The sequence below is a fragment of the Loxodonta africana genome, chromosome 6, assembly GCF_030014295.1.
Source record: "Loxodonta africana isolate mLoxAfr1 chromosome 6, mLoxAfr1.hap2, whole genome shotgun sequence".
In the NCBI taxonomy this organism is placed as follows: domain Eukaryota; kingdom Metazoa; phylum Chordata; class Mammalia; order Proboscidea; family Elephantidae; genus Loxodonta; species Loxodonta africana.
Genome location: NC_087347.1, coordinates 126,828,493 through 126,972,671, shown reverse-complemented (window position 1 = coordinate 126,972,671; position 144,179 = coordinate 126,828,493). Strand labels below are relative to the sequence as shown.

Sequence of the window (144,179 nt, the reverse complement as noted above, 5' to 3'; positions counted from 1 at the left end):
GAGAGCAGGTTCTGTTGTCAGGAGTGGTTCAACAGAATTTAGGGCCTCAGTGCCCCCAGCTTCCTGATTATCTGCCCATATGTCCTCATCCCAAGTTTCCGGATCCCACTGCTTCCCAATCAATGCCCTCACTTTAACTTCAGACATCACTCAAGATTGGGAATTCAGTTGGTGTTGTAATTCAGCCACTCTTAGGATAATGAAGCTGAGGCCTGCACCTCAATCACCCCAGTATATTTCTGTTTCTTATCTAACCTCCCCCATGCCCCTTGCTTAACCATTTCATTAGTTTGTTTTGCAGAAAAATATCAGGTGTTTCAAGAAACCGAGGCCAGAGTGATAAACAAGAACCAGCCTGAACAAGATCTGGCCCACAGAACATGTGCAGTCTGGCCAAGCCATACTGGAAAGTAGCCTTATGATGTATCCCCCCAGAAAATTCCCCTGACGATCACGCTAAGGATACCATTTTTTAACATGTGACATATGACCATTGTGCGTATACTCTCTTCACTCTGAATTACCCGTGTATAAAATTTCCCAGAAAATTGATGAATATGTATAACTTCCTAGATTAGAATCCCAAAATTCAGGCTGTAACCTAACTCCTGCTGAGGGAGTCAGATCTGGGCAAGTCTCCTGGCTCCTTACATTGCTGCTCTGCAATAAACTACTTTCCTCAAAACTCAGTATCTCTTTTCTCTTGGCCTTACAGCACACCAGGCAGGGACCCACTTGGCCCAGCAACAGTTTGGTGCCCAATGTAGGGTCCATCAGGTCCTCCTGACCCTCTGCCTGGAGGTTGGTGGCCCTCAAATGGCAGCAGTGACCCTCGGATGGACCTTAGTGTGTATCTAGGCTCTATGTAGCCCAGAGGTACACGGTAAGTGTTCAGCTGCCATCCCCCAGCATCCCCGGCTGGAGGTGCTTTCACTTGAGAAAGAGAAACTAGCTCTGGTCTGAAGACATCTCCTGGGTGAGTACATATTAGATTCTTTGGTTACACCAAAAGGGGCTGTCTGGGAGGTTGAGGCTAAACCAAGATCACCTCCGTAGGCTGGTTGGCTGTCTGGGAGGATGAGGTTGCCAAGATTATCTCTGTAGCTTAACTGGTGCCCTATAAGATTTTGTACTCTGGTCTGGTTCTAGTCCTGGTCTGGTCTCCGTGTGTGTGTTTGTGTGTAAGCTTTAAGTGAGGGTGAACATTGTGCATGGTGTGTGTGAGTAGAAATGAGTAATCAGGGTTCAGTAGCAGAATGCAGCCCTCTCGGCTGTATTCTAAAGAGCTGGGCTCGTTTTAGCTATAAGCCTATGAAATGGAAGAAAATGATTATCTTTTGTAACACTACCTGGCCACAATACCAACTTGGATCAGGTGGGAAGTGGCTAAAGGATGGAGTTTAGACTATGATACTATTTTACAGCTAAATCTAATGTGTAAGAGAGAGGTGAAACAGGATAGAATCCTATATGTTCAGGCTTTTATGTCTCTGTTTCAAATAAGAACTGGCAGAAAAAAGGACAAACCTGACTCTCTAAGTCCAAGGAAGTCCTCCCGAACTCTGAGGACCCTACCCTCTTAGTCCCCTTCTCCCTCCATCATCACCCCTGCTTTATTCTCTGGAGCCACAGGTACCTCAGCCCACGACCCCACAGGCTGCCTGTGGGGGGCCCTCACCTTGGAGCCAACCAAGACTCCAGTCACTCTTTATCCTCTATTACCCACTGGACTTGCAAGTGTCATTCTGGAAATGGCCTCCCCTTCCCACACCCGTAGTGATGTACATTTGGTCAGGGGTCCAACCCGGCCCCACAGAGGCAATATCCTTTGGGCAGATTCTAGCCAAGCATGATCATCAAGGAACCCTCAGGGTTTCGTTCAGACACACTTCGCATTTATAACTGTGGATCTGTTAAACCGGAAAAATAATATGCCTGCCTATCAGGATGATCTAAACAGATGGAGACATTAATAACTTCCATATTTGCAGCCTGTCATCCTAATTGGGCTGATATTAATATGCTATTAACAACATTGTTGACTCCTGAAGAAAGACACATGGTACTAGAAAAGCTACATAACTTTCCAACCACAAAACCCTATTAGAGACCCTGGTGACCTGGCTGTATACCGGGGACAGATCTAGGATGGGATCCAAACGATCCAAGAGACCAGGCTAGACTAAACCATATGAGGCAGTGCATTATTGTAGGATTGCAAAAAGGAGCCCCAAGGCAGATTAATGTCCAGAAAGTTCAGGAGGTACAACAGGGTCCCAAGGACACTCCTTCTTCATTCTTAGAACGGGTATATGAAGCTTATTGCGAGTGCACTAACACTGATCCAGAGGACCCTCAAAATGCCCACATTATTAATTTGACTTTTGTGAGCCAGGGCACCCCTGACATATGGCACAAACTCCAGAAAATGGAAAGTGGACTGGGCATGAACACATCTCACCCTGTAGAGACTGCTTTTAAGGTTCATAATAACCGAGACCAGGTGCAGGAGAAACAGAGGCAAAGAGAGATGAAACAATAGGCTGTCCTACTGGCTGCTACCCTGGTAGGCCCACCACGAAGCCAACCCTGCGAGATAAGTCTCTGTGGGCCCTCAAGGAATATGGGAGGGAATAAATCAAGCTCAGCTCCCTCAAGGAGGTTGGCCAACAACATTCGGGCCCCAGCAGTGTGCTTAGTGTAAGAAAGATGGACGTTGGAAGAAAGAGTGCCCAGAAAGGCCCAGTCAAGCACAACCAGAGGGAGCCCAGCAGTAAGCACAGCTGACAACGACCCGGAATGGTGGGCCCACAGGCTCGGCTGCAGACCAGGCAAATTCCTACCTCCCATGAGGAGCCCCAGGTAACTCTAACAGTGAGAAAACAGCCCATCGAATTTTGGGGGGATGCGGAGGCTACTTACTTGGTCCTAAATGTTCCTAAGGCCCCTCTCTCCAATTAAACAACATCACCAGAGTCTCCGGGAAAATTGAATGTAAAAATTTCCTTCACCCCTTGAGTGTCAGGTAGGAAGTACTGTTCTAACTCATGGTTTCTTGTATATGCCTGAACGTCCTGTTTCTCTCCCTGCCTGAGATACACTAACCAAATTAAATGCTCAATTACCTTCTCAGCTGGCCAAGTCCAGGTGAATGTCAGTCCTGACCAAGCATGGGCCTTGCAGGCAGCTCTTCTGCAGCTACCTGCCACTGACTCTGAAACAGTGTCTGGAGAAATCTTACAACGGGTAAACGCAGAGGCGTGGGCAGCAGGAGTATCAGGCAGGGCTGGCACTGCAATACTGGTCAAGGTAGGACTGAAACCCAGTTGTAAACCTCCCAATTTCAGACAGTACCCTTTGAAAACAGAAGCTAAAGAGGGAATTAAATCCTTAATTGAGATTTTCCTTGCACATGGATTATTCCAGCCATGTCAGTCACCGTATAATACCCCTATTCTCTCTACCAAAAGGGCTGGCACGGGAGAATACCAATTCATGCAGAACCTAAGAGCAATAAACCAGGTGGTGGAAGATACTCGTCCAGTGTTGCCCAATCCATACACCTTACTTATGGCGCTACTGGAAGATTATGCTTGGTTTACAGTATTAGATCTAAAAGATGTCTTCCACTGTGTCCCACTAGAAACGGACTCACAAAAGATATTTGCCTTTGAGTGGAAGGAACCTATGTCTAGGACCAAGACCCAGTTTTGCTAGACAGTTTTACCACAGTGGTATAAAAACAGTCCCATGATATTTGGAGAATTGTTAGCCAGAAACATTTGAGACCTACCTCTAAAAGATAGCTCTATTCAACAACATGTAGATGATGATATCCTGATTGCCAGCCCTACCAAAGAAATCTTTGATAAACACACTATTAAAGTTTTAAATTTCTTAGCAGATAGAGGATACAAAGCTTCAAAGAAAAAGGTCCAGGTTTCTGTTCAGAAAGTGAGGTATTTAGGATTTGAACTGTCACAAGGACAAAGAGACCTGTTGCCAGAGCGATGAGAGGTGATAATCTGGGTCGTGGTCTGGACTACTAAGTGCCACCTTCTTGGATTCCTTGGCATGGCAGGATTCTGTCAGATTTGGGTACCCAATTTTGGGCTTATTGTGAAGACCCTTTACCAGGCAGTACAAGGGAAGGACTCTGATCCCTAGACTGGACCCCTGCATGTCAGCAGACTTTTGAACAAATCAAAATTAGGATCTGCACCAGCCCTGGGTCTCCCAGATGCCCAGAAGCCATTTGAACTGTTTGTACATGAGAGGCAAGTGACGGCCCTAGAGGTACCTACTTGAAAATCTGGGTTACCTGTAGCAACCTGTAGCTTATTTCTCTAAGCAACTCGATGCTGTGGCCAGAGGATGGCCTGCATGTCTAAGGGCTATGGCTGTGACTTGCATCTTGTTAACTGAAGCTGAGAAGTTTACCCTGGGCCAGCCCACCAAAGTTTTGACCCCTCACCATGTGCTCTCAGTATTAGAACAGAAAAGAGGATTCTGGTTAACAGCAGGCCGACTTGAAAGATATCAGGCAGCCTTACTTGATAGTCCTAATGCCACCTTGAAGGCTGTGTGAACTCTTAACCCAGCCACTCTACCCCGGTGACTGAAGATGAGGGACCAGTGCATGACTGCCTTGAAGTAATTGAAGAGGTGTATTCCAGTTGCCCAGACCTTACTGACCAGGCTTTAGACAACCCAGATTTAGAGCTATTTACAGACAGGAGTAGTTTCATAGACAATGACACTCATAAAGCTGGGTATGTGATGGTGACCTATGTAAAACCAAGGAGGCTGAAGTATTGTCCCCAGGAACTTCAGCTCAGAAGGCAGGAATATTTGCCTTAAACTGAGCCTTGGAATTAAGTGATGGACACTGGGTGAACATTTTCACTGACTCTCAGTATGGCTTTTCAGTGTTCCATGCCCATGGAACAATCTGGAAAGAAAGAAGTCTCCTAACCTCAGGAAGAAAAGAAATTAAACATGCAGAAGAAATACGTAAATTATTAGAGGGCGTTAACTTGTCTACAGAAGTAGCAGTGAAACACTGTCCTGGACATCAAAAGGGAGACTCCAGAATTGCAAAGGGCGACCACCTGGTAGATGCTGCTGCCAAGCAAGCTTCCAAAACTAAACTTCCTATAACTCTGGTGCTACTGTGACCTGAACCTCATTGACTTAGACCCTGGGTGTTCAGATGATGATTGAACACAAGCAGATGAATAGTACTTTAACTGAAACCAAACTAAAGATAAGTGGATTCATAATGAACAAGGGGTAGTCGTAGTCCTTGCACACCTAATGCAGGACGTTTTAGTAGCCCATACCAGCACCCATTATGGGAGGGATGCCCTGTATGCCTGGCTATGCAATCTGATTGCACGACCAGATCTGTATAAAGCCATTCAGAAGGTGACACAAGGATGCATGATCTGTGTCAGAAACACCCAAAGTGCATCCCGCCTCTGGGGGTGACAGAAGTCTAAGCAAGAGGCCCGGGGCCATGCGAAGACTGGCAAGTGGACTTCACTGTTATGCCAATGGCATAAACACCGACTGGTATTCATAGACACCATCACTGGGTGTGTAGAGGCTTTCCCTTGCCACACTAAAAAAATCATCTGAAGTCAGTAAAGCTCTATTAAGAGAAATAATACCCAGATTTGGTCTACTAGTTTCAATTCAAAGTGACAACAGAGGAGCCTTCATAGTCCGAGTAGTCCAGCAGATAACAGGACTTTTAGCTATTAAATGGAGGCTACGTTCCACTTGGAGACCTCAGTCAACAGGAAAAACTGAAAGGTTGAACCACACTCTCAAAAAGACACTGGTCAAAATATACGAAAAATCCAATTTACGTTGGATAAAACTCTTGCCACTTGCCCTGTTGCAGGCCAGGGTTACTCCTAGAAGCAGGCTTGGATTAAGCCCCAATGAAGTGTTACATGTGAGAGCATTTTCTAGGGTATGGTACCCTAGTTATGTTAACAAGGGAGATCTTAAAATCGTTGAGGAACTAAATATTCTTAAACAAGTAAAAACTTCATCTGCTACCCTAAAAGTTATTAACCGTTAGTTTCCAGCAGGTTGTTATATCCTACAGATACTCCTCTCTACAACATATGTCCAGGTGAGTGGGTCCTCCTTCCTCAATGACTGGAACAACCAGACCCCCCAGAGTCAGCTCCAAGCCAAGTGGCCCAGGTCCTATGAAGTCTTGTTGACCATGCGCTCCTCAGATAAACTCAAGACAGTTCGACCTTGGATCCATCATATTCAACTGAAGATAGTCCCCATTTACTCAGATGGCCCTTCTTGGCCCATCACCAAACCTTATGCCACCAGGAAGTCTGGCAGGAAATGAAGACTCCAAAAGACCCGACCAACCCAATACGGGGTGGCTCTACCAACCTACTGCTGAATATACCTGTGAACCTACAAAAGGTCTCAGATTCCTGTTTAAGAAAAAAACCTGCTAAAGATAAATAAAATGAACAGAGATACTTTACTAGCTGTCTTAGTATTTGCTGGTTTTGTTCTTACTTTCTACTTTATAAATCTCTTGCCTGTTTCCCCTTAATTCCAGGTTAAATCACTTTAATTATCCATAACCCTCTACCTAGCCCCACCTCAAGATTTCAAGCCTTCCCATTCACTTTTGTGCTAATAATCATATTAACTGTCACCCTGGGTCTTCAAGAATCCCCGTGGGCTAATAAGTATGTCCTCCAGGTGTCCCAAAGCCTAGCAAACAGCACAAACCTGACTTCTTGTTGAATTTGCCACAGTAACTCTGCGAACTCCCACCCAGGTCAGTCAACTATTATTGCAACCATTACCTCCAGCATTCCCCCTGCTGTCATTTTAAACAAGGCAAAGCCACTAGGTTCCATGGCTGCCCCTGCAGGCTCCATGTTTGTCTCTCACTGCCATGAGGTTTTGGAATAATACTAAAGTTAAGATCCCTAAAAAGGGCATTCAGTCTTGTACAGTGTAATGTTACCCACTTTGTGGTAGTTTCAAGCCATAATTACCTAGAACCCGGATTCTGTCAAAAGGGACAAAAGAACTATAGGCATTTGTGTGAAAAACAACAACAGCTCTGGGGCACTGAAGGGTTCCTGGGCATCTACCCCAACTGCACCCCTGATCTTGACCCCTGGATGAATGCAACTAACTCCTCCCCCCTAGTCTTAACAACTATACTGGGTTTGGGTACATTTGCACCCCAGTGGGGTATTTTCTTATCTGTGGCTTTCACACACCTTCTCAGTAAAAGGATTGGGACCAGTTCTGGGCTACTCTTTGCCTAGACAGCTGGAATATAGTTGTTAGGTGCACTCTGGGACATATTACAGGACCCCACTCCCTCACAGTTTTCTGGCCAACCTCCTCAGATGCCCCTTAAGGAACTCAAAGAAAGTGTACTCTAGGCCTAATTATAGCTGGCACAGGAGCTGCTGTCAGATTCCTGGCCCCTTTAGGCAGGTTTGCATATAATGAAGCCACCATCTGAAACCCCACCCTCACCACTGGAAACATAGCTGTTTTTACCACAAAAAGTATACAGAGCCTCCAAAAGAGCTTAGATTCCCTGTCTACAGTTGTCCTTAACCACAGAATACTCCTGGACTTCCTTCTAGCCAAACAAGGAGGGTTGTGCACCATCGCAAATACCTCCTGCTGTACCTATGCAAACTTCTCAGGGGAAGTAGAAATAGAAGTGCAAAACTATAGAAATGGGCCTCCTGGTTACATAATTTTAATTAAAAAAAAAATCCATCAAGCAATGAAATTTGCAAACAAATCAAGCAAGTACTTCCCAGTATAACCTGGTTTCTACCTCTGATAGGACCTGATGTGTGTATAATCCTGCTTCTAATGTTTGCGCCTTCTACTAAACTTTTTTGCCAAATTTATCTCCAGAAGGTTACAGGCAGCAGGAATAATGGTATTACAAAATCTTGAGAGCTTTGAGTACCAACATATTCCCTATTCCCCTGACTCTTGAGTGTATCTACAATTAGAAGCTTGCTGGTTCCACCAGCTTCACCCCTAAACAACAGGAAGAAGCTAGAGTGGTTATCACCCCAGTTACTTAAGAATGTGGAACAGTAACAACTCAAGGGGGAATCGAAGTCAAGGCCTGTGCCTCAATCACCCCAGTGTACTTCTGTTTCTTATCTAACCTCCCCCATGCTTTTTGCTCAATCACTCCGTTAGCTTGTTTTGTAGAAAAATACCGGGTGTTTCAAGACACCAAGCCCAGAGTGGTAAATAAGAATGAGCCTGAACCAGATCTGGCCCACAGAACGTGAGCAGTCTGGTCGAGCCATACCTGAAAGTAATCTTATGACATATCCTCTGCAAAAACTCCCCCATCAATCATGCTAAGGACACCATTTTTTTTAACATGCAAAATATGACCATTGTGCACACAGTCTCTCTGCCCTGAATTACCTATGTATGAAATTTCCCAGAAAATTGATGAATATGTATAACTTCCTGGATTAAAGTCCCAGTAAAGGCTGTAACCTAACCCCTGCTGAGGAAGTCAGATCTGGGTAAGTCCTCAGGCTCTTTGTATTGCTGCTCTACGATAAACTATTTTCTCTTTCCTCAAAACTCAATGTGTCTTGTCTCTTGGCTTTACAGCACACGGGGTAGGGACCCACTTGATCCAGCAATGATAACACTCTGGTTTGTGGCAATATCATCTCTGTTACTACAAGAGATGAGGCTTTCTTTCAAGGCACGAGTGGAAACTTTGAGGTCATTTATGTGGTGCTTGAGCTTTGACTCTGAAGCCTGAGTTCATCTCTTTCTTTCATAACTTTGTCTAGCAAAAATAGGACCAAACAACTGGATTTCTTGTGTTTCTCATCATGAGAAAATGGTAGAAAGGTATCAACGTTTGATCACCCAGAGCCTTGCCTCTCACCAATACCTGATCTATTGGTAGTGAAATTTTTCATATTTCTATTGCCACCTCATGTATGGATTAGCATTGCCCTCTTTACTTTACTACTGGAAGCAGAGTGATCAACATCTTTAAGACTAACCAGACTTGAGAACCAATTTAGAAAACCCATCTTTACAGTTTTGCTTCTCAAGAACCACTCTTGGTACCAAATGTCTTAGGCTGGGTTCTCTAGAGAAGCAAAACCTGTGAAGTGTCTATCTCTCTCTATATATGCATAGAGAGAGAGCAAGAGATTTATATCAAGGAAATGGCTCATGCAGTTGTAGAGGCTATAAAGTGTCAAGTCTGTGGGTCAGGCTGGGGCCCTAATACATGGCATAAATATAATACATTGATAACTAACAATGCACAAACACCAGAAGATAAACTATATAACTGGGAGCACCTAAAAATTGAACACTTAGCTCATCAAAAGACTTCACCAAAAGAGTAAAAAGAGCACCTACAGACTGGGGAAAAAAAATTGGCTACAAAATATCTAACAAGGATCTAACCCTTAAAATCTATAAAATACTTCAACACCTCAACAACAAAAAGACAAATAATCCAATTATAAAATGGGCAAAGGGAGGCGAAGCCAAGGTGGCGAACTAGTCAGATACACTAACCATCCCGCTGTAACAAAGACCCCCCCAAAACAAGTAAAACAGCATAAGACACAGATGTCAATCCTGGAACCCTGAACCTTAAATGAAGGGATAATGTATTAGATCAGAAGCCACTGAGAAGAAGAAACTGATAGAAGCTAGCAAAGGAGTAGAGATATAGAGTGGAGGTTCCAGGCCAAGTGGCATGACTCCGTGGCCATCTTGGAATAAAGCCAACAACCCCTTATGCAGAAAGACATCTCCACAGAATTCCCAATAGGAGATACAGGTACAGTGCAGACAAGCCCAGGGCTAAGTAAGACCATGTTCACTAACTGCAACTTAAGAAGGAGCCCAGAATCTCTGACTCAGCAAACAGAGCACACTCCTACAACCCCCAACACCTCTGGCAAATAGCAGCAAAAACCACCCCATCCCAGCAGCCTCGACTGCCGGGAACCACAGTACCAACCCACACTATTGACCTCCTCCATCTAGCCCCCCTCTGTCTCTGCCTCCCCGTCTCTCTCCTTCATCCCATCAGCCGTACCCCAGATTCACCCCCCACCAGCTTGGGCCCTCCTCGCCACACTCTGCAACCACAAGTGAACCCGGCCTGCACCCCAGACCTCCCCCAGCCAGCTATGGCCCCACCTTGCCATGCTCTGCAGCCCCAAATAGAACTGGTCTGCAAAAGTTGGTAAAAATCTTCAATTTCTTCATCTTTGGCCTCAGTGATTGGTGTACAAATTTTGATAAAGTCCTAATAATTGGTCATTACTGGCACTAATAAAAAACCAGAAAATATCAAATGTTGGAAGGGCTGTGGGGAGATTGGAACTCCTATGCACTGCTGGTGGGAATGCAAAATGGTACAACCATCCTGGAAAATGATATGGCTCTTCCTTAAAAAGCTAGATACAGAAATTCATATGATCCAGCAATCCCACTCCTAGAAACATAGCCTAGAGAAATAAGAGCTGTCACATGAATAGACATATGCACACCCATGTTCATTGCACCATTATTCACAATAGCAAAAAGATGGAAATGACCTAAGTGCCCATCAAGAGATGAAGGGATAAACAAATTATGGCACATACACACGACAGAATACTATGCAATGATAAAGAAGAATGATGAATCTGCAAAACATCTCAGGACTTGTGAATCTGGAAGGCATTATGCTGAGTGAAATAAATTAATCACAACAGTGCAAATACTGTATGAAACCACTATTATAGAAAGTCATCAAGAGGTTTACACACAGAAAGAAACAATCTTTGATAGTTTCAAGGGAAGGGAGGAGTGGGGAGGGAAAAGCACTAACTAGATACTAGATAAGTGGTAACTTTGGTGAAGGGTATGACAGTACACAATACTGGGGAAGTCAGCACAACTTGACCAAGGCAAAGTTATAGAAGCTTCATAGACACATCCAAACTACCTGAGGGACTGGGTTACTAGGCTGAGGGCTGGGGACCATGGTCTCAGGGGACATCTAGCTCAATTGGTATAACATAGTCTATATATATAACAAGCCTCCTTGAGAGGCAGATGAATGCAGTGATATCATTTGCCAGGGGTGGAGGTGAAGCTGAGGGTCAGGCTTGTCCTAAGAACTATATCTGCCAGGATACCTGGTCCCGACCACATAGGGATACTACCCAGATATGGTGCTTTGATATTCCACCAGGGCAGCCCCTAACTGTTCAGGGTCCCTGACCTCACAGTGGCTCACAGGGTGGCCTTCAGCAAGACCTTTCTCACAGAATCTTGGTACTGCTGTGGCCTCTTCTCAGCCCAGGAATGCTGGAAGCAGATGGGGAGATTTTCTGGGACCTGTGATCAGTAACATGAGCAGGAGTGCAGGTTGGGGGGTGGGAGGTGGCACTCCTTGACTCTGTCCTCTGAGTCAAGCCCTTCCTCCTCTGTGCTAAGGCCCCAGGTCCAGCTGGCTACCTAGAGACAACCGCTGGGGCCAGGCAGCCCTTGGAGGGGGCGAAGGCAGCACATTCCTGAGGCTGCTCTGACACCCAGTGGCAGTTTCCAGAACCAGTAGCTGCAGGGAGGAGGCACAGGGGAGCGCCGGTGTGTGATGCAAAGGAGAGAGGAGAAAATGGTAGAGAGGGAGGGAAGGGAGGAAAAGGGTGGACAGAACAAGGAAGAGGGAAAGAGGAAGGGAAACAGGGAGTGGATGGAAGGAGACAGTTCATTCCCAAACCTAAGCATGCACCACCACCTAAAGAGCTGTGAAAGCACAGATCCCTGATTCAGCAGGTCTGCTCTGGCCAGACAATCTGCATTCCTTGTAGGTTCTCAAGGATGTGATGCTGCTGGTGTGAGACCATGCCCAGAGAACCTAGGAAAGGAAAATGGAGGGAAAGAGCATCAGGAGAGGAGGAGTGTCTGTGCTTCTACTGTGTGCCAAGTGTTTTGTCTACAAGTTCGCCCTTAATCCTTACAGGTGGTGCTGTCATTACCATACCTATTTATAGATGAGGTAACTGAAATGTAGAGAAATGATGTTGTCTGTGTTCCCACAGCAAGAGAAATAATGGAGAAGTAGATATTTGACTTCAACACTGGCCCCAAAATCCTCCCTGTGGTCCCTGCTGCACATCTGCTGAGCGGATCATACCACCTTCCATCAGACACACTTGCCATCTGCACATGGGCAAGGCAGCCCCTGAACTGACTGCTCCAGCTGCCACAGGCACCCTGACCTGCTTACCTCCTTTTCTAGCCCACACTGTGGAGCACCCCAGACTCACTGCTTGTTAGGAGGTGGCCCTGTTTGAAGGCATCATCCTGAGGACACTGTAGCTAAGCGCTAAGCTGCCAGCTCTCCTGGGGCCCAGGGGTAAGGCATCTCTGACCTGATTTCCCACCTGCCAGGCAGGACTGGCCCAGAGAGAGCCTTGAAGAGCCATTGCCAGATGGATACCTCCCACTGATTATGTGACTATCCCCTAGCCTCACAGCTGGATGGGAGGGAACAGAGGCTTTGCCTGAGGAGGCCCTAGTCCACTCCTCTCAGAGCAGTGCTGAGTGGAAGGAAGTAGAAGGAGACTTCCTGGAGGAGGAGGGCACCTAAGCTTCACTGTGTTTGAAAGAATAAGTCAGCAAGGCGAGGGGGCTCCTGGCAGAGGTGAGGAAAAGGCAGTAGTCTTCAGGACAGGGCAGATGAGGCCAGCCGTAGAATGCCCAGGGCAAGACCAGAGGGGAGTCAAGCCTGAACAGAATCATGTGCAGGAGGATGCAGATTTCGGCCCCATCGGGAGCCCTTGGGACTTTCTGGGTTTGAATCTCAGAAATACCCATTTCTGACAAACACCCAGGCACAGGAATTTAGACATCGGAGTACCCGAGTGTCATGGATTGAATTGTGTCCCCCAAAAACATGTGTACCAATTTGGCTAGGCCATGATTCCCAGTATTGTGTGATTGTCCACCATTTTGTCATCTGATGTGATTTTCCTTTGTGTTGTAAATCCTACCTCTACGATATTAATGACGTAGGATAGGTGGCAGTTATATCAATGAGGCAGGATTCAATTTACAAGATTCAATTGTATCTTGAGCCATTCTCTTTTGAGACATAAAAAAGATAAGCAAACAGAGAGACAGGGGGACCTCACGCCACCAAGAAAGCAGCACCAGGAGCAGAGCACGCCATTTGGACTGGGGTTCCTGCACAGAGAAGCTTGTCCAGGGGAAGAATGAATGAGGACATTCCTCCAGATCTGACAAAGAGAGAAAGCTTTCGCCTGGAGCTGGTACCCTGAATTTGGCCTTCTAGCCTACTAAAAAAAAAGGCTGTGAGAAAATAAATTTTTCTTTGTTAAAGCCATCCACTTATGGTATTTCTGTTACAGCAACACTAGATAACTAAGATGCCAAGCCCCTGGCAATGTGGCCATCTGTGCCCCAACAAAGTGCCAGGTAACATGACAGTAAGATGTAGGGGGCCTCTGCCACGGCCAAGCCCACATTTGAAGTTAGCCACTTCCCTCAGGGCTGGCCATGCTTGTCCCAGGACGGAGGGCCCACTAAGGGCAGTAGCACTTACTTTCAGCACTTACTAAGGTACTAGGTACTGATCTAACACTTTACATTTGTATTAACTCAGTTAATCCACATAGCAATCATAAAAATGGTATGGCAGGGGCATCTGACCTCCTTGCCTAACTTCACAAGGGGGAAGGAAAATCAAGAACAACAGCCCAAGGCTAATTGCTGTGAGGAAGAGGTCAGACATACCTCCTCTCTCCAATCTTTTTACCAATTCTGACACCAGCCATCCCTCCCATGGTACTCTCTACTTCTCTGCTGGGTTCGATAATTTGTTGCGATGGCCACACAGAACTCACAGACCATACTCACAGTTATGGGGTTTATTAGAGAAGTAACAGGATACGATTCAGGTTCAGGAAGGCTCAGGATTCAGGTTCAGGAAGGCTCAGGATTCAGTTCTTCAGTCAGGACAGTCTCTTCTCAGCCAAGCGCACAGGCAGGTCTCTCTCTGGCCCTCGGCCCCTCTACCTGGCCTCTTCCCTGCTCAGCCAAGTATTATAAAGCTCTTTTAGCTTTGCTGATAAGTACCCAGAGGCATCCCACTCTGCCAATAAGCCTCGGCGTGAATGCACTCAGAGCTAGCTCTATGGGTCAGCAAACCCAGCTGCAGCAAGTGCCCAGAGGCACCCTACTCCATCAGCAAGCTTCCTGCCTGAAGGTGCTCAGCTTCCTTGCTTCTTCTCTGTGGGCCAGAAAGCCCATCACACCGTCTCCTGCCGGTCTTCTCCCAGTCTCCTGGTCTGCTGCTGCTGTTTATCTGCTGCTGCTTCTCACCATCTCCAGTGTTACAGCTCTCTCTCAGTCTCCTGGTTCCAGGAGGTTCTCAGCACAGGGATCCTGGGTCCAAAGGACAAGCTTCACTATTGGCTCTTTTTTCTTGTTGGTGATAAACCCTTTCTACCTCTAGGATGGCTCATTTTAAGCCTAGCAATATGGCAAAACTGACCAATCCCCTTTTTAGGGTTCCATATACTTTATTTTCATGATTCCACCTCCACACAGGTGCCATGCACCTTATCTACATTATTAACAAGCTATCCAATTCCCTTGGTGTGCCACAAGCCCTCATTTGCATATTCTCACCTAGTATTTTGGTAGGAGTTATAAGGTCATGATGAGAAAGGCCATATAGAAGTGATCCATCACACTGCAGCAGTTCTACAAGGCTCTGTTATTACCCCCACTGCAAGATAAGGAGGGAAAACAGAGAAGTTAAGTGACTTCCCAAAAGTTACTCAGCTAATAAGTGGCCCAGCGATGACTGAGCCAAGTGTCTGCTAGAGTTCACAGAGTCTCAGCCAGACCTTATTGCCACTGAAGCGTCGCCACCTTCATGTCCATGGGTAGAAGTCAAAGGGAGAATTTCTTCAATGAGGAGAAATTGTGAGGAGCTTATGTGAAAGCCAGAAAGGGGTTTTGGGAATACCTGATTTTTCAATTTCCTTAAAGGGGGAAGGAGAGGGACAAAGGTCTCCCCCATGTCCCCAAAGAAAGGTCTTCCCACCTACACAGCTCAGGAATGGCTCCTTCCTGGAGCAGGGCAGGAATAGCCCAAGGGGCAGGGCCTTCTCTGGCCTCAGGGTCAGGAGAATGAAGCAATCTCATCTTTGTCTGGAGGGCTGTGGAGAGACCCCAGCTGTCCCCTAGTTTTGTAAATAATAGATCAGGACAAGAGGAAACAAAGAAGTTTCAATATTTGCTGAGTACCTACTGTGTGACAGGCACTGCACTCAGCTCTTATACACAACAACCTCATTTCATCCTCGAAACAGTCCTTTGGGCTTGGTATCACCTTCCCACTTACATATATCAAATGGCTCAACAAGGGTGAAAACCTACCCAAGGTCACACAGTAAGTAGCAGTGTGGGATCTGTACCTGTGTCATTCTAAACACAGCCATCAACAGAGCTCATCTGGCCTCATTGCTGCACCCCATCACCTAACATAATGTCCTGACACCTGGAAGAAACTCATATTGGTCAGTTTTGCTGTATAACAAGTTACCCCAAAAGTTCAATATCTGACTCAATCCTTCTAGTTCTTTTCACATGTAGGCACCTGTGGGTCAGCTGCTGAGGCTCTGCTTCATGAGTCTTCTCATTCGGAACCACAGCTGAAGGAACAGATCCAATTTGGAACCCATGGTTCTCATGGTTGGGGGGAAGAATGAGAAAGCATACAAAAAACCAAACAACAAAAAAAAACTCTATGCTTCTTAAAGCACCTGCACAGATGCGGCACACATCACATCCCTTCACATTCCGGGGGCCAAAGCACACCACATGGCCAAACACCAAGTCAGTGAGGCAGGGATGTCTGTTCTTCCCAGTGGGTGAGCAGGTACCACAGTCACATAGCAATTGGTGGGAGAAGGGGGAAAGCAGGAATAACAAGGGATAATCATGTAATCTGCCACAATTTTTAGTAAATATTTGATTGGATGATTCAAATGCATTAAAAGCAAGTGGATGAAATGCCTGTATTCTTTGCTGGAAAGGGTAAATGCCCTTCTCTAGGCCCAAACTTGCCCATCATTTGGTAAGTAGGGAAACAAATGATTTAACAACAACAAAAATCTGTGACCAAATAACATTTGTGTTGAGTGAATGAGAAATTTACATATAATTTGCAACCAGTGGTCTTATTAATAGAGCCCTGGTGGAGCAGCTGTTAAGAGCTTAGCTACTAACCAAGAGGTTGGCAGTTTGAATTCACCTTGGAAGCCCTATGGGGCAGTTCTACTCTGCCTTATAGGGTTGCTGTTAGAATCCACTGGACGGCAACAGTTTGGTTTTGGTTGGTTTGGTCTTATGAATCAGCAAATACTGTGTAAATGAAGGTAAATATAAATCTGAATTCCATTGAAAGTTGAGGACAGTTTATGATCATTATTTATCATTTACTGTGTGTTTATCAGCTGCTGTGTCCAGGGCTGACTACATGCACACCAAACCTGATTCCTCTTCTTTCAAGAGCTCACAGACTACATCTCCCCAACCACTTATGTCTTCCTGGGGCCACATGGCTAGCTCTCACCATTGGAATGTGAGCAGAAATTTGAGTACCGCTGCCAAGCTGAGGAGTGGATGTGCCTTCACCACGTCGTCTTCTTTGACCAGGATGTAGAAGATCCCATGGAGGACTAAAGGCAAGCAGATGGAAGAAGTTGTGGTCCCTCCCTTGTGAACCCACAATGGACTGTGACTTGAACAAAAAATGCAGATTTCAGCATTCAGCTCCTAATATTTGGGGTGGCTTATTTCAGCAGTTAGCCTCTATGAATACAGTAATATTTAGCTCCCAAATGTATATCTTGGTGCGACGCTAGAGGTGTTAACATGAGAGCTTTACACAGTATGGTTCAAGAAAACTTGGTTCAGTAATACAGTAATTCAGCAAGGTCAAAAAGAACACAACACCCACCATTGGTAAGATTAATTTTTATGCAATATTCTTCCTTACAGAATTGTCAGCAATAGCAAAAGTCAAAGGGGTACTGGTTAAATTATGGGACAAATCACTGAAATATCAGCTACTGTAAAAAATGAATGAGGAAGTTCCCTATATGCTGATAATGGAAATACCTCAGATATGTTAACTGAAAAAAGGAAGGTGTATAAGAGAATACATCAGCAGTATTTAAGGTATAATCCAAAGACCCCTGAGAGTCCCCAAGATCCTATCGGATGATCCAGTACGTTCTCCCTCTCCAACTACATATCTGTAGGAGGCCATATTTCCTTCATATACTTCAATAAAAAAACAAATCACAAAAGATCAAATGCAGAAGCAGATATGAGAATCCAAACCCACTGCCGTCAGTAGGAATCCAGCTGTCTTCAAATAAGCCAAGCATAAAATTTTTTTTAATATGAAAACAATGTTACTCTTAACTAATTCGATTTTGAAAAAGTATTTTTTATAAATGTTTTATTTATTTATAATAATTTATAAAAATAAAAATGTATTTTTATAAAAAAGAAAAGATGCAAATAACTAAAATAAGAATGAAGTAGAGACATTACAACAGACCCAATAGAATGAAAAAGGATCATAACAGAATACTATGAGTAACTGTATTTGAGCATTGTGCCCTTTTTTATAATTTATTTTTGTTGCTGTTGTTGAGAATATAAACAGCAGAACATACACCAATTCAACAATTTCTACATGTACAATTCAGTGACACTGATGACATTCTTCAAGCTGTACACCCATTCTCATCCTGCTTTTTTGAGTTGTTCCTCTGCCATCAGCATAAACTCACTGCCCCCTAAGTTTTCGTATTGTTCACATTACTGTTGTAAATTTGACCCCATATAGATAGATTCAAAAAAAAAAAAAGCACAATGCTCAAGGCAGACTAAGTCTCATTTGGTTTTAAGAAGACTTCAGGAGATATTTTTCATTTAAGGTTTAAAGGTTATCTCAGGGCAATAGTTTCAGTGGTTCACCTAGCCTCCATGGCTCCAGAAAGTCTGAAATCTATGAGAATTAGAAATTCTCTTCTGCATTATACCCCTTTTAATAAGGATTCTTCTATAGAATCTTTGATCAATGTGTTCAGTAATGGTATCCAGGCACCATCCAGTTCTTCTGTTCTCATGGCAAAAGTGGCAGTTATTCACGAGGCAATTAGCCAAACATTCCATTTCCTCTTCCTATTCCTGACTCTCCTTCTTCCTCTGTTGCTCTAAGTGAATAGAAACCAATTTTTGTAACTTGGTTGGCCATTTGCAAGCTTTTAAGACCTCAGGCACTGAGCAATACACTAGGAAATAAAACAGAAACACTGAACATGCTATTAGGCCAATTAACTGGGTTGTCCCATGAAACCATGATCCTTAACCTCCAAACCAATGAACCAAATCTCATGAGGTTTTTGGTTGGACATAAGCAGCCTCAGTCATTGTGCTCTTTTAAAGAACTATATGAGAAATTGAAACTGGACAAAAGGGTTCAAGCCCAGCATGCAAGAAGCCAAACTCTCAGACCCTGTCTTTGAGAGGAAGAAAGAGTTTATTTTGCAGGCTAGTAAACAGAAACATAGAGGTATCCACCTCAGATTGGGTTCCCCAATCTGAGCGAGCAATGTACAACTTATACAAATTGATTCAAGGGTGGCGGGGAACAGGAGGCAGGATCAGAGGTTTTACCTATTCATAGTTTCTACTGATTATTTATATTACGAGACAGGGCTAAGACTTGGCACGGAAATGGCTGAAGGACCAAACACTTCTGAAATGGGCTCCACTATTGTTGCTGATGCATTTCTGGGGATTTTGGTTCCTTGACATAAGTGCTCTTGCATTATTGAGCATGCGTGGCAGCCCAGGGTCATTTATTGGTCACTGTGGTTTGCTCTGAGCATATCAGACTACTCTGAGCAGGTTAGATCTGGACTCTTCTGGTACTCACCAGAGGGTCTGAAAAACAACTTAGAGAAAGTGAGTGATGTGGTGGGGAGGTGACCAGGAGTGGTCTGATACCTGATGGAGTACTAGTTAATTAGGTGTCTTCAGTGTCTTCAGCCTTCAGAGGCAACGAGAAAAATTGGATGAGAAGTTTAAGGGACTGTGAGTTTAAGATAATGTTGATGGGATAATGTTGAAAAGAACAGTGATAATGGTACTACAACTTGAATAATCTAAAAAATGTCACTGAATTATACACATAGAAATTGTTGAAATGGTGTATCTATGGCTATGTATACTTTCACCAAAACATACTTTTTTAAAAGCCTCCTGCTATACATTGAATTGTGTGCCCCCCAAAAATATGTGTGGTAAATCTTAACCTCTATACCTATGAGCATAAACCCATTTGGGGCTAGGGTTTCTTTGTCATGTTAATGAGGCTATATTGATGTAGAGTGTGTCATAAGCCAATCACTTCTGATACGTAAAAGGGTAAATTAGGCACTGAAGCAAGGAAGCACAGATGGGAAAAGATAGATGTCATGTCACATGAAGATCACCAGGGAACCAAGGAACAGAAGCTGAAAAGAGATAAGGACCTTCCCTCAAAGCTGACACAGATAGAAACCCTTCCTCTAGACCCAATGACCTGAATGTGAACTTCTAGCCTCCTGAACTGTGAGAAAATTAATTTGTGTTCATTAAAGCCATCCACTTGTGCTATTTCTGGTATAGGAGCACTAGTAAACTAAGACACTTCCCTACAAAAAAAGTTCTGGACCACAGGGCTTCACTAGGGAATTCTACCAAACATTTAAGAACTGGCACTAATTCTTCTCAAACTCTTCCAAAAATTAGAGGAGGAATTCTCCCTAACTCATTCTACCAAGCCAGCATTACAGTGATACCAAAAGCAGACAAAGATACTACAAGAAAAAAAAAAAAAAAACTAGAGACCAATATCTCTTATGAATATACATGCAAAAATTTTCAACAAAATACTAGCAAACAGAATCCAACAGCATACTAAAAGAATTACACACCATGACCAAGCAGGATTTATCCCAGGAATGCAAGAGTGGTTCAACACCGGAAAATCAATCAATGTAATACACCACATTAATAGAACAAAGGAAAAGAACCACATGATCGCCTCAATCGATGTAGAAAAGGTGTTTGGTAAAATTCAACCAACATTCTTGATAAGAACCACTCAACAAGACAGGAGTAGAAGGGAAATTTCTCAACAGGAATAAGGGCATTTATGAAAAACCAACAGCCTACATTATACTAAAAAAAGAAACATTGAAAGCTTTCCCCTTGAGATTGGGAACAAGACAAGGATGCCCACTTTCACCACTACTACTAAACAATGTACTGGAATTCCTAGCCAGAGCAATAAGGCAAGAAAAAGAAATAAAATGTATTCAAATTGGGAATGAAGAAGTAACAGTATCCTTATTTGCAGATGACATGATCCCACATATAGAAAATTCCAAAAAACATTTAAGAAAGCTTTAGAGGTTAGTAGGGGAATCTGCAAAGTTGTAGGGTACAAGATCAACATACAGATATCAGAAATCTGAAGAAGAAATTAAGAAAACTAATCCATTTCCAATAGCATCTAAAAGAATAAAATATCTAGGTATAAGCTGAATCAGGGATGTGAAAGACTTATATAATGAAAATTATAAAACACTGCTGAAAGAGATTAAAAAAGTCCTAAATAGATGTAAAGACACTCCATATTCATGGATTAGAAGGCTTAATATTGTTAAGATGTCAATATCACCCAAAGTGATCTATAGTTTCCTTGCAATCCCAATCAAAATCCCAACAACATTTTTTTACAGACTAGAAAAGCTAATCCCCAGTTTTATATGGAATGGCAAGAATCACCAAATAGTTAAAGCAATTTTGAAACGGGGGAACAAAGTAGGAAGACTCACACTTCCTAATTTCAAAACATACTATACTGCTACAGTAATCAATACAGTCTGGTACTAATATGATAATAGACACGTGTTGTTGTTGTTGTTCTTGTTAGGTGCCGTCAAGTCAGTTCCTACTCATAGGGACCCCATGCAAAACAGAATGAAACACTACCTGGTCCTGCACCACTGTCATGATCCTTGTTATGCTTGAGCCCATGGTTGCAGCCACTGTGTCAATCTATCTTGTTGAGAGTCTTCTTTTTTTGCTGACCCTCTAATTTATCAAGCATGATGTCCTTCTCCAGAGACTGATCTCACCTCACAACATGTCCAAAGTATGTGAGGCAGAGTCTCACCATCCTCGTTTCTAAGGACCATTCTGGCTATACTTCTTCCATGACAGGTTTGTTCGTTCTTCTGGCAGGCCACGGTATATTCAATATTCTTCGCCAACACCACAATTCAAAGGAATCAATTCTTCTTCTGTCTTCCTTATTCATTCTCTAGCTTTCATATGCACATGACATGATTGAAAACACCATGGCTTGGGTTGGGTGGAACTTAGTCCTTAAAGTGATATCTTCACTTTTTAACACCTTAAAGAGGTCTTTTGCAGAAGATTTGCTCAATGCAATGCATCTTTTTATTTCTTAACTGCTGCTTTCATGGGTGTTGATTGTAGATCCAAATAAAATGAAGTTCTTGACAACTTCAATCTTTTCTCCATTTATCAAGATGTTGCTTATGGGTCCAGGTGTGAGGATTTTTGCTTTCTTTGTGTTGAGGTGTAATCCATACTGAAGACTGTAGTCTTTGATCTTCATCAGTAAGTGCTTCAAGTCCTCTCCACTTTCAGCAAGCAAGGCTATGTCATCTGGATATCGCAGGTTGTTAGCAAGTCTTCCTCCAGTCCTGATGCTCCGTTCTTCTTCATATAGTCTAGTATCTCAGATTATTTGCTCAGCATACAGATTGAATAAGTATGGTGAAAGGATACAACCCTGACACACACCTTTCCTGACTTAACCACGCAGTGTCTCCTTATTCTGTTCAAATGACTGCCTCTCCGTCTATGTACCTGTTCCTCATTAGCATACTTAAGTGTTCTGGAATTCCCATTCTTCACAATGTTATCCATAATTTGTTATGATCCACACAGTTGAATGCCTTTGCATAGTCCATAAAACACAGGTAAACATCTTTCTGGTATTCTCTGCTTTCAGCCAGGATTCATCTGACATCAGCAATGATATTCCTTGTTCCACATCCTCTTCTGAATTTGGCTGGAGTTTCTGGCAGTTCCCTGTCAATGTATTGCTGCAATCTCTTTTGAATGATCTTCACCAAATTTCATTTGTGTGTGATATTAATGAAAAAAAATATTTATTTTACTAATACTTACATTTTTGTTTGAGGTATATTATAAATTAAAATCTTTTAATATTTATTTTAATAGTATTAATGAATAAAATTAATGCAAATAGACACATAGACAAATGGAATAAAATTAAAAGCCCAGAAATAGCCCCACACTCTGTGGTCTACTGATTTTTGACAATGGTGCTAAGTCTATTTGATGAGGAAATCAAAGCCTCTTCAATAAATGGTGCTGGGAAAATTGGATTTCAACATGCAGAAGAATGAATCAGAATCCATGCCTCACACCATACACAAAAACCAGTTCAAAACAAATCAAGGACCTAAATGTAGCCTTGCCTCACAAGGCATCCTCACAAGCACTGCTATGTCAGTCCTATTCCACATGTTGCTGTAAAAAGAAAATTAACAAACGGGTTTACAAAAACACCTTTTTGGGGGAGAGTGTGACTGGCAAACAAACACAGAAGGCATGCATCTTTTGCATTAAAAATATGGTGTAGGCATGGCTGCAGGACCTAGTTTTACAATGGAGTATCAGATGTGAAAACAAACGCATGAGCAGCAAAGACAAAATAGATACATGGGATCGCACAAAAATTAAATACTTGGGAGGAGGGTCCTAGATGGCAGAGAAGTCAGATACTTCCTGTGGTCCCTCTGACATCAAAAAAAAAAAAAAAAAATCAAAGACCTGAAAAAACAAGTGAATCAATTATATATGAAAGTCTAGGAGCCCTGAACATCAAAGGCAAAGTTGAAGAATTGGACTGAGAGGCAGGAGGAGGGAGAAAAGATTCAGAAGCAGTGAAGAGTTACCAGACCTGACCCGGCGGGAACCAGAACCCTGTAGGCCAATCCTTCTGGCACAAGTGCTGTAAGGCAAGCAGTGGCATTTGGCGGGTGTTTTCCACATCAGGAGAGAACAAGTGGCAGAGGGTCTGCACAACCATCCAGAACAAGAAAGAAGCGGCCCTCAAATAGATAAGTACCTGCATTTAACCTACCTCATGGATTCAAAAATACCCCTTTGAGAAAAATCTCTGTTCTACTTCCCTGCTCCCTTCCCACTCTGCACTGGATCCCAGCTGGCTGCATGCACTGGGCCCGAAGAAGGACCCTGCATTCGCCCTGAGCCAACCTCTCAACACTGCAGAGTGAACAAATTAACAAAGAGGGGAAAAAAATAATCTGTCAGCTCCCCTGAGCAGGGAACGCAGGGCGGAAACAGTTCTTTTGCCTAGGCACAGACATAAGGGGTCCATGGAGTTTGAGTGCCTTTCACCCTTGCATAAACCCATGTGGGCCCATTTCAACAGCGTATGCCCAGAGTACAACAGGGTGTATACCTGAAGCCTAACTTCAACTGTTTTAGCTACATGGTGGAGAGGCAGATTCGTGACATTTGACACCATTCTGCCCATTACCAGGGTCCTCACCTACTTATGACAGGGACCTGAGGACTGGTGTCTCCACTCAAACACCTAGCCACCCATGACAGGAGTCCAAGAATAAGTGGTGCCTGCCAGTCCTTACAGCCAACAGCATTGGGTGCCTGTAGTCTGGCTATAAAACCCACCTACCTACGTGCTCTAGGAAACAGGGATACACTTTCCTCACAGACACTCAGAGGTGGTTGTCAGGCCCCTGCTTTGTTCAGCACATGACTCCTACTGCACCTAGATACCTGTGCCTAAATCAATCACTCCAGCCTGTCTAGGACTGTAGGTGAGAGCCTGTACCACACACTTGGTGACTGAATACCTGGACACCTGAGCTGAATCCATATGAGAAAATTCAACAGACTCCTGGACACACATACCTAGTAACAGCTCTAACCACATGGCAAACAGGGTGTTAGAGCTTCAAATGCCCCAATAATCAAACTACCTCCCTTGAGCAGCCTATTTGGGCATATCAAAACAAAACAAGAAACTAGGACACAGTAAGCAAAAATAAAATAAATAAATATAACAACTTACTGATGGCTTGGAGACAACATTCAATATCAAATCACATACAAAAGCAGATCACGATGGCTTCAACAAGCTCCTAAAACAAAGAATTAAGGAATCTTCTGGATGAAGATAACTTTCTGGAATTACCCGAGATAGAAAACAAAAGATTAATATACAGAACTTTTCAAGAGATCAGGAAGAAGATCAGGCAAAACACAGAACAATCCCAGCAGCACACAGACAAAGCATTAGTGGAACTTAAGCAGATTAGACAAGAGCACAATGACAAATTTAATAGGATGCAAGAATCCATAGAGAGACCCAGCCCAAAAAACCCAGTGCCATAGAGAGGCAGCAATCAGAAATTCAGAAGATCAACAACAAAATTTCAGAATTAGACAACTCAATAGAACGGCACTGGGTTTTGTTTAATAGAAAGTCATCAGAGCAGAATTGAGGCACTGAAAGTCAGAATTAGTGAAATTGGAGATAAAGCACTTTGCACCAACATATTTGGGGAAAAATCAGATAAAAGAATTTTTTAAAAATGAAGAAACCCTAAGAATTATGTGGGACTCTATCAAGAGGAATAACCTACGAGTGATTGGAGTACCAGAACAGGGAGCAAGAACAGAGAATAGAGAGAGAATTGATGGAGATTTGCTGGCAGAAAACTTCCCTGATATCATGAAAGATGAAAAGATATCTATCCAAGATGGTCATCGAACCCCACACAAGGTAAATCTCAAAAGAAAGTCATCAAGACATAGCATAATCAAACTTGCCAAAACCAAGATAAACAGAGAATTTGAAGAGCTGGTAAGGATAAGTGAAAAGTAACCTACAAAGAAGAGACAATAAGAATAAACCTCGGACTGCTCAGCAGAAACCATGCAAGAAAGAAGGCAATGAGATGACATATATAAAGCCTTGAAGGAAAAAAATCGCAAGGTAAGAATTACATACCCAGCAAAACTGTCTTTCAAATATGATGGTGAAATTAGGACACATCCAGATATACAGAAGTTCAGGAAATTTGGAAAAACTAAACCAAAATTGCAAGAAATACGAAAAGGAGTCCTTCAATTAGAAAATCAATTAACATCAGATAACAACCCAAGAATAGAACACAGGACAGAGTAACCAGCTATCAACCCAAATAGAGAAATCACAAAAATAAATCAAAGCTAAAATGCTCAAAACAGGGAAACAGAGAGGTCGTTATGTAAAACATGACAACCTTAAAACTAAAAAAAGGAACTAAAATATGCAGTTACAGATCTTTCATGTGAAGAGGAAGTCAAGGTGATGTAAAGAAATAAAAGATGGTTTTAAACTTAGAAATATAAGGATAAATGTTAAGGTAACCACAAAGGAAACAACCTACATATCAAAATAAAAAACAAGAAAAAAAAAAAAAGACTCAGCAAATACAAAATCAACAACAATGAATAAGAGGAAAAGACAATATATGAAGAAAAACGATTCAGCACAGAAAATTAAGTGAAACAAAGAAACTATCAACAACACACAAAAAGAAGAGATCAAAATGACAGCACTAAACTCATACCAATCCATAATTACACTGACTGTAAATGGACTAACTGCACCAATAAAAAGACAGAGAGTGGCCAAATTGATTAAAAAAAAAAAAAAAAAACACGATCTGTCTATATGCTGCCTACAAGAGACAAACCTTAGACTTAAAGACACAAACAAACCAAAACTCAAGGGATGGAAAAAAATTCATCAAGCAAGCAACAATCAAAAAACAGCAGCAGTGGTGATATTAACTGCTGACAAAATAGACTTTAAAGTAAACTCCACCGCAAAGGACAAGGAAGTATACTACATAATGATTAAAGGGTCAATACACCAGGAAGACATAACCATAATAACTATTTATGCATCCAAAGAAAGGGCTCCAAAATACATAAAACAAACTCTAACAGCATTGAAAAGAGAGATAGACAGCTCCACAATAATAGTAGGAGGCTTCAACACACCACATTCAGTGAAGGACAGAAAATCCAGAAAGAAGCTCAACAAAGACACAGAAAATCTAAACAAATAATTTGATGTCATAGACATATATAGAACACTCCACCCAACAACAGCCAAGTATACTTTCTTTTCCAACGCACACAGAACATTCTCCAGAATAGACCACACATTAGGCCACAAAGCAACCCTTAACAGATTCCAAAACATCAAAATTTTGAAAAGCATCTTTTCTGATCATAAAGGTCATAAAAGTAGAAATCAATGACAGAAAGAACAAGGAAAAAATTCAAACACATGGAGACTGAACAACACCTTGCTCAAAAAAGACTGGGTTATAGAAGAAATTAAGGATGGAGTAAAGAAATTCATAGAATCAAATGAGAATGAAAACACATCCTATCAGAACCTTTGCAACACAGCAAAAGCAGTGCTCAGAGGTCAATTAATAGCAATAAATGCACACATCCAAAAAGAAGAAAGGGCCAAAGTCAAAGAATTATCCCTAGAGCTTTGACAAATAGAAAAAGAACAGCAAAAGAAACCGTCGGGCACAAGAAGAAAGTAAATAATAAAAATTAGAGCAGAATTAAATAAAATAGGGAATAGAAAAACAGTCAAAAGAGCTAACAAGACCAAAAGCTGGTTCTCTGAATAGACCAATAAAATCGATAAACCATTAGCCAAACTAACAAAATAAAAACAGGAAAGGAATCAAATAACCAGGAAAAGAAATGAGATGGGCGATATCACAACAGACTCAATTGAAATTAAAAGAATCATAACAGAATACTATGAAAAATTATACTCTAAGAAATTTGAAAACCGAGAGGAAATGGACAAATTTCTAGAAACACACTACCTACATAGACTAACAAAGAAAGGTAGAACAACTAAATAAACCTATACCAAAAGAAGAGATTGAAAAGATAATTTAAAAACTCCCAACAGAAAAAAGCCCTGGCCCGGACGGCTTCACTGGAGAATTATACCAAATTTTCAGAGAAGAGTTAACACCACCAGCACTAAAGGTATGTCAGAGCATAGGAAAGAATGGAATACTCCCAAACTCATTCTATGAAGCCAGCATAACCCTGAATCCAAAACCAGGTAAAGACATCCCCCCCCCCCAAAAAAAAGAAAAGAAAACTACAGGCTAATATCCCTCATGAACTTAGAAGCAAAAATCAACAAAATTCTAGCCAATAAAATTCAACAACATAACAAAATTAATTCACCATGACCAAGTGGGATTCATACCGGTTATGCAGGGATGGTTCAACATTGGAAAAACAATCCATGTAATCAATCATATAAATAAAACAAAAGACAAAAACCACATGATCTTATCAATTGATGCAGAAAAGGCATTTGACAAAGTCCAACACCTATTCATGATAAAAACTTTCAGCAAAATAGAAATAGAAGGAAAATTCCTCAACATGATAAAGGGTACCAACAGCCAACATCATCCTAAATGGAGAGCCTGAAAGCATTCCCCTTGAGAACGGAAACCAGACAAGGACGCCGCTTATCACCATTCTTATTCAACATTGTGCTGAAGGTCCTATAGATAGCAATTAGGCTAGAAAAAGAAATAAAGAGCGTACGAATTAGTAAGGAAGCAGTAAATGATCTCTATTTGCAGACGATAGATCTTATACATAGAAAACCCAAAGAATCCAGTGGAAAACTACTGGAAGTAATGGAAGATTTCAGCAGAGTATCAGGATACTAGATAAACATACAAAAATCAGTTGGATTCCTCTACACCAACAAAGAAAACGTCGAAGAGTAAATCGTCAAATCAATACCATTTACACTAGCCCTGAGGAAGATAAAATACTTCGGAATAAATCTAACCAGAGGTGTAAAAGCCCTATACAAAGAAAACTACAAGATACTACTGCAAGAACTGAAAAAGACCCACATAAGTGGAAAAACATACCTTACTCACGGATAGGAAGACTCAACACTGTGAAATGTCTATTCTACTCAAAGCGATCTACAGATACAATGCAATCCCAATCCAAATTCCAATGGCATTTTTTAATGAGATGGAGAAACAAATCACCAACTTCATATGGAAATAGGCCCGGGATAATTAAAGCATTACTGAAAAAGAAGAACAAAGAGGAAGGCCTCTCACTACCTGATTTTAGAACATATTACACCACCATATCAGTCAAAACAGCCTGGTTCTGATACAACAACAGATACATAGACTAATGGAACAGAACTGAGAATCCAGAAATAAATTCATCCACCTATGAGCAGCTGATGTTTGACAAAGGCCCAAAGGTCTGTTAAATGGGGGAAAAAATCTGTTTAATTAATGTGGCTGGCATAACTGGATATCCCTCTGCAAAAAAATGAAACAAGACCCATACCTCACATCATGCACAAAAACTAACTTAAAATGAATAAAACAATAAAGATCATGGAAGAAAAAATAGGGACAATGCTAGGAGCCCTTACACATGGCATAAACAGTATATAAAACATGACTAACAATGCACAAATACAAGAAAAGAAACTAGATAACTGGGAGCTCCTAAAAATCAAACACTTATGCCCATGCAAAGACTTCACCAAAAGAGTAAAAAGATTACCTACAGACTGGGGAAAAAAAAATAGCTTTGACAATTCTGATCAGTATCTGATCTCAAAAATCTACATGATACTGCAAAAATGCAACAACAAAAATACAACCCAGTTAAAAAATGGGCAAAGGATATGAACAGGCTCTTCACCAAAGAAGACATCCAGGCAGCTAACGGACACATCAGGAAATAGTCACAATCATTAGCCATTCGAGGAATGCAAATCAAAACTAAAATGAGGTACCATCTCACTTCAACAAGGCTGGCATTAATCCAAAAAACACAAGGTGTATGTAAGTTTTTGTGTGAGAGACTGACTTGATTTGTAAACTTTCACTTGAAGGACAATAAAAATAAAAAGTCTTTATGAAAAGACAGCCTATACATTAGGAGAAATTTTTCATGAACCGTATGTCCAGTAAAGGTATAATATCCAGTATATATCCTATAAAGAGAGAGAGAAAAAAAGATTTGTACAACTTAACAAGAAAAAGATAAGCAATCCAATCAAAAATAGGAAAAGAACTTCAACACACTTTCCACCAAACAGGATATTCAAATGCCAACAAGCACATGAAAAAGTGCTAAGTGTCATTAGCCATTACTCCTTGTTGTCCTCTTTTCCGAATCATAGCTACACTATAGGACAGAGTAGAACTGCCCCATAGGGTTTCCAAGGAGTGGCTAGAGGATTCAAACTGCCAGCCTTTTGGATAGCAGCCAATCTCTCAACCACTGAGCCATCAGGGCTCCCACTATCTATTAGAGAGCTACAAATCAAACCACAATGAGATATCACTTTATTCCCACTAGGATGGCTAAGACCAAAAAAATGGAAAACAACAAATGTTGACAAAGATGTGGAAAAATTGTGAAAATGCACTGTGAAAAAGTTTGGCAGTTTCTGAAAAAGTTAAGCTTAGTACAACCAAATGAAACAGCAATTTCACTCCTACGGATATACCCAAGAGACTTCAAAGCAAAAACACTAAGAGACACATGTACACCAATGTTCACTGCAGCACTATTCAAGATAGCCAAAAGGTGGAAACAACCTAAATGTTCATCAACGAATAAATGTATAAACATACATACAGTGGAATACTACTCAGCCATAAAGAAAAATGAGATTTTGATACACACTTTGTGAATGAATTTGAAAACATTGAGTAAAATTAGTCAATCTCAACATATATTGATTGTGTCATCTTACTTATATGAAATAATAAGAATAAGCAAATGTATAGAGCCCAAAGTATATTAGTGAGTGATTACGAGGGGCAGGAGGGACAGGGAAGAAGTCATTGTTTAGGAAGCAGCGAGTTTTTGTTTATGGTGATGAGAAATTTGGCAATGAATATGAGTGATGGTTGCACAGGATGATTAATGTAATTTATGTCAATAAATTGCACAGTTGAAAAATGTTGAATTGACAAATGTGTTTTATATATATGTATTTATATTTATACACAGGCACATGTATGTATATACACATATTACAACAATAAAAAATTTTAAATCAGTAGTTAAGAAAAATGGGTGTCATGGATTGAATCATGTTCCCCAAAATATGTGTCAACTTGGCTAGGCCATGAGTCCCAGTAGTATGTAATTATCCTCCATCTTGTGATCTGATATAATTGTCCTCCATCTTGTGATCTGATGTAATTGTCCTCCATTCTGTGGTCCTACATTTACCTTCATAGAGGTAAATCCTAATACCTCTATGAAGTGGGATTTGGGTGAAGTGTATCTTAAGTCACACCTTAATTAAATCCCCACCCTTACTCAAGTCACTGCCTTACTCAAGTCACTGCCTTACTCAAGTCACTGCCTTACTCAAGTCACACCCTTGCTTGAGTTCAACCTTTTATATGACAAGAAATAAAAGGAGAGAGAAACAAGCAGAAAGGAGAGGGACCTACTACCACTAAGAAAGAAGGGCCAGGAGCAGATTGTGTCCTTTGGACTCAGAGTCTCTGCACTGAGAAACTCCCAGACAGAATTTGGTAGCAAGAAGTGGGGTACTGCTCTAACAAATACCTACAATGTGGAAGAGGTTTTGGAATTGGGTAATGGGTAGACGATGGAAGAGTTTCAAGGTGCCTAATAGTAAAATCCTAGATTGCCTTGAACAGACTACTGGTAGAACATGGAATGTCAAAAGCAATTCTAGTGAGCGCTCAGAAAGAACTGAAGAGAACTACAGAGAAAATCTCTATTGTCTTAGAAAATACATAAGGTGCCAGCAACAGAGTGTTGCTAGAAATGTGGATGTTAAATGTGCTTCTGGTGAGGCTTTAAAAGAAAATGATGAACACGTGATTGGACAATGGAGCAAGGGTGATGCTTTATATGCAGTGGCAAAGAACTTTCTGAATTACGTTCAAATGTTTGGTGGAAGGTAGAACCTGTAAGGGATGCACTTGACTACCTGGCTCAGGAGATTTTTAAGCAAGGGCTTAAAGGGGCCGTGTGGTTTCTCCTTGCCGCATATAGTAAAGTGAGAGAGGAAAGAGATGGACGTAAATATGAACTGTGCAAAATGAAAATAGAACTTAAAAGATTTAGAAAATTCTATTATACAAACTAAGGACACATATCCTAGAATGCTTACCAAGGGTGTGGCTATACAAACTTCTGTTAAAGAAATTAAGCCTGTGACTGATGGATCTAACCAATTACCACAGCAGAACACCAATCAGTTTGGACGAAGGGGACAAATAAAGAACAAAAGGAAAGAACATTGTCTGCCTCTTGGGATTCTACAGGCAGGAAACAGGCCAAACGAGCTACATCTGTTGTTCTCCAAGAAATGTTGTTCCCTGGAGCAACTGAGAGATCAGCAGTACTAATGGAAAAAGAGTATGTGAAACAGGGTTACCTCAGTTTCAAAGGGTGGAACCACAGCCTGCTGGGTTTCCACCCAGAATTCAGAATGTGGACAACATTCAGAGTCTGGAGGGTAGGGCTGTTTCCCAGGTGGTCTAGTTCATATAATTTGTTCTGCTGCATTTTGGAGTTGCTTGGTGCCTTTTATCCCTTCTTTCCATTTTTAATGGAAATGTCTACCTGTTCCCATTCCACCACTGTACTTTGTAAACAGATAACTTGTATTCCAGATTTCACAGGTTCACAGATGAAGAGGAATTTTGACTTTTTGAATTTCTAGCAAGAGGTTTTCCTTAGGATGTATCAAGGCAGGAAAAGTCAGTGCCCATCAGAAGAACCCCTTCTAGGACTGGAAGTTAAAGGAAGCCAGCAAGTAGATGGTATGCTCGCTTGAGTGGAATTGGGGAGGTGCAGCAATGAAGAGACTGGATGAGTTTGGACATGTTCCATTGGTACCCATTGACCTAGCCCATGGAGGTTAGGGATGAGAGAGAGAAAGGGCTGACTGGTCTGAAATACTGGGAGTTGTGTGGACTTCTGAGACTAATGCTGGTACCTACTGACCTAGTCCACAGGACCTAGGGATGAGCTGAACAGGATCTGACCAAATGAAAACAAAGATGTTTGACACTGTGAGCTAGTGTAGATGGCTGCAATTTGATGGCAGATGCTCAAAATTTAAACCAGAACAGAAGGATATTTGGGACTTGGAGTTGATTTAAGACTTTTGGGATGATATGATGAGGTGAATGTGTTTTACCTGTGGCAAGGACATTAATTTTGGGGGCCAAAGTGTGAATGTCATGGATTGAATTCTGTCCTCTCAAAATATGTGTCAACTTGGCTAGGCTATGATCCTCACTAGTATGTAATTATCCTCCATTTTGTGATCTGATGTAATTGTCCTCCATTTTATGATCCTTCATTTTATGTGTTGTAAATCCTAAAACCTCTATGGGGTGGAATTAGGACGGGATATATCTTAAGTCACACTCTTACTAGAGAGTGTAACTCAAGTCGCACCCTTACTCAAGCCACATTCTTGCTTGAGTCACACCTTTTAACTGACAAGAGATAAAAGGAGAGAGAAGTGACCAAGAAAGAAGAGCCAGGGGTGGAGTACACCCTTTGGACCTAGCATCCCTGTGCTGAGAACTTCCTAGACAGTGGGGATAGCAACTGGGCACATGAAAAACTTTTTACTGGATATATATTTTTTTACTCTTAATTTTCAGCTATTTTTTTATATGTATAACCAGAAACCCTGGTGGTGTAGTGGTTAAGTGCTACGGCTGCTAACCAAAGGGTCGGCAGTTCGAATCCACCAGGCGCTCCTTGGAAACTCTATGGGGCAGTTCTACTCTGTCCTATAGGGTCGCTATGTGTCAGAATCCACTCGACGGCACTGGGTTTGGTTTGGTGTTTTATATGTATAACCTACTCAAAAATTAATTTTTAAAAAAAATTAGTAAGAGCCAGAGTCAGGAGGGAAGTTAAATGTGACACATAACAATAAAGTTAAGCTGAAAAGGAAAACTGCTGGAAAGTGTGTGTATGGAACATCTCCCTGCATCCCTTTCCCAAAATATGGAAATATTTGTCTCTGGGCAAAACATTTCAGGATTCTTCTCTAAAGAAGTGAAACTAAGAGAACCAGAGCTTCTAATGTGGGATTCCTCATATCAAACTAGAACAGGCAACCGTGCACCACCAGACATTTCAGCAAAGTGTGCAACACGTGAGATAAACAGAAAAGCTGATTCAAAGGAAAGTGAAGTAATTCAGAAACTAAAGAAATTAGAATAGCTTTAAATAATAAAAAAAAAGTCATTCAAAATGGCAGAGTAAGAGGCTCTAGAGGTTGGTCCCTCCACCAAAGCAATCATTAAGCTGGGAGAAGCAATTGGAATCAACTATTTCAGAACTCTGGTACTTGATCAGACATTGGAAACAACTAGGCGAGTAACTGGTGAAGGGAGATGATGCTGTCTTTGATAAGAGAGTAGCATGCATGAACCAGCCACCATTCCCTATTCCAAAGGCTTGCCAGTCTGTGAGAATGGTGGCCCGTGTTCCTGGAATGGCTGGTTGGTGATAGGCCAGGCAGTGGGCACCTTATCCTACAAAAATTTGGAACTCTGAATTTTGGTTCATCTGGTGGATTCCTGAGGGGCCAGTGCAGATTCTTGCCTTGGTTTTGACACTCTCTGGTTGTGGTAGCTTTCCCCAGTGAAATTTATCAAAATAATTAAAGGGACAGACTCTTCTCCTCTCTTTCCTCTCTTTGTAACCAGACATGTAAATAAATCTTTTGTCAGATCACTGACTGATTAGAGAAATAATGTAACAGAAATTTCAAAGACCACATTTAACAAGGAACACACACTTTGCAAAATCGTTTGAAAAAGTAACAAATGAATGGCTACAGTCCTCAAATAGCAAAAATCTTCATCAATCTCTGAGAAGTTGGAGTATCAGATTTGCAGAGTTACCACATTATAATACTCAGAATATTCAGTTCTTGACAAAAAATTACAAAGCATGTCAAGAAACAGGAATGTATGACCCATTCACAGGAGAAAAAACCATTGACAGAAACTATTCTTGAGGAAGCTCAGAAGTTGGAATTACCAGTCAAAACAGTTCTATCAATTGTCTTAAATATGCTCAGTGAGCTAAAGGAAACCATGGACAAAGAACTAAAGAAATCAGAAAAGAAATGTATAAACAAAATAAAACTATCAATAAACAGAAATTTTAAAAAGGAACCTGTACCTTTTTAAAATCTGTACCTGAAAAGTACAATAACTGAAATGAAAAATTCCCTAGAGGGGCTCAATCGCAGATTTCATCACACAGAAGAAAGGATTAGTAAATGTGAAGATAAAGCAATTGAAAGAATAAAGTCTGAGAAGCAAAAGGAAAAAAAGAATTTTAAAAAATGAACAATGCCTGAAGGACCTATGAGACACCTCAAGCAAACCAATATACACAATATGGGAGAATAAGAAGGTGAAGTGAAAGGAGCAGAATTTTTTTTTAAAGAAATAATGGTTTAAAACTTCCCAAATCTGATGAAATACATGAATATACACATCCAGAAAGCTAACATGCTTCAAACAGGATAAACCAAAAGAGATGCACAAAGAAATGCTTTACAGTCAAACTGCTGAAACTGAAAACAAAGAATTTTGAGAGCAGCAAGAGAGAAATGATTCAACATATACAAGAGATCCTTCATAAGATTAACAATTGATTTCTCATCATAAACCATGGAGGACAGAAGGCAATGGGATGACATATTTAAAGCCCTGGGGGTGGCAGGGACCCACTGTCAACCAAGAATTCTATATTCAGCAAAACTAAGCTTCAAGAATGAAGAAGAGGAGCCAACAGGCGCTATAGACAGAAGCATCATGCCATCCCTCTGTAGCAAAGACCTGTAAAACAGATACAAACATCAATCCTGGAACCCTAAGCATCAAATGAATGGATAAAGAACTAAATCAAGCACCAAATGGATGAAGAAACTGGCAGAGAACAGAGAAGGAGGTGAGCTACAGAGTAGAGGACCACTGTCAGCTAAGGTGGAACAGCTTCACCATCTTGGAGCACAACTGGCAATGACCCCAGACAGGGAGTATGGGAAGGGAATTTCACGGAGTTCCCAACAGGAGACAAAGCATCTGGTAACCAGAGATACATGCTTTCCCACCCCTCACTCTTCTGCCCTGTACATTACCTCTTCCACTTTCCAGTGGGCCATAGTCACTTGGTCGAAGAGACACCGGTTCACTGCTGCCCAGGGTTCACCCATAACCACCAACCAGCTCCCTCAGTGCCACATTTTTTTCCTTCTTTCCCTTTCTCCCTTTTCCTTCTTCCTCCCACCTAGCCCTCTGTGTTGCCTCCACCCCTTCCTGAAGGGCTGTGTCACACCAGCACCCCCCAGTGGGAGAGAAAAGCTCACTGCCACCCCAGTTCCACCCCATACCCAACAGCTGGGTCCCTCAGCATGTTTTTGTTTCTTTTCTCTCTTTCCCTTCTCTTGCCCACCTAGCCCAGTAGGCCACCTCCACCCCTTGTCGATGGGCCCGGTTGCACTGCTGGGGTCTGTCCCAGGCCTACCCACCAGCTCCGGTTGCGCTGTTGTTTTTTTGCTTTTGTTTGTCTCTTGTTTCTTGCTCCCTCCTACCTAGTTCCGTACATAGCATCCTCTCCCCTCCTTCCTGCTCTCTGCAACAACCGCCAAGCACAGCACCCCTGAACTGCAGCCGCAGGGACTTTCAGACCCCTGGACCCTGCCCTGTACCATGCCCCCCCAATACCATCAAGCACCACAACCGCCAGCGGAACTGGCAAGGACCCTCCCAGACTGTGCCCCGCACCACATCCTAGCCCCGCCTCACTGAGTGGGGCACCCCTGAGCAGCACCTGCCCAGACACCCAGACCCTTCCCAGCCAAGTCAGCACTGGTCAGCACACTCTGTGGACCCGAGGGTAACCAGCCCGGACCCCGAGGCCCCTCCCTGCCAGCTCAGGCCCCACCTTGCCACACTCAGAGGCCCCGATAGGTACTGGCCACCATGCTGCAGCCCCACTCCAACCCCCAGCCATGGCCCAGTTCAGAATAGATAAAAAGACTCATCTCTACCCCCTTCCCACTTGCCGGACCTGCCCTGCTGCAGCATAGCTGAGTGAAGACCCCTGCACACTGCTGGTGGGAATGCAAAATGGTACGACCATTTTGGAAAACAATATGATCCTTCCTTAAAACCTAGAAATAGAAATATACAATAAAGCAATCCCACTCCTAAAAACATATCCTATAGAAATAAGAACCATCACACTAATACATACGTGCACACCCATGTTCATTGCAGCATTATTCACAATAGCAAAAAGATGTAAACAACCGAAGTTCCTGCCCATCAACAGATGAATGGATAAACAAACTATGGCACATACACACAATGGAAAAATACACAATGATAAAGAACAATGATGAATCTGTAAAACATCTCAGAACTTGGGTGAATCTGGATGGCATTATGCTGAGTGAAATAAATGAACTATAACAGGACAAATACTGTATGAGACCACTACTATAAAAACTCATGAAAAGGTTTACACACAGAAACAATCTTTGATGGTTGCGGGGGGGAAGATGAGGGGGGAAAAACACTAACTAGATGTTAGATAAGTTAGATAAGAGTATGACAGTACACAATACTGGGGAAGTCAGCACAACTTGACCAAGACAAAGTCATAGAAACTTCACAGACATATCCAAACTCCCTGAGAGACCAAGTTTACTGGGATAAGGGCTGGGAACCATGGTCTCGAGGGATATCTAGCTCAACCGGCATAGTATAGTCTATAACGAAAATGTTCTACATCTGACTGTAGTTAGTAGCACCTGGGGTCTTAAAAGCTGTGAGCTGCTAAGATACACCTACTGGTCCCATCCCAAGTAGAGCAAAGGAGAATGAAGAAAACCAAAAACACAAGAGAAAGGCTAGTCCAAAGGACTAGGATCATGACTACCCACAACCTCTGCCAGAATGAGCCCAGAACAACTAGATGGTACCTGGATACCATCACTGACTACTCTGGAAAGGATTGCAATAAAGGATCCTGGACAGAACAGGAAAAAATGTAGAACAAAATTCAGATTCACAAATAAAAGAATAGATTTGCCGATCTGACAGAGACTGGAGAAAACCCAAGAGTATGGCTCCCGGACATCCTTCTAACTCAACACTGAAGTCATTCCCATGGTTCACCCTTCAGCCAAAGATTAGACAGGTCTATATGGCAAAAGATAGCACATGTGAGGAACGTGCACTGCAGTCCGATCATGTATACAAGACTAAATGGGCACATCAGCTCAAAAGCAAAGATGAGAATGTAGGAAAGGTCAGGAAAACTGTACAAATGAAAATAAGGAACATGGGATGGAGAAGGGGAGAGTAGTGACACATCATGGGGATGGCAAGCAATGTCACAAAACAATTTGTGTATTAATTTTTTAATGAGAAACTAATTTGCTCTGTAAATTTTCATCTAAAGCACCATAAAAAACAAAAAATAAAATAAAGTTCTACTCTTGACACAGATGTTCTCACCATATACTCAGTGGCAATTGGTAGTTTACAACTATACATTTCTTTCTGTGCCTTGCTTTTCCTTCATCCCATTAGTTTTGGTATGTTGTGTTTTGGCTTTCATTAATCAAGATATTTTCTCACTTCTCTAATGATTTCTTCTTTGATCCTGTCTTAGGCTGGGTTCTCTAGAGAAGAAAACCAACGAAGTGTATATATACAGAGAGAGAGGGAGAGAGATTTATCTCAAGGAAATGGCTCACATGGTTGTAGAGACTGGCAAGTCCCAAGTCTGTGGGTCAGGCATCAGGCTATAGGCTCACGAAGCCGCAGGGGCTGAGCAACACAAGACTGGCAGATCACATGGCAGGCCGCTTGCTCATAGGTTGCAGAGACTGGGAAATTCAAGAACAGCAGGTAAGATGGCAGGCTACTGGCTTACAGGCTGCAAAGGCTGATGAATCCCAAAACCGGCAGGCAATACAGTAGGCCGCTGGCTCAAGTCCCAAGAACCAGAGGTCAGATAATGACAACCCAGACGCAGGATCCAGAGCAAAATCGAGCTTTGCCAAAATGTCCACATACATTGGGTGCAGGGCACACCCCTGAGTAAACTCCCCTTACAACTGATATCAGATCACATCATCGAGGTGATTACATTATATTATTTATGGGAAATCACAAAATGGAGGATAATTATATCAGATCACAAAAATGGAGAATAATCATGTCATTACATAACTGACAAACTAGTCATAACTGCCAAACCATTGAGAATCATGGCCCAGCCATGTTGACACACAACCTTAACCATCACAGACCCATTAGTTAAGGGTGTATTCTTTAATATTCAAATATTTTTTAATTTCAATTTTCCTTATGTTATTGATTTCTAGTTCCATTCCATGTGTTCAGAGAAGATACCTTTTATAACTTGAATCTTATCAAATTTACCAAGACTTGTTTTGTGGCCTAATGTATGGTCTCTCCTGGAAATGGTTCATATGCACATCAGGAGAATCTGTATTGTGCTGTTGTCGGGTGAAGTGTTCTACATATTTCTCTTAGATATAGCCGCTTTAGGGTGTTGTTCAAGTTCTCTACTTCTTTGTTCATCTTCTGTCTAGATGTCCTATCCATTATTGAAAGTGGTGTGTTGAATTCTCAAGTTGTTATTCTAGAATTGTCTGTTTTTCCTCTCCATTTTGTCAATTTTTGATTAATATATTTGGGGCTCTGTTGTTATATCTTCCTGATGGGTTGCACCTTTTATCAATATATATTGTCCCTCTTTATCTCATAAACTTTTTAAACTTTAAGGTTTATTTTATGTGACAGTAACATAGCCACCCCAACCCTCTTTTGGTTACTATTTACAGGGAATATCTTTTTCCATCCTTTTACTTTCAAAAACTTTCCATTTAATGTGCATCTCTTGTAAATGGCATACAGATGGGTCTTTTTTTTTTTTTTTTAAATCCATTCTGTCAATCTCTACCTTTGGTTTGAGAGCTTAATTCATTTATATTTAGTTACTGATAAGGATTTACTTCATCAATTTTGCTATTTGTTTTCTGTATGTCTTATATGTTGTTATTTAATTCCTCCACTACTGTCTTTTATTGTATTTAGTTGTTTTTTGTAGTGTGCCATTTTCATTTTCTTTCCTTTTATGTGTATTTTTTAGTGGCTACCTTGGGGATTATAACATCTTAAACTTAGAGCAAACGTGTTTGAGTAACACCAACTTAGTTTCAATAGTATGTAAATACTCTTCTTATATACATCTCCATCCTTACCCCTTTAAAATTGTTATTGTTATGGAATATATCATAATGTATGGTGGCCCACTATGGCAGATTTATAATAATTATTTTATGCATTTTAAATCATACAGGAAAAAAAGTGGAGTTACAAACCTAAAACACAGCAATACTGGCTTTTACATTAACCTACATAGTTACTTTACCAGTGTTCTTTATTTATTCTTTGGGGTTTGGGTTACAGTATAGTGAATTTTCATTTAAACCTGAAGGATTCCCTAAAACATTTCTTGTAGGGCACGTCAACCTGTAATCATTTAAGCTTTTGTTTCTCCGAAAGTATCTTAATTTCTCCTTCATTCTTTTTCTTTTTAATTGTTTTTGTTGTTGAGGATATACACAGCAAAACATACATCAGTTCTCCTTCATTTTTTTTTTTTTAATTGTGATTTAGGTGAAAGTTTACAGAGTGAATTAGATTCTTATTAAACAATTAATACACAAATTGTTTTGTAACATTGGTTGCCAGCTCTATGATGTGTCAACATTCTCCTCATCAACCTCAGGCTCCCCATTTCCATTCTTCCTGTTTTGTTGTCCTCTCCTGCCCTCTCGTCCTTGCTTTTGGGCTAGTGTGCCCATTTAGTCTCACATACATGGTTGAACTATGTGTATTATTGTTTCTTTTATATGCCTGTCTAATCTTTGGCAGAAGGGTGAACTTCTTGGAGTGATTTCAGTACCTAGTTACAAGGGTGTCCGGCAGCCATAATCTCAGGGTTCCTCCACTGTCAGACCAGCAAGTCTGGTTGTGTGTGAGTTTGAATTTTGTTCTACGTTCTCCCATTCTGTCCAGGACCTTGTATTGCGATCCCTGTCAGAGCAGTCGGTGGTAGTAGCCGGGCACCCTCTAGTTGTGCTGGACTCAGTCTGGCGGAGGCTGTGGTAGTTGTGGTCCATTAGTTCTTTGGACTAACCTTTCCCTTGTGTCTTTGGTTATCTTCATTCTCCCTTGTTCCAGAAGGGGTTGGACCAATGGTGTATCTTAGATGGCCCCTCACAAGCTTTTAAGACCCTAGACACTACTCACCAAAGTAGGATGCAGAACATTTTCTTTTATAAACTATGTTATGCCAATTGAGCTAGATGCCCCCCGAGACCATGGTTCACATCAACAAGTCCAGTAACTCGGTCTCTCAGGGAGTTTGGGTGTGTCTATGAAGCTTCTATGACCTTGCCTTGGTCAAGTTGTGCTGACTTCTCCAGCATTGTGTACTGTCTTACCCTTCACCAAAGTTACCACTTATCTATCGTCTAAACTCATTGTCATTGAGTCGATTCCGACCTATAGTGACCCTATAGGACAGGGTAGAACTGCCCCATAGGGTTTCCAAGGAGCATCTGGTAAATTTAAACTGCCGACCTTTTGGTTAACAGCTGTAACTCTTAACCACTACGCCACCAGGGTTTCATTATCTACTGTCTAGTTAGTGGTTTTTCCTCCCTACCCCTCCACTTACTCATAACCACCAAAGATTGTTTCATTTTGTGTGTAAACCTTTTCATGAATTTTTATAATAGTAGTCTCATACAGTGTTTGTCCTTTTGTGAATGAGTTATTTCAGTCAGCACAATGCCCTCCAGATTCATCTATATTGTGAGATTTTTTGCAGATTTATCATTGTTCTTTATTGTTACATAGTATTCTATTGTGTGGATGTGTCATAATTTATCCTTTCATCTGTTGATGGACCCTCAGGTTGTTTCCATCCTTTCGTATTATGAATAGTGCTGCAATGAACATGGTGTTGCATATGTGTATTAGTGTGACAGCTCTTATTTCTCTACGGTATTTTCCTAGGAGTGGGATTGCTGGATTGTATGGCATTTCTAGTTCCAGCTTTTTAAGGAAGTACTGTATTGTTTTCCAAAATAATTGCACCATCGTGCATTCCCACCAGTGTATAAGAGTTCCAATCTTCCCACAGCCTCTCCAACATTTGTTATTTTCTGTTCGTTTTATTAGTGCCTGTAATGTCAGGATGAGATGGTATCTCATTGTAGTTTTGATTTACACTTTTTTTTTTTTAATGGCTTAATGGCTAGTGATCTCGAGCATTTCCTCATATGTCTGTTAGCCAACGGAATGTCTTCTGTGGTGAAGAGTCTGTTCATATCCTTTGGCTATTTTTTAATAGAATTATTTGTCTTTTTGATGTAGAAGTGTTAGGTTTTCCTATATTTTCAGAGATTAGACCTTTGCCAGGTATGGCATAGCCAAATTTTTTTTCCCAGTCTGTAGATTATCTTTTAAATCTTTTGATGAGCATAAGTGTTTAGTTTTTAGAAGATCCCAGTTATCTAGCTTATTTTCTGGTGTTTATGTATTTTTAATTATGGTTTGTATCCCATTTATGCTATATATTAGGCCCCTAGTGTTGACCTGATATTTTCTTCCATGATCTTTATACTTTTTGGTTTTATATTTAGGTCCCTGATGCATTTTGAATAAGTTTTTGTGTATGGTGTGAGGTATATGTCCTGATTCATTTCTTTACAGATGGACATCCAGTTTTGCGAGCACCATTTGTAAAAAACACTGTATTTTCCCCATGGACTTTGAGCCTTTGTCAAAGATCAGGTGACTGTAGGTGGCTGGATTTACATCTGGGTTCTTGATTCTGCTCCATCGGTCAATGTGTCTGTCATTATACCAGTATCAGGCTGTTTTAACTACTGTACCTGTATAGTAGATTCTGAGGTCGGGTAGTGCGGGGACTCCTACTTCGTTCCTATTAAAAATGCTTTACTTTCCCAGGGCTTCTTTCTTTTTCATATAAAGTTAATGGTTAATTTTTCCATCTAGTTAAAGGGTGATGTTGGTATTTGGATAGGGACTTGCATTGTATTTGTAGATTGCCTTGGGTAGAATTGACATTGTCACAACATTGAGTCTACCTATCCATGTACCCTTTCACCATAACTTTTCAATCTGTATGCTAAGCAAACAATCCGAGAAGCTGAACTATATGAAGAACGGGGCATCAGAATTGGAGGAAGACTTATTAACAACCTGTGTTATGCAGATGACACAACCTTACTTGCTGAAAGTGAAAACGACTTGAAGCACTTACTAAGGAAGATCAAAGACCACAGCCTTCAGTATGGATTACACCTCAACATAAAGAAAACAAAAATTCTCACAACTGGACCAATGAGCAACATCATGATAAACGGAGAAAAGATTGAAGTTGTCAAGGATTTCATTTTACTTGGATCCACAATTAACAGCCATGGAAGCAGCACTCAAGAAATCAAAAGATGCATTGCATTGGGCAAATACGCTGCAAAAAGACCTTTTTGAAGTGTTGAAAAGCAAAGATGTCACCTTGAAGACTAAGATGTGCCTGATCCAAGCCATGGTATTTTCAATCGCATCATATGCATGTGAAAGCTGGACAATGAATAAGGAAGACCGAAGAAGAATTGACACCTTTGAATTGTGGTGTTAGTGAAGAATATTGAATATACCATGGACTGCCAAAAGAATGAAGAAATCTGTCTTGGAAGAAGTACAACCAGAATGCTCCTTAGAAGCAAGGATGGCGAGACTGCATCTTACATACTTTGGACATGTTGCCAGGAGGGATCAGTCCCTGGAGAAGGACATCATGCTTTGCAAAGTACAGGGTCAGCAGAAAAGAGGATGACCCTCAATGAGGTAGATAGGTAGATGGACACAGTGGCTGCAACAATGATCTCAAGCATAGCAACAACTCTACGGATGGTGCAGGACTGGGTAGTGTTTCATTCTGTTGTGCATAGGGTAGCTATGAGTCGAAACTGACTTGACAGCAGCTAACAAAAACATTCATGAGCATAATGTTTTTCCATTTACATAGATCTTTTTGGTTTCTTGCAGTAGTGTTTTTAGTTTACTTTGCATAGGTCTTTTACATCCCTTGTTAGACTTATTCCTAAGTGTTTGTTTTTTGAGGGCAGGAAATTATAAATGTTATTGCTTTCTTGATTTCCTTTTTAAAATTCTCTTTATTGGTGTATAGGAACCCAACAAATTTTTGTATTTTTTATCTTCTATCTTGCTACTCTGCTGAATCTTTGTATTAGTTCCAGTAGTTTTCTTGTGGAGTCTTTAGGGTTCTCTATGTATAATGTCATATCATCCGTGAATACAGATAGTTTTACTTCTTCTTTACCAGCTTGGATGCCCTTTATTTCTTTTTCTTCCCTAACTGCTCTAACTAGGACTTCCAGCACAATGTTAAACAGGAGTGGTAATAAAGGGCATCCTTGTCTTGTTCCCGTTCTCAGGTAGAATGTTTTCAGCCTCTCTCCATTGAAAGCAATGCTGGATGTTGGTTTTCTATAGATGCTCTTTATTATGTTAAGGAATTTCCCTTCTATTCCTATTTTATCGAGAGTTTTTATCAGGAATGGGTGTTGGACTCTTCAAATGCCTTTTCTGCAATTAATGTAACCATTTGATTCTTTTATTTATGTGGTAGATTATGATGATTGATTTTCCTAATGTTGAACCATCCTTACATATCTGGTATGAATCCCACTTGGTCATGGTATATTATTTTCTTTATATCTCACTGAATTCTGTTGGCTAGAATTTTGTTGAGAAGAGCTCGGTTGCTAACCAAAAGGTCAGCCATTCAAACTCACCAGCCCCTCCTTGGAAATCCTGCAGTACATTTCTACTCTGTCCTATAGAGTTGCTATGAGTCAGAACTGACTGAATGGCAATGGGTTTGTTGTTATATTCATGAATTATTGGTCGATAATTTTTTTGTGGTGTCTTTGCCTGGTTTTGGTACCAGGGTTATGCAGGCTTCATGGAGTGAATTTGCAAATATCCATTCCTTTTCTATGTTCTAAAATAGTTTGAGTAGTACTGGTGCGAGGTCTTCTCTGAATGTTTGGTAGAATTCTCCAGTGAAGCCATGTGGGCCTGGACTTTTTTTGTTGTTGCTGGGAGATTTTTCTGTTGTTGTTGTTTTGTATTTTGACCTTTTCAATTTCTTCTCTTGTTATGGGTTCAGATTTTCTGCCTCAGTTTGTGTTAGTTTAGGTACATAGTGTGTTTTCAGAAATTTGTCCATTTCCTCTAGGTTTTCAAATTTGTTGGAGTGCAGTTCTTCACAGTACTTTATGATCCATTTCATTTCAGTTGGGTCTGTTTTAACATCCCCCATTTCATTTCTTATTTGAGTCATTTGCTTCCTCACCTGTTTTTCTTTTGTCAATTTGGGCAATGGTTTGTCAATTTTGTCAATCCTTTCAAAGAACCAACTTTTGGTTTTGTTGATTTTTTTCTATTGTTTTTCTATTCTCTATTTCTGCTCTGATCTTTATTACTTCCTTTCTTATGGTAGCTGTAGGCTACTTTGCTGTTCTCTATTTGCATTGTGTAGCTAATGGTTTGATTTCATCCCTTTCTTTTTTTGATGTTTGCATCTATTGCTATAAATTGACGTAGGAGCACTGCCTTTTCTGTGTCTCAAAGGTTTTGGTATGATGGGTTTTCAATCCCATTTGATTCTAGGAATTTTTTGATTCTATCTTTGAATTCCTTTAATATCTAGTGGTGTTTAAACAAGGTGTTATTCAGTTTCCACATTTTTTATTTTTATTTTTTCCTTGTTCTACCTGTTATTAATTTCTACTTTTGTGGCATTGTGATGGGAAACCCTGGTGGTGTAGTGGTTAAGTGCTACGGCTGCTAACCAAAGGGTCGGCAGTTCGAATCCACCAGGTGCTCCTTGGAAACTCTATAGGGCAGTTCTACTCTGTCCTATAGGGTCGCTATGAGTCGGAATCGACTCGATGGCACTGGGTTTCTGGGATGGCATTGTGATAAGGAAGATGCTCTCAATGTTTAGGATTTTGGTCAGGGTTGTTTTTTGGCCTAAGATGTGATCTATTCTGTGGAATGTTCCATGTTTGTTTTAAAAAAATGTACACTTTGCTGCTATTGGGTGGCGTGTTTTATATACGCCTATGAAATCAACCATATTGACCTCATAAAAAAAACAAATAAATAATTTAAAAAAAATTTTTATGAGGTCAATATGGTTGATTTCGGTCTTTAGATCTTCTGTATCTTTGCTGAGTTTGTTTCTACATGTTCTGTCCTTTACTGAGAATAGTGTGTTGAAGTCACCTACTGTTATTATGGAACTGTCAATTTCTCTTTTCAATGCTGTTAGAGTTCATGCATTTTGGAGCCTTGTCGTTGGGTGCATAGATATTATGGTTATGTCATCATGGTGGTTGTCCCTATAATTATATAATGTCCTTGTCTTTTATGGAGAATTTTGTCTTGAAGTCTATTTTATCTGAGATTAATATTGCCACTACTGCTCTATTTTTGGTTGCTGCTCATTTTTTCCACCCTTTGATTTTTAATATACTTATGTCTTTGTGTCTAAGGTGTGTCCTTGTAGGCAGCCATTTATATTCAGTGTGATTATTGACAGGTGTGAGTTTATTGCACTCTTTTTGTGGTACTTTTCTTTTTGTGGTTCTGACTTTTCTTTGTTCTTCTTACTCTCCTATGTCGCGTTCCTTTTGTTTGTGAAATTCCTTTTAGGTTCTTTCGTTATTGTAGGTTTTGTGTTTACTGAGACTTTACACCAGGCACTCCTTGGAAACTCTATGGGGCACTTCCACTCTGTCCTATAGTGTCACTGAGTCGGAATCGACTCGATGGCACTGGGTTTTTGTTTTTTTTTTTAGGTTTGTTAACTTTCTTTGTGGTTAACTTGAAATTTACCCTCATCTTCCTAAGTATGAACCAGTCTTTTATTACTTGATATGACCTTGACTTTTGCTCCATTTGAGCACTGTATACCTATACCATGTATTCCTACCTTTATTGTTCTGATGTCATCATTCACAGATTGACCTCCCGGGTTCCCTGTTGTAAGCCTTTTAGTTTCATTTTATCCTGGAGAGTTCATTACCTAGGTGAGTATCTGGCTGATGCTCTCTTATGTCCTAGACTCAGGTTGCTGTCTGATGTTTCATTCTCCAAACTACTCTCTTTAATAATTCTTTTAAGTTTGGCTTTGACAAATTCCCTTAACTTCTGTTTATCTGGAAATGTCCTAATTTCACCATCATATCTGAGACAGAATTCTGCAGGATATATTATTCCTGGTTGGCAATTTTTTCTTTTCAAAGTTTAATATATGTCATCCCATTGCCTTCTTGCCGGCATGGTTTCTGCTGAGTAATCAGTTTCGTCTTATTGTTTTCCCTTTGTATGTGAATTTCATTTTTCTTGAGCTGCTCTCAGGATTCTTTGTTTTTGGTTTTGGCAAGTGTGATTATGGAAATAATAAATGTTATACTAGAGATAAATGAAATAGAGACTAGAAAAACAGAATCATCAAAACCAAAAGTTGGCTCTTTGAAAATATCAATAAAATTGACAAACCTTTAGCTAGACTGACAATGAAAATGATAGAGAAGACACAAATAGTTAAAAATACAAATGAAAATGTGGACATTATAACTGACCCGACATAAATAAAAAGGATACTACAAAGTTACTCAGGTGGGATATGCTCGAGGTCATATTTTGGCTCTCGTGGACTTGCTCTGATTTTCTTCATTTTCAGCTTGAACTTGCATATGAGCAATTGATGGTCTGTTCCACAATCAGCCCCTGGCCTTGTTCTGACTGAGGATATTGAGCTTGTCCATTGTCTCTTTCCATAGACGTAGTCAATTTGATGCCTGTGTGCTTCATCTGGTGAGGTCCATGTATATAGTCACTGTTTATGTTGGTGAAAGAAGGAATCTGAAGTGAAAAAGCTGTTGGTCTTGCAAAATTCTATCATTCAATCTCTGGCATTGTTTCTATCACCAAGGCCATATTTTCCAACTACTGATTCCTCTTCTTTGTTTCCAACTTTCACATTCCAATCACCAGTAGTTATCAATGCATCCTGACTGCATGTTTGATCAATTTCAGACTGCAGCAGCTGATAAAATCAATTCATCAATTGCTCATATGCAAGTTCAAGCTGAAACTGAAGAAAATCAGAGCAAGTCCACAAGAGCCAAAATATGACCTTGAGTATATCCCACCTGAATTTAGAGACCATCTCAAGAATAGATTTGACCAAAGACCAGAGAAGTTGAGGAATGACATCAAGGACATCATACATGAAGAACTAAGAGGTCACTGAAAAGACAGGAAAGAAAAAAAAAAGACCAAGATGGATGTCAAAGGAGACTCTGAAACTTGCTCACGAATGCCGAGCACCTAAAGCAAAAGGAAGAAATGATGAAGTAAAAAAACTGAACAGAAGATTTCAAAGGGCGGCTTGAGAAGACAAAGTAAAGTGTTATAATGACACGTGCAAAGAACTGGAGATAGAAAACCAAAAGGGAAGAACACGCTCGGCATTTCTCAAGCTGAAAGAACTGAAGATAAAATTCAAGGCTTGAGTTGCGATAGTGAAGGATTCTATGGGGAAAATATTAAACGATGCAGGAAGCATCAAAAGAAGATGGAAGGAATACCCAGAGTCATTACACCAAAAAGAATTAGTCAATGTTCAACTATTTCAAGAGGTAGCATATGATCAGGAACTGATGGTACTGAAGGAAGAAGTCCAAGCTTCTCTGAAGGCACCGGTGAGAAACAAGGCTCCAGAATTGACAGAATATCAACTGCGATGTTTCAACAAACAGATGCAGCACTGGAGGTGCTTGCTTGTCTGTGCCAAGAAACATGGAGGACGGCTTCCTGGCCAACTGATTGGAAAAGATCCATATTTGTGCCTATTCCCAAGAAAGGTGATCAAACTGAATGTGGAAATTATAGGACAATATCGTTAACATCACATGTAAGCAAAATTTTGCTGAACATCATTCAAAAACAGCTGCAACTGCCAGAAATTCAAGCTGGTTTCAGTAGAGGATGTGGAACCAGGGATATCATTGCTGATGTCAGATGGATCCTGGATGAAAGCAGAGAATACCAGAGGATGTTTACCTGTGTTTTATTGACTATGCAAAGGCATTCGATTGTGTGGATCATGACAAATTATGGATAACATTGTGAAGAATGGGAATTCCAGAACACTTAATTGTGCTCGTGAGGAACTTTTACATAGATCAAGAGGCAGTTGTTTGGACAGAACAAGGGAATACCGATTGGTTTAAAATCAGGAAAGGTATGCGTCAGGGTTGTATCCTTTCACCATACCTATTCACTCTGTATGCTGAGCAAATAATACCAGAAGCTGGACTATACAAAGAAGAACGGGACATCAGGATTGGAAGAAGACTCATTAACCTGCGTTATGCCGATGATATGACCTTGCTTGCTGAAAGTGAAAACGACTTGAAGCACTTACTAAGGAAGATCAAAGACCTTCAGTATGGATTGCATCTCAACATAAAGAAAACAAAAATTCTCACAACTGGACCAATAAGCAACATCATGATAAATGGAGAAAAGATTGAAGTTGTCAAGGATTTCATTTTATTTGGATCCACAATCAACAGCCATGGAAGCAGCAATCAAGAAATCAAACAACGCATTGCACTGGGCAAATCTGCTGCAAATGACCTCTTTAAAGTGTTGAAAAGCAAAGATGTCACCTTGAAGACTAAGGTGTGCCTGACCCAAGCCATGGTATTTATAATCACATCATATGCATGTGAAAGCTGGACAATGAATAAGGAAGACTGAAGAATTGACACCTTTGAATTGTGGTGCTGGTGAAGAATATTGAATATACCATGAACTGCCAAAAGAATGAAGAAATCTGTCTTGGAAGAAGTACAACCAGAATGCTCCTTTGAGGCAAGGATGGCGAGACTGCATCTTACATACTTTGGACATGTTGTCAGGAGGGATCAGTCGCTTGGCAAAGGACAGGGTCAGGGGAAAAGAGGAAGACCCTCAACAAGGTGGACTGACAAAGTGGCTGCAATAATGAGCTCAAGCCTAACAACGATGGTAGTGATGGTGCAGGACTGGGCAGTGTTTCATTCTATCATGCATAGGGTCACTATGAGTCAGAACTGACCTGACAGCATCTAACAGTAACAACAACAAAGTTACAAAAGGAAACTACAAACCAACATTCCTTATGCATAGTGATGCAGAAACCTTCAACAAAATATTAGCATAACAAATTCAGTGACATATTAAAACAATTATACACCATAACCAAATTGGATTTACCCCTAGAATGCAAGAAAGTTTGAACATATGAAAATGTAATACACCATATTAATAGGATGAAAAAAAAAAACCCAAAAAACAAAAATATGATCACCTCCATTGATGTGAAACATCTGACAAAATCCAACATACTTTTATGATTAAAAAAAAAAAAAGACTCAATGGTCAACAATTACTTTAAAACAAAGATGAGCAATGAAAGGGAGCAGGAAGTCAATTGAATGGAAATGGAACAACCAGAACTGAAATAATTAGAATGTTCATGCATCGTGATGAATGTAACCAATGTCACTGAACAATTTGTGTAGAAATTGTTGAATGAGAACCTAAACTGCTGTGTAAACCTTCACCAAAAACACAATATATTTTTTAGAAAAAAACAATACCTCAGTAAACTAGGAATACAAGGGAATTTCCTCAACAAGATAAAGACCACATATAAAAAACCTACAGCTAACTTAGTGCTTGAAAGCTGTCCCCCTAAAATCAGAAACATGATAAAGATGCCCACTTTTACCCCTTCTATTCAACATAGTACCAGAAATTCTAGCCAGGGCCAATTAGGCAGGAAAAAGGAATAAAAGGTATCCAAATTGGAATGGAAGAAGTAAAATTATTTTTTTCAGAGATGACATAATTTTATATGTAGAAACCTCTTAAGAATATATTTTTTAAAAAAACAAAAACGATACTGTTAGAGCTAGTAAATGACTTCAGAAAATTGCAGGACAAAAAATCAATACACAAAAATCAGTTGCATTCTAGCACTGAACAATCCAAAAGTGAAATTAGGAAAACAATTGCTTTCACAACCGTATGAAAAATTATAAAATACTTAGAAATAAATTTATCCAAGGAAATAAAGGACTTGTACACTAAAAACTATAAAACACTGATGAAAAAAATTAAAGACCTAAGTAAATGGAAAGGTATCCCATGTTCATGGGTTGGAAGTCTTAATACTGTTAAAATGACAATAGTAGCCAAAGTGATCTACATGTTTGATGTAATCTGTATCAAAATCCCAATGGCATTTTTAAAAGAAATATATAAACCCATCCTAAAATTCATATGTAATTTCATAAGACTCAGAACAACCAAAACAATCTTTAAAAGGAAAATTGGAGGACCCACACACCCCAACTTCAAAACTTACTACAAAGCTACAGTAATCAAAACAGTCTATTACTGACATACAGATATGTAGACCTTGAAATAGAACTAAATAAAGAGCCCAGAAATAAACCCTAACAAGTATGTCAATTGATTTTCAACAAGTGTGCCAAGACTATTCAGTAAGGACAGTCTTTTCAACAAATGGTCCAGTGTGCAAGAGAATGAAGTCAGATCCTTACCTTATACTATATACAAAAAAAAAAAAACTAGAGGGGTCAATAATCTAAATTTAAGAACTAAAATTATAAAATTCTTAGAACAAATGAAAATCTTCATGACCTTAGATTTAGCAATGGATTCTTAAACATGACACCAAAAACTTCTTTTATGGGAATGAATATTGTACCTGATTGGGGAATTTCCCCATCTAGCATTATGAAGTAGAAAGCATGTAAGCCCATTCTCAAGCCAATTCTTGACTGGACATGCTAAATGGCAATCACTTGAATTGCTGAACCCACAGATTATTAATTTCAAACAGCCTGGTACATAAAAATTATCCACATAATAGTCCTGTGTGGAGCATAGTCTTTGCCTTATGCCAAAAGCCTGTGAGCACTACCCAGGCACAACCGCTGGGATTTGGGATCAGAAAAATTCCATTTGAGAGACAATTACCAGAAGATGGAAAGACTCTGAAGAAGGTAAAAACCAATGAGCTCAGTGGACTGAATTGTATACTGATTGCCCCTACATTTGGATTTTTACTGACTCATGGGCAACAGCCAAGAGCTGGGCTGTAGTTAAGACAATGAAAATCTGGCCTATTCATGAGATCCCTGTGTGAAACACAGCCCTGTGGAAATCTGAAGAATGCATTAAAATAGGACATGTCAGTGCCCCTCAGAAGAGCTATTTTCCAGGATCGGGATTTTTTGAGGCCAGCAAGTAGATACCCCGGTATGCTTGCTTGAGGTGACTCTCTGGATCCTCCATGGGAAGAATGGAAATCGGGGGAGATAAAGCAATGCAGAGATGGGCCAAATCTAGACATATTCCTGTAGCGTCCTCTAAGGCATGAAAGGCCAGTACAAGCTGTGCTATATGCCAACAAGAAAGAGACTACAGATACTGATGGGGCAGATTCCCAGGGGAAAGGCCCTGCACATTAACTGGCAAGTCACACTGATGCTAGTAGGCTCAGGCGGCTACACTTATTCCGGACTATGCTTTGCTTGCCCAGTGGTGGTAGATGCTCAGGGTTCTATAAAAGGGGCTGAATGAAAGATCCTCCATCAATTTGGACTTAGTAGTATCTATTCAGATCAGGGAACATTCTTATTCTCAGAGCAAACAGGCAATTGACACACTGGTTGTCTAAATGGGGAGATAAAGAAATGAAGGGGTGGCTTACATGACTTCTCAAGCATGTACTTGAGAACATGAGGGGGTACAAGGGAGGATCCCTACTAGATTCCTCTCTTCCTGGTGGATCTGGGGAAGAGGGAGTGGGGAAGAATGCTGGGATGGCTGTACAGTTCTTCCCCGTATCATTTCAGATTTTGTTTTTTGTTTTTCCTACCTGGTACAGTGGTCCTAAGACCAGGGTTGAAACTGTAATTGAAGCAGGGACTATTCCTAAGGAACCATAATTACTGATGAGTGAACTGAGGGGAAGGCACTTACCGGACTGACATTGCTGCTGGGAATCTAGGTCAGTACAGTGGCTGAACCTAACGTCCTTCCAAAGGTGCGAAACTTTTCACAACGGGATGAACAGGTAAGTTACGCGATGAGGGAAATCAACAGAAATACTTCGAGAGGCTCAGAGCAAGAGAATATCGTCTCTTAGCTCCTTACACCAGATGCCTGAAAAGGTGAAGCTGACTTCTGCTTGGGCAACCTAACACGATCAGATGGAAGCCTGCAGTAGACTAGAGCGTCCTTGCCCTAGAAAGAATTTTTGCCACATGATATGACAGACTGATGTTAATCGCTAATGACCGGTTGTGGACGCTAGTAATATGCCAGTAGTTTTTGACTTTTTTACAGGTTATGGTATAACGCTGGCACTGTTAAATACTGACGTTGATGGTCAAATGTATGGGGAGGAGACGGGAGAGTAACCCTTCCAATGTTAGGTACGTGTAAGAAAACCATAGTCAAAGGCCTGAGGTAGACTGTGGGGTAAAGGATCTAGTTTTACCCTAAGTTAGCCTTTGTCCCTGGTTCCTGAGAAATAACCCTTGGAGTAATTGGGGTGTTTGATCTGGGACTTCCAGACCATACCTGAAGGTTTGTGCTGGCGAGTAGGCAGTGACCAAAACAGAAAAGACTCCACTGGGAGGCTCTTATCAACTAGCCTCAGGAGGCATGACAGCCTATCATACAAGGCTGGCCAGTAAACATCCTAAAAACTCTGAACACGGAAGCTGAGAGCTTCCTGGCTGGTGACAGTATCTGCTCTCAGGAGGGTAGCGAGTCACTTGGGACATGGAAGCCCCACATTGGGAACCCTCCCAGGCCTTGCTCTATGCATCTCTTCATCTGAATCTTTTGGCTACAATGAATCTGTAGTCATAAGTATGGTATGCTCTCCATGAGTTCTGTGAGATGTTCCTGCAAATCATCAAACCCAAAAGGATAGAGGGAGTCAACAGGCCAGAAAGTAAAGGTGTCCCGTGGACTCACAAGCTTGCAGCTGGCATCTTGAAGCAGTAGTGGGAAACCATCCCCAAATTTGTGGCCAGCAGATCCAAAGGCTGGGGTGTCATGTGGGCTCCCCAAACTTGTGGCTGGCATCTGCAGGCAGTCTGACCTGGGAGCTCTGACCTGGCTCCGGGTGGCTAGAGTCAGAGGATGCCAAAGGGGTAGCTGGTGATAAGAATGAACACATGGGAAGGGGGGGACCAGGTCAATTCCCAAATTTTGGGAATTGGATTCATGCTGATCCTTACCACATAATACCCAAAATAACTGAAAACAGGAACTCAAATAGATACTTGTATACCAATGTTCATTGCAGCACTATTCACAACAGCCAAAAAGGGAAACAAGCCAAGTACCCATAAACAGAATAAACAAAATATAGGTCTATCCATACAATGGAATCTTATTCAGTCAAAAAAAGTTTTGATACATGCTACTGCATGGATGAACCTTGAAAACATTATGCTATGTGAAATAAGCCAGAAACATACAAGTACAAATATTGTATGATATTTAGAGATAGGTACCGTTGACTCCAACTCATGGTGACCTTATGCACAACAGAATGAAACGCTTTCCTTCTGTGCCATTCAAAACCACCAGCATGTTTGAGTTCACTGTTAAAGGAATTGTGCCAATCCGTTTCACCAGGGGTCTCCCTTGCCCTCGTTGGACCTCTCCTTCACCAAACATGAAGTCCTCCTCCAGGGATTGATCCCTCCTGATGATGGGTCTAAAGCAAGCAAATTAGATCAATAACATTTTCATTAGCTAATCTTCGGATGTACACCACCAGGTCTTCCTAGTCTTAGTTTGGAAGCCCTGTTGCAACTTGTCCACCACGGGTGATCCTACTGGTACATGAAATACTGATGGCACAGCTTCCAGCTTCACAGCAACATGTGAGCCACCTCAGGACGACAGACTGACAGACGGGTGGTGGATGAGGCATTTAGAATAGGCAGATTAGGTTGCCAGGGGCTGGGGGAAGGCAGGAATGAGGAGTGATCGTTCAAGGAATAGAGTTTCTGTTTGGAATGATGAAAAAATTTTAATAGGCGGTGGCATTTACATAATATTGTGAATGTACTTCATGTCACTGAATTGTACACTTAAAAATGGTTAACATGGTAATTTCCATGTTAAGTTTTTTTGTTACAAGAAAACAAAACAAGAAGGTTCTCCTAAAAAATAAAGCTTGAAATAAAATTGTCAAAGACAAAAACAAAATACAAATTCAGGTTCCCAAAGATACCGGAGAAGTTACTGGACCCAAACTGCCGAGTAGAACTGGTCGAGGAAAACACTGTTAGTTTCCTAAGAGTAATCACAGACGTCTGACGACCACATGCGACCCACATGTTCTCATGGAAACTGTAACTATTACATACACATGGCATAAGAAAAATACAATGTTTTTTTATATCAGATATAAACCCAAGTTTCACTTACTACCTGTGTGCTCTTGAGTAAATCATTTAGCTTCTGAGCCTCAGTTCCACAAAGTGTAACTTGGAATGATAATGCTTACCTTTTACAGAGCCATTGTAAGAATTTAAAGAGTGATTTTTTTCTGATGTGATAATACATCCCCTAACACTTAACAGGTCCTCAATAAATGTATTCTTACTGTCTATAATACAGTAGAAAAGGTTGGTGGTGTGTTACTACAAAAGACAACAGAAGTCACAATGAAACATGCCTTAAAGTTAACAATTATTTAATATATTAACATTGTCACTTATAAACATAAAATTTACATATAGAGGAAAAAGACAGGTTCTGTGGACACAAGAGAATACTAAAGATAGGCAAGCAATCACAAAAAAAAAAAAAAAAAAATCTCTGGGGTCAAAATAGAACTGCTTTCCATGCCTGTGTCTACATAAACTAGGAAAGGAAAAAGAAAAATTACACAGAATCAAAATTGACATCAAAAATAAACTTGGATCATTTTATAGGAATTTCTCTCTATGATCCAGATGGCCATCTTGGGCCCTGGACAGCATAAAACAGAAAGATCTAGCCTGTTTCATGAATGATGATCTAAGACATAGCCATAGGTCTCCCCGTTTTTCTTTAACATCCAAGATTCTGAAGTCAATGCAAGGAATTAAAAGAACAGAACTTTAAAAAAAAAAAAAATCAGCTCCGGATGTGTAAAATATCAATGGCCAACTTCTTCCAGGCACAGATTATTTAAAAGATACATGGAAGTAAAATGCTACTGAAACCTTGGCAAAAAGTTTCTTCCAACTCACTCATGTTTTGATTTGGGATTACCTAAGTGAAGCAATGTAAACTAAGGAAGTCATTAGAAACTGATGTTATCAAAATATTGGCTGGGAAAATAAAATATCTGAACCTATGTATTGTATCAAGTATGAATTTCATACTAGGATCCAATCACGAACTGCTAACCTATTGGTTAGCAGCCGTAGCACTTTAACCACTACACCACCACGGTTTCCATCAAATCGCTAGTGACAGTGAATTTCCAGGCTCAAGCGTGGTTGGCTAATGGGACTGGCCCCACTGGGGACAATGACTGGGGTCGGGGTCACACACATGTATACAAAGCTCCAGTCCACAGCTCCCTGCTTCAGTCTAGAGGGCAGCCAGGGGAACCCAGGGAGCATACCTTCTTCAGTAGAGAATCTCAGTAGTCTAACTCAGCATTCTGTAATTCACAGCAACTCCCACCCAGTAACTCCAAATTCAAAATTAACACTTTGCTGTAACATTAAAAACTGTTCAATATTTTGTAAGTAAAGCATATAACTTAATAATGCTTGTACAATCTGAACAAAACATTCTTATTGCATAGTATCTAAAATCCTAAAAAAAAACCATAAGCAGCATTTCCACTTATCAGATCTGGCAATTTTCTACATCAATTATCCAAAGAAGTTTACAGTTAGGTATACTTCCTTTCAGCTGGAAATAGACTCTTCGGGGTCGATAAGTCCATAAGAATTGGCTAGGAAAACAGATCTGTGGTCACCAGTAGGCTCACTTAGCATCTGGTTTCATACGGGGTTCCGTTTAAGTCTGCCTCAGACATGGAGCCAGCTGACCAGTATGAACTAAAAAGCATAATATTAACTGGCTAGGCAAAATAAAAATAGAATTTGTGCTCGCTGGAGTGTATCTTAGGGAAAATAGGACTGTATAGAGGGTACAAGCAGGAAAGTTCACTGTGCTAAAATGTAAACCTACATGTTCTAAAGTATGCAGGACGAGAAACTGGGACCATTAGGAAGCTTTAGAAAGCCACACGGATTAAGAGATAAAGAGCAGGATGTGGGTTCTCCAGAGGATCACACAAGTCAGGGCTCAAAATTAAATGTCTGAAGCATCTCTGTCACATCTGAAGGGAAACCAAGTGCTATGGCTGCTAACCAAAAGGTCGGCAGTTCGAATTCACCCGGTGCTCCTTGAAAACTCTATGGGGCAGTCCTACTCTGTCCTATAGGGTTGCTATGAGTCAGAATCGACTCGATGGCAACGGGTTTTTTTCTTTTTTAATTACATTTGAGTCAGGAACAAAGACAATGCTGGCAAAGTGTCTGAAGTTTAGTGTCCTGGTCAGGTTGAAAGAGATCTTGAGTAGGTCACTCATGTCCCTAGACTGCATTTCCCATCTATAAAAGGAGATGCTTGAGCGTGACCGCAGGGGTTCCCCAGGCAAGTTTGCATGTTCTCCCCGGGGCCCCCAACACTCTACGAACAGCCACATTTTCACACATTTGCACAGGACAGGGAATCCACTCTTTCGGCATCTTCAGAAGGGCTGAAAATAGTACCCAGTGCTTAGTACAATCCCTCAGAGACGGCTGACATAGTAATACTGTAACTACGACTCTCGTTCCATCTTCCTCGTCACTCTTTTAATATTGTTCTCTCAACAAGTAGAAAAAAAACTGTAAGTCAGCTTAAAAACCAACCAAACCAGCTGCTGTCGCAGCCATTCCAACTGACAGGTGACCCCAAAGGATAGAGTAGAACTGCCCCACACTGTTTTCAAAAAGCAGCTGGTGGATTTGAAACGCCAACCTTCTGGTTAGCAGCCGAGCTCTCTTAGCCACTCTGCCACCAGGGCTCCTAAGTAGGCTTAAACCAAAAACTGAACCAAACCCACTACTGTCAAGTTTATTCTGAATCATAACGAACCAATAAGACAGAGCAGAACTGCCTCACAGAGTTTCCAAGTGCCTCGTGGATTTAAATTGCCAATCTTTTCGTTAGCAGCCACCCTCTTAACCACTATGCTACCAGGGTTTCCCAAGTAGGCTTAAGTATCAATAAAAACACCCAAAAATAGGCACTAAAAACATTTAATGTCTCTGAAGGAAGCAAATCTACCTCCACATACTTAATGGCTATTTTGCATTCTTCAAGTTTTATATGATAAAGCCCTAAAACTGTGAGGTTCAAATCAATTCCTAATTTGAAATGTTTTCCAATGATCACTACCAAAAACAAACAAAAAGAATAAAGTAAGGTAAATAACAGGCTTTTGGGTTAGCCAGTTTTTTAAGCATCATTTTAAAAAAGAGGGGGTTCCCCCAATAACATGTCTTCAAATTAGAGCCCAGTCATTCTGAAGCAGTCAACCTTGTTGGAGGCCTGTCGAGCTCAGGGGGCAGGTCACGAGGGTATCACACAGCCTTGGGGAGCTACCTGGAAACCACTGGTACCTTGCTTACCAGCCCACAACTCCTAAAGTACCATGCGGTCAGTTGGGGTCTGAGGTTTAAAATTTTGAAGTGAATCTGAAAGAAGCTGCTGTTTTCTGTGCCCCATCATCCACTTACTCACATCACCGTATTACTAGCGTAACATTAAAGCACTACACTTAACTCTAAAAAAGAAACGTCTTTCAAAACAGTTAAGACGAAATAAGGTATTTCAATCTAAGAGTCCCATAAGGAAACTACTGGAATGGGTAAGTGCCCCCAGTGGGTCCATGTTTTAACTAAACAGCATATTTCAAACCCTTTTCTGTGGTACTTACATGGATTAGTTACAATTATGATGTCACTACTTTCTAAGGAACTATTAAAACTACTATTAAAAATATTTATCACAAACAGAAATGGCCTGCAAATTATTATTGCACACAGAGTATCAGAAGCTATGCACATAAAGATCTCAAGGACTCTAGAAGACCCAGAACAGAGACCCTAAGGCCATGCCCGTGGCTGCTCCAGCCAGCATGCCCAGGGCCACATCACTGTCGTCAGCTCTGTAGCGCTCACGAATGATGACTTGGTTGCCCAACTGTGGACCATAAAGCCCTAAAAAAGAAGGAAAACAAAAGATTTCAGAGAATCAGTTTGTGAAGCCCAACATTTACCCAAAAAGATAATTCACTCAATGGAGAACACTAAGATGCCTGAATATTTTGTTTCCTTTCTGTGAGTAATCAAAATCATTTCCCCATTGCATTTACATCCTTCCACCTATAGCTTTGCTCAGCCGTTACCTATCTACCTCTGAAGGGTGGCAGGATGACTGCAGTGGGTACTCCCCACTCTCCTCTACCACAGGCTAAGGTCTCAGTATTTGGCCTTGTAAGGAGAACACCTCCATTTGCAGGATCACACTAAGAGAAAATCAAGATTCTCTGCTCTCCAAGGTCCAAAGTCCTTAACACCGCAAAGAGCAGAATCCTAATGAAGCTGCAAAAACTCCAGACTCCAATCTCCACTTCAGCCCTCCACAACTACCTTTTTAGAGTGGACAGAGATGGGAAGAGCACGGGAGATACAGAGACTGCGGACAATGGGAAAGTCAAGGGTTCCCATCGAAGGCCTAAAAATCAAAAACTCTTTTAAGAAACTAATTAGTGTCTTTGTATTTATTCAAATCATTTTTTTAATTAAACCAAAAATCTGCTAATATAACTTGCTCTTCATTTTCAATCACTACGTGTCTTTATAGAGAGAGTAACTATGTTAAAGGAGAAAACGTCTAAAAGGGCGTATTTCAAAATAATTTAATATTTAATTTGCATGCTAAAGTTTTTCTTTAAAGTTCATACCTACCAAGGAAGAAATATTAAGTAAATAAAAGCTGGAAATTTATTAAGTTTGTTCTCATCTGTGTTTCTGAGCTATACTGACTGGTAGCTAATTAGCTTTCAAATTGCTCATATATTAATAATGTGAACTTTCCTCCTTGATTCCCTATTCCTTTATCAGTTCAACCCTAGGAGAGCTGGAAACTAATCCAGTAGGAATGTGTACATGTAGATGAAGAATGCAAGTGACACCAAAAGTGATCACATTTTTAAGTGCTTTCCACCAATCTAAGCATTTAAAGCATTATATGAATTTACAGGTATTGAATCACTTCACAATAACCCTATGAGGTGAGTACATATCCCCATTTTACAGATGGGTACACTGAGGCACAGAAAGGTGAGGTAACTTGCCCTAGGTCATATAGCTGGTTAAGGACAATACAGGCATTCAAACCCAGGGCTCTAAATACAGAGTCGGTTCATAACCACTGGAAAAAAAAAAAAGCAAACCCATTGCCACTGAGTCGATTCCAACTCATAGCGACCCTATGGGACAGAGTAGAAGTACCCCATACAGTTTCCAAGGAGAGCCTGGTGGATTTGAACTGCTGACTCTGTGGTTAAACAGCTGTAGCTCTTAACCACTGTGCCACCAGGGTTTCCCCTTAGTGTAACAGTAATTATTACATAAATGGTGAAAATCTGAATGCAAAAATGGAAGATACTGTTTCTATGACAATTAGGTTAGCTACTCCGGGCAAGACTAAATAAAGGCAGGTCACTTACTAATTACTATCAACCCAGGCTGAGGAGCCCTGGTGGCACAGTGGTTAAAGCACTTGGCTGCTAACTGAAAGATCAGCGGTTTGAACCCACCAGCATCTCCATGGGAAAAAGATGTTGCAGTCTGCTTCTATAAAGATTTACAGCCTTGAAAACCCGGTAGGGCAGTTCTACTCTGTCCTGTAGGGCCACTAAGAGTTGAATCAACTCAATGGCAGCAGGTTTATCAAACCAGGGAATTGAGAAAACTGTAAAAGATGGAGATAGGAGGAACTAGACAAAATCTAGACATCTGCTCATGAACTGCTTCACAAGTGTTACTAAATTCTCACCATACTTTTTAGGAAACCAGCCCTGGAAACTGCAATGCAATGATGTGTCATGAGTATGGTCTCTACATGACAGACATAAAGGACTCCAAATGATCCAACTCAAGGCAAAGACCTCAATTCCACAGCAAAAGACAGCTGAATGGATGTCTGCCTACATACACACATTAGAACAGGATACTTAAGATGAATTGACACAGGAGCCACGACAATGACCTCAAACATACCAATGATCACAAACATGACACAGGCCCAGGAGACATTTTGTTCTGTTATACACAAGGTCGCTACAAGTCAGGGCCAAGTCGGCAGCAACAACCACAACACTCTTTATACTCTTTAAACTGGCTGACCAACCCACTGGTCACAATCATACTGAAGAGAAGGCTTTCAGCACCAGCTCCATGCATGATGAGGAGGACCCCTATGAACAACAACAGACAGGAAAACAACAATACATGAAGGGAGGACACCATGAAGTTGGCAAAGCACTATGATATGGTATCTTAGGAATCTTAGGCAAAGCACCAACCTGGTTGTCAACACAATGCTGCTGTGGGACAACCACTAACTGACTCAGCCCTTCCCACTGCAAGCATTATCTGCTGCCTGGTCATCACACTAGGGCTGGACAACCACTGACTCGGCCTCTTCAGTAGTTAGTACACCTGCTGTTCAGTCACAACACTGACCAGGACAACCACAGACTCAGCCTCTTCTGCATAAGTACATCTGCTGGTCAATCACAAAACAGACTAGGACAGCCACCAACTCAGCCCCTCCCACAGTAAGTACACCGGCCGGTCAGTCACAACACGGACTAGGACAGCCACCAACTCAGCCCCTCCCACAGTAAGTATACTGGCCGGTCAGTCACAACACGGACTGGGACAGCCACCAACTCAGCCCCTCCCGCAGTAAGTACACCGGCCGGTCAGTCACAACATGGACTGGGACAGCCACCAACTCAGCCACTTCTGTAGTTAGTACACCTGCTGTTCAGTCACAACACTGACCAGGACAACCACCGACTCAGCCACTTCTGTAGTTAGTACACCTGCTGTTCAGTCGCAACACTGACCAGGACAGCCACCGACTCAGCCGCTTCTGTAGTTAGTACACCTGCTGTTCAGTCACGACACTGACCAGGACAGCCACCGACTCAGCCGCTTCTGTAGTTAGTACACCTGCTGTTCAGTCACAACACTGACCAGGACAGCCACCGACTCAGCCACTTCTGTAGTTAGTACACCTGCTGTTCAGTCACAACACTGACCAGGACAGCCACCGACTCAGCCGCTTCTGTAGTTAGTACACCTGCTGTTCAGTCACGACACTGACCAGGACAGCCACCGACTCAGCCGCTTCTGTAGTTAGTACACCTGCTGTTCAGTCACGACACTGACCAGGACAGCCACCGACTCAGCCGCTTCTGTAGTTAGTACACCTGCTGTTCAGTCACGACACTGACCAGGACAGCCACCGACTCAGCCGCTTCTGTAGTTAGTACACCTGCTGTTCAGTCACGACACTGACCAGGACAGCCACCGACTCAGCCACTTCTGTAGTTAGTACACCTGCTGTTCAGTCACGACACTGACCAGGACAGCCACCGACTCAGCCGCTTCTGTAGTTAGTACACCTGCTGTTCAGTCACGACACTGACCAGGACAGCCACCGACTCAGCCACTCGTGCAGTAAGTATTCCAAGGTGCTTCCCATGAGAGTGCTATCTCTTCTTTTACAAGGAATATCATGGGCAAGGATGGAATTCGATTTACAGAAACTCCCTTTACAATCCTCATGCAATACTTCTGCTCTTCTAGGCAATAAGAAACTGCTGTGATTCCCACATCTCAATTCAATAGATTGGGGGCTGAAAAGAGGGTCATTTCTGCAATTTGGTAAGGCTAGGGCTTAAAATTCACCACCAAAATCACGGTCGCAAAGATAAGTAGGCGAATGAAAATGATTCATACAGGGGAAATATAACTAGTAAAGAATTATACAGAAGATGCTTATCCTTGTCAATAATAATAGAAATGTAAACTAAAGCAACTCTGATTCCACATTAGGCCTAATAAATTTATCAAGACTTTTAGAGCAGAACAACAATCAATCTTTATGAGACTACAGAGAAACCAGCCAAAACAGACAAGAGTAACTACAAAGACAGCCATCTAACAGTGTGACTCTGGGGATAGCCAAATCCAAAGGCCCTATGGCAGCCTCCCTGGCTTCCCTGCGGCAGTAGTTATCAGCCATGATTCCACCTTTCTGGTAGGTAACAGGTTCTTCTTCCACAGCTTCTGTGTTAAGGCACTGCACTAGTTTTGCTCACAGCCCCTGGACAATTCCTCTTCTTCCAGGTCCTCCTCAAATCCTCAATCTCTCCATTGACTTTGGGTCTCTTGTACCCTCCAGAACTGTCCTGATCCTAGTTTGTTCACCAGTTCATTCTACTGTACGGCTCTGCTCTTTAATCCATGAGTCACATGGCTCCAGTCCTCCTAGCTCTAGCTGCCAGCTCCTACCCTAAGGCCATCATTCTCCCACACCTTCCACACAGACCTCCCCTTGCCCAGCGAAGCAAGTTACACAGTCCCTGTTACTCACACCTATAATTTGTTCCATATGAGGCGAAGAATGGGAAAAGCATGCATCAAAAACCTGGAATAAATGTAAGCCCTTTTCAGACCTCTACTCACTTGTGAAATAAGAACACTACCTCCGTAGTGAAAATTTTTGAAGGATGTTACCAAAAGGAAAAAACAGAAGAAAGGTTACCTCTTTTCCCTTAAAATTGGCCTTTTATTTTGGTTGCTTCTTAATACAAGTGAATCTCAGCAAGCATAAATTATCTTCTTCTGGGGAACTACTCTGTATACAATGTTGAAATTTTAAGAAATCAAGCCTACTCTAGGTTTGTAAAGCAATGTGAATTAAAAATGCTTTTAAGAATAAAAACACAATAGCAGAATAACTTGTAGTCTATAACCGGAAAACTTAACTAACTTATCCTTACCCAAAAAATACAAGTTCTTAAAAGTCCCACTGGTCTACACACTAAATGAAAACAAACAAATGAGCAGAAGCTAGGCTTGAGTTACCTGCATATGGATACTGGTAGGGTGCAGCATAAGCCTGCCCGTTAGCAGCATAGACAAAGTGAGTTCCTGGAGGGTACACACCATTATACGGTCCATACCCATATGCCTGCTGAAAAGAAACATGCCCATTAGAAATACAATTTTGAAACCTCTGGTAATGTATTAATACTTGCTGTCTAAGTTTGAGTCAATAAATTTTTACAGCTAATAAGAAAAATAAAATAAAGAACATGAGACAGTGCAGTTATGGTTTCTTTCATTTGTTTTTATTCTTTGTTTTGTCTTAAGATTTAAAAAGAAATCCTATAATTCAAGTCTACTTTCAGGCTGTGAAATGAAGAAGGCAGAAAGGTACAACAAAAATACCAGTGGCAAAAATTCCAGTATCACAGCAACATGCAAGCCACCACAGTATGACAAACTGACAGACTAAACACTAAAAAATAATACAAAGCAACAGACTCAAAAACATTATAGATAAATCAAAAAGGAATTCTAAAACATGTTCTCACAGAAAGGCAAGTAAAAGAACACACAGAGATGGAAAATAGGAAAGAAAACAAAAAAATAAAATGGCAGACTTAAGCTTAACATATGAAAAATTACATTAAATGTAAATGATGTAAATATACCAATTACAAGAGATTGGTAGAATGGAAGGAAAAAAAAACACAGTCTAACTATATCCTCTCCACAAGAAACTCACCTAAAATGCAATGATATATGTAGACTGAAAGAAAAGCATGAAAACAGATATTTTATGCAAACATTAATAAAAAGAAAGTAGGAGGGCTATCGGAGTAGACTTCAGAACAAAGAAAAGTACCAGAGACAGAGAGAGTGACATTACATAAAGATAAAAGGGTCAGTCCCCCAAGAAAACATAAATGTGCATATACCAAATGACAGAGCTACAAATATGTGAAGCAAAAACTGATAAAACTGAAAAGAGAAATAACAGACAAATCTACAATTATGCAGGAGATGTCAACACTCTCATCATAACAACTAGACAGGATATCAGCAAGGATATAGAAGAACTCAACATCTGTAGAACACTCGAGACAACAATAGCAGAATACAGATACTTTCAAGCATCCACAGTACATATTCCAATATACACAGTACTATGGGCCATAAAACAAACTTTAACAACTGAAAAGGACTGAAATCTTCTAGAGTATGTTCTCTGACCACAATGGAATCACACTAGAAATCAGTAACAAAAAGATAATGGTACAATCTTCTAACATCTGGAAGCTTAACAACATCCTTTTAATAATCCACGGGACAAAATAGTAAGCCTCAAAGGAAATTTAAAAAAAAAAAAAAATTGAACTAAATGAAAATAAAAATCCAACATGTCAAAATTTGTGGGATCCAGCTAAAGCAGTAATGAGATGGAATAAGATGCTTATATTAGAAAGGAGGAAAATTCTCAAATCAATAATCTAAGCTCCCACCTCAGGAAATTAGAAAAAGAACAAATTGAACCCAAAGCAAGCAGAAGGAAAGAGAACCAGAAATCGAATGAAACTGAACAACAGAAAACAGCCAAAAAAAAAATGAATGAAACAAAAAGCTGTTTGAAAAGATCAATAAAATTGACAAACCCCTGGCAAAACTTTCAAAAAAAAAAAAGGCAAAATACATTTCAGGCACTTCCCGGGTTACAAGCATGATTTGTATCTAAGCGTGTCTTAAAGCTGAGTTAGTAGGTAAGTCAGAATGAAAAAAAAAAAAAATTCTTATTTAGCCTTACTTCAGTGCAAGAAAAGGCTCGAAGCCTTTTCAAGGATTTAAAAGGTGCACATGCAGCAACTGAAGGCGATTGTGATGAAGAATTTGTTGCAAGTAAGGGTTGGTTTAGCTGTTTCAAAGTGAGGGCAAATTTACATGTGAGTTGTCCATAAGTCAGACACCCGTCCATAGCCCAGGGACTACTTGTACCAGTATCAGGAATGAATGAAATACGGGATATCACCATAGACCCTGTAGACATCACAAGGATAATAAGAGAAAACTAAGAACAATTCTACAAACACAAATTTGATAACTTATATGAAAAGGACCAATCCCTCAAGAAGTACAGACTAATACCTGACACTCGATATGAAATAGATAATTTAAATAGTCCTCTATTAAGAAAACTGAATTTGCAATTAAAATCTTCTCCAAAAAGAAAATCTCCAGGCCCAGACAGTTTCACTGGAGAATTCTACTAAATGTTTAAGAATTAACCCCAAAATTCTACAATCTCTTACAGAAAACAGAAGACCAGGGAATATTTCCCAACTATAATGCCAATCTTACCTAATATCTAAACCAGAACAAGATATCACCAAAAACAAAAACAACTACAGAACAATATTCCTCATTAGTACTGATGCAAAAATTCTCAACAAATATTAGCAAATAGAATTCAGTAATGTACATCAACATCATTGGCCATAAGGAAAATGAAAATCAAAACCACAAAGAGATACCACTGCATGCCCACCATGATGGGTGAAATTGGAACCCACATAGACTGCTGGTGGAAATGTAAAATGTTACAAAAAAAAAAAGAATTCAGCAATGTGTAAAAATAATTATATGCCATAACTAAGTAAGATTTTATTTCAGTAATACAAGGCTGGTTCAATGTTTGAAGACCAATCAATGTAATCCATCATATAAAGAGGCTAAATAAAAAAAATCATGATCATATCAACTGATGCAGAAAAAATATTTGACAAAATCCAACATCTATTCATGATTTTAAAAAAAAAAAAAAAAAAAAAGGCCTCTCAGAAAACTAGGAATACAGTTAACTGATAAAGAATATCTACAAAAACCATGAAGCTAGCGTCTTACTTAATGCCACACTTAATGCTGAAAGACTAAATGTTTTTCCTTTAAGATCAGGAAAAAGGCAAGGATGTCCACTCTCTCTACTGCTATGCTATTCAACATAGTACTGCAAATTCAAGCTAGGGCATTAAGGAAAAGGAATTAGAAGGCATACAGGCAAGAAATGAAGGAATAGAGATGCCCCTGTTTGCAGATGACACGACTGCCTACATAGAAAATTCCAAGGAATCTACTTGAGTTTATCAAGTTTGCATGATACAAGATTAACATAAAGTTAGAATTTTGTTTTACATATTTCTCCATCTCTGTCCAGGACCCTCTATTGTGATCCCTGTCACAGCAGTTGGTGGTGGTAGCTGGGCACCATCTAGTTGAGTTGGACTCAGTCTGGTGGAGGCTGTGGTAGTTATGGTCCATTACTTAATTTATTTCAGCCAAGATCCATCTGACATCAGCAGTGGTATCCCTGGTTCCTCCTCTTCTACTCTAACTCACAAAAAAGGTCAGACTTACTGGTCTGACAGAGACTGGAGAAACGCTGAGCGTATGGTCCCTGGACACCCTTTTAACTCAGTACTGAAGACACTCCTGAGGTTCATCCTTCAGCCAAAGATTAGACAGGCCCATAAAACAAGTAATAATACAATAATACGAGACTAAATGGGCACACCAGTCCCAGGGCAAAGACCAGAAGGCAGGACGGGACAAGAAAGCTGGACCAACGGACAAGGTCGAGAAGGGGAAAGTGTTGGCACATTGTTGCACTGGCAACCAATGTCACAAAACAATATGTGTAAAAATGAAAGCAATATAAAAATACATAAGTTATATTTCATTTTCAATAGCCTCATATGCATGCAAAAGCTGGACGATAAATAAGGAAGACTAAAGAAGAACTGACACCTTTGAATTACAGTGTTGGCGAAGAATATCGGATACTGAATTGAATTTTGTAGTTTTCATTATATAGGTCCTGTGTAAGTTTTGTTAGCTTTACACCTAAGTATTTTTTTTGAGTGATTGTAAATGGTGTTGAATTTTTAGTTTGTCTGTGTTCATTGCTAGGATTATTGTTGTTAGGTGCTGTTGAGTCGGTTCCGACTCACAGAAACCTTGTGTACAACAAAAGGAAGCACTGCCTGGTCCTGAGCCATGCCTATAATTGTTGTTATGCTTGAGCCCATTGTTGCAGCCACTGTGTCAATCCACCTCGTTGAGGATCTTCCTCTTTTCAGCTGACCCTGTACTCTGCCAAGCGTGATGTCTTTCTCCAGGGACCTATCCCTCCTGACAACATGTCCAAAGTATGTAAGATGCAGTCTCACCATCCTTGCTCCTAAGGAGCATTCTTGTTGTGCTTCTCCCAACACAGATTTATTCATTCTTTTGGCAGTCCATGGTATATTCGATATTCTTCGCCAACACCACAGTTCAAAGGCATCAGTTCCTCTTCAGTCTTCCCTATTCACTGTCCAGCTTTCACATGGACATGATGCAACTGAAAACACCATGGCTTCAGTCAGGCACACTTTAGTCTTCAAGGTGACATCTTAGCTTTTCAACACTTCAAAGAGGTCCTTTTGCAGCAGATTTGCCCAATGCAACGCGTCTTTTGATTTCTTGACTGTTGCTTCCGTGGCTGTTGATTGTGGATCCAAGTGAAATGAAATCCTTGACAACTTCAATCTTTTCTCCGTTTATCATGATGTTGCTCACTGGTCCAGTTGTGAGGATTTTTGTTTTCTTTATGTTGAGGCGCAATTCGCACTGAAAGCTGTGCTCTTTGATCTTCATCAATAAGTGCTTCAAGTCCTCTTCACTTTCAGCAAGTAAGGTTGTGTCATCTGCATAATACAGGTTGTTAATGAGTCTTCCTCCAATCCTGATGCCCCGTTCTTCTTCATATAGTTCAGCTTCTCGGATTATTTGCTCAGCGTACAAATTGAATAGGTATGGTCAAAGGATACAACCCTGATACACACCTTTCCTGACTTTAAACCAATTGATATCCCCTTGTTATGTCCAAACAACTACCTCTTGATCTATGTAAAGGTTCCTCATAAGCACAATTAAGTAATCCCATTCTTCACAATGTTATCCATAATTTGTATGATCCACACAGTCAAATGCCTTTGCATAGTCAATAAAACACAGGTAAAAATCTTTCTGGTATTCTCTGCTTTCAGCCAGGATCCATCTGACATCAGCAATGATATCCCTGGTTCCTCCTCCTCTTCTGAATCTGGCCTGGATTTCTGGCAGTTTCCTGTCGATATATTACTACAGCTGCTTTTGAATGATCTTCAGCAAAATTTTGCCTGCACGCGATATTAATGATACTAACTTCCACATTTGGATGGATCACCTTTCTTGGGAACAGGCATAAATATGGATCTCTTCCAATCCATTGGCCAGGTAGCTGTCTTCCAAATTTCTTGGCATAGACAAGTGAGCACTTCCAACACTGCATCCGTTTGTTCAAACATCTCAATTGGTATTCTATCAATTCCTGAAGCCTTGTTTTTCGCCAGTGCCTTCAGAGCAGCTTGGACTTCTTCCTTCAGTACCACTAGTTCCTAATCATATGCTACCTCTTAAAATGGTTAAGCGTCAACAAATTCTTTTTAGTATAATGACTGTGTATTCCTTCCATCTTCTTCCAATGCTTCCTAAGTCATTTAATATTTCCCCATAAAATCCTTCACTATTGCAACTTGAGACCTGAGTTTTTTCTTTAGTTCTTTCAGCTTGAGAAATGCTAAGCGTGTTCTTCCCTTTTGGTTTTCTATCTCCAGCTCTTTGCACATGTCATTGTAATACTTTACTTTGTCTTCTCAAGCCACCCTTTGAAATCTTCTGTTCAGTTCTTTTACTTTACCATTTCTTCTTTTTGCTTTAGCTGCTCGATATTCAAGACCAAGTTTCAGAGTCTCTTCTGACATCCATTTTGGTCTTTTCTTCCTTTCTTGTTTTTTTTTAATGATCTCTTGCTTTCTTCATATATGATGTTCTTGATGTCATTCCACAACTCGTCTAGTCTTTGGTCATTAGCGTTCAACACATCAAATCTATTCTTGAGATGGTCTCTAAATTCAGGTGGGATATACTCAAGGTCATGCTTTGGCTCTCGTAAACTTGCTCTAATTTTCTTCAGCTTCAATTTGAACTTGCATATGAGCAACTGATGGTCTGTTCCACAGTCGGCCCCTGGTCTTGTTCTGACTAATATTGACCTTCCCCATCATCTCTTTCCACAGATGTAGTCAATTTGATTCCTGTGAATTCCATCTGGCGAGGTCCATGTGTATAGTTGCCATTTATGTTGGTGAAAAAAGGTTATTTGCAATGAAGAAATTGTTGGTCTTGCAAAATTCGATCATGCGATCTCCAGCGTTGTTTCTATCACCAAGGCCATATTTTTCAACTACCAAGCCTATTTCTTTGTTTCCAACTTTCGCATTCCAATCACCAGTAATTACCAATGCACCCCGATTGCATGTTCAATCAATGTCAGACTGCGGAAGCTGGTAAAAAATCTTCAATTGCTTCATCTTTGGTGTGGTTGGTGTGTAAATTTGAACAATAGTCATATTAACTGGTCTTCCTTGTAGGCGTATGGATATTATCCTATCACTGACAGCGCTGTACTTCAGGGCAGATCTCGAAATGATCTTTTTGACTATGAATACAATGCTATTCCTCTTCAAGTTGTCATCCCTGGCGTAACAAAGCATATGATTGCTCAATTCAAAATGGTCAATACCAGTTCATTTCAGCTCACTAATGCCTAGGATATCGATGTTTATGCATTCCATTTCATTTTTTATGATTTCTAATTTTCCTAGATTCATACTTCGTACATTCCAGGTTCCAATTATTAATGGATATTTGGAGCTGTTTCTTCTCATTTTGAGTCGTCCCACATCAGCAAATGGAGGTCCCGAAAGCTTGACTCCATCCATGTCATTAAAGTCGACTCTACTTTGAGGAGGCAGCTCTTCCCCAGCTGTCTTTTGAGTACCTTCCAATCTGGGGGGCTCATCTTCCAACGCTCTATCAGACAATGTTCCGCTGCTATTCATAGGGTTTTCACTAGCTAATTCTTTTCAGAAGTACACTGCCAGGTCCTACTTCCTAGTCTGTCTTAATCTAGAAGCTCAGCTGAAACCTGTCCATCATGGATAATCCTCCTAGTGTCTGAATACTGGTGGCATAGCTTCCAGCATCATAGCAACACACAAGCCCCCACAGTACGACAAACTGATGGACACGTGGGGGCAGTAGCCATTAGGAAAATACAAATTAAGACCATAATGAGATATCACTATATACCTATTAAAGCAACTAAAATAAAAAATAAGGATACCACCAAACATTATTGAGGATGCAATGAAACTGGCTGACTCACACACTACTGGCAGCCAAGTAAAATGGTAGTCACTCTAGTAAGTTTTTTTGTCAGCTTTTTAAAAATATAAACATACCCCTACCATAACCAAAAAAGCCAAACCCACTGCCGTTGAGTCAATTCTGACTCCTAGTGACCCTACAGGACAGAGGAGAACTGCTCCACAGGGTTTCCAAGGAACACCTGGTGGATTCAAACTGCTGAACTTTTGGTCAGCAGCCATAGCACTTAACCACTACGCCACCAGGGTTTCTTACCATAAAAAAAAAAAAAAAAAAAAATTTTTTTTCTTTTTTACCATACCACCCAGTAATTACACTTTCAGACACTTATTCCAGGGGAACAAAACCTTATGTTTGACCAACAACCTGAATATAATTTTCATAGAAGATTTATTGGTAATAGCTCAAAACTGGAAATAACCAAAATATCCCTCAAAAAGTGAATGCATAAACATAGTGCAATACATCTATAGCATGGCATACTTACTACTCAGCAATAAAAAGAAACAGACCTATTGATACTTGAAACAACTTGGATGAATCTCAAAGGCGTTAAAATCAAAAAAAAAAAAAAAAAAGAACAAAGCCGGTGCCGTCGAGTCGATTCCGACTCATAGTGACCCTATAGGACAGAGTAGAACTGCCCCACAGAGTTTCCAAGGAGCCCCTGGCAGATTCAAACTGCCAACCCTTTGGTTAGCAGCCGTAGCACTTAACCACTACACCACCAGGGTTTCCTCAAGGGCATTATGATGGGTGAAAACAGGTCAAACTCAAAATGTCACATGCTGTTAAGATTCCATTTATACAACATTGTTGAAATGATAAAATTATAAGATGGAGCACAGATTAGTGGTTCGCAGAGGTTAGGGGTAGGGATAGAGGGTGAGCCTATAAAAGCTCTTAGTAGGAAGGAGGTCTCGATGAAACAATTCTATATCATAATTGCAGTGAGTACACACAGATGTACTCATGTGATAAAATGACACAGAACTAAACACAAACGTGTTACCAGTTTCAAATTCCTGCTTTGGATATTATCTAAGATGCAACAATTGAGGAAACTGGGTGAAGAGTACATGGGATCTTCCTACGCTATCTTTACTTCCTGTGAATATATAATTATTTCAAAATTAAACGTTAAAAACAAAGCAGGAAGCCTCACATAACAGAGACTTTTCTACACGGCACTGGATAACTGGCACCTCTAAGTAGAAGCCACTCCAAGATATATGGCATATAAATTTTTAAATAATTGCTCAAGTCCATGCATATGATTCTTAAAATAATCTTTTGAGGTAAGTTGGGCAGATAACCCTATTTTACAATGTGGAGACTGGGAATCAGAGAACTTCAGCGACTTGCCCAAGGCAAGGACTTGAAATCAAGGTCTCTTGGCTCCAAGTTCATTAACGTCATAATTGATCACTTATACACCCATGAAAAGGGTGGCCCTGACAACTTTTTAACCTTAGGCTTTTAGACTGGATTTAATTTCATGCCCATTTTCTGGTACCTTTTTTTTGTTTGTTTTTATTGTGCTTTAGGGGAAAGTTTACAGAGCAACTTAGCTTCCTATTCCATAGTCTATACATAAAGTACTCCATGTCATTGGCTTCATTCCCCACAACATGTCAGCACTCTCCCCATTTCGGTCCTAGGTTCCCTGTTTCCTTTCATCCTGGTTTTTCACCCCTTCCTGCCTTCTCATCTTTGCTTTTGGACAAATGTTGCCCTTCTAATCTCATATAATTGATTGTTCTAAGAAGCATGTCCCTCTTGAGTGTTATTGTTTATTTTATGGGCCTGTCTACTGTTTGGTTGAATATGGCATATAATTTTTTAAAGGTTGATTTTCTGCAATAAAAACTGCATTTTTTCTGATTATAAAGAGAATTCAAGCAATTCAAAAAGTATAAACTATAAATCATCAAAATCTCATTATCCAAAGCAATTATCATTAACATGATTCATTTTTAAGTCTATCTTAAAAGTAAAATGTGCTGAACATAAACAAGAGTACAAAACAGTTTATTTCATTAAAGCAAAAGATTATAAGGAAAAAATCTCTAAAGAAGAAAGGGGTTTAGAGAACACTGCTAATTTCTGATGCTGGCTCAAGGTAAAAAGAACGACAGCAGCAGAAAGGCCTCAATTTTCCCTCATGTGGATCGGGACACCCAGATGTCTTCCCTACCTCAGGGGTTGGTGCAGCACAGGCTGTGTAAGGAGGTGGAGATGAAGTCACAGACATTTCATTGTATATGACTTCTGAGCCAGCATAAGCCTGTATGAGACAGGAGAGAAATTATGAGAGGTGAGCTGCCACACAGCAACTATAGGTTCAAAGATGCGATGTATACTTCCTTTTTATTTAGCAAATAAAAAATTAAAGAACATAGAGCTTAATCTTCCAACAGCAAATATAACAGCTCTCTTAGAAGTAGTGAAAGGTGGAAGAAAAACTCCCACTAATACAGTGAAGCCTCTAATACCACTCTGGTGTCCTTTGAATTCAGGGTTGCTTGGACCCCAGGATGGCTAGAACTCTCGCTGCCCAGGATTGCCTGTCTTGCTACCACTGTTACTCAACGTCTTTTAAAGGATGTTAGACCACTCTCAACAACAGTTCTGTTCACAAATGAAAATCCTACAATCTGAAATGGAGCAGTCAGGGATATGTTCTACACAGTCTTGTTATTTACATTACAGAAAAAAAATGTTGAACATATTTAATGTCACTGAACTGTACATGTATTGTTGAAATGGCAAATGTTTGTTACCTATATGTTCACCACAATTAAAAAAAAATAGACAAGGTAACGTCTTGCAGAAGAGAATATTTTAACTAACCAAAGCTGATTAAATAAAAGGTAAAAAAATCCCTTCAATAAATTACTAACCAATGGAAAAGAAACACACTTGATGTCTTTTTTAAAAAATCTCCATTAAAAAAAAAAGTCTTGGGAGCTCACCTCTAACTATATGGATCATTAATACCAATTTCATCCAAGAAGGGGATCTGCATGAAAGAAAAGGTCACTGGAGCTGGAGAGTAATAAGTCTTGGCCTACCGAGTGGGAAACACTGGCATTTGAGTATTATGCTTTTTTACTTTCTTTTCTCAAAAATGCAAATTCTTTTGTTGCTACAATTTTTTTCTTTTCCTACCAAAGATATAAAGGGAAAAATGATTCTGAAGAATGAAAATGTTGACCACGGAGGCAATTCTGCCTTGATTCCTTGAAAGCTGCAAAGAAATCATTATTAGCCTTTGCAACTGGGGTTTACTGTCTCAGTGACCTGAAGTCAAAAGCAGGACTAGAGAGAAAAAAAAAAAAAAAAAATTTTTACAAGTCTCAAAAATATTTATTTCACAAGAATAAGATGCTATGCATACAAAAAACCCTGGAGTCCTTTTCTAAGAGCCCAGGTAGCACAATGGTCAAGCACTCAGCTGCTAGCCAAAAAGTCAACAGTTCAAACCTACCAGCCACTCCTCAGGAGAAAGATGTGGCAATCTACTTCCGTAAAGGTTATGGCCTTTAAATCCCTATGGGGCGGTTCTACTCTGTCCTTTAGGGTCACTATGAGTCAGAATACACTCAACGGCAATGTCTTTTTTTTTTTTTTTTTGGTTAGCCCTTTTTCTGAGCCTTCACTACAAACCACAGCAGAATTCAAAGTGTTGCAAAGTTTAGTGAGATACAAACATTTCTAGAACACAACACTGGAACCAGCATACCTGTGTGAGAATGGCTCCTCCCGACAAACTGTTTGGCAAATCCAGCTTGGTACTGTCAGTGAAGGGTTCTCTGCTCAGCTCTGCCTAACCATCCATGGCTGGATGACCAAAAACCACAGATCTTTCCCAGTTCCCTGTCCCAAGTTCCTATTCTGTTACATGAAGACTACATGAAAACATTATTGATTGGCATTAGCATATCACCAACATGCAACTAACTTACTGTATTTGTCCTGGAATCCTGGAGTGTAAATTTCCAGGCCCTAGAGGAATGAAAAAGCAAAAGGTATTTTACTCGAGGCAATCTACCATCCATCTCAATGATTCTCAAACCTGGATTGGCATCAGAATTCCTGAAAAACCTTTTTTGAAGAACAGGTCTTCAGGTCTCTTCCCAAGACCCATTCAATTCAACACATTTGATACACGTACTATGAATAAATTATACATATATACTACATACATATATAGTATAAACCCGTTGCCATAGAGTCAGTTCTGACTCATAGTGACCCTATATATCGTATAATACACAATAATTAAAATAATTAAAAATATTTAAAATAACTGAAAAATATAAAATGTACTGCACTTAACTGTACACAACTTGCTTTGTCAGTTCATGCCAAGCACGCAGCTCTCTTTCATTCTTTTTAAGGGCTACATAATGCTCCACGACATGAGATTTATACTGTCAGCAATTTTTTGCAATTAAAAATAATGTGGCTAAACCACTTAATGGAAGGACCCAGGAAGAGAATTGAAACAATGGGAGGAAGAATCAGCAAAATAGAAGACAACACCTTTGAAATAACTCAGTATGAGAAAAAACAGAAAAAAAGATAGAAAAAAGAAGAAAGTCTACAAGTTCAAAGAAAACAACAAAACACTACTGCAAGAAAACAGGAGACCTACATAAGTAGAAAAACATACCATGCTCATCGATAGGAAGACTTAACATTGTGAAAACGTCAATTCTACCCGAAGTGATCTACACAGACAATGCAATCCCATTCCAAATTCTAAGAGCATTCTTAACAAGAGGGAGAAACAAATCATCAACTTTATACAGAAAGGGAAAAGCACCCAGATAAGTAAAGCATTACTGATGAAGAACAACAAAGTGGGAGGTCTCACACTACCTGGTTTCAGAGCCTATTATGTAGCCAAAGTAGCATGGTACTGGTCAACAACAAACACACCAGTGGAACAGAATTGAGAACCCAAACATAAATTCATCCACCATGAGCAGTTGCTGTTTGATAAAGGCCCAAAGTCCGTTAAATGGGGAAAAGACAGTCTCTTTAACAAATGGCACTGGCATAACTGGATATCCATCTGTAAAACAATGAAATAAGATCCATACCTCATACCATACACAAAAACTAACTCAAAAATGGATCACGGACCTAAATATAAAATCTAAAATGATAATGATCATGGAATAAAAAATAGGGGGCCTAAGACATGGCATAAATAGGATACAAACCGTAAGTAACAATGTACAAACGCCAGAAGAGAAAGTAGAACTGCCCCCAGAAGAGAAAGTAGAACTGCCCCATAGGATTTCCAAGGAGCAGCTGGTGATTAGGAGTACGGATCTTCTGGTTAGCAGCTGTAGCTCTTAAACAATAAATCACCAGGACTCTAGATATCTGGGAGCTACTAAAAATTAAACACTTATGTTCATCAAAAGACTTCATCAAAAGAGTAAAAATATTGGGGAAAAAAATTGGCTATGACATACCTGACAAGAGTCTAATCTCTAAAATCTACAAGATACTGTAACACCTCAATAACAAAAAGACAAATAATTAAAAAGTGGGCAAAGAAATGGATCAAAGGCCTAAATATAAAGCCCAAAACTATGAAGTTCACAGAAGAAAAAATAGGATCAACGCTAGAGGCCCTAATACCTGGTACTAACAGGATACAAATCATAACCAACAACACACAAGCTCTAGAGGATAAGCTAGATAACTGGGATCTTCTAAAAATTAAATGCTTACGCTCATCAAAAGACTTCACCAAAAAAGTAAGAAGACTGGGGAAAAAAATTTTGGCTATTACAAATCAGAGAAAGGTCTAATCTCTAAAATCTACAAGAAAATCCAATACCTCTACAACAAGAAGACAAATAATCCAATTAAAAAATGGGCAAAGGAAATGAAAAGACACTTCACCAAAGAAGACATTCAAGTAGCCAACAGACACATGAGGTAATGCTCACGATCTCTAGCCATTAGAAAAATGCAAATCAAAACCACAATGAGATACCATCTCATCCTGGCATTACTGGCACAAATCAATAAAACAGAAAATAAAAAATGTTGGAAAGGCTGCGGGGAGATCAGGACTCACATGCACTGCTGGTGGGGATGCAAAATGATACAATCATTTTAGAGAATGAAATGGTGCTTCCTTAGAAAGCTGGAAATAGAAATACCATATGATCCAGCAATCCCACTCCTAGGAATATATCCTAGAGAAATGAGCCATCACACGAATAGATATATGTACACCCATGTTCACTGCAGCACTGTTCACAATAGCAAAAAGATGGAAACAACCTAGATGCCCATCAACAGATGAATGGGTAACTGTGGTACATACACACAATGGACTATTACACAATGATAAAGAACAACGATGAATCTGTGAATCGTCACATAACACGGATGCACCTGGAGGACATTATGCTGAGTGAAATAAGTCAACCACAAAAGGACAAATATTGTATGAGACAACTACTATAAAACTCATGAAAAGGTTTACATACAAAAAGAAATAATCTTTGATGGTTACAGGAAGGCGTGGGGATGGAAAAACACTTAATAGACAATAGATGAGTAGTAACTGAGATGAAGAGTAAGACAGTACAAAATACTGGGGAAGCCAGCACAGCCTATACAAGGCAGGGCCATGGTAGCTCCATAGACACACCCAAACTCCCTGAGGGACTGAACTGCTGGGTTGAGGGCTGTGGGGACCATGGTCTCAGGGAACATCTAGCTCAATTGGCATAGCAGAGTTTATAAAGAAAATGTTCTACATTCTACTTTGGTGAGGAGCGTCTGGGGTCTTAAAAGCCTGTGAGTCGCCATCTAGGACATTCCATTGGTCTCACCCCTTCGCGAGCAAGGATGAATGAAGTAAACTAAAGACATAAGGGAAAGATTAGTCCAAAGGACTAATGGAGCACATCTGCCACGGCCTCCACCAGGCTGAGTCCAGTACAATGAGATGGTGCCCGGCTACCATCACTGACTGCCCTGACAGGGATCACAATACAGGGTCCATGACAGAGCCGGAGAAAAATGTAGAACAAAATTCTGACTCAAAAAGAAAGGCCAGACTTGCTGGCCTGAGAGAGTCTGGAGAAATCCTGGGAGTATGGACCCCGGACACCCTTTCGGCTCAGTAATGAGGCCATTCCTGAGGTTCACCCTTCAGCGAAAGACTGAACAGACCCATGGAACAAAACAAGACTAAAGGGGCGAACAAGCCCTGGGGCAGGGACTGGAAAATAGGAGCGAACAGGAAAGCTCATAAGAACAATGTGTGTACTAACTGATGAGAAGCTAGTTCGTTCTGTAAATCTTCATCTGAAGTTCAATAAAAAATAAAAAGATTTCAATAAATAAAAAATGGGCAAAGGATGTGAACAGACACTTCACCAAAGAAAATGTTCAGGAGGATAACAGACATATGAGGAAAATGCTCATGATCACTAGCCATTAACCCGGAAAAACCCAGTGCCGTCGAGTCGATTCCGACTCATAGCGACCCTATAGGACAGAGTAGAACTGCCCCACAGAGTTTCCAAAGAGCGCCTGGTGGATTCAGACTGCCAACCCTTTGGTTAGCAGCCATACCACTTAACCACTATACCACCACGGTTTCCCACTAGCCATTAGAGAAATCCAAATCAAAATTACATTAAGATACCATCTCACCCCGACAATACTGGCAGCGCTAATCCAAAAAACAGAAAATAACAAATGTTGGAGAGGCTGTGGAGAGATGGCAACACTTACGCACTGCTAGTGAGAATGTAAAATGGTACAACCACTTTGGAAAACAATATAGTGCTTCCTTAAAGAGCTAAAAATAGAAATACTGTAAGATCCAGCAATCCCACTCCTAGGAATATATACTGGAGAAATAAAAGCCATCATACTAATAGACATATGCACACCAATGTTCACTGCAGGACTATTCACAATAGCAAAAAGATAGAAACAGCCTAAATGCCCAACAGATGAGTGAGTAAACAAACTATGGTACATATGAAAAATGGAATGCTACGCAACAATAAAGAGCAATGATGATCCGCAAAACATCTCACAACATGGATGAATCTGGAGGCCATTATGCTGACAGAAATAAGTCAGTCACAAAAGTACAAACACTGTATGAGACCACTATTATAAGAACTCAGGAAAAGGTTTACACGTAGAAAAAACATTATTTGATGGTTATGGGGGTGGGGAGGGGGTAGGGAGAGGAAATCACTAACTAGATAATAGACAAGTGTCAACTTAGGCAAAGGGAAGGATGACACACAATATAGGGGAAGTCTGCACAACTGGACCAAAGCAAAAGCACTGAAGTTTCCTAGACACATCCAAACACTTTGAGAGACTGAGTAGCTGGGGTTAGCTGCTGGGGACCATAGTCTTGGGGGACTTCTACGTCAACTGGCATAACATAGTTCATAAAAAAAAAGTTCTACATCCCGCTTTGGTAAGCAGCACCTGGGGGTCTTAAAAGCTCGTGAGCGGCCATCTAAGATACATCTATTGGTCGCATCCCATCCATAGCAAAGGAGAATGAAAAAAACTAAAGACACAGGAAAATATTAGCCCAAAGGACTAAAGGACCTAGTGAAACAGAGACTACACCAGCCTGAAACATGAAGAACTAGATGGTGCCCAGCTACTATCAACGACTGCTCTGACAGGGATCATGACAGACAGTCCCAGACAGAGCAGGAGAAAAATGTAGAACAGGATTCGAATTCATGAAAAAAGACCAGACTTACTGATCTTTCAGAGGCTGGAGCTACCCACAAGATTATAGCCCCCAGGCACTCTGCTAACCCAGGACTGAAACCATTCCCGAAGCTCACTTTTCAAAGATTAGATAAGCCTATAAAACAAAAAATAACACGTGAGGAATGTGCTTCTTAGCTCAATCAAACATATGAGACCAAATGGTCAATTCCTGTCCAAAAGCACGATGAGAAGGCATGAAGGGACAGGAAGGAGCTGGACAAGAAATTAACTTGAGCTGTAAAGTTTTACCTAAAGCACAATAAAATCTTTTTAAAAAGAAAGCCTACGAGTTTTGTGAATATCATCAAAAGGAATAATATATGTGTATTAGCAATTCCAAGGGGGGAAGAGAGTGAAAATAGGTACAAAGAGAAGTTTAGAATAAATAATGGCAGAAAACATCCAAAATGTCATGAAAGAAAAGAAGATTTTCATCTAAGAAGCTCAATGAACTCCATATAGGATAGACCTCAAGAGAAATTCACCAAGACATATCATAATCAAAATTTCCAGATCCAAAGACAAAGAAAGAATCTTGAGAGCAATTTTAGAAAAGCAAAATATCACCTACAAAGGGGTCTCAGTAAAATTAACTGCTGATTTCTCATTAGAAACTACACAGGCAAGAAGACAATAGGATGACATATACAAAGTCCTGAAGGAAAAGAACAGACAACCAAGAACTGAATACTCAGCAAAACTGTCATTCAAAAATGAGGGCAAAATTAGGATATTACCAGATAAACAGAAATTAAGGGAATTTGTAACAACCAGACAAACCCTACAAGAAATACCAAAGGGAGTCCTTCAGAAAGAAAACCAATGACATCACCCAACAACCATAGGTAAACACCGTGACAGTCAACTAAATATATATAAAGGTAAAATAGAGTTAAAAACCGATTACAGGGAATCCGAGATACAAGGTTGTAATCAACGAAAACATCTAAACAAAAGGGGGAATGAATGGTGTAGATATACAATTTCCACATGTTGAGAAATTTAAGGTGTTTCAAGATCCAGCAGATTGTTTTAAACGTAGAATATTATATGTAAACCTCATGGTAACCACAAAGAAAATTAATAAATCTACTCATCAAGATAAAAAATAAAAACAAAAAGACTCAATAAACACAAAACCAAAAATAATATGTGAAAGGAAAAAATCTACATAAAAAGAACTCAGCACAGAAAGTAAAGAACAAAGAAACCATTAGCATCACAAAAAAGTATAACAAAATGGCTATACTAAATCTTTCCCTACCAATAATTACACTGAATGTAAATGGATTAAATGTTTCAGTCAAGAGACAGACAATGGCAGAATGGATTAAAAAAACATGACCCATACATACGTTGTCTATAAGAGACACACCTTACGCACAAACGCATGAATAGGTTAAAAGTCAAAGGATGGAAGAAAAAATACACCAAGCACACAGTAGCCAGAAGCCAAAAGAGAGCAGGAGTGGCAATATCTGACAGAACAGACTTCAAGTCAAAATCAGTTATAAGAGACAAAGAAGGACATTATATAATAATAAAAGGTTCAATTCACCAAGAAGATAATATAATTATAAATATTTACACGCTCAACATCAGAGCCCCTAATTTTATAATGCAAACTCTAATGAAAAAAATACACAGATTTACAATAACGGTAGACGACCTTAATACACCACTTTTGATGATGGGCAGACCAACTAGTAAGAAAATTAATACAGAAATACAGACCTGAATAACACTATTAACCAAATGGACCTAAAACACATACACAGGATACACGCCCTTCTCCAATGCACACGGCCCATTCTCCAGAAGAGACCGTATCTTGGGTCCAAAGCAAATCTCAATAAATCTTTAAAAATTGAAATCATACAAAGCGTCTTCTCTGACTATAATAGTATGAAGCTAGAAATCAGTAACAGTTAAGAATACGGAAAAAAATACATGAAAGCTAAATAAGACGCTACTAAAAAGCTATTGTGTCACAGAAAAATCATAAGAAAAATTCAAAAATATGTACAATCAAACCAAAATGAAAACAAAGTATACCAATATCTTTGGGATGTAAAAAATGCAGTGCTCAGCAAATTTATTATTTATTATTAATGCAGCAATAAATGCCTACATTAAAAAAGAAGATCCAAAATCAATAACTTACCCCAACAACTTGAACAAACAGAAAAGGAAGAGCAAAAGAAGACCAAAGCTACCAGAGAAAAAGGGCATAATAAAGATCAGAGCAGAAATAAATACAACAGAAGAACAACAGAATCGACAAGATCAAAAGTTGGTTCTTTGAAAAGATTAATAAGAAGACAAACCACTGGCTAGACTGACAAAAAAAAAAAAAAATTAGAAGAAGGAAATAACCAAGATTAAAAAATGAAATTAGAGATATTACAACTGATACAAAGAGGATCATAACAGAATACTATAAAAAATCGAATTCTGAAAATGTGAAAACCTAAATGAAACGGACAAATTCCTAGGAAACCACTACCTACCTAAACTGACACAAATAAAAGTAGGAAACCTGAACAAACTCATAACAAAAGGAGAAACTGAAGATGTCATCAAAAAAAGTCCTGACAAAAAAAGAAGCCCTGGCCCACATGGGGAACTAACCATTAACTATTCACAAAAGAGCTCACACCAATCCTACCCGATCTCTTCCGAAACACAGAAGAAGAAGGAATATTCTCTAATTAATCCTATAAAGCCAGCATCACCCTGATACCAAAGCAGGTAAAGACATTACAAGAAAAGAAGATTACAGACCCATATCCCCCATGAAGACAGAGAAAAAAAAAAATCTCAACAAAATTCTAGCAAACAGAATTCAACAATATATTAAGCAAATTACACACCATTACCAAGTGAGATTCATACCAGGAATGCAAGGGGGGTTCAACATTTGAAAAATGAATCAATCTAATTCACCACATAAATAAAAGAAAAAAACCACATGATCATCTTATTGATGCAGAAAATGCATTTGATAGAATCCAACACCCTTTCTGGACAAAAACTCTCAGCAAAATATGAACAGAAAGGAAATCCCTCAACATAAGGGCATATATGGAAAACCAAAAGCCAGCATTATACTTAATAGATAAAGACTGAAAGCCTTCCCCTTGAGAATGAGAATGGGACAAGGATGCCCACTGTCACCACTCATATTCCACATTGTACTGGAAGTTCTAGCCAGAGCAGTAAGGCAAGAAAGAAAATAAAAGGTACCCAAATTGGAAAGCAGGAAGTAAAACTATCTCTCTTCGCAGATGACATGACCCTATACATGAAAAATCCCAAAGACGCCACAAAAATGCTGCTGAATCTAACAAATTTAGCAATGTTTCAGGATAGAAGATTCATACAAAAAAATCAGTTGAGTTCCTTTACACTAACAAGGTAAAATCTGAAAAGGAAATCAAGAGAACGACACCATTTACAATAGCACCAAAAAAGATAAAATACTTAGGAATAAACCAGGGATGTAAACGACTTATACAATGAAAGTTATAAAGTACTACTTCAAGAGAGTAAAAGACACTTACATAAATGGAAGGGCATTCAGTGTTCATGGACAAGACGATGTAATATTTTTTAAATGTGAATACTATCTAAAGCAATCTATTGATGCTAGGGAGTCTCAATCCAAATTCCAACAACATTCTTTAGCAAAATGGAAAAACTAACCACCAACTTTATATGGAAAGGAAAGAGGTCACAAATAGCCGAAGCAATTCTGAAGAAGAACAAAGTAGGAGGCCTCACGTTCCCCAATATCAGTACCTACTAGAAAAACAATCTCAAAGACACTTCAGGAATAGGAACAGGCAAACCAGGCCTGAGCTCAGGCTCCACGTAGGTGAGGAATGTGCCACCTCTTTAGGGGCAGAAACCGGCTTTGGGCTCTGAGTAACCAGCAGGGGGTGCCAGATCCCCATGCTCCCATCCAAATCCCAGAGAAGGCAGGGTGGCAGCTGGGCCTGGGGAAGTGATTCAGCCTTGGAGAAGTCTTTTCCTGGTTCCTACCCTGAAAGTGGTTGAAAACTATTATCAGTTGGTTCCCTCTGTGGAACTGCACTGGACAGGGTAAGAACCAATCCTGTTCATTTTAAACCCTGATCTTCAAATATTAAAATACTGTTTGCACACTTATAAGGGCCAAGTAAGATGAGGACTGAGAATAGACCGATAGACCCAACAATGTGACAGCTACACTAATCAAAAGAGCCTAGTACTGGTTCGATGACAGATACATAGACCAGTAGAACAGAATCAGGAATCCACAAATAAATCCATCCATCTATTGGCAGCTGCTTTCTGACAAGGGGTCAAAGTCCATTCAACGAGGAAGAAAGAGTCTCCTCAACAAATGATACTGGCAAAATTGGATATCCAGTCACAGAAAAATAAAACAGGATGAATATCTCACACCATACAAAAAAACGAACTCAAAATGGATCAAAGACCTAAATGTTAAAGCTAAAACTTTATAGTTCTTAGAAAAAAAAGATAGGGACAAAATTATGGGACCTAAGTTTTTGTAAAGGTAGATAAACACAACTACAAATGTAGGAACAGCAGAAATTAGATAACGGAGAACTCTTAAAATTAAATACTTACGCTCATCAAAAGAGTAAAAAGACAACTACAAACTGGGAAAAAATCTTTAGGAGTGACATATCCAAAAGGAAAAAAAAACCCTGCCATCAAGTCAATTCTGGCTCATAACAACCCATAGTACAAAGTAAAACTGCCTCCTAGAGTTTCCAAGGAGCAGCTCATGGATTGGAACTGGCAACCTTTTGTTTAGCAGCCGAGCTCTTAACCACTGTACCACCAGGGCTCCAATAAGGGTCTAATTTCCAGAATATATATAATACTTCAACAACTCAACAACAAAAAGACACGCAAATTAAAGAACAGGCAAAGGGCATGAACAGACACTTCATCAAAGAGGGCATTCAAGCAGCTAACAAACACGTGAAAATTTGCTCTAAACCATTAGCTACTAAAGAGATGGAAATCAAAAGTTCAAGGAGATACCCTCACCTCGGCTAAAATGGCAATGAAAGAAAAAAAACACAGACAGAGAAAACAACAAATGTGGGAAGATTGTGCTCCTCATGCGTTACTGGTGGTACTGTAAAATGGTACAACTGCTATGGAAAACAGTACAGTGATTCCTAAAAAAATAAAAAACAGAGCTACCTGATGATGCACCAATTTCACTTCTTGGTATATACCCTCGAGATCTAACAGAAGAGACACAAACAGACACATGCACACCTAGGTTCACTGTAGCACTACTCACAATAGCAAAAAGATGAAAACAATCTAAGTACCTATCAGTGGAGGAATGGATAAAGAAAATACATACAACGAAATACTACATAGCCATAAAGAATGACGAGTACCCAAAAGATCTTAGAAAATGAGAAGAAACAGCTGCAAACACCCATTAATAATTGGAATATGGAATGTATGAAGTATGAATCTAGGAAAATTGGAAATCATAAAAAAATGAAATGGAATGCATAAACATCGATATCCTAGGCATTAGTGAGCTGAAATGGACTGGTATTGGCCATTTTGAATCAGACAATCATACGGTCTACTATGCCAGGAATGACGACTTGAAGAGGAATGGTGCTGCATTCATCGTCAAAAAGAACATTTCAAGATCTATCCTGAAGTACAACACTGTCAGTGATAGGATAATATTTATACACTGACAAGGAAGACCGGTTAACACAACTATTATTCAAATTTATACACCAATCACTGAGGCCAAAGATGAAGAAACTGAATTTGAAGGGTGGCTCGAGAAGACAAAGTATTATAATGACATGTGCAAAGCGCCGGAGATAGAAAACCAAAAGGGAAGAGAACATACTCAGCATTTCTCAGGCTGAAAGAACTAAAGAAAAAATACAAGCCTCCAGTCACAATAGTGAAGGATTCTATAGGGAAAGTATTAAATGACGCAGAAAGCATCAAAAGAAGATGAAAGGAATACACAGAGTCAACATACCAAAAAGAATCTCAACGTTCAACCATTTGAAGAGAGAGCATATGATCAGGAAACCAATGGTACTGAAGGAAGAACTCCAAGCTGCACTGAAGGCATTGGCGAAAAACAAGACTCCAGGAATTGATGGAGTATCAGTTGAGGTGTTTCAACAAAGGGATGTAGCGCTGAAAGCGTTCGCTTTTCTATGCCAAGAAATTTGGAAGACAGCTACCTGGCCATCCTACCGGAAGAGATCCATATTGCCTATTCCCAAGTAAGGCAATCCAACCAAATGCAGAAATTATCGAACAATATCACCAATATCATATACAAGCAAAATTTTGCAGAAGATTATTCAAAAGTGGCTGCAGCAGTGTATCAGCAGGGAACTGCCAGAAATTCAAGCTGGATTTGGAAGAGGACACAGAACCAGGGTTATCATTGCTGATGTCAGATGGATCCTGGCTGAAAGCAGAGAATACCAGATGTTTACCTGTGTTTTATTGACTATGCAAAGGCATTCAACTGTGTGGATCATAACAAATTATGGCTAACACTGCGGAGAATGGGAATTCCAGAACACTTAATTGTGCTCATGAGGAACCTGTACATAGATTAAGAGGCAGTTGTTCAAACAGAACAAGGGGATACTGTGTGGTTTAAAGTAAGGAAAGGCGTGCATCAGGGTTGTGTCCTTTCAACATACCTATTCCATCTGTATGCTGAGCAAATAATCCAAGAAGCTGGACTATATGAAGAATGGGGCATCAGGATTGGAGGAAGACTTGTATTGTACAGATGACACAACCTCACTTGCTGAAAGTGAAAAGGATTTGAAGCACTTACTGAGGAAGATCAAAAACCACAGCCTTCAGTATGGCTTACACATCAACATAAAGAAAACAAGAATCCTCACAACTGGACCAATGAGCAACATCATGATAAACGGAGAAAAGACTGAAGTTGTCAAGGATTCCATTTTACTTGGATCCACAATCGACAGCCATGGAAGCAGCAGTCAAGAAATCAAACGACGCGTTGCATTGGGCAAATCTGCTGTAAAGGACCTCTTTAAAGTGTTGAAAAGCAAAGATGTCACCTGACCTAAGCCATGGTATTTTCCATCATCTCATATGCATGCAAAAAGATGGGCAATGAATAAGGAAGACTGAAGAAGAATTGACGCCTTTTATTTGTGGTGTTGGCAAAGACTATTGAATATACCATGGACTGCCAAAAGAAAAAACAAATTTGTCTTGGAAGAAGAACAACCGGAATGCTCCTTAGAAGCAAGGATGGTGAGACTGTGCCTTATATACTTTGGACATGTTGGCAGGAGGGATCGATCCCTGGAGAAGGACATCATGCTCAGTAAAGTACACGGTCAGCGGAAAAGAGGAAGACCCTCGACGAGATGGACTGACACAGTGGTTGCAACAATGGGCCCAAGCATAACGATTGTGAGCATGGGACAAGACAAGGCAGTGTTTCCTTCTGTGGTACGCAGGGCTGCTATGAGTCAGAACCAACTCAACAGCACCTAACAACAACAACATAAAACCAAAAAAAAAAAAAGCCAAACCCATTGCCGTCGAGTCGATTCCAACTCATAGGCACCCTCCATGACAGTAGAACTGCCCTACAGCGTTTCAAGGAGCATCTGGTGGATTCAAACTGCCAACCTTTTGGTTAGCTCTTAACTACTATGCCACCAAGGTACAACTTATATATGTGTGTGTGTGTTCATATACATGGGTGTGTGTATTATAGATACAGATCACAGAAAGTGATATTTCTTAGATACAACCAATCACATCACCTCATGGGATTAGTTTTCTTGGTTTGAAGACTTAGGGTCATAGTCTCATGTGACAACTCAGTCAACTGGCATATAGTTCATAAAGTTTATGTTCTCCATCCTAGTCCAGCGAGTAGCATCTGGGGTCTTAAAAGCTTGCGAGAAGCCATCTAAGATACAACTATTGGTCTCTACTCATCTGGAGTAAAAGAGAAAGAAGGAAACCCAAGACTGAGAAAAGAAACCAGTCTACAGGACTGACTGTCTACATGATCCACAGACTCCTGTACCCTGAGACCAGAAGAACTAGATGGTGTCCAGCTACCACTACCAAACATTCTGATCAAGGACCACAATAGATGGAAGCTGATAAAAAAAAAAGGGGGGGGGGAGAAAAATGTGGAACAGAATTTCAGATTTTCAAATACTCCAGATTTAATGGAGCCACTGAAACAGGAGGAATCCCTGAGACTATTACCCTGAGATATTCTTTAAGCCTTGAATCAAAACTATTCCCTCAAGTTACCTTTTAGCTAAACAGTAGGTTAGCTCATAAAATAACATCACCCTTCAGTACTGCATTCTTTTCAAAAACCGCCTATGAGACCACATGGTCAACAAATACTCTAAGGCATAAATGAAAAGGTTGGGGGCCTGTAAGACTAGATCTTAACTGGAAAGGAACAAGAATGGACATAATGAGAATGTTGATAAAACGTGAATAACGTAACCAATATTACTGAACAATCTGTGTAGAAACCGTTGAACCAGTAACTGCTAAGCTGTGTACACTTGTATTGAAAGTACTAATATTTTAAAAAATAATAATGCTGCTATAAACACCCTAACTACCCTGCATCCTTATATAAACAGGGCTTTGGTGATACAGTGGTTAACAGCTCGGCTGCTAACCAAATGATCGGCAGTTCCAATCCACCAACTGCTCCTTGGAAACCTTATGGGGCAATTCTACTCTGCTCTATAGGACTGCTATGAGGACAAATTCCAAAGAGTGAACCTGCTAGGTCAAGAGGTATTATAAACTATTATTTATTTCAATGCGTACTGCCAAATTGCCTTTAAAGAAGGTCGTAACAAATTATACTCCTACCAACTTTCTCCTATACGGTCAGAAAAGCAAGATACTTAAATCTTACAAATCTTCTAGACAGACAGGCAAGTAGTCGTCTCCATGGGTTTCTCCATCTCCCTCTTCTTACTGATTCCAACCCTCTTCTCTCATTTTGACCAATTCTTTTCTTTATAAATTCTTTATCAATTCCTTATTTATAATTTTCATTTTTCTATCTCAAGCTGAAAGCTTAGGTCATTTATGTCCAAATTTTGTTTTTCTAATGAACGCATTTAAGTTTCAAAATTCCCCAGCAGATTTTATATGTGGTATACCATTGCCATTCATTTTGCTAAAGGATATCATATTGGATTATTGTATCTAATTAAAATTTAAACTAAATTTAATTTTTCTTATGACGAGTTCATGATCAATTTTTGGTATATTCCATCAGCATTTGGGGAGAATGTTTTGTTAGGAAGAAAATGCTATACAGCTAAAACCAAGCCTATTAATTACTTAAATATTTTACAGCTTATTTATTTCCATTTGATCTAATTTTAAAAGAGATGGCACTATGTCTTTGGCTGTGGTCCTGTCAAACCGTCCTTTCATTCTGAAAAGGTTTTGCTTTACACCTTCAGATACTATGAAAACATGTAACAGTTCATGACAGTTATACTTTATCAATATAAAGTACTGCTCCTTCTAGTTAATGTTTCATCCCTTAAATTCTATTTTGTCTAATATTAATAATGCTACCCATGGAGCCCTGCTGGCGTAGTGGTTAAGAGCTTAGGCTGCTAACCAAAAGGTCAGCAGTTTGAATCCACCAGCCGCTCTTTGGAACTATGGGGCAGTTTTACTGTGTCCTAAAGGGTTGCTGCTATAAGTCGGAATTGACTCGATGGCATACACCACCACCCATGGTTTATTATGTGGTAACTTTTGTATCTTCCCTGTGAACCACTTGACTAAAAAAGATAAATGTCTATTATTTTCAAAAATCAAGCAATAAAAATAAGGAAACAAAAAGTGACCTGACATCCCATCTCATTTAATCTACATCGCTAAGATTTGTCCAGAATGGTTCATGAGCTCAGATCTTTTATGTTTCAGACCATCTGCCTAATGGTCTTTAAACTTTAATAACTCAAGTGGGTATAATTTGAAAAGCTGAACTTTGTTCCTCATAAACTTTGTAGAAAATGCTGTTACTCCTCCTGACACTGTAAGAAACATACCTATCACCCCTAAAAGTTTCCTCATGCCCCTTTATAATCTTCTCTCTCCCTCACTCTCTCAGCCCTACCTCCCAAACAAGTAATCACTGGACTGTTTTCTATATTAGAGATTATCTTGTATTTTCTAGAGTTTTACACAAATGGAAGCAAGTTTTGACTGGTTTCTTTCACTCAGTCTAATTTATCTAAGATCCATTCACATTGCTGCATGTCTCAATAGTTCATTCCTTTTTCTTGCTAAGTAGTATGCAGTTGTATGAACATATTATAATTTGTTTTTCCACCTGTTAATGGGCATTTCAGTTGTTTTCAGTTTGGAGCTATCACAAATAAAGCTGCTGCGAACATTCATGAACAAGCTTTATATGGATGTATGTTTTATTTTTTCTGGCGCAAAGAAAAGGGAACCATTTGGAACATATTGTAGGTGTATGTATAACTTTTTTTTTTTAAACTCCCAAACTGTTTTCCAAAGTAGTTGTACCAGTTTATATTCCCACAAGCTGTGTTTGAGAGTCCAACTAGCTCCACATTCTTGCCACACCGTGGGATGGCGGGTCTTGTAAGTTTTAGATATTCTGATAGCGTGCAGGAGTTTTCATTTTCAAATATCTAATGACGCTGAGCATCTTTCCATGGGTTTATTTTTGCCATTTTTATACCCTCTTCGAAGTATTTGTTATAATCTTTTTTGCCCATTGTTCGATGGTTAGTTTTCTCATTACTGAATTTTGGGAGTTCATTACAAGTACTTTATCAGATAACTATTTTGCAAACATTTTCTCCCAGTCTTTTCATTCTCTTAACAGGCTCTTCTGAAGAAGAGATTTGTGGGGGAAGGGAGGTATATTAGGTTGTATTTTATTTTTAACTTTTTATTTTGAAATCATTATAGATTCACAGGACATTTCAAAGCTAGTAGAGAGAGGTCCATGTACTTTTCACTCAGTTCCCCCACTGGTTACATCTTACATAACTATTCTACAATATCAAAATCAGGAAACTGACATTGATATAAAGCATATTATTCTTGCCACTTTATCATGTGTAGATTCATATAACCACGGTCACAGAATACAGAACTATTCCATCACTACAAAGATCTCCCACGAGCAGACTATGTACCCCATCCTTCTGTATCCCACCACTTCTAACCCCTGCTAACTACTAATCTCTATAATTTTTGCAAAATTGTTCATTTTTTTATGACATCCAATTTGTAAATGTTTTTCTTTAATGGATGGTCCTTCTGGTATCACATGCAATAAAACTTTGCCATAATCCAAGGTCACAATGATTTTCTGTTTTGTTCTGAAAGTTCTATAGCTTTAAGTTTGGTATTTGGGTCTAAGAATCATTTTTATTTAATTTTTGTATATGATGCCTGGTTTGAATCAGAGTTCTTTCTTCTTTCTGCACGTGAGCATCCATCCAACTGTTCAGCACCACTTGTTGAAAAGACTGACCTTTCTACACGGAACTGTCTTTGTATCTTTATCAAATATCTGTTGTCCAATAAATGCAGGGGTCTACATCTGGACTCTTTATCCTGTTCCATTGGTATACTTAACTATCTTTATCAAAAACAATATACGTTGATTGCTGTAGCTGTATAAGAACTCTTGAAGCCAGGTAGTGTTAGCTCTCCAACTTTCTTCTTATTCAAAGTTGTTGAGGTTGCTATAGGTCCTTTTCACTTCCAATTAAATCCATGGAAATTATAAACCAATTTACCAAATTCTTAACAACAACAAAAAAAAGGCCTGGGGTTTGGATGGGAAAACTACCATCTTAATATTGAGTCTTGCAATCCATAATCAAGGAATTTATTTAGGCCTTCTTTAATCTCTCTCAGTAATGTCCTACAGGTTTCAGTGTACAGGTCTTGGGTGTCTTTCCTCTGATTCATCCTTAAAGTATTTCATTATTTTCTGATGCTGTAGTAACTGGTTGTTTTTTTTAACATATCAATTTCCAAATATTATTTAAAAAAAAACCAAACCCGCTGCCATCGAGTTGATTCTGACTTATAGCGACCCTACAGGATATAGTAGAACTGCCCCATAGAGTTTCCAAGGAGCGCCTGGTGGATTCAAACTGCCAACCTTTTGGTTAGCAGCCATAGCTCTTAACCACTGTGCCACCAGGGTTTCCTAATGTTATTAGTATATACAAATACTTGATTTTTGTATACTGAACTTGTACCTTGAAACCTTGTTAAACTCACTTAAAATTTCTAGTAGCTTTTTGTAGATTCCATTGGATTTCATACACAGACCATGAGGTCATCCGTGAACAAAAACAGCCTACTTCTTTTGCAATCTGGTTCTTTTTCTTTATTGTACTGGCGGTATCATCTAGTACAATGTTGAATACATCCATGTTGGTAGAGTGGACATCTCTGTCTTATTCCTAGCCAAGTATGATGATGGCCTTTATCAAACTGAGGAAGTTACTTTTTATTCTCAGTTTGCTGAAAGAGTTTTTATCAAGAATGTATGTTGAATTTTGTTAAATGTTTTTTCTGAGTCTACTGAAACGATCATAGAGCTTTTTTTAGTTTCTAAATACAATGAATTACACTGATTTTTCCCTGTACACATTTAAAAAATCCGCTGAGTAATAATGACTACATTTTTATATATATACACGTTGTTGACAGCAGCAGGTTTACACGTTGTTGTTATTAGCTGCCATCAAGTTGGCTCTGACTCATGGCGACCCAATGTATAACAAAGCAAAATCTTACCTGGTCCTGCATCATCTTCACAATCCTTGATGTTCGAGTTCATCGTTGTAGCCACTGTGTATTCTGAGTGCCTTCCAACCAAGGCGGCTCAGGGCTCATCTTCCAGCACTGTACTGAACAATATTCTGTTGTGATCCCTACACAGCGTTTACACTGGCTAATTTCCAAAGTAGATCATCAGGCCCTTCTTCCTAGTCTTACTCTGGATGCTCTGCTAAAACCTGTCCTCTATGGGTAACCCTGATGGTATTTGAAATACCAGTAACTTTCAACATCATAGCAACACACAAGCCATCATACTGACAATCTGATAGGTGGTGGTATGTGTATATACACACACACACACACACACCCCAATGGGTAAATATATACTTAGAAGCTCCAGCGGTGCAGTGGTTAAAGTGCTCAACTGCTAACCGAAAGGTCAGTGGTTCGAACCCAACAGCCACTCTGTGAGAGAAAAATGTGTCAGTCTGCTTTTGTGAAGATTTACAGCCTTGGAAACCCTATGGGGCAGTTCTACTCTGTCCTATAGGGTCACTGTGAGTCAGAATCGACTCGACGGCAGTGGGTTTGGTTAGGTTTTGGAAATACGTACTTGGAATTTGATTTGCTAAATTTTTGTGCAGAACTTCTACAATTATGTTCATGAAGGATGTTGGTCTTTAGTTTTATTTTAATGTATTTGTTGAGTTGTGTTACCAGAGTAATGTTAGCTTCACAGAATGAGTTGGGAAGTGGTCACTCCTCTTCACTTTCTCAGAACACTTTATGGAGAACTGGTATTTCTTTCTTAAATATTTGGTAGAATTCACTGTTGAAACTATCTGGTCCTGGAGTTTCTTTTTGAGAAGGTTTTTTAACTAAAAATGTAATTACATTATTAAGATTTAGGGTTATTTGGGTATTATTTCTCTCCTTGAGTGAGCTTTAAGTTTGTGTCTTTGAAGAAATTCGTCCTTTGCATTCAAATTTATAACTTTTCTTACCCTTTTAATATCTATAGAATCTGTAGTTATATTACCTCTCCCATTGCTGATATTGGTAGTTTCTGCCTTCTCTTTTTTTTGCCTGGCTAAAGATTTACAAATTTTACTGATTTTCTCTAAGAACAACGTTTTGGTCTCACTGTCTCTCTCTTCAGTTTTCGGTTTCATTGATTTCCACTCTGATCTTTATTATTTGCTTCCTACTGCTTGCTTTGGATTTAATTTGCTCTTTATCTACTTTTTTAAGGAGTCAGTTAATATTATTGAGCTCTTTTACCTTTTCTAATATATGCATTTGTGGCTATAAATTTCCTTCTAAGTACAACTTAAGCTGCATCCTACAAATTTTGATATGGTGCACTTTCATTTTCGTCCAGTTCAAAAGGCTTCCCAATTTTCCTTTGATGCACGGATTCAATGGTGTTAGAAGTTCAGTTTTTTTCCCGTCAAATATTTAGGGATTTTCCAAGTATCTTTGTTAATTATTTCTCATTTAACTCTATTTTGATTAGAGAACATACTTTGTGACTTGAATTGTTAAATTTATTGTGATTTGTTTCATGGTTCAGAATATGATCTATCTTCAGAATGTTCCATGTGCACTTAAAAATAACATATTCTGCAGTCCCTGGATAGTGCTCCTAAATGTTAATTAGGTCAAGTTTGTTGATAGTGTTTTCAAGTCATCTACATTCTTGCCGGTTTTCTGTCTATTTGTTCCGTCAATGACTGACAGACAGGTATTGAACTCTGACTGTAAAAGAGGATTTGTATGTTTCTCCTTGCAATTAGAGCTGAGTTGTTGCAGGTATTTTGAAGCTTGGTTCTTAGGTGCATAAACATCTGTCATCTCTTGATGAATGGACCTTTATCATGATCTAAGACCTTTATTCCTGATAACTTTCTTTGCTCTGAAGCCTCCCTATGTTTTGTATTAATACAGCCACTCCAGCTCTCATTTTACTAGTGATAACATGGTTTCTTTTTTTCATTCTTTTAAACCTTTTTGTATCTTTTTTAAAAATTATCTTTCTTAGAAGAAACATCAAATTCAGTCTTGCTTTTTATCCAAACTACCTCTGCCATTTAATTGGGGTCTTTGGACCATTTAGATTTAATGTGATAAGTGATACAGGTGTAAGTCTCTCATCTTATTTTTTTATTTGATCCATCTTTGTTCTCCTTTTCCATCTTTTTTTTAATTCACTGGTATTTTTTTTTATGATTCCACTTTATCTCTTTTGTTGACCTACTACCTATAACTCTTGGTTTTGTTATTTCATTATTTGCTTTAGAATTTGTAATATATAGCTTTAACTTATCACAGTCTCTCTTTGAGTGAAGTTATACCACTTCATAATAGTACAACAGCCTTTCAATAGTATACTACCACTTTTCCCCTCCTGACCTTTGTGTTACTGTTGTCATATATTTTATTTTTACATGTTATAAATTCTACACAATTTTTATTATTTCTGTTTCGACATTCAATTATCTTTTCAAGAGATTTAAGGAATAAGAAAAATATATACTTACTCTTGTGATTGCCTTTTTTATTGTGGTGAAATATATATAACAAAAAGTCTGCCATTTTAACCATTTTTAAGTTTACAGTTCAGTGACATTAATTTCAGTATCACTTCAGCAGTATCTCTCACTCACCTCTCCTGACAGCTCCTGGTAACCACTAATAAACTTTTGTCTCCATGCATTTGACTATTTTAGATATTTCATGTAAGTGAGATCATGAAATATTTGTCCTTTTACATCTGTCTTGGTTTCTTAGTGCTGCTATAACAGAAATACCACAAGTGGGTGGCTTTAATGAACATATATTTATTTTCTCATAGCTCAGGAAGCTGGAAGACCAAATTCAGGGTGCTGGCTCTAGGGGAAGGCTCTCACTGTCTGCTCTGGGGGAAAATTCTTCTCTTAGTGTCTTCCTTGGAGATCGCCACATGGCATCTATATTTCCCCCATTTGTGCTTGCTTTCTTCTGGACCTAATCTGCTCTTTTTATATCCCAAAAGTGATTGGCTTAAAACACATGCTACACTGATATGGCCTTGGTAACATAACAAAGAAAACCCTCTTCTCAAATGGGATCACATCCGCACATATACCCAAAAAAACCAAACCCCTTCCTGTCCAGTTGACTCCGACTCACAGTAACCATGGAGTACAGAGTAGTACTGCCCCATGGGGTTTCCAAGGCTGTGATTTTCACAGAAGCAGAATGCCCCATCTTTCTCCTGTGGAGCAGCTGGTGGATTCCAACAGCCAAGCACTTAATCACTGCACCACCAGTGCTCCTCATCCACATGTACAGGGCTCCTTACCGACATATATACAGGGCTTAGGATTCCAACACATATTTTGGAGGAACACAATTCAACCCATAACAGTGTCTGACTTATTTCACTCAGCATAGTGTTTTTAAGGTTCATCCACATCATAGTATTTATCAGAATTTCATTTCTCTTTATGACTGAGTAATATTCTATGGCATGTATATACCTTATTTTGTTTTATCTATTCATCTGTTGACGGAACTTGTTTTTTTTTTTTTTCCCCACCCTTTAACTATTGTGAATAATGCTGCAATGAACATCTGTATCCATGTATCTGGGTATATGCCCAGGTATGCATCAGGGTCGTGTCTTCTCACCATACCTATTCAATGTACATCCCAGTGCTGTCGAGTCGGTTCCAACTATACTGAGCAAATAATCCGAGAAGGTGGACTATATGAAGAAGAATGTGACATCAGGATTGGAGGACGATTCATTAACAACCTGTGATATGCAGATGACACAACCTTGCTTGCCAAAAGTGATGAAGACTAGAAGTACTTACTGATGATGATCAAAGACTACGGCCTTCAGTATGGATCATACCTCAACATAAAAAAAAATCCTCACAACTGGACCAATAAGCAACAATATGATAAACAGAGAAAAGACTGGAGTAGTCAAGGATTTTATTTTACTTGGATCCTCCATCAATGCCCATGGAAGTAGCAATCAAGAAATTAAACAACATATTGCATGGGGCAAATCTGCTGCAAAAGACCTCTTTAAAATCTTCAAAAGCAAAGATGTCACTTTGATGACAAGGTGTGCCTGACCAAGCTATCGTCTTCTCAGTTGCCTCATTTGCATGCAAAAGCTGGACAATGAAAAAAAGACGACTGAGAATTGACACATTTAAATTACGGTGTTAGTAAAAAATATATTGAGTATACCACGGACTGTCAGAAGAATGAACAAATCTTCCTTGGAGGAAGTACAGCCAAAATGCTCCTTAGAAGCAAGGATAGCTAGACTTTGTCTCACTTACTTTGCACATGTCATCAGGAGGGACTGTCCCTGAAAAAGGACATCATGCTTGGTGGAGGGTGAGAAAAAGGCCCTCAGTAAGACGGCCTGACATGGTGCCTGTAACAACGGGCTCAAACACACCCACCACTGTGAGGACGGTGCAGGACTAGGCAAGGTATCGTTCTGTCGTACAGAGGACTGCCATGAGTCAGAGCCAACTTGAGGGAACCTAACAACACACACGTAGGAGTGGAATTGCTGGATTATACAGTAATTCTGTTTAACTTCTTGAGGAACTGCCCAACTACTGCAGTTACTATTTTTGATGCTCTTCATTCCTTTGTGTAGATTCACGTTTCCATCTGGTATCATCTTCCTTCTGCCTGAAAAGCTTCCTTTAACATTTTGTGTACTGCAGGTCTGCTGCTGATGAACTCCTCCAGCTTCTGGATGTCTGAAAGTCTGCAATTTGCCTTCATTTCTCAAAAGATATTTCCGCTCATCATAGAATTCTAGATGGAGTGTTCTTCTTACTGCACTTTAAAGATGCTGTTCCCCCGTCTTCTTGCTTCTCCATTTACAGTGAGAAGCCTATTTTCTTTAACTTTGTTCCTCTGTACGTAATGTTGTTTTTTTCTGGCTGCTTTAAGGATTTTTTTCACTGGGTTAATCACTAGCTTTGAGTAATTTTATTTGATTTACCTTGATGTGGTTTTCTTCGTGTTTCTTGCGCTTAGGATAGGTTGAACTTCTTGGTTTTGTGGTTTTATAATTTAACAAATTTGGAATATTTTTAGCCATTATTTCTTCAAATACATTTTCTGTTCCCCCTTCCTCCTTCTTCAGGGACTTCAATTACATATTTTCAGGCTGCTTTAAGGTGTCCCACTGTTCACTGACACTTTTTTTTTTAAATCTCTCTCTGTTTTAATTCAAGTAGTTGGTATTGCTATGTCTTCAGGTTCACTAACCTCTTCTTCAACGTCTGCTGTCTTGAACCCCATTCACAGCGGTTTTTTTTTTTTTACTTCACACACTTTGTAGTTTTTATTTTGTCACAGTTTTATTTGGGTTTTTATACCTTCGATGTCTCTACCTTACTGAACATATGGCATATAGTTAAGACCACTTTAAATGACCTTTTCTGCTAATCAAATATTTGTATCACATTGACTTGTGTCTTAGTTTCCTAACGCTGCTGTAACTCAAATCCCACAGGTGGGTGGCTTTAAAGGGCAGATATTTATTTTCTCATCGGTCTGGAGGCTGTAAGTCCAAATTAGGGTCTCAGCCATGTAGATCCCTTCTTTATAGGTAGTCCTAGGGTTTACTCGGTTCCCTGGCTTATAGAGAATCCTCATACAGATCTGTCTTTCCCCCATTTTTATGTGTCTATCTAATCTACTCTTTTTATAATCCATAAGTAATTAAGTTTAAGACACACCCTACACTGGTATGGCCTCATTAACATAACAAAACCGTATTTCTAAACAGGATTATAACCACAGGTATAAGGGTCAGGATTCCAACACATATTTTGCGGGGAACACAATTCACAACAGGTGGGTTTCAACTGGTTGATTTTTCTAATTATGTGTCATATTTTCCTGCTTTTGCATTCCTGGTAATCTCTGATCAGATAACAAACACTGTCAATTTTAACTTGTTGGGTGCTGGGTATTTTTGTATTCCTATAAATTTTCTTGATCTTTGTCCTGAGGTGCAGTTAAATTATTTGGAACTCTTTGATACTTTTGAGTCTTGCTTTTAAGATTTATCCAGCAAGACCAAAGAGTTTAGTTAAAAAAAAAATTTAGGGCCTAAGTATTCCCCACTATTGAGAAGACTGAAAAGTACTCCACCCAATGCCATGGGAATTATGAGGCTTTTCACTGTAGCTAGTGAGAACAGTCATATTCGCAGTCCCACGTGAGCTACGGGCACTCTTTCTTCTAAATCTCCCAGATGGTTCTTTCCGAGCCTTGGGCAGTTTCTCTGCCAGCACAGGCCACTAAAACCTCAAGACAAGCCCTCTATAGATCTTTCTCTGTGCGTTTCTTTCCTCCCCAGTACTCTTATTATGCAAATTCTAGTCACCTTAGGCTCCCTGGATTTTCAGGCCCATCACAACAACCCAGGGAGAATGTCAGGCTCTATGCGAGTTCTCCCACCCTGCACCACAACCTGTAAACTCTCTCAAAACAGAGCTGGGGCAATCATAGGGTTAATCTGCTTTGTTTCCTTTCTCTCAGGGATCACCATTCTTCACTGCCCTGAGAACTATTTTCACATACAGGTAGTCCCCAATTTATAACGTATTCAAGTTATGATGAACCACACTTAAAACCGTGTTTTCTTCATTTGTATATCTTACCGTTAGTAATATGTACTATATATTTAAAAAAAAAAAACCCATTGCCATCAAGTCAATTCTCATTCATGGTGACCCTAAAGGACAGAGAAGAACTGTCCCATAGGGTTTCCAAGGAGTGGCTGGTGGATTCAAACTGCCAACTGTTTGGTTAGCAGCTGAGCTCTTTAACCACTGGGCCATTAGGGGTAATAAGTCCTGTAGATGGAAGTCACAAAAAAAAAAAAACTAAAAAGATCCCTAATAAAAAAAAAAATTGCATGAGTCTGTGAAGGAAGGACATAAAAGTGCTGCCCACCCTCGCCTTGGAAAGTCAAATCCCACCACTTCTACCTGTAGCCAGCAGAAAAGTCCAGTACATGCACAATTAGTCACAGAGGAATAGCCATGCGCCAGTCCTACAAAATGAAGTGAAGGAATCCAGCCCCAAGAGTGCTGTCATCTGGGGAAGGCTATAATCAAATCCACAGGAGACATAGGGAGGGACCCTCACACACCAGTAAACTCAACCACCTTAGGGAAAACCAGCCAGAGTAAGCACCCACAGACTTAAAACTTTCCAAAACAACTACAACTTGTAGAAGAAGACCAGAATCAGATACTATCTAACAGAGAAAAATCCTCAGAAACAACTACTGACTCAATGACGAAAGAGCCAAAAAACCAGAGTGCTCTCTAGTGGACTTAGGAGAAGATAGTGGAGGTAAAGCTAAAAAAAATAATTCCCTGAAACACAGTAAACTCTGAACTCCAGAATATCATGGTAAGATATTAAAATGCCCCACATTCGACAAAAAATAATAAACCACATAAGATCACAAGAGAAGATGGCTGAAACAAAACAAAAAGATGAACAACCAGAAATTTCTCCTAGGGAGACCAGGATAATGAAAAAGTAGAACACTTCCAGACAATAATGTTAAATATGCTTAAAGAAAGCAAAGAACACACAGAAAACAACTAATGGAGATCAGGAAACAAAGTGAGATACAAAATGAGAAACTCAATAAGGAGACTGGAAACATTAAAAAAAAAGCCTGCAAATACAGAAGATACACAAACTTAAAAGAGAAGAAACACAACAAGGTCCACTCCATGAAAAATGGTAATAAAGTTCTTAAAAACCAAAAATGAAGAGAGAATTCTGGAATCAGTAAGAAAAAAGCACAATATAGCATATCAAAGGCCCACCGTAAGAATTAGCGTGAATTTTTCCCCAGAAATCCTGGAGGCCAAAAGACAATGAAGCAACATATATAAAATATTGAAGGAAAATAACCGCCAATGACGAATTCTTCACCCAGTTAAGCTGTCATTCAAAAATGAGAGAAATCAAGACATTCCCAAATAACCAGAAGCTCTGGGAATTTGCCAGTACATGACCAGCTATCCAAGTGGAAAGGAAAGAACATTAAACAAATACTCAAATCTATACACAGGAAATTAAAACAATTTTTTTGAAAGACAGAGAGCTCTCCAAAAAAGTAACAGCACAGGCAAATAGAAGGACCAAGTACACAATACTTTCAGGGAATATACTCAGTAGTTAAGTTCCATAAGCAATACACTATCAAGTGAGTAAGAAATAAGTACAAATTAAACCTATCCGATAAAGAGTGCACAACAGTGTAAATGGAGACTCTCCAACAAAATTCTAGCCAACAGAATCATACACCTTGATAAAGTGGGATTCATACCAGGATTGTGGGGTGGTTGAACATTAGGAAATCAATTAATGTAATTCACCACATAAATAAAACAAAGGAAAAGAACCACATGATCATCTCAATCAATGCAGAAAAAGCATCTGATAAAATCCAACACCCTTTCCTGATAAAAAAAAATGTCAGCGAAAGAGGAACAGAAAATTTTTCAATATGATTACGGGAATATATGCAAAACCAGCAGCCAACATTATTTTCACTGAAGAAAGACTGAGAGACTTCTACTTGAGAAGAGGAACAAGACAAGGATGGCCAGTGTCACCACTCTTATTCAATACTGTACTATAAGTCCTAGCCAGAGCAATAAAACAAGAAAAAGAAATAAAATGCATCCAAATCAGAAAGAAGTTAATCTCTTATTTGCAGATGACAGGATCCTTTAACAACAATATTCTAAAGATTTCATAAGAAAACTGCTGAAATAAACAGAATTCAGCAATGTTGCAGAGTACAAGATCAACACACAAAAATCACCTGAGTTCCTTTACACTAACAGAATATTCTGAAAAGGAAATAAAAAAAAATACTATTTACAGTAGTCCCCAATATGATAAAATGCCTACAAATTAACTAAACCAAGGACAAAAAAGATACAAGGAAAATTATATATAAAAAAAAAACTACTGTAAGAAATTAAAAAGGCCTAGAAAATATCCATTTAAACATTCTTTATTTCGTGTGCCGGTCAGTTATTTTGCTGAAAGGTGACCTCAGGGGACAGTTTTTAGATCAAGATTTAAAGAATATCTCAGGGTGACAGTCTCAGGGTGTCCCCTAGTTTCAGCTAGTCCAAAAAGTCCAAACTTTTTACAGTTTGTTCTTTAAAAAGATCAATAAAATTGACAAACTTTTAGCTAAACCAACAAAGGAAAAAAAACAGAGAAAAGATGAAAATAACCAAGACAAAAAATGAAAGAGAAGACACTACAATTGATCAGACAGAAATAAAGAGAATTGTGACAAAATATTATGAATAATGTACAGCAACGAACTGCATAGCCTTGATGAAATGGACAAATTCTTAGAGGCACACAACCTACCTGAACTGACTCAGGAAGAAACAGAAGATCTCAAGACACCCATAGCAAGTGAAGCAAATGAATCCGTGATCAAGAACCTCCCAACACAAAAATATCCTAGACCAGATGACTTCACTGGGGAATTCTACCAAACATTTAGAGAAGAACTGACACCAACCACGAATGCCAAAGATGAAGAAATTGAACATTTTTACCAACTTCTGTAGTCTGAAATTGATCAAATATGCAATCGAGACGCATTGATAAATTACTGGTGACTGGAATGCGAAAGTCAGAAAAAAAGAAGGAACAGCAGTTGAAAAATATGGCCTTGGTGATAGAAATGACACCAGAGATCATATGATAGAATTTTGCAACACCAATGACTTATCCATTGGAAATATACCTTTTTTCAGCAACAAAAACAGCAACTATACAAGTGGACCTCACTAGAGAGAAAACATATGAATCAAATCAACCACATCTGTGGAAAGAGATGATAGAAAAGTTCAATATCATCAGTCAGAACAAGGCCAGGGTCCAACTGCAGAACAGATTATCAATTGCTCATATGCAAGTTCAAGCTGAAACTGAAGAAAATTAAAACAAGTCCACGAGAGCCAAAAAATGGCCTTGAGTATATCCCTCCTAAATTTGCAGACCATCTCAAGAAAAGATTTGATGCACTGAACACTAATGACCGAAGACCAGACGAGTTGTGGGATGACATCATACGTGAAGAAAATAACAAGTCATTAAAAAGACAAGAAAGGACCAAAATGGATGTCACAAGAGACTCTGAAATTTGCTCTTGAATGTATGGTAGCTAAAGTGAAAGGAAGAAATGATGATGTTGAACAGAAGATTTCAAAGGGCAGCTCGAGAAGAAAAATATTATAATGAAATGTGCAAAGACCTAGAATTAGAAAACCAAAAGGGAAGAACATGCTCAGCATTTCGCAAGCTAGAAGAACTGCAGAAAAAATTCAAGCCTCAATTAGCAATTCTGAAGGATTCTAAGGGCAAAATATTATATGACACAGGAAGCACAAAAAGCAGATGAAAGGAATATACAGAGTCACTGTACCAAAATAATTGGTAAAGGTTCAACCATTTTAGGAGGCAGCATATGATCCAGAACTGATGGTATTGAAGCAATAAGTCCAAGTTGCACTGAAGGCATTGGTGAAAAATTCAAGGCTCCAGGAATTGACGAACTATCAATTGACATGTTTCAACAAATGGATGCAGCACTGGAGGTGCTTACTCCGTCTATGTCAAGAAATTTAGAACACTGCTACCTGGCCACTCATCAACAGCCTGCCATATGCAGATGACACAACCTTGCATTATGCAAGCAAAGAGGACCTGAAGCACTTATTGATGAAGATCAAAGACTACAGCCTTCAGTACAGATTACACCTCAACATAAAGAAAACAAAAATCCTCACAACTGGACCAATAAGTAACATCGTGATAAATGGAGAAAAGGATGACACTGTCAAGGGTTTCATTTTATTTGGATCTACAATCAACAGCCATGGAAGCTTCTATCAGGAAATCAAACAACATATTGCACTGGGCAAAATCTGCTATAAAAGTTCCTCTTTAAAGTATAAAAAAGCAAAGATGTCACTTTGAGGACTAAGGTGCGCCTGACCCAAGCCATGATGTTTTCAATCACCTCATATGCTGCGAAAGCTGGACAACGAATAAGGAGGAGCAAAGAACAATTAATGCCTTTGCATTATGGTGTTGGCAAAGAATACTGAATATACCATGGGCTGCCAGAAAAATGAACAAGTCTGTCTTGGAAGAAATACAGCCAGAATGCTCCTTGGAAGTGAGGATGGCAAGGTTTTGTCTCACATAGTTTGGACATGTTATCAGAAGGGACCAGTCCCTGGAGAAAGTCATCATGCTTGGTAAAGTAGAGGGTCAGCAAAAACGAGGAAGACCCACAATGAGATGAATTCACACAGTGGCTGCAACAATGGGCTCAAATGTAACAACAAAGTGAGGATGGCACAGGACGGGCAGTGTTTCGTTCCGTTGCACATAGGGTTGCTCTGAGTCAGAACTGACTCGACGGTACCTAACAACAACAATAGCATCTAAGAGAATAAAATATCTAAGAATAAATTTAACTGGGGATGTGGAAGACTTATACAACAAAAATTGTAAAACACTGCTGAAAGAGGTTAAAGAAGACTAAAATAAGTAGAAAGATGTTAATATTGTCTTAGTTATCTAGTGCCGATATAACAGAAATAGACGTGGATGGCTTTAACTAAAAGAAATTTATTCTCTCACAGTCTAGTAGGCTAGAAGTCCAAATTAAGGATACCAGCTCCCGGGGAAGGCTATATCTCAACAAAGATTGGCTTAAGACACAACCTCATTTTATAGATTTATTCCTGCCTTATTAGCATAAATGCTGCTAATCCCACCTCATTAACATCACAGAAGCAGGATTCATAACATACAAGAAAACCACATCAGAAGACAAAATGGTAGACAATCACACAATACTGGGAATCATGGCCTAGCCAAGTTGACACATTTTGGGGGAACACAATTCAATCAATGACAGATGTCAATACTTTCCAAAGTGATCTGTAGATTCTACACTATCCTGATCTAATTTCCAACAGCCTTGTTTACAGAAATGGAAAAACCAATCCTCGACTTCATGTGAAACAGCGGAGGCCCAGAATAGCTAAAGCAATATTGAAACAGAAGAACAAAGTAGAAGGATTCACACTTCTTGATTTTAAAACATATTATACAGCTACTGGTACTTGTGTAACAATAGAAACATAGACCAATGGAATAGAACTGAGAGCCCAGAAATAAATCCACACATCCATGGTCAACTGATTGTTGACAAGGGTGCTAAGTCCATTCAGTGGGGAGAGTCTCTTCAATAAACAGTATTAGGAAAATTGAATTTCCACATGGAGAAAATGACACCGAATACATGTCTCACACAATACATAAAAATAAATTCAAAGTGGATTAAGTACTTAAATATGAAAACTAAAACCATAAAATTCTTAGAAGAAAATGCTGGGGCAACACTGTCGGGCCTAGTTTTTAACAACCAAATCTATTGCCACTGAGTCAATTCCGACTCGTAGCGACCCTATGGGACAGAGTAGAACTCCCCACAGAGTTTCCAAGGAGTGCCTGGTGGATTCAAACTGCCAACCTTTTGGTAAGCAGCCATAGTACTTAACCACTACACCACCACTGTTTCCAACAATGAAATATCTAAATATAATAAGAAAAGCACAAACAGTAAAATACAAAATGAATAAACAGGACCTCATAAAAATTAAAAACTTGTTCATCAAAAAGGCTTTAAGAAAAATGTGAAAAGACAAGCTACTGACTGCAAGAATATTTTCAGAAACCATATATCCGATAAGAATCTAATAACCAAAATATATATAAACCGTCAACAACTTAACAACAAAAAAACAACCCAATCATAAAATGGGCAAAGGAACTGAATAGATACTTTACCGAAGAGGACATTCGAATGGCCACCAAACAAGCTCAGCGTCATTAGCCATCAGAGAGATGCAAATCAAAACCATAATGACACACCATTTCATTTCCACTAGGATCCCTAAGATCAAAAGCTGGCAAGGATATGGGTGAACAGAATCCTTATCCATCACTGGTGGGAATGCAAAATGTACAGCTGTTGTGGAATACAGTGTGGCGGTTCCTCAAAAAACTGAAAATAGAACTATCATACGCCCCAGCAATTGTAATCCCAGCTATACATCCAAAAGGCTTGAAAGCAGAGACTCAAAGACATGTACACCAATGTTCATGGCAGCACATTTCACAACAGTCAAAAGGTGGAAACAACTTAAACGCCCATAGACGGATGAATGGATAAACAAAATGTGGTACATACATACAATGGAATACTACGCAAGTAGTTAAGAGCAATGAAGTCATGGTACATGCTACAATACGAAAGAAGCTTGAAGGTGCTATGCTGAGTGAAATAATTCAATCATAAAAGGAAAAATATTGTATAACCTCACTTATTTAAAGGGCAAGAAAAGGTAAATGTATAGAGATCAAAGTTTATTAGTGGTTACCGGAGGCAGGAAGGAGGGGAAAAAATGGGGGTTATTGCTTACGAAATACTGAGGTTCGCTTTACGGTGATGAAAAAATTGCACTGATTAAGGATAGGGTTGCACAGCTGATTACTTTTAAGTTGCACACCTGTAAAAAGTTGAACTGCCAAAAGTTCTATGTTAGATATATTTACAACAAAATATATATATACGTATATATGGATATATACACATATACACACGTGCCTGTGTATGTACATGTGTGTATATACATGAGTAGCTGCTGACACTGCTTATTTATAAACAAATACCTCATGGGATTTGGTTCCTTGGTTCAGAGGTTTAGGGTCATGGTTTCATGGGATATCCCAGTTCATTGACCAAATAATGTTTTTAGCGCTTCTGTTCTACATCCTAGTTCACGCATAGTGCCTGGGGCCTTAAAAGCTTGCAAGCTGCCATCTGAGATACAACAACTGGTCTCTATCCACCCAGAACGACAGAGGATGGAGAGAGGAAAGTCAGGAATAGAAGGAGAAAATGAACTGTGTGGCTAATTCCCTCCACAAATAACTGCCTCCTTTGCCATGAGACCAGAACTGGATAGTGCCCGGCTACCATTAGTGAATATTTTGATCAAAGATTCTACGGAAGAATTCTGATCCAAAGGAGGAAAATGCAGAATAATTTCACAGTCTCATGAAATACAGACTTTCTGGAGCCATGCAGGCTGGAAGAGCCTCTGAAACAAGGCCCTGAGACAATCTTCAAAATTGAAACCTTACACCAGAAACATCCTCTGAAGTCTTCTCTAAGCCACACAATAGTTCAGCTTAACCAGGAAAGAATGTCTGCCTTGAGCACTGGGCTCTTTTAACATCTATCTATATGGAGTCAAACTGACAATGACAACTTAAAAAATTAGATAGGAAACATAGGTGCAACAAGTTTACGTTAACGGTAGAGTAACAACTTGGAAATGGAGAGTGAGAATGGTTGCACAAAAAAAATGAAACAAGACCCATACTTCACACCATACACAAAAATTAATTCAAAATAGATCAAAGATGTAAATATAAAACCAATAACTATAAAGATCACTGAAGAAAAAATAGGATCCACGCTAGAGGCCCTAATACATGGCATTAACAGGATACAAACCATAACCAGTAACACACAAACTCCAGAAGATAAGCTAGATAACAGCAATCATCTAAAAAGTAAACACTTATGCTCATCAAAAGACTTCACTAAAAGAGTAAAAAGAGAACCTACAGACCAGGAGAAAATCTTTGGCTATGACAAATTCGACAAAGGTCTAATCTCTAAAATCTACAGGAAAATTCAACACCTCTACATAAAAAGACAAATAATCCAACTTAAAAGTGGGCAAAGGAAATGAAGAGACACTTCACCAGAGAAGACATTCAAGCAGCTAACAGACACATGAGGAAATGCTCGCGATCACTAAAAAAAAAAAAATTTTTTTTTTTACTAGCCATTTAAAAAAAAAAAAAAGCAAATCAAAATACCACAATGAGGTACCATCTCACCCTGGCATTACTGGCACAAAACAAAAAAACAGAAAATAACAAAAGCTGAAGAGGCTGTAGGGAGACTGGAACTCTTATGTACTCCTGGTGGAAATGCAAAACGGCACACTCGTTTTGGAAAATGATATGGCGGTTCCTCAAAAAGCTTGAAATAGAAATATACAATCCAGCAATTCCATTCCTAGGAATATATCCTAGAGAAGTAAGAGCTATCACACGAATAGACATATGCACACCTGCGTTCACTGCAGCATTATTCACGATAGCAAAAAGATGGAAACAACCTAGGTGCCCATCAACAGATGAATGGATAAACAAACTACTATACATACACACGATGGAATAATAAGCAAAGATAAAGAACAATGATGCTTTGCAGATTCAACATGGATGAACCTGGAGGGCATTATGCTGAGTGAAAAAAGTCAATCAAAAAAGGACAAATATTACATGAGACCACTACCATAAGAACTCATGAAAAGATTTACACACAAAAAGAAACAATCTTTGATGGTTATGAGGGAGGAGAGAGGATGGGAGATAGGGAGGGAAAAATGCTAAATAGACAATAGGTAAGTGGTAACTTTGGTAAAGGGTAAGGCAGCACACAGTACTCGTGAAGTCAGCATAACATCACAAAGGCAAAGTCAGGGAAGCTCCATAGACACATTCTAATTCCCTGAGGGACCAAATTACTGGGCTGAGGGCTGTGGGAACCACGGTCTCAGGGAACATCTAGCTCAACTGGCATAATATAGTTTATAAAGAAAATGTTCTACATCCTACTTTGGTGACTAGCGTCTGGGGTCTTAAAAGCTTGTGAGTGGCCATTGAAGATACTCCACTGGCCCCACCCTATCTGGAGCAAGCGAGAATGAAGAAAACTAAAGATACAAGTGAAAGATTAGTCCAAAGGACTAACAGACCACAATTATCACAGCCGCCACCAGATGAGTTCAGCACAACTTGATGGTGCCTGGCTACCACCACCGACTGCCCTGACAGGGATCACGATAGATGGTCCCAGACATGGCTGGAAAAAAATGTAGAACAAAATTCTAACTCAAAAAAAAAAAAAAGGACCAGACTTACCTGGCTGACAGAGACTGAAGAAATCCCAAAAGTCTGGGTCCTAGATAGACACCCTTTGGCTCAATAATGAATGAAGTCACTCCTGAGGCTTACTCTTCAGCCAAAGATTAGACAGGCCCATGAAACAAAAACAGACTAAATAGGCACATCGGCCCAGGGGCAACGATGAGAAAGCAGGAGGGGACAAGAAAGCTGGTAATGGGAAACCTAAGGTCGAGAAGGGGAGAGTGTTGACATGTCACAGGGCTGGCAACCAATGTCACAAAAAAAATGTGTATTAATTGTTTAATGAGAAGCTAGTTTGCTCTGTAAACCTTCATCTAAAGTACAGTAAAAAAAAAAAATAAAGGAGCATCACCAGGAAAAAAAAAAATGGTTGCACAACTTGAAGAACGTAATCAATGTCGCTGCATTGTGCCTGCAGAAATTGCTGAACTGGTGTACGTTCTGCTGTGTATATTCTCAACAACATCAATAAAACAAATTATTTAAAAAAGTACCTTTTCTCATATGGCAAGGAATCAATAACCTATGTATAGTAGTTAGCTCAGTGCCTCGTTTAAATAAGTGCTCGGTATGTTTATTAAATAGTTAATAATATAATAATAAAGTAGTAATAAAATTGCTACTTTATAAAAGTAGGAAATTGTCTTGGTAAATGGTCATTTCTCTGTCAGTCTTTAGAAGTCACACCTCTTCTAGAACCCAGCATTTAAAATTCATTAATAGAAATCAGAATAACGTAACGAAGAAGCTTAATCTGGAGTTTAAAATAAACCCTACAGTTTAATAAGGAATAAATGTTTCTATTGAGGATAAGCAAATATCTGAAATGCGGGGGCAGGTCTGCAGGATTTTGTGAAAATGTCGCATAAATATGAATATGTTAGTAATCTCTGCTATTGAATTCTCATGAGGTCCAGGGTCAACTCAGTAATACACACACAAAAAAATGTGGACACAAAAAAATCCAAATTTCCTTTCAATCAGTGGTTTCGAGGTTCTGCTCCAGCATCAATGCCAATCTTAATAAACTAAAAATAGTTGGATTTTCCTCCTTGCATTTCCCCTCCTCTTCCTTAGACACGGCAGAAAAGAGTAAGGACCATAAAAGGAAGAAAAAGGCTGCACAAAACAAATGTCGGTACACTTTAACAAAGTAGAAGGGCCTTTTAAAAAGACATTTACATTTAAAAAAAACGAGATTTAAGAAAATGTTCACTGTTCCCATTATCCAGTCTGTACCTAGTAAAATGAAAATAAAAGTACAAAGTGACTGTATACTATTGCCTTATGCTATTCTAAGTAGAATGGAATTCTGCCCAGGCAAGTCCTGGTGAGGCAGAAACTAGAATCAGGGTTACTGGAGATGGAAAAGACCCTCTTCAATTCCTTCCATCCATTCTCTTTGAATCCCTTAATCTGCTGCCTGAAGGAAAACTCTTATTCCCATTCTTCCCCCTTCTTGGAAAAGAAAATATAATTGGAAATTAAAACAGAAAAAAAAAAATTAGACACATAAGAAACCAGAACTTACAAACAATCATCTGTGCTTTCTGCACAAAGATTGACAGTTTTCCCATCTTGGCAAACAATCTGCAGCATACAGTCTTTTGAATTCCCATCTGGAGGCTGAATATCTATGAAAAATAAACAGAATAAAGGAATACTTTCATTGTTTTTTCCTAAGGATATGGGGATTGTTAAGGTTGTGCATCAAATTGGCTGGGCCATGATTCTCAGAGGTTTGGCAGTTATGGAGTTTGGCAGTTGTATGATGATGTGATCACTTCCATGATGATTTGATATAATGTGATCGCCTCCATGATGAGATGCCAAGGGAGTTTCCCTGCTTGTGTGGCTTGCATCGAATGTAAGTGGACATTCTGGCAAGGCTTGTGGACTTTTGCTTGCTCTGTGAGCCTGCAGCTGGCTCCTGTTCATCTGACCTCCAGCTCTTGGAACTTGAGCTAGCAGCTTACCTGCAGTCTGGCTTGCCAATCTTGGGACTCATTGATCTTCGCAGCCTGTGAGCAAGAGCCCTGCTGTCTGACCTGCCGATCCTGGATTTGCCAGCCCATGCAGTTATGTGATTAGGAGAAGCCTCTATCCTGACCCATGGACTTGGGACGTTTCTGCCTCTACAATCATATGAGCCATTTCCTTGATATAAATCTCCCCATATACATATTTATATACTTTACTGGTTTTGCTTCTCTAGAGAACCCAGCCTAAGAGATATCTTTTACAAACTATAACACCTAACATCATTGACAAGCAAAGGAATAGGCTGAACAAATCTAGCACTACATCTGGGAAAGAACTCTTGGCCAGAGCCAAGAAGACAGAAAGGAAACAGGTATGCACACTTACACGACACAGCCACAAAAACTTCCAAACTGAGAGCTACCAGAACTGGATGCAAGGCTGTGGCTCCCAGGGACTTGCCCAATACATAAATCAACTGTCTTTGTTTTCTGACTAAGATTTCACAGGTGTCACCAACTCTAATTCAAATGTAGGCTGAGTATACCTAATAGAATACAAAGGAAAGGTGACTGTGGTCTGTAGTTTGTGGAAAGTAACAAGTACTTCTTAGCTTCATAATTACAGTAAGTCCCTGGGTTAGGAAAGTAGGATTTAGGGGCAACTGGTACTTGTCCTGTGATGTCATGTAAACTTGCCCTCACTTTGAAATGATTGAATGAACCCCTACTTGCAACAAATTCTTCAACACGGTCACCTTCATTTGCTGCACATATAGCTTTTCAATCACTGAAAAGGATTTCAGCCTTTTCTTGCACAAAAGTAAGCTAAAAAAGAACTGTCTGCACCTGTTCGGACTTACCTACAAATTCGACTTAAAGACACACTTAGGGATAGATCTCCTTCGGAACCTGAAGACTGCCTGTATGTAAACATCTTTGTTCCACTCTACAGAATTAAACACATGAATCACAACTATTCTAGTCAACCTTCTTGCAGGAAGAACAAGTAGTTCATTTCAGTACCTCTTCTAGACCCAATCCACACACCAAGATGTACAGAACAGCCCAGATATTAGAAGAAAATGCCTCCTCACAACTAAAGTGCTACAAAGCATCAAGTGACAGAGGAATTACTGCTTTAATTCACAGGAAGCATCAAACCAGTTCCCGGCTTTAATGAAAATGAAAGACAGATTTTTTAAATACCCCTATGGACTAAAAGATAAGCAAAACAATATCTGAGGCTAGGTTAGACAGACATTTCAAAAGCTGGTCGATGGAGACCTGTGTTTCAAGAACTAATACGTAGGGGCAGGATGTTACAAAGACCGATGGCTACTATAAGCAAATACCTCACTTGAAACTCCCAATTCCAATTAGCAGCAGAGGTAGTAAAACATCAGGGAATCTACGTAAACCATTTATTAGAAATAGAAATGTCTTATGTTTGTTCAAATCTATTCCTTCAAAATCAATATAATGGATATCGTCAAGAAACCAAGACATCATGGATTTTAAGAAACTGACAAGGGCCCTCATCAAACAGATGCTAGTTATTGAGTCATAAAACCAGTACTTTCTAGGGTAGACACTTATCTCTTAGGGTTTCCAACATTCTGATCCTTAATTCTCTACCACCTTCTCCATGAGGGAGGAAGGGACATGGACTGGTAAGTCTAACTCAGATGAGAAAGTTAATTTTCCCCAAACTATATGGTTCCTGATCTAAATGCCCAGGTTCCCCCTGTGGTTAGCCCTTCACAGATAGAAGCCTTCTTTGGTGTGTTAATAAAAGCAGAACGGGTTACAGAAGAAGATCCAACTCCCATCATGAATAGGGGAGGGTAGGTGACAGAAGGTGGAAAAAGACAGACTTCCTTACCCTGACACTCATGCCCCATTCGGATATTGATGCAGTCCACTGGCATGTGGATTTCATCCTCAACTCTCTGTCGAGTCTGGTCATCATAATAGATCAGATGGCCATCTGACCACAGGTCAAACCAATTCTTTTTCCAGCGCCTCAAAATAGTACCTGAAAAAAATGAGAAAGTTTGGCTTTAGAACAAAAGAACAAGGACCCTGTCCTCTAATGCAAGCTAACAGAAACAAAGGAAACTCCTCTGGCCCATAAGTATACCTGCATAGAGCCCATGCCCAGAATCCAGCACCCAGAATCCAATGCACAGAGCAGTCAATCAGAATGGAAGTGTAAGCAAACTACAAGACATGCCAACCCATGCTGTGACAGGGCTGCTTTCAGCACATACCAGAGACACTGAGAACACAGCCAACCAGCTTAATCGAGAATTTGGGCTGAGGAGAAAGCAAGTCCCAAAACATTTTTTAAGAAAAAGAAACGTTAAGTTCAAAACAACCTTGGTTTTGAGCTTGTAAAACATGTTAACATTTAATTCCCCATATGGAATATCTAAATTTTCCCAGTAGTATCTAAATTTGCCACATTTGCCAGAAAATGCTGGACTATATGCAAATACCTACCAATAACACTTTCCTGTTTTAGTAAAATATCTTTCCCTTTTCTTTAAGGACTTTCACATATACTGTTTCTCAACATTCCTCCCTCACAGCAAGCCCACAGCATGGGAGGTGTCTCCCTTCCTAAAGCAGATACAGAAAGGGAGTCAGACATTGAATAAATTAACAGAGCAGGACACCAGACCTCAGCAGGACCCTGACCCCATCTAGTGTACCTGCCACTACCTCACAATCTTCTGCAAGTCTGATAGAATGCATCCTTTTGTTTGTAATCTTGGGCCAGGCATTCAGCTTTATTAAGTTGTAAATTCTTAGTCTGCCAGAGAGTAAAAACACTGCAGTGGACTAAGAGACCAGTTTTAGGCCAGGCGTCACAGCATCTCTATTACACACATATACTATCCAATGCTTTACACACCAGGCTTTTGTTCCTATAGATCCCACTCTGCTTAGCCAATGTGCACAAATTCCATCATGCTCACTCGTATTATCAGCCAAATAAGCAACATCAGCCTCCTTAATTTCTTTTTCCATTACCAGGAACTCTCCTCATAGGAGAGGCACCCACAGCACTTGCCCAGACTGACCGATAAGTGACACGCAGCATCCACATGACTGGCAGTGCCCAAGGTGGGCAGGAAATACCAAACAGAACCACCCAAATAGACAGACGGAATCACTGGGTTGGAGGCTTCTACCTAAGTATCTGTCACCTGCCATCGAAGCCCTGGCTGGAGATTCCCAAATTGGGCTGCCTTCCAGAGATCGGATACTGGATCCTAGCGGTCTACGTGGCAAGGGAAGGAAAAAGAGTGCTGGGGGGTCACTCTGTTCACATGTAACCACATATTAGCTCTCTGCTGCTCTGCATCTCAGTGATTGTAATACACTCCACCCTGATCTTATTTTATTGTGATATTTCTGATTTCATCAGAGAGAGAAAATTAACCCACACATCTGGTGATAAAGATATGGAATAAGTCTTCTGAACTTTTCAAACAGCCATGAACTGAGACGCTGGGAAAGTCTGTACCGTTTATTTAAAGAATATCAACTTTATGTACATCACTATGCTAGGCACTGATGGAGAAAACACAATAGTCTAAGTGGTCCTTGCTCACTTACGTCACATCTGGCTATGTGGGAAGAAGAAAATCTTGACCCCAAACAATGGTACAGTAGGTCCTACGGAGAAAACCAGAGGACATCTGAAGGGCCGGCAAAGGAGGGCACACACTTAAGGCCTGAGCAAGGCTCCCCACACACCCTGACCATTTTGGGGAGATTGAGACATCAAACCCAAGGCAAGGAAACTTACACAAAGATCGGCACTAGACTCCTATATGCCAGGACTTTCTTTTTAAACTCCACATTACAACAGCTATATCTGGTCAAAGAAGAGCAGGATTAACAACGACCTGAGAGAATACGTGGTTCAGCCCCAAGTCTAGGGATGTAGTTATGGGAAAAGTGGGCCTGAGTTTAAATGTGGATGGTTTATCACCCATTGTTTACACTTAGACAAGTTATCTAATATCATTTAACTTCAATTTCTTGAACTAGAAAACTGGGATAATGCCACCTACCAAACAGGGCTGCTGTGAGAATTAAATAAAAAAAGTATATGTAAAGTCTTCACAACAGGAACACAAACATGTTTCACAAACAACAGTTCTTACAACCCATCTAAGGCAGACAGTCCATTTTTCATTGCTAGTCTCAACTGTAGCTAAGTTCTGAAGTTATCCCTTGAATATAAATTTGTGTCTCTGAACAATAAACAGTATATACTACAGCTCAGTTTTTTCCTAGTGTAAGAGGTGTAGTAATCATTTTTCCCTTAATTCTGCTCTTTCCAGGACAGCAGACTGATCTGCTTACTCTTCCCTTAATAAACACAGCTGGTTATTCCTGCTTTAAAACAGACCATTTAGAAGGGCAGCCTCAGAGATAAGCAGACAGTACATGAAAGACAGGCCCACAGAAATACCTCTAAGAAAGCGGATCTCAAGCCCACTAATAGAGAAACTAGTCTCTGGAGTCCTTTTGGAGATGCAAAACAGAAAACAGGTATGGTTTTAGATAAACTCATTACCTCAAGTCACATCTTCATCTCTATAATTAGACTCTAGTATTTCAGACTGAGTCACTGCTCAATCCTCAGATAAAGCAGGTATTTCCCACACCCAAAGAGACCAATACCTCCATGCCAGTATGTTAACTAGGCATGGTTAGAATCAAGCAGAGCCTCTGGTCAGCCATTAATAATAAAGTTAGTGAGGAAAAAGAAGCACACCCAAGGAGGAGTTCCCTGGGTGGGTGGAAAAAGACAGTTCATAGAGCTCTAAAAATCTCCAGGAGGAAACTTAGGCCACCAACATTAATAAGACTTTACTACAGGTATGCACCGCATAATGTCCATTTGGGCAATGTCCAACTGCATGTATGTCTGTGGTCCCAAAAGTTTATAAGAGTTCAGAAATCCCAATCTGAGAACAGGACACAGCAGAGTACTTTGCTAAGTACTATCTGTCTCTCACTAGCTCTCCGGTCCCACATCAGCCCTAGCCCTGGGGTGGCAGGTGTAGGGAGTCCCAGTACCCATTTGCAGCTGCCTGTCATATAGCACTCACCTCAGATAGAGAACACTCAGATGCTAGCGGGGCCACCAAAGGGGATGCCCCGCAAGGCTGCTGCCCTATTCAGCCAGGGTGCCCTGCATGTCAGGCGCAGCCCTGTAGCTGCAATTCCTCCTGTGATGGCGGAGCTGAGCAGTCCTGGCTGTGGTGGTGGTGGAAGGAGCAGGAAAGGCAGCCAGGGAAGGAGGAGGAAGCGGAGGCAGAGGAGGGAAGGCTGGACTGAAAGAGTTTAAAGCCCACTGGAGGGCGGAGAGAGCAGGCAGGGAGGACGGAAAGGAAAGGGGCTAGCAGCAGGCCTGGACACAGGCAACTACATGCCACTGCAACGTCTAGGCATGGCTCTCAGAGACCAGGTGGCAACCATGTAGGACCCACGGCAGCAGAGCCAAAGTTTTTGCTCAGTCCCTTGGTGCAGTGGTGGTAACGCAGGTCCTGGACTCACCTGGTGACCATCCTGCGTACCTCTCTCCTGTTTGCACAACAGCCAAATCACATAATGGCCTATTTCAAAGAATGTCTCATGGACATTAAGCAACGCACACCTGTATCAGCTTTTACATGTGGTTTGTTTCAGCAAATGGAAATAAAGATGTACCCTAAGGTGATACTGAAAAACCAAAGCAAGGTGCTCAAGTCCCATACTCACTCTGCCGTAGCAACCATCCACTCTTCACGAACGCCATCTCTTGACCTACAGGAGAAGAAACACCCAGTTTCAAAATTACACCCAGAAAAAAAATTACCCATTTGGTCCATGTCCCAATCCTCATCCCTTCCAGTGGCAGCTGAGAAACAGCCCAAAGTCATTTTACTCATTGGTCACCTGGCATGTACTGAATACCTCCTCAGTGAGCCCCAAAGACCCCTGGCCCCACCTCCCATCCTAGCTTTAGCCTAAGCACCCTGTCCACATTGGGAGCCTACCTCCACTCAACAGACATAAAGCAGCCCCAGGAACACTAAGATTTAGCTCTGTCAAGGACTTAACGCTTCTCATGACATGCCTGTGTTCTGGGTCCAACTGCCTCTCAGCTTTATCCCTGACATACCCAGTCAGGTGTGCACTAGTGCCAGTAGGTTGAGTGGCCAGGTTATGAACGAAAACCAGAAGTAATGACAAAAAAAGTTTGATAAACTGAACTACATACAACTAAAAATCTTTTGTAAAGCAAAGAAACAAAAAAGGTTAAACAGACCAGTGACAAACTAAGAAAAAATATTTACAACCATATGGCAGCAATGAGCTAATTTACTCCACTTAATGAAGCTCACATATATCATAAAGAAAAGGCAAAGGAAATAACTGGGCAATTTACAGGAAAGCAACACAAATGGCCCATTAACTTGTAAAAGATACTCAAGCTCTCTCTCAAATCAACAGACAAAAATTAAAACAAGAAGCTAACAGTTTTACCTATCAGAGGGACACATTACCAGTATTCCTGTCCTCTCCTGCCTTCTCATCCTTGCCCATGGGCTGAGGGTGAACCTCAGAAGTGACTTTAGTAGGAAGTTAAAAGGGTGTCCAAGGGCCATACTCTCAAGGTTTCTCCCATTTCTTTCAGGCCAGTAAGTCTGGTCTTTTTTTGTGAGTTAGAATTTTGTTCTACATTTTTTTCCAGCTCTGTCCAGGACCCTTGACTGTGATACCTGTCATAACAGTTGGTGGTGGTATCTGGGCACCATCTAGCTGTGCTGGACTCCGATTGGTGGAGGCTGTGGTAGGTGTATTCCATTAGTCCTTTGGACTAATCTCTCCCTTGTGTCTTTGGTTTTCTTCATTCTCCCTTGCTACAGATGGGGTGAGACCACTGAAGCATCTCAGATGGCCGCTCACAAGCTTTTAAGACCCTAGACACTACTTACCAAAGGAGGATGTAGAACATTTTCTTTATAAACTATGTTAATACCAATTGAGCTAGATATTCCCAGTTGAATGTTACCGAAATTAAGTTGCTATGAATTTAAACTAAGTTGTTATACATTTAGGATATTAAATATAACCTTCACAGTAATCACAAAGAAAATATCTAAAAAATATATACACAAAAGGAAAGGAGAAGGGAATCAAAGTGGTTCACTACAAAACATGGCTTTGAACCAGTTCGAGCCGGTTCAGCCATGGCCAACAAAGCACAACAGAAGAGACTTGAAGTTTTATAATCCATCAGATTCACCATGGTACCCAGAATGCAAAAAATCACAGGTCGAAGCTCTGAAATGGAAGACTTGGAAGAGATGTACGGAGCTCTTTCAGGAGCCTGATGCATGAGACTGTAGAAGAGTGACACACATTTCAAAGCAGTCTGGTCAGCCACCATCTTTGAGTGGCGAAGTGCTGTTTCAGACTGTGCCCAAAATCTGAGGGCAGGAGATTTGGTTGCTATGCAGTATGTACACTGCCCTTGTTCTCTAAGAGGGAGATTAAGTTTATAGCGGGGCTTCAACCTGTAATTTTTACTATTCCAGTAATCTTTCTGGTTCACCATAACTTTAAAAATTCAGGTCTATCCCGGTGATGCTTCTTCAGCCATAACTGAGACGAGCATGAACCAATTCACAGTCCTGCTACAAAAACTCAACTAAACACAAATGATGGCAGTACTGGAGAAAATCAGAGACAAAGAAGGTATAAGACACACAAAAACAAATAGCAAAATAGTGGAAGTAAGTCTTTCCTTATCAATAATTACCTTAAATGCAAATAGTTCAAACTCGCCAGTCAAAAAGCAGAGTGGTAGAATAGATTTAAAAAACATGATTCACCTATATGTTGTCTAAAAGAGACACATTTTAGGCCTAAACAGGTCGAAAGTGAAAGGATGGAAAAAATATTCCATGCAAATAATAACCAAAAGAGAGCTGGGGGGGCTATATTTATATCAGACAAAATAGACTTTCAGTCAAAATCTTTTAAAAGAGACAAAGAAGGAGATTTTATAATGATAAAAGGATCAATTCATCAAGAAGATACTTGTTGTTGTTGTTAGGTGTCGTTGAGTCGGTTCCAACTCATAGCGACCCTGTGCACAACAGAATGAAACACTGCCCGGTCCTGCGCCATCCTTAAAATCGTTGCTATGCTTGAGCTCATTGTTGCAGCCACTGTGTCAGTCCACTTTGTTGAAGGTCTTCCTCTTTTCCGCTGACCCTGTACCCTGCCAAGCATGATGTCCTTCTCCAGTGACTCATCCCTCCTGACAACATGTCCAAAGTATGTAAGACGCAGTCTTGCCATCCTTGCCTCTAAGGAGCATTCTGGCCGCACTTCTTCCAAGACAGATTTGTTCGTTCTTTTGGCAGTCCATGGTATATTCAATATTCTTCACCAACACCACAATTCAAAGGCGTCAACTCTTCTTCAGTCTTCCTTATTCACTGTCCAGCTTTCACATGCATATGATGCGACTGAAAATACCATGGCTTGGGTCAGGCATACCTTAGTCTTCAGGGTGACATCTTTGCTCTTCAACACTTTGAAGAGGTCCTTTGCAGCAGATTTGCCCAATGCAACGCGTCTTTTGATTTCTTGACTGCTGCTTCCATGGCTGTTGATTGTGGATCCAAGTAAAATGAAATCCTTAACAACTTCAATCTTTTCTCCGTTTATTATGATGTTGCTCAAGAACATACAACAATTATAAATACATATGCACCTAACATCAGAGCCTCAAAACATATAAAGCAAAAACTGACAGAATTAAAGCAACAGTCCTACAATAGTTGGAGATGTCAATAGATTGCTTTTAATAATAAACAAAACACCCAGAAAGAAAATAAAGGAGAAGAGATTTAAACAGGTTCACTACAAAAACTTCAACTGAACATGTAAGAAGCCATTTTTGGAGGAAATAAGGGGCAAAAAAAAAAAAAAAAAGGGTATAAGACACACAGAAAACGAACAGTAAAATGGCAGATGTCCTTCCTTATTGGTATGGTAACAGCTTTAAATGTAATAGATTAAACTATCCAATCAAAAAGCAGAGAATGGCAAAATGGATATTTAAAAAATGACCCATCTATATGCTGTCTGCAAACCCTGGTGGCACAGTGGTTAAGAGCTCCAGCTGCTAACCAAAAGGTTGGCAGTTCAAATGCACCAGGCACTCCTTAGAAACCATATGGGCCAGTTCTACTTTGTCCTATAGGGTTGCTAAAAGTCAGAATCGACTCAATGACAATGGGTTTTTTTGGTTTTACATACTCTCTACAACAGATACATCTTAAGCCCAAAGAAAGTGAATGTGAGGGTGTCATGGGAACCCTCAAGCTTGAGGCTGACATCTGAAGTCTTAGGCAGGCCTGGCAGTCTAGAGGACTGTACCCTTTAACTTGTGAGGTCTGACCTAGCTCCAGGTGGTTAGAGTTATAGGAAGAAGTGTTGCATTTGCCAGAGGTGTGAGAACAGAAGTGGAACATGACTGAATAAAATTAGATTGGATTGATTTCTTCTTCGCATTCTTCTCCAGTGCACGTGGATTATTCTCCAGGGCAGATTACGTGTTAGGTGACAAAACAAGTCTCAGTACATTTCAGAAGATTAAAATCAGACAAAGCATCTTCCCCAACCACAATGTAAATGAAATTAGAAATCAGTAACAGAAGAAAAACTGGAAAACTCAACATTCACAAATTTGTGGAAATTAAGCAACACAGTGTTAAATAAATAATGCGTCAAAGAAAAAAAATCACAAGAGATACTAGCAAATACCTAGAAATGAATAAAAATGAAAGCAGAACCTATCAAAATGTATGGGATGCAGCAAAGGCAGTGAGTGTTTAGAAGGAAATTTATGAGTAAACTCCTAGTTAAAACAAGAAAACCTTCAAATCACTAACCTAACTTTACACCTTGAGAAACTAGTAAAAGAACAAACTAACAAAGTTACTGGATAGAAGAAAATAAAGATTAGAGCAGAAAGAAATACAACTAGGAACAGAAAACCAACAGAGAGAATCAACAAAACCAAAAGTTGGTTCTTTTGAAGAATAAATAAAATTGACAAACCTTTAGCTGAACTGACAAGAAAAGGCACAAACTCAGAAATGAATGTGGTACCACTACTACTACTACTAGTTATGCAGAAATAAAAAGGATTGTAAGAGGATACTATGAATAATTATACACCAAAATATTAAGTAACCTAGAAGAAATGGATAAATGCCTAGAAACACACAAATTACTTAAATTAACTCAAGAAGAAACAGAAAATCTCAGCCCACTTTTGAATTGGCAATAAAAACCTTCCCAACAACAACCAAAAAAAAAGTCCAGGGACTAGCTGGCTTTACTGATAAATTCTACCAAAAATTTAAAGAAGTACTAACACCATTCCTCCCTGAGCTCTTCAAAAAATTAATAAATAAAAGAGAAAGGAACACTTCATAACTCATCTTCTGAAGCCAATGTCACCCTGACAGAAAGCCAGATAAAGACACCAAAGAGAAGAAAACTACAGTCCATTAGTTCTTACAAATACAGATGCTAAAAATTCTCAAAACATACTAGCAAACCCAATCCAACAGCATATTAAAACGATTACACACCGTGATCAAGTGAGATTTATCCTAGGAATCCAAGGGAGGCTTAACATAAGAAAACAATCAACATGATACACCAAATTAATAGAAAAAGAGGAAATCAACCACATGATCATTTCAATAGATGCAGAAAAAGCGTTTGACCAAAAAAAAAAAAAAATAGCATTTTTTATGACAAAAAAACTAGAAATGGAAAGGAGAGCCCCAATAGCATTTACAAAAACACCACTACTAACATCATAATAATCAAAGACTGGAAGCTTCCTCCCTAAGATCATAAACAAAGTAAGAATGCCTGCTTTAACCACTGCTGTTCAATACTGTACTAGAATTAAGCAAGAAAAACAAATAAAAAGACATCCAAATCAGAAAAGAAGTAAAATTTTCTCTATTTGCAGATGACACGACACTACATAGAAAATTCCAAAGAATCTACAATCTAGAGCTAATAAACAAACTTAGCAAAGCTGCATGGTACAAGATCAATACACAAAACTCAACTGTATTTCTATACACCAGCAACGAGCAACCTAAAATGAAATTTAAGAAAGCAATCCCATTCACAATAGCCGCTAAAAGAATAAAAACTTAACCGTGGAGGTAAAAGAGTTGTACAAACAAAACTATAAAATATTCTGAAAGAAATTAAAGGAGATCTAAAAAAAGACATCCCAACAGCAGCCCCTGAGAAGTTAAAATACTTAGGATTAAATCTTACCAGAGACATAAAAGACCTATACAAAGAAAACTACAAAACACTACTGCAAGAAACCAAAAGAGACCTACATAAGCGGAAAAACATACCTTGCTCATGGATAGGAAGTCTTAACATTGTAAAAATGTCTAGTCTACAAAAAGTAATCTATACATACAATGCAATTCCAATCCAAATTCCAACAACAGTTTTTAATGAGATGCAGAGACAAACCACCAACTTCATACGGAAGGGAAAGGGGCCCCAGATAAGTTTAGCATTACTGAAAAAGAAGAACAAAGTGGGAGGCCTCACTCTACCTGATTTTAGAACCGATTATACTGCCACAGTAGTCAAAACAGCCTGGTGCTGGTACACCAACAGATACATAGACCAATGGAACAAAATTGAGAATCTAGACATAAATCCATCCACATATGAGCAGCTGCTATTTGACAAAGGCCCAAAGTCAGTTAAATGGTGAAAAGACAGTCTCTTTAACAAATGGTGCTGGCATAACTGGATATCCATCTGCAAAAAAAAAGAAACAAGACCCATACCTCACACCATTCACAAAAACTAACTCCAAATGTATCAAAGACCTAAATATAAAATCTAAAATGATAAAGATTATGGAAGAAAAAATAGAGACAATGCTAGGAGCCCTAATACATGGCATAAACAGTATACAAAACATTACTAACAATGCACAAACACCAGAAGAGAAACTAGATACCTGGGAGCTCCTAAAAATCAAACACCTATGCTCATCCAAAGGCCTCACAAAGGGAGGGAAAAAGGTTTTAGCTATGACATTTCCGATCAGCATCTGACCTCTAAAATCTACACGACACCGCAAAAACTCAACTACAAAAACAGAAATAACCCAATTAAAAAATGGGCAAAGGATATGAATAGGCACTTCACTAAAGAAGACATTCAGGTACCTAACAGACCCATGAAGAAATGCTCACAATCATTAGCCATTAGAGAAATGCAAATTAAAGCTACAGTGAGATTCCATCTCACTCCAACAAGGCTGCCATTAATTCAAAAAGCACAAAATAATAAATGTTGGAGAGGTTGTGGAGAGACTGGAGCACTTATATACTGCTAATGGGAATGTAAAATGGTACAGTCACTTTAGAAATTGATTTGGCACTTCCTTAAAAAGCTAGAAATAGAACTACTATACGATCCAGCAATCTAACTCCTTGGAATATATCCTAGAGAAATAAGAGCCTTTACACGAACAGATATATGCACACCCATGTTCACTGCAGCACTGTTTACAATAGCGAAAAGATGGAAGCAACCAAGGTGCCCATTAATGGATGAATGGATAAATAAATTCTGGTATAGTCACACAATGGAATACTATGCATTGCTAAAGAACAATGTTGAATCCAGGAAACATTTCATAACATGGAGGAATCTGGAAGGCGTTATGGTGAGTGAAATTAGTCAGTTGCAAAAGGACAAATATTGTATGAGACCACTATTATAAGAACTCGACAAACAGTTTAAACAGAGAAGAAAATATTCTTTGATGGTTACAAGAGTGGGGAGAGAGGGAGAGGGGTATTCACTAATTAGATAGTAGATAAGAACTATTTTATGTAAGGGGAAAGACAACACAGAATACAGAAGAGGTCAGCACAGCTGGACTAAACCAAAAGCAAAGAAGTTTCCTGAATAAACTGAACGTTTCGAAGGCCAGTGTAGTAGGGGTAGGGGTTTAGGGACCATGGTTTCAGGGGACATCTAGGTCAACTGGCATAATAAAATCTATTAAGAAAACATTCTGCATCCCACTTTGGAGAGTGGCATCTGGGGTCTTAAACACTATCAAGTGGCCATCTAAGATGCATCAACTGGTCTCAACCCACCTGGAGCAAAGGAGAATGAAGAATATCAAAGACACAAGGTAATTATGAGCCCAAGAGACAGAAAGGGCCACATAAACCAGAGACTACATCAGCCTGAAACCAGAACAACTAGATGGTGCCCGGCTACAACCGATGACTGCCCTGACAGGGAATACAAAGAAGAACCCCTGAGGGAGCAGGAGAGCAGTGGGATGCAGACCTCAAATTCTTGTAAGAATACCAGACTTAATGGTCTGACTGAGGCTAGGAGGACCCTAGAGGTCATGGTCCCCAAGATCTGCTGTTAGCCCAAGACAGGAACCATTCCCAAAGTCAACTCTTCAGACAGGGATTGCACTGGACTATGGAGAATGATACTGGTGAGGAGTGAGCTTCTTGGATCAAGTAGATACATGAGACGACGTGAGCAGCTCCTGTCTGGAGGAGAGATGAGAGGGCAAAGGGGGTCAAAAGCTGGCCGAATGGACACAAAAAAAGAGTGGAGAGGAGGAGTGTGCTGTCTCATTAGGGGGAAAGCAACTAGGAGTATATGGCAAGGTGTATATAAATTTCTGTATGAGAGACTGACTTGATTTGTACACTTCCACTTAAAGCACACACACAAAAAAAGGTATTACTGCAGGTGGGTGAAGGACCAGAGAACACTAGTGACTTAATACTGGTTGATCTCAGTAAAAAGGGGGGGGCACCAAACCCATTGCCATTGGGTCAATCCTGACTCAAAGCGACCCTATAGGACAGAGTAGAACTGCCCCATAGCTTTTCAAGGAGCAGCTGGTGGATTTAAACTGCCGACCATTTGGTTAGCAGCCACAGCACTTAACCACTGGATCAGAAGGGTCCAATCAATCTGTTAAGATTAGCCAGTGGTTGATCTTCTATTCTTCTCCTTCCTCTTCTCTTTATAAGCCTCATTGTAACTAGCTTACTTCCAGCCATTTGCTTTTTTTGGAATCAGAATGGTCTCCCTAAATGCATATATAATAACTGCTGGGAATAAATCTTGTGATTCAATTTCTTTGAGTTTAATTATATTTAACACCTCCATCCTCCCAGGTAACAATAGGAATACCATTCAGAATAGAATCTGTCCTTTCTGTATCACTGATGTACACATTTCATACATTCAGTTCTTCATATTATTAGAAAATTAGTTAACAATGTGCTAACACCCTTAATTCTGAGTTCTTTTGTGAAGCCTCCTTCAATAAGAATTTCCTGACCACCTACAAAGTGCCAAACATTGTGTTTTCTGCCAGGAAGATACTGCAACACGATCATGATTCCCACCCTCAGGGACATTGGGGATGGGGGGGTACCAACCCCACTGCCTTAGAGTCGATCCCAACTCACAGCTGGACCCTACAGGACAGAGCAGAACTGCCCCCTAGGGTTTCCAAGGAGCAAACTGCAGACCTTTATGATTAGCAGCTGGGCTCTTAACCATTACACCACCAGGGCTCAAAGCAGGGGAGTTAACAGATCACTGCAATGCACAATGCCAAGCACAGAATGACAAGCGGATCTAGGTACAGCCAGAAGTCTCTCCACAAACCCCATCCCCAATCGCTATTCAGCATTGTAGCTTAGGGTTAGGAGCTTGTTGAACCCAGGCAACACTGTGAACCAGTCACAGGAGCATTTTCCTGCACCAGTAAGCCCTTCAGCAGACGCGGCCCTGCATTGAGTGCAAGAGGGGCCCCGGGAGAGGGGCCCCTGGGCGGCTAGACGGTGGATAGGGTGGAGGGTGCCAGCACTCACTGCTCTGCAGAGATGGAATCCACAGCCCACTCTCTCGATATGATCCTGAAGGAAGAGGAAGAAGAGATTCAGAGCCCGGAACTGCAGGATGGCCACTCGCATATGCAGAAAGTGCAAATCTGCTCAGAGGGTGGATCAGATGGGTACCGGCCCTATTTGAGGTGGCCATATATTTTTCCGATAAGTGGGAAGTTTCGATGGAGCAACTAAAGGCCTTCTACCAGGGAGTTCTAAGGATTAATTATGAAACTGTCCTATTCCTGGAATTCCCACTCCCTAAGCTGAATATGATCACTTGGCTGGAAGGCGAGGAAGAATCTCAGAAACCTAAGGAATGGCAGCTCCAAGGAGGAACTTTTGCAGAAAATGAAGATCCTGATGTGACGGCTCCAGGTTGTGCAGGCCCAGTGAAAGACGCCTCCCAGTTTCCTCAGCCTTCACACCTGGAGGGCTCTGGCCTCCATCAGCCTCAGGACCTCAGCTGTACAAGCGGAGCAAGGGGTACCCCTTCCACATGGCCATGGGCTTCCCCGGGTATGACCTCTCGGCTGACAATATCGCTGGAAAGTTTCAGTGCAGCCGGGGCATGCGCCACAGTTACGACTGACAAGTAAATGGTGGTGGAATGTGCCAAGGGCACCAACAACTTCCAGGCTGCCAAGTAGTTCGGAGTGTTGCCAAAAAATATCTGAGACTGGCGCAAAGTAAAGCTGCAGCTTCAAAATGCCCTCGTCGTGCAGTCAGCGTTGGGGGTGAGGGGAGTGGGGAAGGGAGCGGAATGGCACAAACGGGAAATTTGGACCAGCTGTGATATGTCACATACATGCAGCCAGAGGGGACCCTACCACCAGGGAGGCAATGCAGCTGAAAGCTCTCGAAATTGCCCAGGAAATGACCGTTTGAGAGAAAGCGTTCAAAGCAAGCTTGGGTTGGTGTTGAAGAATAAGAAGGTATGATCTGTCTTTGAAGCATAAGTGCCTGTGCCACAGCACCACCCTTAAGCCCTGATGGAGAAGCTGGTCACTTACCAGCTGAGTGTCCTAGCCCTCCAGAGGGAAAGTGAGGGCAAGTGAATGCAGACAGACTCCAATTTGTTCAGAGCTACCGTCACAGGTGACTTTGGGCAACTGGGGGAAAAGCCCATATTGGTCAAGACTCCAGGCAAGGAAAAACTGAAAATCACAGTAATGCTTGGTGTCTTGGCGGAAAGGAGGAAGTTATCTCTACACAGCATTTTGAGGGGGACACACATCCCCCCTGGGAAATTCCCCAGTGGAATGGAAATCCCCTACCACTGGTACAGACAGATGACCAAGGACTTGATGCAGGACTGGCTGGAAGTAGTGTGGATAGGGAGGACTGGTGCGGTGCCAAAGCAGCGAGGGATGCTGATCCTGAACGGCTTCTGGGGCCATGCCACCAACTCGGTGAAGAGCTCCATGGAAAACATGAACACCAACACAGTTATCATTCCAGGGGGCCTGACCTCGCAGCTTCAGGTGCTGGATGTGGTGGCCTACAGACTCTTGAATGACAGTATGCAGGTCCAGTACTCCAACTAGCTGCTGGCAAGAAACTTGGCACTGAGCCCCACCGGGTATGCCAAGAAGCCACCCCACAGCCTCTTTGTGGAATGGGTTATGGTGGCGTGGAATAGCACCTCAAGTGAGTCCATCATGCAAGGGTTCAAGAAGTGCCACATCTCTAGCAAACTGGAAGATGAAGATGACATCTTATGAGAAATCGAAAGGGAAATGCCAGGAGAATGGGAACTATCAAAAGGACGTGATGCTGAAAGCATGTCTGCGCAAATGAAGGAAACGTTAAGCAAGAGGAACTGTGATTGCAACAGCTGGAGACGGAAATCCTCTAGAAGAGTCCTGGCTGTGTGACTGCAAAGGGAAAAGCAGAAAAAGGCCATGATGTCCCCAAAAGCCTGACTCTGGACAGCAACTTGTCCCACAGTACCCTGGGGACACAGCCCAACCCTACACACGTGAGGTGTCACACACATCTAGGACACTTGATCATCAGAGAGATGACTGGAGAAAAAACTGCTTCTGCCCCATTTCTTGGTTCGGAGATGACTCCACGTGCCCATCAAAAGGAACCTGTAAATATAAACGAATACAGGAGTTTCCTGGAAAAGAGACTGTTCAGCACCAACAAGGGACTCATTGACAGCACAACTCTACTGGTGTCCTCTGTGCAGAATACCCCAAGTCAGTGTTTTACTCTGCCTTCGAAAATGCTTCCAAGAGTAGAACCTGTGTTCACACAGGTCAAGGCTACAGAGGCTTTGTAGAAATGCTGAGTCACTTATACACACCAGCGACTTACACATTTCCTCTTTTGGAAAAACAAGATACTAACGATAACAGCAAAATTAAGACACACTGGCCTGGTTCCAGCAGATGGCTCTTCTATAGACAAACTAGGTTAGTGCGCAAGACAGAGATTAAAATAAACTATGCTGTTTTATTTATCGCCCCAATCTGCTCGGCAGCTAGACTTATTTAAGGTCTTGTTTAATGCCCCCTCTCCCTTTTTTCATTATTATTATATTTAATGAGAGAGCAGCATTTAGCAATCTCAGTTCTGTTTTTCAGGCTGCCTTTTTTTTTTTTTTATGAAGCAGTCACCATAAATTATCTACTGTCTACCTGGTATAAAGCCCAATGACTCATCTGATACTTGTGTGGTTAATTTCTTTAATAATGCTATCCCAAAGGCAGTGGGAGGGCTTGGACCTTAGCCACAACTATTTCAGGACTTCTAATCTTCTACCCTGCTGAATACAGGTCAAGGGAGGGGGCACTGAATCTTTACACTATAGTAATTTGCCTTCCCACATAAGAGTTATGAAAACATTCCTTCAAAACTATCTGCAACAGAAATGTGCCAGAATCTCAAAGACAAAGCCATTGCTAGAAATGTCATTCCAATATCAAATCTGGATAACTGGTTACCGTAACCAATTCTTCCTGTAGACTCAGCCCATCTTGGTATCATAAGCTGTTCCTGGCATCGTGAAACACCAATCTCTACTCAGGTCCTCATTTCCCTGTTAATGATTCATCCTTCTGATATTTTTTAAACAAGTTACCCACCCCCCCCAACAAAGGAATAAATTTCACTTCACTTCTAGTATCTGAATAACTTCCCATATTTGAATTGTTTCCCCATTTGCTTTTACCTGTATTATATTCTTTATCATTTCAGGTGGCCTCTAAACCCAGCTACTTTCCAATCCAGAAGTTTCCATTCCCTCCAATTCTACTTAATCCTCCACTGTCCCAGTTCCTGGTCCTTTCCTCCATGTCTTACTTCACTTGCTTTGGGAGCTTAAATGATTTTACAAGACCAGGGTCCTGCACTGGAGCCCTAGTTATCCTGCCCAGAAGAGTAGAAAATGGGCTGTTTCATTCCTCCAACTCCTTCAGTTTCCTCATCAGCTGACAGATGAGGCTTTACAGGTTGCATAGCTCTGGAACTTTCTAAAGTAATGACTCTATTGTCGGGGTTTTTCTGGGCTGATTCGCCACTGACTTAATTATGACCTACATGCCTTACAAAGCCCCAGTACAACTATTTGCAGAATGGCTATTAACCTGGAGTTACTACAGCACATACTGAGACACAGTTGTAGTCCCCAATAGATAGGAACTCACCCCAACAATAAACTTGGATAATAAAGAAAAAATATATATTATATATTAAAGGCCAGTTAACAGTTTTTTGTTTTTTTTTTTTGTAACAGTTTACTGTCCCAGCTCAGGACCTTATTTCTCCTGTGACTGGTGAAGTCACTTCCTGCACTGGTAATGGTTCCCTCAGGGTCCAAGTGAGAGCATAGAACATTCCTCCTTTCAGTTGTAAGCACTCTGCCCTCTGCTGGTGGCTACACCTTGTCCTAGTCAAACCAAACCAGACTCTGTGGCCCAGTCTATTCTGACTCACGGAGACTCTACACGACAGAGTAGAACTGCCCCACACGGCTTCCAAGGTGCGGGTGGTGGATTCGAACTGCCAACCTTTCGGTAAGCAGCCAAGCTCTTAATCACTGCCCCACCAGGGGTCCAGTCAAACCAGAGGCAAGAAAAAAAAAAAAAAAAAGTGGAAGATTCTCAGGCACCAGAAGTCAGTGGCGTTTTGAATTAACATGTTCCCTGAGATTTTTTGACAATTTGACTGTCTCATCTCATTTCTTTCCTCCAACCATCCTGAAAATCCCGAAATTTACTATTCACTCGTTTTTTGTGAATCGCTCTATATTTCAGATTTGAAATTAAAAAAAAAAAAAAAAAACTAGGCCAAGGAGAAATAAAAATCCCTGACCTCCGGAGTTCTCCATCTAGTTGGGTGAGAGACTAAACCGTGAAAAAGGAAAACCACATAAAGCCATGTACAACAAAGCATCAAAAACTAAAGATACTGTCGAAAGCAAGTGGAAGGCAGCGGACAGGCCTCCTGGAGAAGCGCGGTGGGATTCACGCGCGAGCTCAAAGCGTCAAAGACATTCTCCTCCTCCCCAGAGCTGCGACCTCCGGGCGGGAAAGAGGAGAAAAAAGGAGCCCGTAATGCCCTCGACCTCGGCAGCCGCAGCAGGGGCTGAGCCGGCTGCCGGCGCTGGAGTCCGGGCACCAGGAGACCCCAGACGGCGGGAGGGCGGCCGGGCCCGCGGACGGCACTCGGACAAAGGAGGCGGCGCAGGAGCCGGACGTCGGGAGCGCAAACGAGCGCCCAGCGGTCAAGGAGGAGCAGGGCTGGGGCTGCAGGGGCCGCGCGGGGGGTGGGGTCCGGACGGGCGTGGGCGGCTCTAAGGGAGAGGACGTGGAGGGTCCCTGCGCCGGACCGGAGGCCGAGGGGGCGGCCCGGGAGGGGACCGAGGGCGAAGGCACGCTGGAGGGTCCACTCGGAGGGGCGCGGGCCGGACGCCTGGGCGGCCGGCCCAAGGGTTGCAGGGTGCGGGGTCGCCACGACCGGGGCGGGGGGACAGTCACCTGAAACCACGCCCAAACGCCGCTCTCCGAACCAGGGCCTGCTGGCAAAACGACGCGGCTCTAGCTCCCGAACTGCTGTGAGAGAAACAGCTGAGCCGAACGGCGAACATCCTGGGCGGCCGCCTGCGTCACGCGCACGCACATGCGCCTGGCGTTGCCAGAGGGCACTCTGGGAGTTGTAGTTGCTGGCGGGAGAACTTGGGGTTGTTGGAAGAGAGCTTGGAGGGAGGGGGTGGAGCACGGGCTACCGGGTTAGGAGCTTTCTCCATCTCTTCTTTTTTTTAAAAAAAATATAATTTTATTTATTTTATTATTGCAAAACATGCACCAGTTACATTTTCTACGTGTACCATTTAGTGACATTAATTATATTCTAGTTCTGCAACCCTTCTCACCCTCCTTTGCTGCCCTGTGGTGGTACCTACGCCTTGTCCTAGTCAAACTTGACCAAATCAAACCAAACACTTTGCGGTCCAGTTGATTTTGACTTATAGCGACCCTACAGGAAAGAGTAGAGCTGTCCCATACAGTTTCCAAGAAGTGGCTAGTGGATTCAAACTGCCAACCTTTTGGTTAGCAGCCAAGCTCTTAACCACTACCCCACCAGGGCTCCTGTCAAACCATAGCCAAGGAAAAAAAAAAAATGAAAGATTCTCAGGCACCAGGAGTCAATGGCGTTTTGAATTAACATGTTCCCCGACATTTTTTGACCATGTGACCATTCCACCTCATTTCTTTCCTCCATCCATCCTGAAAAACTAGAAAGTTACTGTTCGCTCATTTTTGTGAATCGCTCAATATTTGAGATTTAAAATTAAAAAAAAAAAAAAAAAAAAAAACTAGGCCAAGGAGAAATAAAAATCCCTGACCTCCGGAGTTCTCCATCTAGTTGGGTGAGCAACTCAAATGTGAAAAAGGAAAACCACGTAAAGTCACGTACAGCAAAGCATCAAAAATTGTTAACATAAATTTAATAAAGTAAATTCAATGCCCCCTAAGGTTCCTATCTAATCTTTACAGTTACTGTTACCTATTTGATCTCATATACATAGTTGATAAAAAGCATAATGCTCAAGGCAAACATTTTTTACTAAGTTAAGCTAAACTATTGTTTGACTTTAGGAAGACTTTAGGGAATATTTTTGGTTTAAGGTTTAAAGATTATCTCAGGGCAATAGTTTCATGGATTTATCCAACTTTCATGGCTCCGGAAGTCCAGAGCCCATGAGAATTTGAAATTCTCTTCTGCGTTTTCCCCTTTTTGATCAGAACTCATCTATGGAACATCAAACTTTTAGGTAATGGTAGCTGGCACCATTCAGTTCTTCTGGTCTCATGGCAAAGCAGGCAGTTGTTCATGGAGGCAATTAGCCACACATTCCACATCCTCCTTTTCCTGACTCTCCTTCTTCTGTTGGTCCAGGTGAATAGAGACCAATTGTTGTGCCTTGGATGGCCACTAGCAAGACCCCAGGCACTAGGCATTGAACTAGGTACGAGGTAGAACAGAAGTACTAAACACGTTATTAGGCCAATTAACTGAGATGTCCCATGAAACCACGACCCTAAAACTCTAAAGCAAGGAAACGAATCCCATGAGGTTTTGGGATATCCGTAAGTAGCCTCAGGAGCTACTCTTTTTTTTTTTTTTTTTGGTCATTGTTGTAAATATATCTATCACACAATGTTTGCCAATTCAGCTTTTTACAGGTTTATAATTTATTGACCCATAAAAACCCATTGCCATCGAGTTGATTCCGACTCATAATTTATTGACAGCAATTAAAATAATTGGCTGTGCAACCATACCCTTAATCAATGTGATATTTTTTATCACTGTTAACCCCCTCTTTACCCTTCCCTCCTACTCTGGTAACCATTAATAAACTTTGTGGTCTACAGTTTAACCTTTTCTTGTCTTTTTGTATAAGCGAGGTCATATAATATTTATCCTTTTGTGATTGACTTATTTCACTCAACATAATGTCTTCCAGCTCCAAGCATGTATCAAGACGTCCTTTCTTCTACTGGCTCTGTAGTATTCCATTGTACGTATGTGTCACGTTTTGCTTATCCATTCATCTGTTGATGGGCACTTATGTTGTTTCCACCTTTTGGTTATTGTGAATAGTGCTGGAATGAATATTGGTGTACAAGCCTCTGTTTGAGTCTCTCCTTTCAAGTTTTTTGGGTATATACCTAGGAGAATTGCTAGGTCATACCGTAGTTCTATTTTTAGTTTTGTAAGGAACCACAACACTGCTTTCCACAATGGCTGTACCATTTTGCATTCCCACCAACAATGGGTAAGGGTTCTAATTTATCAATTTCCTTGCCAACATTTATATTCTGCTTATTTTTGTTTGTTTCTTTGTTTTATCTTAGCCATCCTACTGTTGTTGTTGTTAGGTGCCATCAAGTCACTTCCAACTCATAGCAACTCTGTGTAAAACTTAGAATGAAACACAGCCCGGTCATGCGCCATTCTCATAATCATTGTTATGCTTGACCCCATCGTTGCAGCCACTGTATCGGTCCATCTCATTGAGGGTCTTTCTCTTTTTCCCTGAGTCCCTACTTTACCAAGCATGATGTCCTTTTCCTGGCACTAATCTCTACTGACAACATGTCCAAACTATGTGAGACTAGTCTCACCACTCTTGCTTCTAAGAATTCTGGTTGTGCTTCTTCTAAGACAGATTCGTTCATTCTTTTGGTAGTCCATGGTAAATTCCATAATCTTCGCCAATACCACAATTCAAGGGCATCAATTCTTCTTCTGTCCTTCTTATTCATCATCCAGCTTTGGCATGCATATGAGGCAACTGAAAACACCATGTCTTGGGTCAGGCTCACCTTAGTCTTCAAGGTGACGTCTTTGCTTTTCAAGACTTTAAAGAGTCTTTAGCAGCAGATTTGCCCAATGCAATGCTTCATTTGATTTCTTGACTGCTATTTTCATGGATGTTAGTTGTGGATGCAAGTAAAATGAAATCCTTGACAACTTCAATCTTTTCTCCATTTATCTTGATGTTGCTTATTGGTCCAGTTGTGAGGATTTTTGTTTCCTTTATGTTGAAATGTAATCATACTGAAGGCTGTGGTCTTTGATCTTCATTAGTAAGTGCTTCAAGCCCTCTTCAATTTCAGCAAGCAAGGTTGTGTCGTCAGCATAATGCAGATTGTTAACGAGTCTTCCTCCAATTCTGATGCCACATTCTTCTTCATATAGTCCAGCTTCTCCGATTACTTGCTCAGCATAGATTGAATAAGTATGGTGAAAGGATAAAATTCTGATGCACACTTTTCATGACTTTAAACGAAACATTACCCTCTTGGTCTTTTTGGATAACTGCCTCTTGATCTCAGGTTACTCATGAGAACAATTAAGTGTTCTGGAATCTCCATTCTTCACAATCTGAAGAATGAGAATTCCAGAACACTTAGCCATCCTAGCGAGAGTGAAATGGTATCTCATTATGGTTTTGATTTGCATCTGTCTGGTGGCTAATGAATATGAGCACCTCTTCATGTGTTTGGTGGTCATTTGAATGTCCTTTTTGGTAAAATGTCCATTCAAGTCCTTTGCCCATTTTATAATTATGTTGCTTGTCTTTTTGTTGTTAAGTTGTTGAAGGTTTATATATATTTTGGTTATTAGGTTCTTGTAGGATATATGGTTTCCAAAGATATTCTCCCAGTTAGTATCTTGTCTTTGCTATTTTGGTAAAGTTTTTTTATGAACAAAATATTTTATTTTTATTAGGTTCCATTTATTTATTTTGTCTTTTGCTGTTTGTGTTTTTGTTATTATATTTGATAATCCGTTATTAAAAGCTACGCCCAATAGCATTGCCACTGCTTTTTCTGCTGAGAATTTTATGACTTTAGCTTGTACATTTAGGTTTTTAATTCATTTTGAGGTTGTTTTTGTGCCTCCATTTCTTCTCGAGTACAGGCTCAATTTTCAACTACAAAGGAATTGTTAGTACCTAGAAAACTCATTTAGACTACTTTTCTTAGTCATCTAGTGCTGCTATAACAGAAATACTGCAAGTGGATGGCTTTAACAAAGAGAAGTTTTTTCTCTTACATTCCAGTAGGCTAAAAGTCCGAATTCAGGGCACTGGCTCCAGGGGAAGGCTTTCCTTCTCTGTCACCTCTGGAGGAAGGTACTTGTCATCAATCTTCCTCCAGACTAGTAGCTTCTCAGTAGAGGGACCCCAGGTTCAAAGGACACACTCTGCTGCTGGCACTGCTTTCTTGGTGGTATGAGGTTCCCCACTCTGTGCTCACTTCCCTTTCCCTTTATCTCTTGTAAGATAAAAGGTGGTGTACGCCACACCCCAGGGAAACTCCCTTTATATTGGATAAGGGTTGTGACCTGATGAAGGGTGCTACAACCCAGCTAATTCTCCTTAACATAATCTAACCTTGCCTCATTAACCACAGGCAGAAATTAGGATTTACAACACACAGGAAAATTGTATTAATCACAAAATGGAGGACAGCCACAAAGTACTGGGAATCATGGCCCAGCCAAAGTGACACACATATTTTCGGGGGACACAGTTCAATCCATGACAATGCCTCATATACTTTGGACATGCTATCAGGAGGGATCAGTCCCTGGAGAAGGACATCATGCTTGGTAAAGTAGAGGGTCAGTGAAAAACAGGAAGACCCTCAACAAGATAGATTGACACAGTGGCTAAAACAGTGGGCTCAAATATAACAACGCCTGTGAGAATGGCACAGGACCAGGCAGTGTTTCATTCTGTTGTACATAGGGTCATTATGAGTCGGAACTGCCTCTACAGTACCTAACAACAAACAACAACAACCTTCACGTAGGGTCATGGTTTCATGGGTCATCACAGTTAACTGGCCTAATATTGTTGCCAGTACTTCTGTTCTACTTCCTAGTTCATTGCCTGGGGTCTTAAAAGCTTGCAAATGGCCGGCCAACATACAACAATGGATCTCCATTCACATGGAGCATAATAGGAAGAAGGAGAGTCAGAAATCAGAGGAAGAAATGGAATGTTTGTCTGGTCGGCTCCATAAATAACTACTTCCTTTGCCACGAGAGCAGAAGAACCAGATGGTGCCTGGCTACCATTACTGAACATTTTGGTCAAAGATTGTATAGAAGAATCCTGATCAAAACGGGGAAATGCAGAACACAGCCCTTGAAACTATTGCTCTGAGATAATCTTTAAGCTTTAAACCTTAAACCAAAATTGTTCCCTGACAGCTTTTTTTTTTTTTAATTGTTGCACTTTAGACGAAGGTTTACAGAGAAAATTAGTTTCTCATTAAACAATTAACATACATATTGTTTTGTGACGCTGGTTGCCAATCCCACTGTGTGTCAACACTCCCCCCTTCTTGACCTTGGGTTTCTCATTTCCCTTCGTCCAGCTTTCCTGTCCACTCCTGCCTTCTCATCCTTGCCCGTGGGCTGTTGTACCCAATAATTTCATATACATGGTTGATTTACTTGTATTATGGTTTCTTTTCTGGACCTGTCTAATCTTTGGCCTAAGGGTGAACCTCAGGAGTGACTTCAATACTGAGTTAAAAGGGTGTTCTCTCAGGGTTTCTCCAGTCTCTGTCAGACCAGTAAGTCTGGTCTTTTGTGAGTTAGAATTCTGTTCTACATTTTTCTCCAGCTCTGTCTGGGACACTCTATTGTGATTCCTGTCAGGGCAGTCAGTGGTGGTAGCCAAGCACCATCTAGTTATGCTGGGCTCAGTCTGATGGACACTGCAATAGTTGTGGTCCATTAATCCTTTGGAATAATCTCTCCCTTATATCTTTCGTTTTCTTCATTCTCCCTTGCTCCAGATGAGGTCGGAACAGTAGAGTATCTTAGATGGCTGCTCACAAGCTTTTAAGACCTAGACACTTAAAGTGTTACTATTGTTGCTAGGTGCCGTCGAGTCGGTTCCAACTCATAGAGACCCTATGCACAACAGAACAAAACACTGCCTGGTCCTGAGCCATCCTTACAATCGTTGTTACGCTTAAGCTCATTGTTGCAGCCACTCTGTCAATCCACCTTGTTGAGGGTCTTCCTCTTTTCCACTGACCCTGTACTCTGCCAAGCATGATGTTCTTCTCCACAGACTGATCCCTCCTGACAACATGTCCAAAGTATGTAAGACACAATCTCGCCATTCTTGCTTCTAAGGAGCATTCTGGCTGTACTTCTTTTAGACAGATTTGTTTGTTCTTTCGGCAGTCCATGGGATATTCAATATTCTTTGCCAACACCACAATTGAAAGGTGTCAGTTCTTCTTCGGTCTCATTCATTGTCCAGCTTTCACATGCATGTGATGTGATTGAAAATACCATGGCTACGGTCAGGCGCACCTTAGCCTTCAAGGTGACATCTTTGCTCTTCAACACTTTAAAGAGGTCCTTTGCAGCAGATTTACCCAATGCAATGAGTCTTTTGATTTCTTGACTGCTGCTTCCATGGCTGTTGATTGCGGATCCAAGTAAAATGAAATCCTTGACAACTTCAGTCTTTCCTCTGTTTATCATGATGTTGCTTACTGGTCCAGTTGTGAGGATACTTTCTTATGTTGAGGTGCAATCCATACTGAAGGGTGTGGTCTTTGATCTTCATTAGTAAGTGCTTCAAGTCCCCTTCACTTTCAGCAAGCAAGGTTGTGTCATCTGCATAAGGCAGGTTGTCAGTGAGTCTTCTTCCAAACCTGATGCCCCGTTCTTCTTCACATAGTGCAGCTTCTCATATTATTTGCTCAGCATACAGATTGAATAGGTATGGTGAAAGAATACAACCCCGATGCACACCTTTCCTGACTTTAAACCAATCAGTATCCCATTGTTCTGTCCAAACAACTGCCTCTTCATCTATGTAAAGGTTCCTCATGAGCACAATCAAGTGTTCTGGAATTCCCATTCTTTGCAACGTTATCCATAATTCGTTATGATCCACACAGTTGAATGCCTTTGTATAGCCAATAAAACACAGGTAGACATCCTTCTGGTATTCTCTGCTTTCAGCCAGGATCCATCTGACATCAGCAATGATATCCCTGGTTCCATGTCCTCTTCTGAAAAAAAAAAAAAAAAGCCAGCCTGAATTTCTGGCAGTTCCCTGTCAATATACTGCTGCAGCCATTTTTGGATGATCTTCAGCAAAATTTTGCTTGCGTGTCATATTAATGATATTGTTCTGTAATTTCCACATTCGGTTGGATTGCCTTTCTCGGGAATAGGCATAAATATGGGTCTTTCTTTTCCAATAAGTTGGCCAGGAAGCTCTCTTCCATATTTCTTGGCATAGATGAGTGAGCACCTCCAGAGCTGCATCTGTTTGTTGAAGCATCTCAATTGATATTCCATCAATTCCTGGAGCCTTGTTTTTCACTGATGCCTTCAGAGTAGCTTGGACTTCTTCCTTCAGTACCATCGGTTCCTGATCATATGCCACCTCTTGAAATGGTTGAACATCGACTAATTCTTTTTGGTATAATGATTCTGTGTATTCCTTCCATCTTCTTTTGATCCTTCCTGCGTCATTTAATATATTCCCCATAGAATCCTTCGCTATTGGAACTCAAGGCTTGAATTTTTTCTTCAGTTCTTTCAGCTTGAGAGACACCTAGTGTGTTCTTCCCTTTTGGTTTTCCATCTCCAGCTCTTTGCACCAAAAAAAAAAAAAAAAAACCCACTGCTGTTGAGTTGATTCTGACTCATAGTGACCCTATAGGACAGAGTAGAACTGCCCCGTAGAGTTTCCAAGGAGCGCCTGGAAGATTTGAACTGCCAACCTGTTGGTTAGCAACCATAGCACTTAACCATTATGCTACCAGGGTTTCCGCTCTTTGCACATGTCATTATAATACTTTACTTGGTCTTCTCGAAATACCCTTTGAAATCTTCTGTTCAGTTCCTTTTACTTCATCAATTCTTCCTTTTGATTTAGCTGCTCGACGTTCGAGAGCAAGTTTCAGAGTCTCCTCTGACATCCATCTTTGTCTTTTCTTTCCTTCCTGTCTTTTCAATGACCTCTTGCCTTCTTCATGTATGATGTCCTTGGTGTCATTCCACAACTTGTCCGGTCTTCGGTCACTAGTGTTCAGTGCATCAAATCTATTTTTCAGATAGTCTCTAAATTCAGGTGGGATATACTCAAGGTCATATTTTGGCTCTTGTGGACTTGCTCTGATTTTCTTCAGTTTCAGCTTGAACTTGCATATGAGCAATTGATGGTCTGTTCTACAGTTGGCCCCTGGCCTTGTTCTGACTGATGATATTGAGCTTTTCCGTTGTCTCTTCCTACAGATGTAGTCAATTTGATTTCTGTGCATTCGACTGTGTGGATCATAACAAATTATGGATAACGTTGCAAAGAATGGGAATTCCAGAACACTTGATTGTGCTCATGAGGAACCTTTACATAGATGAAGAGGCAGTTGTTTGGACAGAACAATGGGATACTGATTGGTTTAAAGTCAGGAAAGGTGTGCATCGGGGTTGTATTCTTTCACCATACCTATTCAATCTGTATGCTGAGCAAATAATATGAGAAGCTGCACTATGTGAAGAAGAACGGGGCATCAGGTTTGGAAGAAGACTCACTGACAACCTGCCTTATGCAGATGACACAACCTTGCTTGCTGAAAGTGAAGGGGACTTGAAGCACTTACTAATGAAGATCAAAGACCACACCCTTCAGTATGGATTGCACCTCAACATAAGAAAGTATCCTCACAACTGGACCAGTAAGCAACATCATGATAAACAGAGGAAAGACTGAAGTTGTCAAGGATTTCATTTTACTTGGATCCGCAATCAACAGCCATGGAAGCAGCAGTCAAGAAATCAAAAGACTCATTGCATTGGGTAAATCTGCTGCAAAGGACCTCTTTAAAGTGTTGAAGAGCAAAGATGTCACCTTGAAGGCTAAGGTGCGCCTGACCGTAGCCATGGTATTTTCAATCACATCACATGCATGTGAAAGCTGGACAATGAATGAGACCGAAGAAGAACTGACACCTTTCAATTGTGGTGTTGGCAAAGAATATTGAATATCCCATGGACTGCCGAAAGAACAAACAAATCTGTCTAAAAGAAGTACAGCCAGAATGCTCCTTAGAAGCAAGAATGGCGAGATTGTGTCTTACATACTTTGGACATGTTGTCAGGAGGGATCAGTCTGTGGAGAAGAACATCATGCTTGGCAGAGTACAGGGTCAGTGGAAAAGAGGAAGACCCTCAACAAGGTGGATTGACAGAGTGGCTGCAACAATGAGCTTAAGCGTAACAACGATTGTAAGGATGGCTCAGGACCAGGCAGTGTTTTGTTCTGTTGTGCATAGGGTCTCTATGAGTTGGAACCGACTCGACGGCACCTAACAACAACAACAATAACAGCTGTCTCCAAGCCATCAATTAGTTATTATATTTATTTATTTAATGTTTGCTTACTGTGTCCTAGCTTCTTGTTTTGGTAGCCCATATAGGCTGGTTGTGTGAGCTAGTTTAATTATTGGTGTCTTTGAAGCTCTCACATCCTGTCTCCAGGTGGCTAGAGCTGTTACGAGGTATGTGAGCCCATGAGTCCATTTACTTTTTTGTGTGAATTCAGCTCTTGTGTCCAAGTTGTCAGGCACCAAGTGTGTGGTATAGGCTCTCGCCTACAGTCCTAGATCCCCAGGGGTGATTGGAGTAGGCACAGGTATCTGGCTGCAGTAAGAGGTCATGACTTGATCAAGGCAGGGGGTGACTGATGCCCCTGAGTGTCTGGGAGGAAGGCATGTCCTTGCTCCCTACAGCACGTCATTAGGTAGGTTTTGCAGCTGGACTATGGGCACCCAACACTGTTGGCCATAAGGACTGGGAGTCACCACTTATTCTTGGACCCCTGACACGGGTGGCTCAGTGGAGTGGGAGGAGCCACCAGTTCTCAGGTCCCTGATGTTGGTAGGTGAGGACCTTACTTAATGGGCAGGGCAATGTCAAATGTCATGAATTTGCCACTCTCCCCTATAGCAGATATAGATGAAAATATGCTTCAGGTATATATCCTGTTACACCGTGCTAATGAAGGCCTATGCTGTTGAAATGGCCCCACAGAAGTCTATGCAGGGATGAAAGGCATTCAAAGTCTGTGGACCCCTTACGCATGTGCCTAGGCAAAGGGGTGTGCCTGCCCTTAAGGGATCTGGCAGATTATTTTTTCCTATTTGATAATTTATTCCCTCTCCAAGCCTGGAGAACGGCTCAGGAGGTGTAATGGGCACTACTACCAGCCCAGGGAGTACAGCAATCACTGAAGCCAGACCGGGACCCAGAGCAGAGTTGGGAGGGGGCAGGTAAATGGGAGAGAAGCACTTCCCAAAAGGTTTTTTTTTTTTTATCTGCACAGTAGGTTGGATGCTTGTACTTACATTTCATTGATTGAGCATCATTTCCTGCTGGTTCTGGGAACTTGAGCAGACTCTGCACTGCTTGGTCTCTCCCAATGTGGAAAATGCATCCTCAGCACCACTGCTTGTATCACCGCATGCGCCAATGATCCAGCCTGCAGGGTGCGGATGCTGGCCAGGCCTGGTAGCTCCTCGCTGCTTCTGAACTATCTCTCCCTCCCCCTACTGCTCAGTCCAATTCCTCAACTTTGTCTTTGTTATTCAGGGCTCCTAGATTGTCATATATAATTGATTCACTTGTTTTTTCAGGTCTTTGTTGTTGTTGTAAGAGGGACCACATGTAGCGTCTGACTATTCTGCCATCTTGGCCCCCCTCACAGTATTTTTTAAAAACAGATAAAACCCTCTGATTTAATCAAGTAGAATGAGAGAAAGTATATAGTAGTTTCCATTTCCTGCAGTGAATTGGTAAAATGCCCCTTCTTATAACAAAAGTTTTACTTAGCAAAACTACATTGCTTTTGCCTTCTTGTACTTGAACGGGAGAGACACTGCATTCTTTCTTTGTTAACAGATGTGTGGAAGGCACATTCACATCTGGGTAATCTAAAGTTCTTATTCAGAACATCTAAAACACTGGTGGATACAAGTACTTGAAAGGGAGAAATTTTATATTCTTTTCATATTCAGAGAACCCATAAGAAACGTTATCGGGCATGTACGCCAGTGTTTTTAAAAAACAGATAAAACCTTCTGACTTAATAAAGTAGAATGAAAGAAACAGTATTTTGGCTTCTCTTTCATGCAGTGAATTGGGAACATGCCTGATCTTGTAATAAAAGGTTTTCTTAAGAAAATTACATTGTTCTTGCTATCTGTACTTTAATGGGAGAAACTCAGATTGTTTTGTCACTCGGATTGTGTAAGGCACATCCAAGTCCCAGTAAACAAAAGTGCATATTGAAAACATCTAAAACACTGGTGGATTCACACTTGAAAGGGAGAAACTTTACATTCTTTTCCCACTTAAAGAATGTATAAGAAATGTTTTCAGGCATGTACAAACAGTGTTTTTCAAAAACAGATAAAATGCTCTGACTTTATCAAGTAGAATGAGCGAAACTGTATTTTTGTTTCTCTTTCATGCAATGATATGAGAACATTCACCTCTAGGTAACACAAGATTTACTTAGCGAAGCTACATCACTTTTTCCTTCCTGTACTTGAAAGGAAGAAACATTGCATTGTTTACTTGTTCAGAGATTGAGTAAGGCACATTCACATCTGGGAAACCCAAAGTGCATAATGAAAACATCTAAAACCCTGTTGGTTACATGTACTTAAAAGGCAGAAACAAATTCTTTTCCCATTTGGAGAATGTATAAGAAACATTCTTGGGCATGTTCACACAGTACTTTTTAAAAAATTACTATTGTGGTTTAAGTGAAAGTTTACAGTCCAAGTTAGTTTCTCATACAAGAATTTATATACACGTTGTTATGTGACCCTAGTTGCTCTCCCTATAATGTAAAAGCACACTACTTCTTTTCACCCTGTATATCCTTTGTCCATTCAACCAGCTCCTGTCCCTTTCTGCCTTCTCATCTCACCTCTGGACAGGAGGTGCTCATTTAGTCTCATGTATCTATTTGAGCTAAGAAGCACACTCTTCACAAGTATCATTTTATGTCTTATAGTCCAGTCTAATCTTTGTCTAATAAGTTGGCTCCAGGAATGGTTTCAATTCTGGGCTAACAGAGAGTCCAGGGGCCATGTATTCTTGGGTCTCTTCATTCTCATTCAGACCATTAAGTCTGGTCTTTTTACTAAAATTTGAGTTCTGCACCCCACTTTTCTTCTGCTACATCAGGGACTCTCTGTTGTGTTCCCTGTCAGGACCGTCATTGGTGGTAGCTGGCCACTATCTAGTTCTTCTGGTCTCAGGCTGATGGAGTCTCTGGTTTATGTGGCTCTTTTTATATCTTGGGCTCGTATTTTCCTTGTATCTTTAGTGATCTTCATTCTCCTTTGCTTCGGGTGGACTGGGACCAATTGATGCATCATTGTTGACCTTTCGGTTCTTGTAACACAACGGTTACTTAGCAAAAGCTTTTACTGTCCTGTACTTGAATGGGAGAAACTCTGCACCATTTTCTCCTTCAGAGAATGTAAAAGGCACATTTAAGTCCTGGTAACCCAAAGTTCCTATTGAAAACATATAAACCATGGTGAATTCCAGTACTTGAAAGGGAGAAACTTTACATTCTTTTCCCATTCAGAGAATTTATAGGAAACTTTCTCAGGCATGTACACACAGTGTTTTATTAAAACAGTTAAAACTCTCTGACTTAATCAAGTAAAATGAGAGAAATTTATTTTCCTTTCTCTTTCATGCAATAAATTGGAAACATGCACCTCTACGTAACACAAGATTTACTTTGAAACACTGCATTGTTTTCACATTCAGAGATTGTACACAGCATATTTGCATATAGGTAATACATAGCACATACTGAAAACTTCTAAAACTCTATTGGCTTCACATACTTGAAAAGGAGAAACTACATTTTTTTCCCATTCACAAAATGTATAAGAAACATTC

The 144,179-nt window shown here is 40.3% G+C and overlaps 1 protein-coding gene across 7 annotated transcripts; it reads right to left on the bottom strand.

Moving 5' to 3' along the window:
• Window positions 1–54,067: 54,067 nt before the first annotated feature.
• On the bottom strand, window positions 54,068–131,287 carry PLEKHB2 (pleckstrin homology domain containing B2). 7 transcript variants are annotated; one of them, XM_064287312.1, is made up of 9 exons: window positions 131,168–131,239; window positions 126,165–126,209; window positions 116,926–116,970; window positions 113,024–113,176; window positions 110,691–110,793; window positions 75,259–75,298; window positions 73,488–73,577; window positions 64,028–64,136; window positions 54,068–59,077 (listed from the first exon to the last, which is right to left on the bottom strand). In XM_064287312.1, exons 3-9 carry the CDS (start codon window positions 116,960–116,962, stop codon window positions 58,941–58,943), a joined length of 669 nt encoding a protein of 222 aa, XP_064143382.1. In that variant the 5' UTR covers window positions 116,963–116,970; window positions 126,165–126,209; window positions 131,168–131,239; the 3' UTR covers window positions 54,068–58,940. The 7 variants fall into 7 exon arrangements, with proteins under 7 accessions (XP_064143382.1, XP_023411851.2, XP_064143381.1 ...); XM_023556083.2 differs by lacking the exon at window positions 131,168–131,239 and adding an exon at window positions 127,193–128,164; XM_064287311.1 differs by lacking the exon at window positions 126,165–126,209 and having other exon boundaries at window positions 131,168–131,287.
• Between the last annotated feature and the right edge of the window lie 12,892 nt (window positions 131,288–144,179).

What these genes read in the sequence shown, in the direction of transcription:
- PLEKHB2 (XM_023556082.2), bottom strand. An exon ending in GAAAGCACAGATGATTGTTT is followed by an intron (nt 75,299 to 110,690) that starts GTAAGTTCTGGT and finishes TCATTCCTCTAG; the next exon opens with GGCCTGGAAATTTACACTCC. An exon ending in CTACCAGTATCCATATGCAG is followed by an intron (nt 59,078 to 64,027) that starts GTAACTCAAGCC and finishes CTTCTTTTTTAG; the next exon opens with GGCTTTATGGTCCACAGTTG.